The following is a 125,487-nucleotide window of genomic DNA, read 5'->3' as shown; positions in this document are numbered from 1 at the left end:
CATTGGGTGTATCTAGTCTCTGGCCTACAAGGTCAGACAGCTAAGTTTATCTCCCCCATTATTCAAGCAGGCTAGAAAGCAAAGTTACTTTTTCAGAATAAGAGGCCATCCAAAGAATAGCAGAGAATTCCAAACAGTAGTTTTACAGAATAGGGGTTTTCCTTCACAATTATACAGTGAACTAGGGGATTCAGGGTTTTATTTTATTTCTTCCTCTGGGGCAGTGGAAGTGAGAAATCGCTTTATCCCTGGGGTAACCTGGGGTCAGTGGTATATCTGCCTTCAGAATAGAGGCCGTGTGTACAGTCTGAATATTCTGAATACATGCTCCCTTTGGGTATTCTAACGTAACCTCACCTCTCATGCTCACACATCCTTCTTTCCATGAAGACATCATCTTCAAAGATGTGAAATGAGTCTTGTCCCTCAAGTGTTCTGCATCTGAGAACCACTGCCCGAAGCAAGAGGAAGCCATGGGAGCATTTCAGGCAAAAACATCATGACCCATTTTAACAATTTCTCCTCTCGCTTCTCGTTTGCAGATCTTTTACCATTAACACCGAGATGTAGTTTTTGTTCCAAATTACTAGAAGGTGTTCCATCCATACATGGGTGTGGAGCAGCAGCACAGTTTTTGCCCCAGCACTGCCCAGAATGCATGGCTGGGGCGGTTAAAAAAACTCTTTCCAGTGTGTTAATCATTTGCTTTACCTAGATAGCTCATTTATATTGTTTTAAATGGTGTGCAGAAGTCTTTTTAAAAATTATCCTTGAGATCTCTTATTTTCTCCTCAAAGAGTGACAGAAAGGGAGAAAATTTGCAAACATATATGGTACCTTCACAACTGGACTTAAATAGCAAAATAAAATAAAATAAAATAACATTGCCATTTTATGAGGAAATTTATTACATAATTTCCTAAGTAGCAAGTTATCCTCATAATTTGGATAGGGGAACCAGCTATAATTGTTAAGAAATATTAATCGTGCTCTGTTAGCCATGATTGTTTTATTCTGATTGAAGAAGGCACATTCTAACCTGGCTGGCAGTTACACAGGGGACCTGGGAGCACACCTGGAAATGCAGCCCATCCTCCTCATTAGGGAGCTGCCTATTAACAAGAAAAGATTAACAACCTGTTGCAGAAACCAGAGCCATCAGCCCTTTGAAGACCCTAGCCCTCTACTAACCTGTTAACTGCCCATTTGGCACACCCTTTGGCTACTTCTCCATCCAATTTACCCAATATAAGCAGCTGGCTTATGATGGGGTGCTGAGCAGATTTTTGCGGGTGATCTGATGCTCCCCTGTACTGCCGGCACTATTAGAATAAATACTCATATATAATTCAATCATGTCTCTGCTTAATTGGCTCAAGTAGGGACAGGCAGCACAGACCCATTGATTGTCCAGTTACAATGTGATGTCTACAAGTTTGATTAAAAGACTTCTCAGAATGTATCCTTTGTGTAGCAAAGCTCACAAGTTCTTTAGAACTAGATAAGTTTAAGAAAATAGAAATAATGAAAAATACAGCCTTATCACTTAAGTTGGGCAGAATCCTCTTCCTTTGACATGCAGATGAGGTGTCTAGAGAATAACCTTTTAGAACTGCAGAGCTGAAATATCACGTCCTGCCTCCCCTCTCAGAGAGTAACAACGCCCTAAGAGGTCAAACGGTAAAATGATGCTGTTAGTGGGTAATTTAATTACTGAGGATATTCTTTTCTTTCTTTTTTTTTTTCAATTCAATGTGTTTGGAAGTTAATGGAGTTTCTGGTGAGAATGATTTCTTGGAGCAGTGTTTACGTATACTGTGCAACACTCGTGCTCTGGGAAGGAAGTAACACCTACCTCCTCGCCCACAAAGAGCAGAAGAAAGCCAGCCCCTGGGCCACAGGCACCACCTGGCTATTGCCTGAGTTGTCAGTAAGTAAAAGCCATTTCTAAATGGAGGTCAGTTCTACCAAAACAAGCTGAAGTCTGTGCCTACACGACAGACAGCACCACCTAGTGGGAGGAGAGTCACACAGGAATGGACGCCCAATGGGTTGCTTTCCAATTCTCTATTTTGAACTGTGTTCTAAGACTTAGGTGTGCATTGTGAATCCATTGTTCTCTCCTCATAACAAATGTAACCAGATGTCTCCGATTAACCCTCAACACTGGGTTTTGGAGTGGTTTGTCACCTAATAATTATAATAATGGCAATATTTATTGAGTTCTTGTTATACCCACACATTATGCTAAGCACCCCCCCCCCCACCCCCCCACACACACACCGCTGGCTTCTGTGCACAGTTGTGCAGGGGGCACCTGAATAAGGATGCTGGGGTGAAGGGGCCAGGGGGCTGAAATTCATCTTCCTCTCTGCTCACTGACACAAGTGCCCTGGTGAAGGGCTGTATAACCTGGAGAGGGCCAACATTTTCTAAATTGCATAACGATGCTCTGTAATGCAGTCCTGCTTGTGTATCTGCCTTAATTCACATTTAATCCTCACAGCATTCCTGCAAAGTAGATGTGATGTTATCATGGCCTTTATTTTTTTCCAGGAGGAAAGCTTCTTTACAAGGTTAGGTAAATTGCCCAAGGTCACAAAGTTAGTGAGAAGCAGAGCTATAATTTGAACCCAGTCAGGCTTGACTATATGTTAGAGGCCTCTCGGGTCGCTCGCGAGCACGCACATGCATGCGTGTGTGTGTGTGTGTGTGTGTGTGTGTGTGTGTGTTTACATGTAGAACGACTGCCCTCCCCATTTCCATTCTGAGGTGAGACATGCTGTGCAATGTCTTCCCACTACAGAGTAGCCCCTGTTCAAATGGTCCAAAGTAGAAGCAAGCTCAGAGCTGCCCCTGTGCCTAGCAAGCTTGATTGTGATATCTGCTCTGCTCAGTGATTCAAGCAACCCAACTAGTAGCCAAACCAAGAATGTATCAAGCACTGCATTAGAGAATTGGGGATTGCCATGCACCTCAAGACTTCACCAGCTACTGTAACATGATTTAACATTGACTTAATATTACCAATCTGGTCATCAAAGTTATGCATTCTGTGTTAGCTCAAAGTATATAATCAACCCTATGTTTTCTTACGGTATGTAAATCGATCCTGTGCTTTCATCTCTGGCCAAGTTCTCATTACGTTTGAGCAGCCTACTTTGGGAGTAAGGAGTGCTGACACTGGCAGTAAAACCACAAATGGCTGTTTGAAGCAAATTGAGAGAGAACATCAGACCAAAGGGAGCGAGCCTGAGTGGGAGCTGTGGTGACTCCTTTTCAGCCTTCTCCCCTTATTCCCATTTGCTTTTCTCAAGAGACACTGAATGTCTATACTCCCTCTGGGAATTTCCCTCCTCCCCAGTTTCTACCAACTCCCTATAAGAATCACTGGCTTGACCAGAAATGTTAGATGGCTTTTTGAGGACAGGAGTCCCCCAACTTCTTGAGTTGCTGGCACTTGAATAAACCACTTTCCTTCTCACCAGTGATGATTTCAGCATTATCTGGTTTGAAAAATAGGGTATTTCCTCCCAATCCTAATGGGGTGTCCTGTATCTAATCTAGTGTGTCCAAATAAGTATGTCACCTTTGTAGGAGCAAATGATACATCAGGTGGTTTCTTTTAGTTGCATAGTTTCTTTACATTTTGTATGTTATATATTTTGTGGGGTGTTATATATACATCCAGGAACATGCGTATCTTTAAAATGCCATCAATACATCATGCACATTTGTTAATATATATTGAATTGTCATTGTCATTGATATAATATATATTGAATTGTCATTGTGAATAATATGAATTGTCATTGTGGATAATTTAAATACTAGAAGTTGGAAATTATGATGAAAGTTATGGTAAAGTCTAATTCTTGGGCAATATTAACTGGAAAGGTTATATCCCATGGCTCATGTTTCTAGGGACAGCTATTCTAAATGGAAGAGAGGAGCATATGATCAAACTAATCTATTAACCAGTGTTAGTTTATAGTAACAAACATACTATACAGTGGCTTATATAGCATAAAAGTGTTAGCTCACCCATCAAAGGCTAGAAGTTTGAGATTAAGTTGTCAGCAGGGTTGGTTTCTTCTAAGGGCTGAGAGAATCTATCCCATGCTTCTAATTTCTAGTGGGTTTTTTTGTTTTGTTTTGTTTTTTGTTTGTTTGTTTGTTTTTGCAATCTTTGGTGTCCCTTGGCTTGAAAAAATATCATCCTGATCTCTGCCTTCATCTTTTCATGGCATTCTCCCTGTATGCATGTCTCCCTGTTCAAATTTTCCCATTTATAAGAATATCAGTCATACTGGACAGGGCCCACTCTAATGACCTCGCCTCAACAAATCACATCTGCAATCACCATATTTCCAAATGAGCTCACATTCTGAGGTAGTGGGATTTAGGACTTCAACATATGAAGTTGAGTGTGGACATAATTCAACCCATAACACTCAGCTATAGGTTTTAACATATCTTCAACTAGTATTTGAAAACTTATTCTCCAAAGTGATTATACCAATTCACCCCGACAAGCAATGTATGAGTGTTCCTGTTGCTCCACATCCTTGCCAACACTTGGTATTGTCAGTCTTTCATTTTTGTCCATAAAATGGCAATAAAATTATATTCCATTTACTTAATTATTAGAGAGCTTGAGCCCTTTTCATGTTTATCGAGTGTTCCTGTTTTCATTTTTGTCAATTGCTTTTTAATTTCTTTTGCCTTTTTTTCTATCATATTTAGGCATTCAATACATATGTTTTTATACTAAAAACATATGTATTGAATGCCTATTATGTACCAGATATTATTTTAGGCACCTGAGATATGGTAGGACATAATTTCCATTCACATATGGTTTATATTCTAGAAAGGATGATATAAAAATCCAACATAAGGTAATTAGATAGCATATTAGGTGATAAGGGCTGAAGAAAACTAAAGCAGAACCCTGGCTGGTGTGGCTCAGTTGGTTGGGTGTCATCCTGTACACCAGAAGATTGCTGGTTCGATTCCTGGTCAGGACACATGCTTGGGTTGTGACTTAATCCCTGGTGGGGGGCTATGCAGGAGGCAGCCAATCAATGTTCCACTCTTGCATCATGGGCCTTCCTTCCCCTGGCTGCTGCCACCACCTTCACTCCGGCCGGAGCCGCCTTTCCACCTTCGTTCTAGCCCGGAGCAGAACGCCTTTCCACCTTCCCAGGCTGCCCAGAGCGGCTGGGACAGTGTGGAACACCAGCATCATCACCATGGTGAAGACGCAAGCATCGGTCCCCACCCTGGCCGCTCAGCGCCTGCATATGCAAATTAACCCACCAGCTTTGTTGGGTTAATTTGCATACTCACTCCTGATTGGCTGGTGGGCATAGCAAAGGTATGGTTAATTTGCATCTTTCTCTTTCATTAGTGTAGATATTTCATTTAAAAGAAAAGTGAAGTAGAGTAGAAGGTAAGGTGTGCTTTGTGGTGACTTGCAATTTAAAATCTCAGGGCTAGATCAAGCCATATGGAGAAGGTAATATTTTGCAGAAATACTTGAAAGAAGTGAGAGAGTCAGCCATGTGCCCAACTGTTGGAAGGATTTTTCAAGAAAAGGTTGGAAGAGCAGCTATCTGAGTAGGGAAGGAGAATGGGAGGTCAGGTCTGAGAGGAGAGGGGCAGAAGGGGCAATCTCGTGCAGAACCTCATAGGTGGGTGTTAGGACTTTAGCTTTTACACTTCAGTGAAAAATCTTGGGGGGATTTTGAGCAAAAGCATTCTTCTAGGTACTAGGTTGAGTATAATAATACCAAAATTAAAAATTAACAGCAATCCTGTGTGCGGTGCTTTGTTCCATGCACTGAGCCAGGAACTTTACATATATTAACTCATTTATATTAACTTTACATATATTAACTCATTTATATTAACTTTACATATAGTAACTCATTCCAGACAGGTGGGGAGACCTGCTCAGGTTATTCGTTCTTTCTCACTGATTTATAGAAGTTCCTTACATGTTCTAGGTACTGCTTGTCTTTCGGTGATTGTATGTGGTTGCAAATATCTTCTCCCCTTTTGTGGGGTGTTTTACTACTTAAATTATGACTTTTGCTATTCAGAATATATGTATTTCTCTCTTGCGCTTTTCTCTCATTAACTTTTTAGTAAATGCCTTCTTTAACTCAAGTCACCCACAACTTTTGGCGAGTTATTTCCTCTTCTACCTGCTGCCATGACACTTGGTACAAACCTCTTTTGGAACACTAGCATGACCTAGCCTTGCATGTCTTCATCATTGTTCTGTGAGTTCCAGGCTGTGGGATCCTGTCTTACAAATTATGTCCAGGAACTAGCATGTGCTCAATAAACGTCTGTAGAGGTCGGTGGGGAAATGATGACGATTGCTTCAGGGAGTGAAATGGAGAAGAGAGGGGTTGCGATGGGAAATGCAACTGCATGCGGCAGTGCCGCGGCTCCACATCCCGAGAACACTGGAAAGCTCGCACGAATTAACCTTTGCAGTTCAGCGATCGCCGGGAGAGCTCCACGCCCACCCTCATGTTACTGCCCCCACTGGGGAGGGACGTGCAGGAATTCGCCAAAGGGGAAGCAGAGGGCCGGTTCCTAGAATGGCCACTCTCGATATTTTAGTTGCTTGGAGAATTTCCCTCCACCTTTGGGCGATGGTCCGCGGTGGAAGGGACAGGAACCGAAGGCGAGGCACCGAACACAAACCCCGGCCCGCACCCGCCGGGCTTAGACGCCGGCATACGCACTGCGCGTGCGTCCATTTTCCCTTTCGGAGCAGGCGCGGCATTGGCGGTCCTGAGGGGGAGGAGCCAGGCTGTTTCCAAGGCGACGGAGTGGCGGCCTCGGTGGTGGATTGAGCGGGTCTGGACGAGCTTCCCAGAGGGCTGCGCGCGCCCGGCGGTCGGCGCGGTCATGGCGAGCCTGCTGAAGAAGGTGAGGCGGGCGGAGGTCACTGGGTTCGGGCTGTGGGGTGGTCAGCCCGACGGGCCCGTGTTCGGCGGGTGGCGGAACCGGCGCGGGCGGGCTGGGCGGGGCGTGGGCGCCCGGTCCGCTGGGCCCTCGGGAGCAGAAGGGAGCTCGGGGCGGGCGGCACCGAGTGGCCGGGGGTTGCGGCTTTGCTCTGGCTCAGCGTGGGGGGCGCGCGGAGTGGTCACCGGCTTGAATGGCGTGTTGTTTTTGCGCAGACCACCGGCCTCGTGGGACTGGCGGTGTGCGAGACGCCGCACGAGGTGGGTACCCCTGTCCGGCTTTCTCCTCGGCGACCTTGTTCCCCGGAAGGTGACCGCGACGGCGACGTTTCCAGCCCAGAACCACAGCTCCTCCTCCTGAGCCCCTGAGAGTTGGTCCGGTGCCACAACGATTTTCCTTAAATTGTAAAAGAGATCGATAGGAGATCAATGGAAGGACTTGTGTGCATGCAAATAAGCATAACCGATGGACGCAAGACACGGGGGCGGGGTGAGGGCATGTGCGGGGCGGGGGTGGGGGGCGGGGGGAGGGGAGGCCGGGGGAAGGTCAATGGGGAAAAAAGGAGACATATGTACTACTGTTTGTAATACTTTCAACAAGAAAATAAAATTTAAAAAAAGAATAGAAAAAAAATAAAAATCATTATCTATCTATCTATATATATATGAAATAGATAGGACATAGACATGAAGAAATTACAGCTAAAGTGAAGTGGTTTTTTAAAAAACAGTTGTCTTTTTTTTTTTTCTTTAGGCTGTGAAACTTTTTAAAGTGTCCCATTTTGATTTTTGGTGGTATTGTAAAACAGACATTTGTATGATTTGTCTTTTCAGAGGTTAAGAATATTGTACACAAAGATTCTTGATGTTCTTGAGCAAATCCCTAAAAATGCAGCATATAGAAAATATACAGAGGAGATTACAAATGAGAGGCTGGATATGGTGAAAGCGGTAAGTAGCGGACTTAATTTTGCTTGCTTGGATTTATGGTATCCACGGCAACATTTAACAACAGAAATGCAGTTGCTTATTTTTTGCATATTCTGCTCACTTTCCTCTTATTTCTCTTCTTTTTCCTTCCATGTTTCTCCTCCATCCTTTCTCTTCCTTCCTTCATCAAACACCTGCTTACTGAGAGCGTTCTGTATGCAAGGCCCTATAGATGCTGGAGTAAAGGAATAAGATCAAGTCCGTTTCCTAAGTTAACACTGTGCCTGTTTCTTTTACCTCTCTTTCCTACCCAGTCCTTTATTGATCTTTCATTTTTTACATCAGTCTTTTAGATACATCAATCTTCATCCTTTTTTTCTAGTTTCAGAGTAGAGAATGAAAACAAAACAAAAAAAAAGGTGTGTTGTGTTTAAAGAAAACTGTCAGAAGCAACTCTTACAAAGTGCATTGTTGCAAAAAGGACTACATTAGTCACTTAACTACAAAATTTTATTGAGCATTTTAAGGACTGAATGTCTGTGTCCCCTTAGAACAGCCGTTCTCAACCTGTGGGTCTCGACCCTTTCACAGGGGTCACCTAAGACCATCAGAAAACACATATATAATTACATATTGTTTTTGTGATTAATCACTATGCTTTAATTATGTTCAATATGTAACAATGAAAATACATCCTGCATATCAGATGTTTACATTACGATTCGTAACAGTAGCAAAATTACAGTTATGAAGTAGCAACGAAAATAATGTTATGGTTGGGGGTCACCACAATGTGAGGAACTGTATTAAAGGGTCGCGGCATTAGGAAGGTTGAGAACCACTGCCTTAGAATGTGTATGTTGAAGCCCGATGAGGTTCCTGTGGCTGGAACCTCTATGGAAGTAATAAGGTTACGGAGGTGATATGGCTGATGCTCTGACCCAGAAGAGTTAGTGTCCTTAGGAGAAGAGACACCAGAGTGCTGCATGAGGACACAGTGAGAAGGTGGCTCTCTGAAAGCCAGGAAAATAAGCTTTCACAAGAAACCTACCCGGCCAGACCTTGATCCTGGACTTTCAATCTCCAGAACTGTGAGAAAATAAATTTCTGTAGCTTAAGCCACCCAATCCATGGTATTTTGTAAGGAGCCTGAGCAGACGAATATAAGCAGGTAACAGCTTCCAAATCAAAGGCTCTAGACCAGTGGTTCTCAACCTTCCTAATGCCGCGACCCTTTAATACAGTTCCTCATGTTGTGGTGACCCCCAGCCATAAAATTATTTTCGTTGCTACTTCATAACTGTAATTTTGCTACTGTTATGAATCGTCATGTAAATATCTGATATGCAGGATGTATTTTCATTGTTACAAATTGAACATAATTAAAGCATAGTGATTAATCACACAAACAATATGTAATTATGTATGTGTTTTCTGATGGTCTTAGGTGACCCCTGTGAAAGGGTTGTTTGACCCCCAAAGGGGTCGCGACCCACAGGTTGAGAACCGCTGCTCTAGACAGTAGACCACTGTTGATTCTTTGATACCAAACTATATTACACTATTGTTAAATTCCCACACTAGCACTTCATGAACTTTTTTAGTTATCCAAAATTATGTTCATAAACTCCAAAAGTAATTGACATATATGCAATAAGTAGTCTAATGTAAAGAGCTTTTATCGTTTCCTTAGGTATACAACAAAACAATGCAATTTGATGTGGAACTTTTAGCTTGGTAATTGTGGAATTAATTTAATTGTGGAGACTAAAGTCTCTAAAGGGGAAATTAGCATTTCTTTTAATTTTTCTTAAGGACAATGGGCTTATATATTTTCTCCCATTACAGAGTAAGAAATTTTCCTTTTTCCTTTCATAAGGTGAATGTCTTCAACTCTTATTTTATTCTTCTTTCCTTCTCAGATAGCCTTAAAATGTAGTTATATTCTATCTTAAAAGAAAAAGAAAACTTTTTATATTTTCCTGTACTTTTGCCCTGTTTCTCTTTTCTCTCATAGCCACTGTCAAGTGAAGAATAGTTCACTGTCATTTCTTTCACTTACTAGTTCTAAAATCGTTTTCCCTGGCCTGTGCTGTTTCAGTTGCCTGCCTTTTAACGGATTGGTCTGTGTATAGTCCCATTCTACATTATTGTATATCCTACACTGCCAGTACAGTGATATTTTTCAATATGTGAATTACAGTGTCTTTCTCCTTAAAAACTTTACCATGGTTTTCTGTCAGTGTTGCTCAAAGACTGAGTTTATAGATTTATGCTGAGCTGGCTGGGGAAACAACTTTCTATCCTTATCTGCATGATTTTGATGTACAGTCAGGTTTGGAACCACTGGCTTACATGATCAAATCCTTGATGGATGGAAGGCCTCCAAGGTCTGGCTCTAGGTTATCTTCCCAGTCTTATCTTACCATTTCCTGTTTTGTGAGCTATGCTCAGCAATACCACACTGCTGATAGTTACGGGGATTCCAGGCAACTTTATTCTTGTCGTCCCCCCCCCCCCCCCCCGCACCTTCTTAGAATGCTTACCTTCCTTATCTGTCTGGAAGTTCTTATTCAGTCCTCAAGATCCATTACCTTCTCTGTGAAACGTTTTCTAACATCCCTGAGTAGAGATTGACAGCTTCCTTGCTTCCATTGTACCTATCACGCCGTGTTTTATTTATGTCTTCTCGACTAGTCCATAAGTTACTAATGAATGATGATTGCATTCGTCTTGTATCCAAGAACCTAGAAAAGTACCTGGCACTCATATAAGGTCCCTCAGAAATGTTTGTTTATCCCAAAGGCTAAATACAAATAGGCTAAAAACAACCCCTTACGCTACATAATAGTTATATTGCTGATTCCTGTTTTTGGTTAAATTACCACAGATTTTTAACTCCGCTTAAAGCCACGCAGAGTCTCCGTGAATATTGCTATGACTGTAAAGTATCTATTTCCTAAGCTTAAAATGGAAATAAAAGTAAATATTTTTACAGATTATACTAGGGAGATAGTAATAGCATATTGGTGTAAAGCACTGGTTTGTAGCCTGTTCAATGATTTCATCTCAGTTCTAATACTAATTTGCTGAATGACTGTTGGCATATTGTCCATATTCTCTGTCTCAATTTCCTCATCTATAACTTGGGTATACTAATATCAACCCTGAGCACTTATTGTTAGGACTGAATGAGGTAATTTATGTAAAGTGCTTAACGCAGTTGCACGTGGTCCTCCCTAAAGAGATCGTATACAAGGGAAGATTTGCACAGAAGTGAAGGAGCAAGCTGTGCAGATATCCTGGGTTCACCAGCAGATGCCCTGAGACAGGACATGCCAGTTCCTATAGAGAATATTTTTGTTCTTCTCCCGGTCTTTATTCCATTTCTGGGCAACCCCTAAACCCCCGCCCCCCCCCCCCCCCCCCCCGCCACCACCACCACCATATTTATACTTATTTAGATATGTGTGTAGAGGACATGGTTTTTGGTTCTCAAAAAACTCAGTCTATTAGAAAATAAGCAAATATATGTCATGAATGTACTATACTAGCATTCTTTTTTTTTAAAGACTTCTTTTGTTGAAGGATTTATATACACAAAGAAATGTGCAGAAATCATGAATTTTCACAAAATCATCACACCCAGCCCATGTTAACATCAAATCGAAAGAGAGGACATTTCCAGAACACCAAAATCCTCTCTTGTTCCAATTAGTTATTATCCTCCTAAAGATAAGTATTCTGACCTCTGACATCACATACTCCTTTTGCTTTGGTTTTGAATGGAACCATCAGCATGTACTCTTTTGTGTCTGATTTCTTTCGCTTAATATTAATTTTGAGAGAATCATTGTTTATAGTTTTAGTTTGTTCATTCTCATGGCTGTATAGTATTGTAGTTCATTCATTCTATGATATGTGGTCATTTGGATTGTTTGTAATATGAAGCTGTGATTTGTGCTTCTTTGAATTTTCTTGAACATGTCATTTGGTTAACATTATGCATTTCTTTTTTTTTTTAATATATTTTTATTTATTTCAGAGAGGAAGGGAGAGGAAGAGAGAGATAGAAACATCAATGATGAGAGGGAATCATTGATTGGCTGCCTCCTGCACACCCCCCACTGGGGACTGAGCCCGAAACCCAGGCATATGCCCTTGACCAGAATCGAACTCAGGACCCCTGAGTCCACAGCCCAATGCTCTATACACTGAGCCAAACCAGCTAGGGCTATGCATTTCTTTTTAGTTTACACCTAAGAGTGCAATTCTGGGTCATAGATTAGCTACTATTTTTAATGCTAATGGTGTCAGAGGAAATATAGGAAATAATAAGAAAATAAAGTGGTATTTTAAAATCTATATTTTAGAAAGACTGAATTAGGCATCATTTTTTTTAACTCTTTATATATATATATATATATAAAAAAAAAAAAAAAGCCGTAGCCGGTTTGGCTCAGTGGATGGAGCATCGGCCTGCGGACTCAGGGGCCCCAGGTTCGATTCCGGTCGGGGGAATGTGCCATGGTTGTGGGCACATCCCCAGAAGGGGGTGTGCAGGAGGCAGCTGATCGATATTACTCTCTTTATATATATATAAAGAGTTAAAAAAAAATGATGCCTAATTCAGTCTTTCTAAAATATAGATTTTAAAATACCACTTTATTTTCTTATTATTTCCTATATTTCCTCTGACACCATTAGCATTAAAAATAGTAGCTAATCTATGACCCAGAATTGCACTCTTAGGTGTAAACTAAAAAGAAATGCATAGCCCTAGCTGGTTTGGCCTATATTTTTTTTTTTTATTGACTTTTTACAGAGAGGAAGGAAGAGGGATAGAGAGTCAGAAACATTGACGAGAGAGTAATATCGATCAGCTGCCTCCTGCACACCCCCTTCTGGGGATGTGCCCACAACCATGGCACATTCCCCCGACCGGAATCGAACCTGGGACCCCTGAGTCCGCAGGCCGATGCTCCATCCACTGAGCCAAACCGGCTACGGCTTTTTTTTTTTTTTTTTTTTTTTTACTCTTGATAAACATGTCAATACATGTTTAATAATATTAAGATAGAAAAACATTAAAACAGAAAGATGAAATCAGTTTCCACCAACTATTTGATAAAAATTAGTAAGGGTATGATGAAAGAAAAATTAATTACATTTGTTATAGCAAGTGCATTTTTTGTATATGAGTTTTTAAAATATATGATATTGAAACATCCAGCTATTGTGTTTACATATTTTTCTGTGTTTTTTTTTTTCCCCTTAAATTATAGGAACCAGATGTTAAAAAATTAGAAGACAGGCTTCAGGGTGGCCAAATAGAAGAGGTGATTCTTCAGGTAAAGAAAAAGTTGAATATATAGATGTTTGGCTTCAGAAGTTCAGAGACATAATGTATTGAGGCACGAAACTGACATTCCAGAAAGAAAGGAAAACTAAATTTCTTTTATCAACTCATCAAACATAAGACTAATCACAAGTAGAAAATACTTCTAATGTATATAGTAGTTAAATATCATTGATTATAACTTGAATTTATGAGGCTTCTATTAGAAGTTTGGAGTTTTATATTCTTTAAATATAATGGTTGTGTTCTTATTAGACCTTAGTTCAGATTAGTTACACAATTTTACTGTTTCTTGAATAATTTTATCTTTTTAGATACAAATACTTTCAAATTTTAATGGATTGGTAAGAATACTACAATTTTTAATTAAATTGGGGGAAATGATGCCCCCCCCCTTTTTTAGTTCTGCATTTACCCCCCAATTACTAGTAAGATTAAATGTTAAAAACAATTTTCTTATATTTCATGTTCTATAAATTATTAGTATTTAAGAAATTTTTTAATTGCTTTTTTAGAGAGAGACACACATTGATTTGTTGTTCCACTTATTTATCCATTCATTGGTGATTCTTGTATGTGCCCCGACTGGGGATCAAACCCACAATCCTGGCTTATCTGGATGACACTCCAACCAACTGAACCACCCAGCTAGGGCAATTATTAATACTTTGTTGTTGTTAATCCTCACCTGAGGATATTTTTCCATTGATTTTTAGAGTGGAAAGGGAGGGGAAGAGATAGGGAAACATTGATGTGAGAGAGATACATTGATTGGTTGCCTCTCATATGAGCCCTGATCAGGGCTAGAGATTGAGCCTGCAACTGAGGTACGTGCCCTTGACCAGAATCTGACCTAGGACTCTTCAGTCTGTGGGCCCCCACTCTATCCACTGAGCCAAACCAGCTAAGGCGATATTTTTATTCTATAATTTGTTTTTTTTTACACATTTCTTTGAGAGTTGTTTTAAAATAAAAGAGATACTAACCTTAATCTTTTGCCATATTGCCTAAACATTTTTTTTTTAGCCTGTTGTTTTGTCTTTTGACTTCAATTGGATATTATCTCCCATATGTAGAGGTTTTAAAAATTTTTATTTGGACAAATAATCCTCCCTCTATATACTCCTGTGTCTTCCTCTTATGTGAGTCTTATAAATATTCAGTTCTGTTTCATTTATTTTTTACAGTAGAGGCCCGGTGCACGAAAATTCATGCACTGGGGGGGCTCCCTCAGCCTGACCTGCCCCCTCTCAAAGTCCGGGAGACCTCAGGGGATGTCCTACTGATGGCTTAGTAGGGGAGCGGGCCTAAGCCGCAGTCTGGTCTCCCTCTGCTGGAGGCAAGGGGCCAATCATGGGAAGCCACTGCCCCCATCACCCTCTCGCTGCGGCTGCTGCCTCTGGCCTCCCTCTGCGGGAGGCGACTGGGCTGATGGCGGGGGGGGGGGGGGGGGGGGGGGGGCGATGCCCCCATTGCGCCGCTGCTGCTGCCACTGCCAGCCACCACTGAGCCTCGGCCCGGCCCTTGCAGCAGCTACTGCCATGCCAGCTGCGGCTTGCCTGGGCTTGAGTCTCAGCCTCGGCCCTTGTAGCAGCTGCCGCCATGCCATCCACGGCTTGCCTGGGCCTGGGTCTCGGCCTTGGACCCCCCAGGCCTGGCCGCACTCGGAGCTGGGAGGAGGTGGGACTCCCAGGCAGGCTCCGTGCGGTGCCTGCAGCATCAAGACCAGCCACGCCCACCTGCGCGCGCCCTTTGTGCGCCCAGCCATCTTGTGACGGTGTGGCGACTACTTAGCCTTTTATTAGTAAGGATTTTTTTGAATTTTTCAAAAAGGTAATCATTTTTTCTTAAGTTTCCTTGCCTTTTATCAAAGGATAAATAAGAGGAAATATTTGAAATTATTGTAGATTAGGGAAGTATTTAACTAATAGACATATTTAAAAGCATTGTTAGATGGCTCCGTTAAAAGAAAAATAGGGCATTCAGACAGCTTTTGATGAATGTACTGTTTCAATTATTAGAGGCCTATTTTCCTGGCCTTTCTGTTCATTAGCATAAGGTACTAGATGTAGAGTATGGGAACTTACTGGAAACTTATTATTATTGTCCTCTTCCTAATCCTCTTTCTTTTCTCCCTGATTTCACTTTGACCATAACTTTAGTTGATAAATTATCAAGCAATTGTAGTCTTATGATACATTAAGTATTTTTAAGTCAGTTCTGCAGATCTGCACATTTTCATGGGCAATATAAGGTTAATATTTCTATATAATTAAAGGGTAATATGCAAATTGACCCTAATGCCGGAACGACCGGTCGCCTCCTTGGCAGCACTAAGGATGTCAGTTAGACATCCCCCGAGGGCTCCTGGGCTGCCAGAGGGAAGTCTGACTGCCACCTAGGCCCGATGCCCCGGGGAGCGAGCTTACGCTGGCAGGTGGACATCCTCCGAGGGGTCCCGGACTGCGAGAGGGCGCAGGCCGGGCCAAGGGACCCCCGCCCTCGAGTGAACAAATTTTTGTGTACCGGGCCTCTAGTGTTTTATATAACCCAATATATCTAAAATATTATTGAAACATAAGTATTATAAAAAATTGAGTTATTTTACATTCTTTTTTATACTGAATCTTCAGAATTTGATGTGTATTTTAATACGTGCAGCACATCTGAATTTGAACTAGGTACATTGCAAGTGCTCACTCAGTAGTCACATGTAGATAGTGGTTACCATATTGGACCGTCCATTCTAGAGCTATAGTAAGAGAGGGATGAGGAAAGGATAGTGTGTCAGAAGCTAGAGACGAGTCAAGGAGTGGGCTACAAGGGCTGTATGCAACTGGGTCCAGCTCTCTGAAATAAGGCTGGCTTCACTGATCGTTAGAGCTGAACGGCCTCCCCACACTACAGTGCTTTGGGGGCATAGAGAAAGCATGAATATTCAAGAGACCCAGATCAGGGAAATGGCCATCCTAAGGGATATTTTTAATCAGTATTTATACTGTTTTCTTATTTCAGCCTTGGTAAATACTTCTACCTCCAGATTTCCTTTAGTCTACTATTTAACTCATTGTTTATATACTTTTTAGACTGTTGCTGCTAAACATAGATTGGCTGTTTTGAACCACTTGAGAATTATAGCTTCTGTTAGGATGAATCTAAGCACTTATTCTGTTTTGAATTCCTTCCATGACATCCTGACAAGTGTTCAACAGTGTTCTTCTAAGTTGGCCAGAGTTGTCATAGGTCTCTTTGTTCTAGAAAAAATGTGAAATAATAAGATACATAAAATATATTTGTTAGATGTGTTATGAATTGTATTTGAAAGGAAAAAGCGAATGTAACAATCTGATTAAGGAAACTAGTTCAATCAAAAATATTTTTGTGTGCCTGCTGCATTCTACATTCCATAGATCACTGTTTTACAGACTGGTCTCAAGTGATTATGGGTCATGAAATCAGATAGGTGGGTTGTGTCTAGTACTTGAAAAAATACAACAGAGCATGGCTGGCATGGCTCAGCGGTTGAGTGTTGAACTATGAACCAGGCACGTGCTGGGTTGCAGGCTCAAGGGCCATGTATAAGGCAGCTGATCAATGATTCTCTCTTATCATTGATGTTTCTCTCTCTCCCTTTCCCTTACTCTCTGAAATCAGTAAAAAAATTTGTTAAAAAATACAGTAGAATATAGAGTGTATCACAGCTCGTAAATGTAATATTTTTTTCTTTGAGTTATATGTGTGTGTTATAGATCCTTAGTAAAATTTTGTTTTGTTTCTTTTGTTTTTACTCTGGACTGTGGTGAAATAAAATTTGAAAGCCATTGACATCAATGAAGAGACATACTTTTGCTTCTCAAAGAATTTGTAGTCTAATGGTGAAATAGACAATTAAGATAAAAAAACTCACCAATTAAACTTTTGAACTAGAATCTAATATCAAATTTTAATCAAATAGAAGAAATAAAAATCTATTCTTTCTTACTCTTGGTAGTTACATAACTGACAGTTAAGGTAATATTAATTAATAATCAACATTTGATAAAACAGCTTATTAGGTACGACTATGAAAATAGTAGCTCTAGTAGTTATATTTTAGTTATTAGCTATGATAAATATCTATGAAACAGTATAAGCAAATGATTTTTAAAAAATATTTTATTGACAGGCTGAAAGTGAACTAAGTCTGGCAAGAAAAATGATACAGTGGAAGCCATGGGAGCCTTTAGTGGATGAGCCTCCTGCCAACCAATGGAAATGGCCAATATAATCATCATCAAATAACGTGTGTGTTGAAGGGAAAATGATGTGAATAAATGTTCTGTTATATCAAAAATGTTTCCATATCATTGACATCTTAGAATCAAGAAAACTGATAAGGCAGAACGTTTTTAGGAGACTTGTAAAAACTGATAATTATGGTAACAGGGACTTGCAAATCAGTTTTTGTTAAAGCATTCAAATTGTCCTATATAATAAAACCCTAATATGCAAATCAACCGAATGGTGGAACAACTGGTCACTATGACATGCATTGACCACCAAGGGGCAGATGCTTAATGCAGAAGCTGCCCCCTGGTGGTCAGTGCACTCCCACAGGGGGAGCTCTGCTCAGCTACAAGCCGAGCTGAGGCCTTCGAGTGCAGCAGCGGTGGTGGGAGCCTCTCCTGCCTCCTCAGCAGCACTAAGGATATCCGACTGTGGCTTAGGCCTGTTCTTCGTGGGGAGCGGGCCTAAGCCTTCAGTCAGACATCCCCCCTGGGCTGCCAGAGAGATGTCTGACTGCCAGCTTAGGCCTAATTCCCCAGGGAGCAGGCCTAAGCCTGCAGTCGGACATCCCTCGAGGGGTCCCGAGGGGTCCCCAACCGTGAGAAGGCACAGGCCAGGCTGAGGGACACCCCCACACACACACACACTCCCCACCCCCATGCACAAAATTTCGTGTACTGGGCCTCTAGTTTCAAAGATAATATATTTTTAAATAGAGGTTTTAGAAAGATTTGAAAGTTAATTGGAAAAATTCTTACATGTTGCTTAAACAAATGTATAGGTCACTATTTGAAGTGAAGTAGCAAGAGTAAAAACCATTAAATTAGAAGTGATTGTACAGTTGAGGAAATTGATTTGTATTTGAAAGAAAGATTTATTTACAGTGGTAGTTGGAAAACTTTTTTTGGGGGGGGTCTCATTTAAGGGAGTTAGGTTTCTGGTCCTTAACCAAAGTACATCAGAATAGAAAGAGAATTTCTGTACAAGAAGAGATATTAAGAGTTTCTAAAGTTTATCTGGCATATGGATAGGCTTATTTTCAAAACATCTTAGTTGTTATGGTTATAACTTCCAAGTGAAATCACTAAGGAGTTTTTACTAAGTTTCCAATATGAGGTAGTTGGTTTTCAAACAACATAAAGCTGTTCAAGGAAAAAAGTGATTGGTATGTTTAAGGGTAAACAAAAATAAAATTACTTTCAGGTGTCCTCTTTTCTTTCTAGCCCTATATCATTCTAAAAATTTAGTTAAATTTGGTATTTCTTGCCTTCAAAGATAGTACTTTTGGGTGTCTGTGTGTATGTGTATGTGCATGTGCATTTTGCTATCTCTGTGGCAAAGCAGAATCTTTCAGAATGAGAAAAAAATTATATATTTTTTCCCAATATATTCCCTTATAGAGCTGTACATTGAATGCTTAATAAATATTAATTGAAGTGGATTGAGTTACTTTTCAGCAGCCAGACTGTAAAGGGGAAAGCTTCTGGGGGGACGTGGGGAAAAGCATTAGAGGGAGAGGGTGAAGTCCAGGGCTTCTCATTCCCATGATTCTAGTGCAGCCGTGGGCAAACTACGGCCCGCGGGCCGGATGCAGCCCGTTGGAAATGAATAAAACAAACAAACAAAAAAGACCGTACCCTTTTATGTAATGATGTTTACTTTGAATTTATATTAGTTCACACAAACACTCCATCCATGCTTTTGTTCCGGCCCTCCGGTCCAGTTTAAGAACCCATTGTGGCCCTCGAGCCAAAAAGTTTGCCCACCCCTGGTCTAGTGCCATTGTGAACTCTAAATGGAGGCAAGTTGTAACTTCTCAGAGTGGCCTATTTTCTTCTCTGTAAAAGAAGTAGAATTTGTGATTTATAATTTCCTTTTCAATTCTTAACATTTGCTTTAATATGTAATACATTGTATTTATTGAGATCAAAATAACGTGATTGGTCCTAAGGCATAGATGCTTTCAGGATAATTTTTTAACCAACCATAAAAAGGTGGCTTGATGTGCCTTTGTCATATATTTAGCCCTAGTTCTCCCATGATTCTTGAGTATCTTATATATTTCATCAACAAAGCTCCAGTAGCTATTGATAAAAGGGGGCCTATTGATGTTTGCAGTTGAAATGTTCGTTGTAGTATAGTAGTAGTTGTAGTAATTATTATTAGAACTAGAGGCCCATTGCACAGATTCGTGCACCAGTGGGGTCCCTCAGCCTGGCCTGTGCCCTCTCGCAGACCAGCATCCCCCAAGGGATGTAGTAGTGTACGAAGTGGCAGGCCAGCACTGCGCCGCTCCCGCTCATCCTGGCCCCGCTGCGTCTGTTACCGCTGCTGCAGAGGCGGGAAAGGCTCATGCCGCTGCAGCTGAGCTTGCCAGCCATGAGCCTGGCCTCTGGCGCCCATTGGTCAGCTGAACAGTGCTCCTGCTGTGGGAGCACAGTGACCACCAGGGGGCAGCTCATGCATGGGGCGTCTGCCCCCTGGTGGTCTGTGTGCATCATAGCGACTGGTTGTTCGGTTGCTTAGGCTTTTATATCCTGTATAATAAAAGCTTAATACGCAAATCAACTGAACAGCGGAACGACCGGTGGAATGACCGGTCGCTATGACGAGCACTGACCACCAGGGAGAAGACGCTCAACACAGGAGCTGTCCTCAGCCTGCAGGCCCTACGCCAGGCAAAGCGGGTGCCAGCAGGGCCCCCCGTCGCCCCACAGATCAGCCCTGATCACCGGCCAGGCCTAGGGACCCTATCTGTGATGAATTTTGTCCACCGGCCTCTAGTATATAGATAATAGCTAATGTTTGTTAATGTTTGCCAGGCACTAAAAGTACTTGACTGATTTCACTTACTAAATTCATATGACAGCTAAGAGTGAGACCCTGAAAGTTATCTTCATTTTCCAGAAAAGGAAACCAGAATCCAAGGTGAGTAGTGCTCCCCTGCAATTGTGCAACATGGGGACCCTGGAGAAATTGAGACGGAGAGATGGTGTAATAACATACCCAGGGTTGCATAGCTAGTAACATGTGGAGCTACATTTTGAACCTAGGACAGTCTTGCTCCAGAACTCCTGCTCTAACATTACATTATTCCTTACGAATGCTTAAGATGTCACTCCTGTTGTGCTATGTGGGCTGTACCAAAAGAATCTAGATCCTGCTTTCTTTACTTTTTCTGTCAAAGTACATATAAAGAATAAATACGGCCCTAACCGGTTTGGCTCAATGGATAGAGTGTCAGCCTGCGGACTGAAAGGTCCCAGGTTTGATTCCGGTCAAGGGCATGTACCTTGGTTGCGGGCACATCCCCAGTAGGAGGTGTGTAGGAGGCAGCTGATCGATGTTTCTCTCTCATCGATGTTTCTAACTCTATCCCTCTCCCTTCCTCTCTGTAAAAAAATCAATAAAATATATTTTTTAAAAAAATAAATACGAACAGAAGTAGTCAACTGGATTTTACTTTGTGCAAAGATCTTCACTTGGATCACAGGCTGATAATTGGTTAGGTATCTGAAAGGCATTGCAGTGTGGCCCATCATCCTCTCACATTTCATAACTGCCATTCCAACTGCCCATACAACCTTACACTCGATTGCTTTTACTCTTTCAAATGTTTTCAGTTGCTTCCTATAAACTTCCAGATTAAGCTTTCCTGACCAATTGGAGATGTGTTCTATTTAAAGATATTCAGTGTTGCTTAGTGTCGTCTAGATTAATGTGAGTGATTTTCAGAATGGCCCATTTCAATTTTCCTTAAGTTCCTCATATGTTTTATTCAGTTACCATAATCCAGGCAATTCAAAAGAGAAGCTGATCAACTTGAGCTTTGTAAACAAAAAAACAGCAGCAAAATCAATGCCCCCTTTTTATCTGTGGACTGAATGCAGAATATTCAAATTTGTGGGCATGCTTCATTTTGGGGTGAAAATGGTTTATATCTGTGTAACTATGATTTTTTATTTAACCTCTAATGATTTTGAGAGTGAAAGAAGTTATAAGGATAATAGGTATAAGTCATGACTGCCCTGGGCAAACAGGATATGTGGCACCAACATGGAGTAAGAATCAACTCTGAGGGTCGCCATCTCTGCTATACCAGGAGAAGTTAGTGTAGTCTGTCATCTGAATAGAAAGAATATGATGCCATTAGTGGCAACCATCATATGCCACCAGGCGTCACTCTTCGTTATTCTCCCTCCTACCTTTCCCTCAGCTTTGGGGATGGAAGGAGTTTATTTTGATTGTAGTATTTCCTCTCTCTCTCTCTCTCTCTCTCTCTCTCTCTCTCTCTCTCAATGAATTACATTTTTAATTGATTTTTAGAGAGATACAAATGATGAGAGAGAATCAGCAGCTGCTTCCTGCACTCTTACAGGATATCAATCCCACAACCTGGACATGTGCCCTGACCAGGAATCGAGCAGGTGACCTCTTGGTTCAGGTGTCGCTCAACCCTGAGCCACACTGACCTAAAATGTAGAGGTTAGGCTGAGTTTTTGTTGTTATACTGCAAAGCAGGTTTTTTTGCATGGATAACAATGAGGGTTAAAATCTACACTAATAAAAGAAAAAAATGGTAATTGGCGTACAGCGATACCTTTTTCATTGGCTAATCAGGGCTATATGCAAATTAACTGCCAACTAAGATTGGCAGTTAACTGCCAACAAGATGGCGGCTAATTTGCATATGTAGGCACAATGCAGGGAGGCGAAAGGGAAAGCAGGAAGAAGCCCCCTGCCACTGACAGTGATCGGAAACCCAGGGGGGAGCTAAGAGCTGGGGGGCAGGGCAAAGGCGGCCATGATCGGAGAATCAGGCGCCTTTGCCGCCCTGGCCAGTGACAGCAGGAAGTAGGGGTGGAGCCAGCGATGGGAGCTGGGCACGGTCGAAGCTGGCAGTCCCAGGAGCTAGGGGTCCCTTGCCTGGGCCTAAAGCGAAGCCCACGATCGTGGCGCCCCCCGCTGCCACTGCAGGTCCCCGCTGCCAGGGCCAGACGCCTAGGCCAGAGGTGTCAGGCCTGGGCAGGGGCGGAGCCTGCAACCTCGGGGAGCTGGGGGTCCCCTGCCCAGGCCTGACACCTCTGCCGGAGGCCTCAGGCCTGGTCAAGGGGCCGATCCGGTGATTGGTGATCGGAGGGTGATGAGGGTCAACTCCTCTGGCTGAGGCATCAGGCCTGGGTGGGGGGCGGAGCCAGGGATTGGGGGAATATCATGTTCCCCTTGCCCAGGCCTGAAGCCTGGGTCAGAGGCGTCAGGCTTGGGCGGGGGGTGGAGCAAGCGATCAGAGGGAGATGGGGGTCCCCTGCCCAGGCATGATTCCTGGGCCAGAGGCCTCAGGCCTGGGCGGGGGCCAGAGCCAGTGATCTGGGGGAGATGGGGGTCCCCTGTCCAAGCCTGACACCTCTGGCGGAGGCGTCAGGCCTGGGCAAGGGGCCGATCAGGCGATCGGAGGGTGATGGGGGTCAACGCCTGAGGGCTCCCAGTATGTGAGAGGGGGCAGGCTGGGCTGAGGGACACTCTCTCCCCCCCCCCCACCCAGTGCAGGAATTTCGTGCACCGGGTCCCTAGTATTAGATAAAAAGGAAAGAAAGCAGTCTGTCAAATGGAGATCAAGATTCTTAAGTAGCTGACTGGGACTTACTAAAATGGGAAGACTTGCTGTATTGCCTTAGGATTTTACTTATTTGCAGAATCTAATGAACAAAATAAAACATACAGAAAACGGACTAACCGCTGTCAAAGACTAACACCTGTGGAGCTGTGTGAAAAAGTTAAAGGGATTAAACAAAACACCTCATAGACAAAAGTATGGTGATTACAAGAGGGAGAGCAGGGTGGGGACAGGTAGAAAGTAAAACGGGATAAATGGTGCTGGAAAGAGACTTGACTTTGGATGGTGAACACCCAAAACAATATACCGATGATGTATTATATAATTGTACACCTGAAACCTACATAATTTTATTAACCAATGTCCGCTTCCCTCCACCCCCACCAATAAAAGTTGTCTCTTCACCTGATGTTCAGCAGGCTTTTCAAACAGGCCTCTCCACTGGACTAGTTCTAAATTCTTCTGACAGCCATGGTGATACCTCAGATAGGCTAAACTCCAAAAATGTTGGAAAACAGAAAACTTTTTCACAACTCATTGGAAGCAGAATCTGACTGGAATTGACATAAGGCTACTAGTATTGTAGTCTTTACCCCACTTTAATGTGAATATGATGTATTTTACCATAGAAGTATTAATGTACTTGATTCTGTTTCTGTGATTCTATTTATCCAGGCCCACTGAATGTGTCACAGAATATATAGTAAGTGCCCATATTAGTTTTAAAAAATGGGAAAGTCCTAAATTTCAAACATAACTGTTCCTTATGGGTACAGAAAAGGGACTATGGAAATACTATCTGTATTTCTAGTCTCTTCACTAGCTCACACATTTAATCCATATAGATGATTTCCAAAGCATAACTTTAGGTCCTTGGTTTTCTAAATTCTTCTAATGTGTGTTTTAATTCATTCATTTCTATCAAAACACATTTTAGCCTGAAGTAAAAATGAGAAATATTTTGAAATCCTTGATTTCATAAAGCCACTAGGTGACATCTTTATAAGAATAAAGAACTGGGGCTGAGAGGAGGTGGGTAAAGGGGGGGGGGGAAATTGGGGGACATCTGTAATACTATCAACAACAAAATAAAATAACAAAAGCCAAACAATAAAGCATTTATTGTATAATGCTGAAATAAATAAAGGTAGGTGTTTCATAAGAAATAAAGATAAGTCATTTTGAGCAATCCCAAGAAAATACAGGTTTATTGTGACCAGTAAATATAAAATGATATAAAATTACTTTTCCCCTTTAAGAATTGACTCTTTCCCATTGGTTGTTTTCATCTTGCATTTACATTTATTTTATACAACCAAATAGTTACTGTGTGTGTGTGTGTAATTTTGATGTGCTAATAACCTTTCCAACCTGCATAGAATGGAGTGCCTAGAAGCCTAGCAATTAAATTAGGCCTATATGGTCGTATAAGATCATCTCCACAGTGAACTATAAATAAAATGTGAACATGTAGTGGGTATCCAGCCACATTTCACACTGTGAAGTACTTGCTTGACACTCTACCACCAGGTTTTCTTCCCTCCATCTCATGCCTCTATGCCTAACCCTAGTTTTTTTTCATACATGGAGGTCCGTGGATGATAAATTTGAAAGAGGAGAGCTAGGAGGGTGAAGATATGCTATGATTTTGGAGATGGGAGTGGGGGAGTATGTGGAAGCACTTGTCTGCACACCTCCATTCGCACCTGGTTTACCCATAAAAGACTAACCCTCGTTATCTGAATGCTCTTCCCTCTTTCCTCTGATCTTTGTAAATATGTGGACTCATGCAGTGATTTAAATGCATTTGCTTTCATATAAATCCATTATTAAAGCCAGTTTTATCTGACGATATTTTATATTGTATTAGTAACAAACATTTTAAAATAGGGTGAAGACTGAAAAATGACACAGTAGTAAGAAGTTATTGGGAGATAAGAATATAATTTTTTTAAAATATATTTTTATTGATTTCAGAGAGGAAGAGGGAGAGAGAGAAACATCCATGATGAGAGAGAATCACGGATCGGCTGCCTCCTGCAAGTTCCCCACTGGGGATAGAGCCCACAACCCGGGCATGTGCCCTTTACGGGAATCGAACCTGGGATCCTTCAGTTCCCAGGCCGTTGCTCCATCCACTGAGCCAAACCAGCCAGGGCGATAAGAATATAATTTTAGTAGAAAGACATAAAGGAATGAAAACATTGAACATGATGAAGGAGGAATGAACCTGTACTTTATATAACAAAATTTTAATTTTATTACTTAATCTTATCTTTTAAAATAGTAAAGGGTGTTAAACATGATAGCATAGATTAGTAGTTTAAACTAGAGGCTCTGGACCAGTGGTTCTCAACCTGTGGGTTGCGACCCCTTTGGCGGTCGAACGACCCTTTCACAGGGGTCACCTAAGACCATCCTGCATATCAGATATTTACATTACGATTCATGACAGTAGCAACATTACAGTTATGAAGTAGCAATGAAAATAGTTTTATGGTTGGGTCACAACATGAGGAACTGTATTTAAAGGGCCAGAAGGTTGAGAACCACTCCTCAGGACGCATACTGCTGGGTTTAATCTGCCTCTCTCATTAAACCTCTAACTTTAGTTTCTTCATTAGTAAAATGGAGCTAACTAATCACAGTTCTTTAATAAAATCATTGTAAGAATTAAATTAGGAATATGTCCCTTCCCCCTCTCCCCTCCCCAGGGCTGCACCCCACTTTTGTCTGTGTGCAACATTCACTGGTTGATCTCTTCCCTCCCTCCCCCTTCCGTCTGAGGCTCCTCAGTCTGTTGCGTGCTTCCATGTCTCTGGATCTATTGTACTCATCAGTTTATTTTGTTCATTAGATTCCACATGAGTGACAGCTAGATAAACTTTAAAAATATGTATTAAAATATATAAAGTGCTTAGTAAGAAAATACTTAATAAGTGTTAGCTATTACTTTAAGGCAGCCAACATTAAATTTGTTATTACATTTGCAATAGGAACATAAACGATCCTTTCCCCCAATTCTTTATAAACCTCAATTTAAAGACCGTATGATGATAGAAAACAAACAAAACAAAAAACACCAACCCAACCCTTCTCCTGAGTTAAAAGGGGGAATTATTTTAATAGCTCCGGACTCCCTTTTCTTTTCGGTTGCCAGGAAGCTAAGAGCCAAGTTCTAAACTTAACAAAAGCAAGCAGGCACCGACTGTTGTACATCTGAGTTCTCCTTTGTCAAGATCTTCATTCTCATTTCATATTTAAGTTTTCTATAATCCTGATTTCTTACATCTATAGCGTAGAGAGCTGTGCTCTTTCACTACTGTACAAGGGAGCTGGGAGAGCAGTTAGAGTCCGATTCCCTTTCAAATCTAACCCGCGGGTAATAGCGGTGCTCGCCCCGGCCCCGCCCCCAGTGCCCTCTTCTCGCCCCGCCCCTTCCCCCTCGCCCTTTCTCTCCCCTCCCCAGTCCCCAGTCCCCACTCACCCCGCCCCATCCCCTGATCCGCCCCGCCCCCGACTCCGCCTCATCCCGCCCCTCCCCACTCCCTATCCCCACTCTCCCCGCCCCATCCCCTGATCCGCCCCGCCCCCGACTCCGCCTCTCCCCTCCCCTCGCCCTTTCCACTCCCCAGTCCCCACTCGCCCCACCCCATCCCCTGATCCGCCCCGCCCCCGGCTCCGCCTCTCCCCTCCCCTCGCCCTTTTTACTCCCTAGTCCCCACTCGCCCCGCCCCATCCCCTGATCCGCCCCGCCCCCGACTCCGCCTCTCCCCTCCCCTCGCCCTTTCTCTCCTCCCCCGTCCCCAGTTCCCACTCGCCCCACCCCATCCCCTGATTCCGCCCCGCCCCCGACTCCGCCTCTCCCCTCCCCTCGCCCTTTCTCTCCACTCCCCGGTCCCCACTCGCCCCGCCCCATCCCGATTCCGCCCCGCCCCTGACTCCGCCCTGCCCCTCCTCCCCTCGCCCTCTCTCTTCTCCCCCGACCCCAGTTCCCACTCGCCCCGCCCCATCCCCTGATCCGCCCCGCCCCCGACCCCGCCTCATCCCGCCCCTCCGCTGCCATTCTTTCCAGCGCGAGAACCTTCTCTTCTCGCGAGCCGCGTTGCTAGGATACTGCGGGTAACAGAGCATCAGCCAGTGCGGACCTTTTGGAGCCTGAGAAACCGCTGGGACCGAGTCGGGTAGGAGGACGGGTTCCGGCTGCACACTCCGGACCCAGCCGCTAGGCCGGCCTTGCCCCAGGGGTCTACCAGCGCTGCACTCCGAGGTCTCTGCCGGGTGCTGATGCCGCCTGGGCTCTGGGGGCTGACTGGCCCGTCGGGAATGTCCCTCTTTGGTTTAAAAACCGTGCAAAGCGTCCTTTCTTTCGGGGTTCCCTTTCTGGCTCCGCCCCCGTGGTTTGGGATTCGGAAGGAGCACCTCCCACCCCCGTGCCTTTCCCGGGAATAGCATAGAAGCAACGTGTGTGTGTACCCAGCGCTGGCATTAGGACACGTTGAGCCATCCGTGGTCCATGTTCAGTCTTTAGTAAACAGGGCGTACGGACTTTCCTCACTGGCACGCTCACACCTCCTTTCCTCCCCTGGTTTTGCTGTGCCTGCTAAAAGAATTTAAAACTCTAGTCTGTTTGGTAGAAAGCAAAACTGGACCCCTGCCTTGCTGCTTACACTCACATTCTAGATCTATCATGCCTTGCAGGTGGAAGGGGGACTTTTTTTTTTTTTTGGTATGTAATCATAATGGAGACTATTTTCTTTTATAACAATTTTCTTTTAAAACAAATTTCAAGATTAAAGCATTTACTTTGAATAGATAATAGAAGTAAATGATAAAGCATTTAAATAGTTCTGCCTTCAATCCATCCATGTCTTCCAGTTCACCTTCTAGAGGTGTCCTCCATATACAAATACACAGTTGTACCTGTAAAAATGCACAGGCTGGTCTGTGCTTTTGTGGAAGGTCATCAAGAGGACCTGACTGTGGGTTGACCCTTGAACTAGATAGAGAAATGGGAGGTTCCTCATCCACTCCACTGTCCTTGGAGAGTAATGTGTGTTGAGACCGTCTGGTCTGTATACATGACTCGGCAGGGGTAAGGTCTCTATATAAAATCTTGAATTTTGGTAGGTGATTGCAGAGATCTACTCCTCTTTGCAGCTGCCCAAGACAAGCCTCCTATGTAAGTTCCCTTACTTATTAAAATTGCCACCTATCATCACTCTGGCCGGGTAGCTGACTTGGTAAGAGCATCATCCAGATACACCAAGGTTGTGGGTTTGATCCCCAGTCAGGGCACATACAAGAAGCAACCAATAAGTGCATAAATAAATGAAACAACAAATCAATGTTTTTCTCTTCCCTCCCCCGCCCCCCCCCCTCTAAAACAAGACAAAATAAAACCGCTCTGTTGCAGTTTTGGATTTTACCTGGGGAGCTCGAGTTTGTGAACCAATAGCTTTGTTTTATCACTTTAGTGAATCATGAATATGCAGCCTTTTGAATTGGCTTCTTGTTTAGCATAATTTGAGATTCTTCCATGTTGTGTGTATCAGTAGTTTATTCCTTTTTATTGGTGAGTAGTATTCCATTTATGAATGTATCACAGTATATGAATCCATTCATCAGCTAAGGAACATTTGTGTTGTTTCCATCCAGTCTTTGGTGACTAAGAATAAAGCCTGTCTAAACTTCTGTGTACAGGTTTTGTGTGAATGTAGCTTTTCATTCCACTTGGGTGAAGGACACAGATTGCTGGGTTATAGAATAAGTATGTTTTTAATTTTATAAGAAAATTGTCAGAATTATCCCAAATGCTGCACCCACCAGTGTTCATTTTCACCATCGAGGTATAAAAGCCACTTGTCTTCATACTCACTAGCCCTTGATAGTGTTGATCTAAAAAAAATACACCAACGTGTATTAACTATTGTAATAAGTGTGTAGTAGATTCCCATTGTGATGTGAAGTTGCATTTCTCCAATGACTAATGACATGGAGCATCTTTTCATGTGCTTGTTCTCAGGACCCGAACTAGAATGAGTAACTGAGGCAACCGGGTCCAGACTTTTAGGAGGCATTTCTTCTCAGGCTCAGGTCCAAGTGTCGAGCCCTGCAGGCACCACGCTTGCCTCAGCCTAGTCCAGGCTTTGCTGATTTTCCTTCTGTTTCTATTCTTTGGTGACGTGCCTATTGAATCTTTTACTCTTTTTTTTTTTTACGGTTAAATTTTTTTAATTGAGTTTTGAGAGTTCTCTGAATATTTTTGATCCAAGTCCTTTATCAGGTGTGAGTTTTGCAAAAAAAAATTATCTCCCACTCTATGGTTTGTCTTTTTATTTCTTTAGTTGTGTTTTTTGAAGAGCAGAAATTCTTGATTTTGTTGCTGATTTAGAAGAGACATCTTGGCCATTTTAGGGGGGACCCTCCAGATAGAAACAAAGAGTTTTACCCCAGACTCTCCAAAAAGGGCAGATAAGTATGTTGCTGAGTTAGGGTTTGTTTAGATACTCTCTTTCTAATCAGGCCATTGAGCTCTGTTATGGCAGAAAATAACCAAAAGGAAGTTTTGTTTTAGTGGGTGAGAGCCTAAAGAAGTTTCTGGAATTTTTAAAAAATTGAGGTTTTGTTCAGTTTTTATCTCATTTCACTTTCCCCCGCCTTTTGTTTTAGAATTTTAAAACTTTAGTTATTTTATTTGTTGTACTTGAAATTTAAACGGTATTATTAAACAGTATAAGGAATCGAACAGTTTATTTTCATCTTTCCAATTACATGTTTTATTATATAATATTTCAATTTTTTACTATTATTTTGTGTTGACAATATATGTTTATTTGCTCATCTATTCTTCTTGAACTTCAGACTTTCACAGGACTCATTTCCTCCTTCTTCAAGTATATCCTTTAGGAGTTCCTTTAGAGCAGATATCTCGAAGGTAATTTATTTGTAAATGTATCTATTTTCTTTCTTGAAAGATTATTTTGCTGGGTGCACAATTCTAGGTTGATAGCTGTCTTATTTTAATTACTACATTGTTGCCTTGGCTTCTATTTTTCTAATGAGCAATCTGCAGTGATTTTCTTTCTTTTCTATTAATGTCAGAAAATTAATATGATTCAAAACAGTAGATGATATGTCCTTTATCTCTGCTTGCTTTCCAGACCTGCTCTTTGTTATGATGTAATTTAACTACAATGTACATGGCTATGAATTAGGTATATGCTATGCTTCTTGGACCTGTGGATCCATATATTTCATTCGTTCTGAAAAATTCTCAGCCACTATTTTTTAGGATATTTCCTTTTTTCCCATTTTTCTGTTTTCTTCTGGAACTCCAGTTTGAAATATGCTAGATGAGGGCCTGGCAAATTTTCTGAAAAGAGCTTCACAAGCCACATGCAGTCTCTGCATATTTTTTTTTAAATTAAATCTTTATTGTTCAGATTATTACAGTTGTTCCTTTTATTCCCCCATAGCTCCCCTCCACCCGGTTCCCACCCCACCCTCTGCCCTTACCCCCCTCCCCCACTGTCCTCATCCATAGGTGTACGATTTTTGTCCAGTCTCTTCCCGCACCCCCACACCCCTTCCCCTGCCCCCAGAGTAGTCAGTCCACTCCCTCTCTATGCCCCTGATTCTATTATATTCACCAGTTTATTCTGTTCATCAGATTATTTATTCACTTGATTTTTAGATTCACTTGTTGATAGATGTGTATTTGTTGTTCATAATTTGTATCTTTACCTTTTTCTTCTTCTTCCTCTTCTTAAAGGATACCTTTCAGCATTTCATATAATACTGGTTTGGTGGTCATGAACTCCTTTAGCTTGTTCTTATCAGTGAAGCTCTTTATCTGACCTTCAATTCTGAATGATAGCTTTGCTGGGTAGAGTAATCTTGGTTGTAGGTTCATGGTATTCATCACTTTGAATATTTCTTGCCACTCCCTTCTGGCCTTCAAAGTTTCTGTTGAGAAATCAGCTGACAGTTGTATGGGTATTCCCTTGTAGGTAACTGACTGTCTTTCTCTTGCTGCTTTTAGGATTTTCTCTTTGTCTTTTGCTCTTGGCATTTTAATTATGATGTGTCTTGGTGTGGTCCTCTTTGGATTCCTTTTGTTTGGGGTTCTTTGCGCTTCCTGGACTTGTAAGTCTATTTCTTTCACCAGGTAGGGGAAGTTTTCTGTTATTATTTCTTCAAATAGGTTTTCAATGTCTTCCTCTTTCTCTTCTTCTGGCACCCCCATAATTCTGATGTTGGTACGCTTGAAGCTGTCCCAGAGGCTCCTTACACTATCTTGATATTTTTGGATTCTTTTTTCTTTTTGTTTTTCCTGTTGGGTTATTTTTGCTTCTTCATATTTCAAATCTTTGACTTGATTCTTGCGATCCTCTAGTCTGCTGTTGGAATTTTGTTTAATATTTTTTATTTCAGTCAGTGTTTGCTTAATTTCTAGTTGGTCCTTTTTCATAACCTCGAGGGTCTCACTAGACTTCTTGAGGGTCTCACTACATTTATCTGTGGTTTCACTAGACTTTTTGAGGGTCTTACTAAATTTATTGGCAGTTTCTAGAAAATTCTTGAAAAACCTTATAAGTGTGGTTTTGAACTCTATATCCAGTCATTTGCTTTCCTCCATTTCTGTCATTTGTGACTTGTTTCTTTGTCTCTGCATTTTTTATGCTTCCCTATATTGGTAGAGTGGCTTTGTGTGCTAGGTGTCCTATAGGGCCCAATGGCTCAGCCTCCCCAATTACCTGAGGTGGACACTCTTGGTGCACCCCTTTGTGGGCTTTGTGCACAGTCTTGTTGTAGTTAAGCCTTGATTGTTGTAGGTATCACTGGGAGGAATTGACCTCCAGGCCAATTGGCTGTGAGAATCAGCTGTGTCTGCAGTGGGAGAACTTCTGTGCTGGAGACACCCTTATGAGGTAAGACTTGCTTCAGTGGGGCTTTGGTGCTCACTGAGTCTGCCCCCTGAGTGTGTCCCTTATGGATCTGAGGAGTTGTAATCTGGATGGCCCCACTCTGACCACTGGGTACACTGGCTCTTGTATCTCTAAGGAGGTGCTAATTTAGCCTCTGCCTGAGGCTACCCAGAAGGAGCTATGGAGAGATCTTCAGATTCCTCTTCTTTTTTTGGGGTTTGGAGGTGCCCAAATGAGGCTCAGCTGTGAAGCAGTGCAAGCTGCTGTGGGGCCGTGGGCCTTCTTTTGGAAGTTCTGGGTCTCTCTGACCCAGCTTCAGTTTGTTAGGTAATTTTCAGATTGCAAAGGGCCAGGCCTTTCATATGCAAAAGCCTCTGCGCACAGCTTGGGTGAGGCGGGGTCTCAGGGGATCAACAGGGCGGAGCAAGCAGCTATGGCTGCTCCTCATTCCTACCCTAAGAGGCCCTGAGTCTCAGTGTCCTGGTAATCACTGCAAGCACTTCTGAGAGAAAGCCACCCTCGACTTCCGACCGATGCCAGACAGTACAATTTCTCCGTATGAGTCTGGGTCCCCAGAGACTCGCCCTGAACTGGAGTTCAGAGCAGTCGGGAGCTTGTGTCTCCCTCCTGATTGAAAAAGACAGCTGTGTCCTCAGTTGCCAGCCCTTTCCACGTGCGCCTCCGTACCTCTTCACTTTACTTTGACACCACATCTCCTGTGCTTTTCTCTTTCCTTCTAGTTGTAGAATTTCCACTCGGCCAGCCTTCCTCTGGTTCAGGATGATGTCCATTTTGTCTTTTAGTTGTATTTTTGGAGTGGTTGTGGGAGACAGCAATTTCCGGTGTTTACCTATGCCGCCATCTTGGTTTCCTCTGCATATTTTTTGTTGTTTTTTATTTTAGCAATACAAATCCATTCTTAGCTTACAACAAGATATATGCTTAGCAGAAAAACATACTAGACTTTCTTTTACTCTTTTCTATGGCTCTTAAACTCTCATATTTTTCATGTCCTTATCTCTTTGCACCATTCTGTAAAATCTCTATCTTCCAGTTTACTAATTATCTCTTCAACTCTAATGCTATAGTCACTGGATTCAACAACTATATATTTTTTATTCCACATATTTTATTTTATTTATTTATTTATTTATTTTTACTGTACAGCCCCCTTCATTGCTCACAGCCCAAGGGTAAGAAGGCTGGGCAATGGTTTGAGGCTGCAACTTCCTCTGGCATGGGTCCACTATGAGAGGCCCATAGATACATATTTGATTTTTTTTAAAAAAATTGTCATCTAGTAGCCAGACAATTTCACTAAGATTAATTTTTTTTTTTTCTCCATAAGGATTTGTACTTCAAGTGGGAACCCCAATCACAGCTTTCCCATCTCACTACTGTTCCAAATTTTAATCTTCCCTCTGCTGGTTGCCACAGAAATCAGCCTCAAGGTCACTTCCTCTATCCCTCCTTCCTGATTGCCAGCTTCTATAGGTTGGCTCACTGCTCACTGGCTCCTCACTACCCTGCACCAGCTCCTGCCTCTGCAGTTTGGCTCTGGGCTGTCCTGATCCACCCAGACCCAAGCTCCTGGATGGCGTCATACTGTTTTCCAAGGCTGGTTGCGGTAGCTCAGGGCCTAGTCAGCTCCAGGATCAATATTTGAATGTTGATATAGGTTTTGGAAGTGGGTAGAGGTCATTGGAGACCTCTGCTAAGTCTTGTAAGAGCAAAGCTACTACAAACAGTGTGTACTATCCAGGATGTAGTTGCTGTGTGAGCTGGCAGGGTCCTTGGAGTATCTGATCAATTGTAATGCCAGAGCATAAATTCCATAGTAGTTTGTATTTAAGGGTGTCCCAAAATTCACACAAGAAGTAATTTTGATAGAAAACACAGGTTTATAATTAAAAATTATAAATTTTTTATTGATTCATAGAGTATACAGTATTAGGTTATGTATGGAATAGCATACATAAAAACTGGATTATTATGTCGCGATAGCGAGCACCATTAACTGTTATTGCCTGAACAGCCGCATTTTCAAAGAAGAATGGTCCGATGATGCCTCCAGCCCAAAATCCGCACCAAACAGTGACATGTTGTGGACGCATTTGTTTCTCAACAATCACTCGTGGATTTTCTGAACCCCAAATGCGACAATTTTGTCGATTAACCAAGCCATCAAGATGAAAATGAGCCTCATCGAAATTCAGCCACATTTATGCAAAACGGTCATAGAAAATTTCAACAAAAGAGTGCATATGTGCCAGCCAAGCCATGGAGGCCATTTACCTGATATGCTGTTCCATACATAACCCTATACTGTATACTTTATGAATCAATAAAAAATTTACAATTTTTGTGAACATTAATGTATACTAGCAATGAATGTGATATTTGGTATATATGTTTTTATGTATAGTAAATGCATTAATTTTCTCAGTTCAGGAAAATGTCTAAAGAGTTAGAAGAATTGGATCTTCTGGATACTCCTGTTGCAACAGAAGAAAGTGATGATCCTTATGAGACGATCAAGATTCCAGTTATCTCAGAAGAGCCTCCAGAGTCAGATCAAACTGAAGACAATGGATCCGAGCAAGAATTGTCTGGCGATGTCCTTGAACCGCAAGCTAAGGAGCAGGGTGACCAGAGCTCTTCAAGCCTGGCATCCAATGAAGAAGTTACGACATCTGAGCAAGTTTCAGATTACAATCTCACTGAATCTGATACAACCAGTCGGTATTCCAAAGATTATCAGATATTGTTGGATAAAATAGAGGCTCTAAGAGGCTCTCTGAAAACAGCAGTGGTAGATGCTACAGCAATAGGTATTACCCAGGGAAGATGGGATAATTCTTATTCTCATTTGAAGAAGGCTTGCTTTTTCTTGTTTTTGCTTCAAGATTTGTTCTACATTTGATTTTACTCTCCCCTTTCCTATACACCAAATGTCTCCAGCTAAACCACTTGAATCTCTTAACTACATGTGAAGCTTTTCTATTCTACAGTATCTACTCTCCCTAAATAAATGAATATCTTTACTTTTAAATGGATGTTTATCTGCTTTTTTAACCCTGTTTTTAAAATGTCTAGGGATCTTAGGAAATGGCAGATAAATTCTTGGGTATAATTGTAATTCTTTTGCATGCCAATTTGGAATTAATTGTAAGGGGCCAGCAAATAGTGGGATGTGACCTTAACCCCAGATTTCCCAGTTTCAGAGCCAGTGCAAACATATAATGTTGCTTTTGCCAGTGTCCAAATTTCTGCATAGTGTTACTTTATTTTTAGCTTCAGAAAAATCATTGTCTTTCATTACAGTTTAATTTTAAAGATAGAATGTTGGTGGCATGTAGGAGTTATTACTGCATTGTTGGTAACAAAGCAGAGTGGGCAGCAAGAAAGTGATTGTACAGAGAACCTTCTACTTGCCTGGTTAACTGACTACTGCTTCTCCGCTTTGTCCATAAGTTCTGAGAGAGTTTTCATCCACAGGGTGAGAACGTGAGCCATCACTTAACAACAATTACAGCAGGTTAGTTTGGCTGGTAAAATGTAGCTTTTGAATTCAGTGGAGTAGTTTAACCTTGTGAGGCTTGTCCACATAAGTTAAGAATGAAAAGGAAGACAAAGAAATTAATCAAGCCCAATTACACCTAACTGAAGGTGTTATCCTTCGATTTCATTATTCAGTGTAAACTGGGATTCATTTTTTCATATTTCTGTGATTCCCTCATATTGTAGCTTATAACAAACTCGTGGTGATTTTTTAAAATGTCTTGGCCGCGAGGCTCACAAATTCCTCAACATACCTCCCTTCCTAAATTTAAAATATATTTATCATCGAATTTTGAATCCATAAAACAATTAAAACAGCCTTCTGAGAATTTAACATCTGTGGAAGTGTTCTCTTTGTTGACAGAGAACTGTGAAAATAAATGTTAACAAGTTTGAAGAACCTCGGCATCAACAGTGCCTGGCTGAATTTTATCTTGGGATTGCTGATGTCTCATTTAGTTTATGAAAACTGTCATATCAGACATAAGAAATATACAAGGCACTTTTGGCTTACAGTGTGCACTCTATTCCATATTACCTTTTCCATCTTCTTCATTAAAATTTAAAATCTGTAGGTGAAAAGAAAACGTTTACCTGCATTAGTTTTTAAATACTGTATTTCCTTCCTATAATTTGTGAATAGACAATCATTTTATAATGACAGTTTTTAAAATTTTCAAAGTGTCTTGATTTCCTTTTTATAAAATGGGGAGTAAACCACATAATGTCCATTTTTGTGAAAAGTGGGTTTGTGTAGTTATTCCAGATTTTTTTGTGTGTAGGTATTTCTGATATTTGCAAAACTGATTTTGTGTTTTCCATTTTGTCAACTATAGACATAAATTATGAGAAGAAGAATGGATTTAGTATGTGATATCTTTTGTAGTTGCAAGGTCAAAGAAAAATTTCTTTGAAAATTTATTACTTTTTCTTAATTTCATAAATATGCACTGATTTAGTGAAGTATGATATCAATATGTAATTAAAGTATTGGGACACCCTCTAAGCCTCAGGGTCCCTTTCCAGTACTACACAAAAATGCTTAATTTTCTACGTCTAAATCTGAGTAATATATAGCAGATAGTGGGAATTTTTCAAAGCAGTTAGTTTTATTTTGTATTTCCCCTGATATTTTGAGCCAGGAGGTAATACCGAATGTGCACTGATCCTCATGCCAGGGGATAGAAGAGAGATCTGAACTTGGAGCTGGCATTGGGGAACAGGTACTCATCATCAATGTTAATTTTTGAGATTCTACATTGATTATCAAAGCAAAAGCTTGCAACTTCTCATAGGAAATGAAAAGTAACTCTTATTATGGAGGTGCAGGCGGTGGGGGAATATGGCAGAAGCACCTGCATTCTATGTGAAAACTGTTCCATGATTTTCCATCTGATTATCGACTGTAGGTTGCTGACCCTTGTTTTGACCATGATTCATTCTTTCCTTTTTTTTTTTTTTAATCTACAGTAAAAGCTGTACTTCTTCCTGTGTGCCAGGAAGTGATAATACCTTTTAAAATTGACAGCAGTTTTAGAAACCTCAGGGACCATTTTTCATACGTATTGAATGTGCCATCTGATGTACTACAGTTAAGATGTGCAGGTAAGCTTGGAAGCTAATACAGTGTATCAAGACTTCTTTAGTGTTAGTGATTTAATTATTTACATGTAAATAATCAGGATATTTGATTTGTTAAACTAAGTATCTTGACATTTACTAATTGAATTTTATGTTGTGGTTATGTATTCGTTCATTCAACATGTTTTTATTGAGGACATACTTTGTTCTTAATACTTTGCTCAGAACTGGAGATGTAAAGAAACATGAAACAAAATCCCTGTTCTCAAGTTGTTTATGGCCTAGCAAGAAAGAAGATTCAGGCAGTAGTTCCCACGTAATGTGTATGCACAAAGCCTTGGTCATGTTGTATGATCTTTTTAATACATGGCTGGGTGCAATTTGCTAATATATTGTTTTTTCTGTTTTATTCAGTTTGCTCCAGGGACAAAATCAATAATAATAGGGAATCACAAACATCATTTTGATTGGCTCACAGCCTGATCAGTAAAACCTGAAAAACAGAAAAATGTTGCACAAGTTGCAAAGAAAGTACTCCTGGAGTTCAGTGACATGATAGCAAGTGGAAATAATATAAATGCCACATTTAGGACAGCATTTGTAACCTGCCCCTTTCTAGACAATTCTGGGACCCCATTGCTAACCCTTCATGTATTACTGTTGACTTCCTCTGACAAAACTTCTAGGCCTTACTCCTGCTGCACTCGAGTGGTTCCTATTCCTACAGCGCTGGCGTATGCTGTCAGGATGTCCACTATCTGTTTAGTTTCTGGAGTCATCCGGGCTTCCTTCAGCCAGTCCTGCGCCACTCGTCTGGACTCCCCTTTCAGTTGGTTGACAGACTTCACCGCCAGCTCCAGGTCACCATGCTCAATGCAATAGGAGGCATATGACAGTAACTTAAATGTGTTTATATCCTCAGGGGAGAGCTCCTCGGGTGGCTTCAGTTGCTGAGGCGGGAATAGGAGCAGGGACTGCAAGTAGGAGAGGAAGTATTGGTATAAGCTATTTCTGGTTTCATCAATCATTGCTACCATCCGGGCCAGCTTTTGGACAGCATAGAAATGGGCTCTAAGGGTCTCTTCACTGTGCACCCCATGGGTCAGGAACTCTTGAGGGATTGCTGCGGTTAAAGTTTGGGCAAATTCACTATCAGAATTGTCTTTGATGGCCTCGACGGCACTACCCAACAATTTGCTAATATTTTGTTGAAGGTTTTAGTATCTCTATTCATCAAGGATGTTGGCCTGTAATTCTTTTTCTTTGTCATGTCTTTATATGGTTTTGGAATTAGGATAATGCTGGCCTCATAAAAAAAGAGCTTGGAAGTGTTCCTTCCTTTTGGAGTTTTTGGAATAGTTTAAGGAGTATAGATATTTGTTCTTCTCTGAATGTTTGGTAAAACTCCCCTGTAAAGCCATCTGGATCCGGGCTTTTGTTTGCTGGGAGTTGTTTGATTACTGCTTCTATTTAATCCGTTGTTATTTGCCTTTTCAGGTTTTCTAATTCTTCCTGATTCAGTTTTGGGAGATTGTAGTTTTCTAGGAATTTGTCCATTTCATCCACATTGTTCAGCTTGTTGTCATATAGTTGTTCATGGTATTTTCTTACAATCCTTTGTATTTCTGTGGTGTCAGTGGTTACTTCTCTGCTTTCATTTCTGATTTTATTTATTTGGGTCCTCTCTTTTTCTTCATGAGTCTGGTTAAAGGTTCATCAATCTTGTTTATCCTCTCAAAGAACCAGCTCTTGGTTTCATTGATTTTTTTGTATTTTTTTTAGTCTTTATGTCATTTATTTCTGCTCCTTTATTATTTCCTTCCATCTACTTAACTCTGGGATTTTTCTTGTTGTTCTCTTTATAATTCTTTAAGTTTTAGGGTTAAATAGTTTATTTTTTCTTATTTTTTGAGTTAGACCTGTAGTGCTATGAACTTCCCTCTCAAGACTGCTGTCCCATAGCAAATCCTAATATTTTAGCTTAAAAAGTTCTGGTCTTTACTTACAAAGGTGCCACAATAACTTTTTTTTGTGTGGAAAATCCTAAGCAGTATAAAGTAGAAAAAATTGTTTTCCAAAACTATTATAATCAGTATACTCGAATAGTGTAATTCTTGTGTACTCAAGCAAATGGTTATTAAAGCTTGGTTGGGGAAACAAAGCTAAAATTTATATAGTAATAATAATAGTGATAATGATCATGATCATGTTGATGATGATGGTTAATTTATTGAGCATTTACTATGTGATAGCCCTACAAAATATGGTGGCTACATTATCACAATATCATTCCATCCACACAAAATCCTTTATTATGAATTTTTTCTTTAAAAGAATAAAACTAAAGCTCTGGTTTCTCTTCAGATCACATAAATTCACATAGCTAATAAGTGGCAGAGTCTGAACTTAAATATAGGTATAACTCCAAAAAGGGAACTTGAAACTGTGTGGCATTAATTATAAGGTGAAATTCAAAACTGGAGAGAGCACTGGAGAAGTTGGCCAGTGGTACCTAAGAATCTCTTTCTTTGCACTTCACGGCCTTTTCTTTATGTGTAAGTACTCAGCAGCACCACTGGGCTTATGTCAGTAGCAATAATAATGAAAAAGTTGGATTCTGTGTCAACTAACCACCTTCTAGATACGTGCTTGCTTCTGGTACCAGAACTAGAATTCAAGTTTGGTATGGGACTAAGTCTACTACAGAAACAAGGAGAGGAACGAAGAGGCTCTGGGAATCTGTATTAGGTTCCGATGACTGTTATAACAACCACCGATTTAGTAGCTTAAAGCAACACATGATTTCTCTTACAGTTCTGGAGGTCAGAAATCCTCACTCACTTTCACTCAGACAAAGTCAAAGTGTCAGCAGGGCTCTTCTCCTTCTAAAGGTTCTGGAAAGAATCTGCTTCCTTGCCTTTTCCAACTTCTAGGGTTGCATTCCTTACATTCATTGGCTCATGGCCCATTCCTCCATCATCAAAGCCAGCAGCACAGCCTCCTCAAATCCTTCTGCTCTGTCATGTCACCTTCACCCCTATAATCAAATCTCCCTCTTGCTTTCTCTTATAAGAGCACTTGTGGTTATATTTAGGGCTCACCTGGATAATCCAGGATAATCTCTCCATCTCAAAATCCTTGAAAGTCACTTTTTCCATATATGGTAGCATTCATAGGTTCTGGGGATTAGGACCATTAGTTCAACCTACCACCAAATCTATAACATTCATGTTAATTTTTAAATTATGAATTGAGGGTGAAATATAGAAACTCAGTGATTTTTGTGCTTTCTTGAACTACGTATGGTGCCCGGGGGTACTGAAAATATCAGGGGGAATACTTTGTAAAGTATGTAGTTGTCCAACCACTATACTGTACACATGCAACTAATACACAATAATACTGAATGTAAACTATAATTGAAAAAAAAATAAATAAAAATATTGATAATTATCAAAAATTTTTAAAAGGCTAGTGGTGGTATGTGATATATTTCTAAGAATGAATGTATTAAAACCTTTGCTATGCTTAACTTATTAATTGTAATTAGGAAGATCATATGTCGGAAAATTGGTATGGGTATTATCAATAAAGTTTCCATGATACAAAACTGCAACCAGTAACATTATACATATTTTTGTATGCCTTAAAATAGAGAAATAAAATTAGAGTCAATTTATAGAATAAACCAATGGGGAGAAGGAAGAGGTTGAAGCAATACAACATAAAAATAAAGTGCTCTATACTTTTTCAAACACAAAACTGAGGTTTTGCTCCACCGTGGCATTAATTAATTTGTATGAGTTTCTGATTATAGAAGCAGAGGCAGGAAGGGATTCTTTAGAATTCTGATTGCATACTTTTCTGCTGGAGAGAGAGGTGAGTATTAAAATAATCAGGTTTTCCCGGATATGCTATGTCCTGTGCTTACATGTAATACACTGTCATTTTTTACAGAATCATTTAGAGTATGATTTTGCTCATATTATAGAATAGGTTTTTTAAATTTTCAAATGTTTACAGAGTTGCATGGTTATTATGTATTTGCGTTTCTGATGAGTTAAGAGTTGTAGCTTTACTTATAATGCTGAATTCTTGCTCGGGATACCACCCTGACTTTTCCCACTGCAGAGTGCTCTGTGTTAACTTTATAGCAAGAGATGGACACCATTAATACTTGGCACTCGATACCAATCAATATTTTGGTAATTAAACAACATGTGTTTATAGATGTTTTATAGCCCCTTCAAATGAGTATATATTTCATTTCTTTGTCATAACACTTCTTATAATTTTATCTCATTTTTAGGAAATATTCTTAAAAATCATGAGACTCTACTAAAATATGGAGTTAAGCCGCAGGATATTGTACAAGTGGATATCTATTCCACACTTCCAGATCTGTATCCAATCAAAAGATTACACAGATTAAATGCCTCTCAAATCATAATTGTCAAAGTACAAACTGGTTAGTTATTTTATGTCTTTTGGATAAAAGCATTTTAGAGTCATTTTGTAGTTGAACTTCCATTCAGTCTTGGTTTTATCTCCTCAGCCATTGATCAGTACCAGCATGTAGCTGTTGAGATGATAAAATCTGACTTTCACAAACCATTTCTTGGTGGATTCAGACACAAACTAACGGGAATAGAATATCACAATGCTGGAACACAAACTATACCTAAAAAGATTCCTGAAAAAGACAATATATTTTGTAGGGATACCCAGGTAGTATTTTTATTTCTCCTTATAGGTTTTTGAAGCTACAGAATAAACACATGTTATGCTGTATACCTCTCTGAAAGTCTTCTAAGGAATTATATGGCAATTAAAATAATGAATAAATAACTTAAATGTGTAGGAGAATATGCTCTTACTCATTTATATGTGTAGAGAGTAGATATTTATTTAAATCTTCTTTTAATTTTAGACAGTTTTACTGAGAAAAAAGCTCCAACAAACTACAAATACAACATCCACGCAGATGACTAAAATTGGTGTGTATGTATCAAATATGACTGATAAACTGATAACACCAGGAAAATATTTTACAGCAGAAGAATACCATGCTCGAAGATTAAATGCGGTAAGATAACTTTTATTATGGGTGAATACTAAGAATTCAATATGTGAGTCAATTGTTCTGTGTATATCTATGTCTTTGCCTAAGCCACACTAGCTTGCATGGGAAGAACCTATGTGAGTGTGGATGCCGAAACCGGTTTGGCTCAGTGGATAGAGCGTCAGCCTGCGGACTGAAGGGTCCCAGGTTTGGTTCCGGTCAAGGGCATGTACCTGGGTTGCGGGCACATCCCCAGTGGGAGATGTGCAGGAGGCAGCTGATCGATGTTTCTCTCTCATCGATGTTTCTAACTTTCTATCTCTCTCCCTTCCTCTCTGTAAAAAATCAATAAAATATATATTAAAAAAAAAAGACTAAATTACAATATTTTTTAAAGATGGTAGAGCAGACTTGATTCAAAAGGGGCTACTACAATGGAGGGAAGAGATTAGGCTTAATTTTGAATACAGCAGGAAAAGTGGGAGTTTATAGCCAAGGAACAAGGTAGGGGTCAGAGGATGGAAAATTACTATGAGAAAACATCAGGGGTAAAGGGGATTCTGGCTAAACCAACCTAACAGGATTTTTGCCAAAGGCAGGCCAGAGTGAGTAGGCATCATCTGGGGGGTGGCAGAAGATGAGGAACCCAATCAAATATGGAGAGTGATCAGATATTGAGGGTGGGGATTCTGGTTAAACTGAGTTAGCAGGATTCTTAATAAAATTGAAAAAATGCAAAGCTGAACACAGAAGCCCTAATGTCCAGGCATAGTTGAAAAAGAGCTTAGAGGAGCCTGATTAGAATTTGGTCAAGGAGAGAGTCTTTGTCAGTGTGAGCCATATTTTATTGGTAGTAAAAGCAATTTTGGGGATTAATTTGCCCCCAGTATAAGGAACCAGAATCCTAAATACTCCTAATCCTTCTCTTTCCCTGAGGGAATTCCCAGACCTTTGTGAGTTGCCTTTGGCCATTTATGAGCTTTCTACCCTCTATCCCTTGGCCTTAATCCTGTGACAGTTGGATCACCTAGGAAGGGTTCCAGACTAATTGAAAACAAAAGGGTATTAAAATCTGTTTTCTCTGATATTAGTATAGCCACTCCAACTCTTTTATGTTATGTTTGCATACTCTACTTTCTTCATCCTTTTACTTCTAACCTAATTGAGACTTTGTATCTGGAGTATATATCTTGTAAATAGCATATAATTGGATCTTATCTTTTTATCCAATCTAGTAATCTCTGCCTTTTGACTAGAGTGTTTAATATACATATACTTAATGTTATTATTGATAAGGTTGAATTATATCATGATTTTGCTATTGTTGTCTATAGTCCTGTGTTTCTCTGGTTCCTCTGTTCCTCCTTTACCATTTTCTTTTATGTTAAATATTTTCTAGTGTGCCATTTTTATTATTTTCTAGTTTTTTATTTATATAATTAATATCTATATATATATATAAAAGCCTAAGTGACCGGTGTGACTGAACAGCCAGAATGACAGGAACAACTGGTTGACCAGTCACTATGACATGCACTGACCACCAGGGGGCAGATGCTCAACACAGTAGCTGCCCCCTAGTGGTCAGTGCGCTCCCACAGCCAACCTCCCCCAGTCTCTCTCCCTGTCTGGCAAACCTCCTGCAGTCCGTAGTCCTTCCTCCCATCCGGCAGGCCCCATCCGGCAGGCCCTGCCCGGCAGCCGGCAGCCTCTGGCGAGCCTGGCCCCAATCAGGACTGGGTGAGATGGCCCACATACGCCCTGATTGCCAGTCAGGCCTAGGGACCCCACCTGTGCACAATTTTTTGCCCTGGGCCTCTGGTCTTTAAGTATAAAATTTTTAGTCTCTCTTTTCAAAAAAGTATACAGTTAAAAGATTTTTCTATATAAACAGAGTTATTCAATCATTATGACAATCAATTTTAGAACATTCCCATCATCCCAGAAATAAGTTCTCCACCTAATAGCCATCCTATTTCCTCCAATCCTTTCTGCCTCAGGCAGCCACTAATCTACTTTCTGTCTCTGTTGATTTGCCTATTCTGGACATTTCATATACATGCAATCATACAGTATGTAGTCTTTGTGACTGAGTATTTTAACTTAGAATAATGTTTTTAAGGCTCATTCATATTGTAACATGTATTAATCCTTCATTTCTTTATATTGCAGGATAATATTATATATACCCAAATGTATATATCTATTACATATATGCAAATGTACATACCATGTTTCATTTGTCCACTTATCAGTTGATGGACATTTGGGCTGTTTCTACTTATTGGCTATTAGAAATAAAACTGATATAAAATTCATGTACAATTTTTTTTATATGGACATAAGTTTTTATTTCTCTTGTGTATATGCCCAGGAGTGTAATTGCTGGATCATATGGTAAGCCTACTTATAAACTTTTGAGGAACTGCCAAATTGTTTTCCAAAGCACTGTACCATTTTATGTCCCCCCCAGCAGTATATGAGGATTCCAGTTTCTCTACATTCTTATCAACATTTGTTATTGTTTTTTATTATAGCTATCCTAAAGAGTGTGAGGTGGTATTTTATTGTGCTTTTGATTTGTGTGCCCTGATGGCTAATTATATTGGATATGTTTTCTTTTTAAAAATATGTATTTTTATTGTTATCTGAGAGGAAGGGAGAGGGAGAGAGAGATAGAAACAGCGATGAGAATCATTGGCTGCCTCCTGCATGTATCTACTGGGGATTGAGCTTGCAACCCAGGCATATGCCCTGATGGGAATCAAACTGGCAACCTCTTGGTTCCTGGGTTGACACTCAACTGCTGAGCCACATCCAGCTGGGCTGAATATATATATATATATATATATATATATATATATATATATATTAACTGGCCTGAATAAATTTTTATTTGCTTATTAACAACTTGTATATAGTCTTAGGAGAAATGTATACACAGATCCTTTACCCATTTTTAAATTTCTAAAATTATTGTTTTACTATGTTTTGAATTATTTTTGAGTTATTTTCTAAATGGTTGTTCTGAGTGTAATCTAGGGATTACAATATGCATCTATATTTATAATAATACTAGAGGCCTGGTGCATGACATTTGTGCACTGGGAGGTGTGGGGGTCCCTCAGCCCGACCTGCACCCTCTCAATCTGGGAGCTCTCAGTAGAGCCTTCTCCAATCCGGAAGTTTCTGTCTGTCTTTGCAGTCATATGAGTGAATTGTCTGAGACCCCAACTCAAGTTTGTTGCTCACAGAATAATAGAGGCATTTTTTTTTTTCTTTGCTTCATTGGTGGAGATTTCCTGGAAGTTTTAGGATATCTTCCCTTTAATTTTTCCTAAACACTCTGATTTTACTTATGTCTCTCACCTTTGCTTTTCCTCCATCCCCCACCTCAACAGTAACTTGCTCCAGGCTCACTTTACTCTAGTGCAGTGGTTCTCAACCTTCCTAATGCTGTGACCTTTTAATACAGTTCCTCATGTTGTGGTGACCCCCAATTTCATTGTTACAAATTGAACATAATTAAAGCATAGTGATTAATCACAAAAACAATATGTAATTATATATGTGTTTTCCGATGGTCTTAGGTGACCCCTGTGAAAGGGTCGTTCAACCCCCAAAGGGATCACAACCCACAGGTTGAGAACCACTGCTCTAGTGTCTAGAGATCTATCTGCCACCAGAACTACGATTCCCAGCATTCCTGGTGCTCCCTGCGCTCTTGGTTTTCCCTTCCTGCTCTGTCCCTGACCCATGGCCTCCCACTCTGCTAAGTCTCCAAGCCATCAGCTCTCCCTCTCTGCTCTCAGTCTGGCGGCTTGGGGAGCAAAGTTCCCCAAGCTGCTCTATTCTCCACCGGGCACCTGTGTATGCAAATTAACCCGCCATCTTTGTTGGGTTGGGTTAATTTGCATACGAACTCCTGATTGACTGGTGAGTGTAGCAGAGGGACCGATCAATTTACATGTTTCTCTTTTATTATATAGGATACTTCACATTAATACTAACTGAAATCCAACAAAATAGTGAAATATTGCTCCAATAGAACTCCAATTTAGTCCTTCCTTTTTTGTGTGCTATCACTATCATACAAATTTGTACATTCTTTTTATGTTCTAAGTATTATAATTTTTTATAAGTATTATTTAATGCAGTTATATTTTAAATAAGTAATTCCATTTTATTATTCATGTTTATTTTTTCCCATCTTCTTTAAAATGTCTCTTTAACATTTCTTGTAAAACTGCTTGCTGGTGCTGAACTCCTTTAGCTTTTTCTCGTCTGGGAAGCTCTTTATTGCTCCTTCAATTTTAACTAGTAGCCTTCTTGGCTAGAGAAATCTTGGTTGTAGGTCCTTGCTTTTCATCACTTTGAATATTTTGTGTCAATTCCTCTGGCCTGAAAAGTTTCTGTTGAGAAATGAGCTAACAGTCTATGGAAGCTTCCCTTGTAGATAACTGACTGCCTTTCTCTTGATGCTTTTAAGGTTCTCTCTTTGTTTTTCATATTTGCCATTTTAATTATGATGTGTCTTGGTATGGGCTTCTTTTGAGTTCATCTTGTTTGGGACTCTATGTGCTCCATGGACTTGTCTATTTTATTTTCCAGGTTAGGAAAATTTTTTGTCATTATTATTTCAATAGGTTTTCTATTCCTTGCTGACTCTCTTCTTCTGTGCCCCTATGAAGTGAGTGTTGTTATACTTGCTGTTATACCAGAGTTTTCTCGAACTGTCCTATTTTTTATTTCTTTTTTCATTTTGCTGTTTCAATTGGGTGTTTTCTGCTACCTTGTCTTTCAAAGCACTGACTTGATCCTGCACTTCATCTAATCTGCTGTTAGGGTATTCTTCATTTTGGTTATTGTATTCATTTCTGACTGGTTCATTTTTATGGTTTCTGTGTCCCTTTTTATGCTCACTATTTCTTTGTTGAAGTTCTCACAAAGTTCTTTGATCACTATTTTAAACTTTATATCTAATACATTGCTGGCCTCCATTTCATTTAGTTCTTTTTCTGGGGATTTTTCTTGTTCTCTCATTTTGTACATGGTTCTCATCTTGATTTCCTCTGTGTTTGTTTTGAGGTATTAGTTATATCTGCTATGTCTCCCAAGTTGGCAGGTGGCTTTATGTCGTACATGTCTTGGGAGCCCAGTGGCTCTGTCTCCCTGGTCACTTGAGCTGGGTGCTCCAGGATTGTCCTTTGTATGGGTTGTGTGTGCCCTCCTGTTGTAGTTGTACTTCACTGTTGTTGGCACATCAGTAGTTGGGGTGACCCTCAGGCTGTGAGTATTGGTCATGACCAAAGTGTTCAAGCTACTGTGAGGGGGCTGGATCCATAGAGTGGGATGCACCCCAATGGGCTCTTTTGCCTGCCAAGACCACTTTTTGGTTGTGCTGTTTGTTGAGCTAATTGGGTGGTGCTCTGTTGTAGTCTGAAGCTAGCCACTGAATTTGTTGGCTCTGTGGCCTCTTGGGAGGGGCTTCAGTATAGGCCAAGATCAAGCCTTGCCTGAGACCAACTCAGCATTAGCTGGTAGTTGCTACAAAGTGATCCATGGTTGGTAGCTGCTTGTGCTGGGCCTGGGGGCGCATGGGAGAGGCCACACTGTGAATTGAGACTTACTGGTTTTTGGTCAAATGTCCTAAAAATATCAATTATGTTTTTCTAATCTAATGTGTCAGTTTAGGCCCCTGTTTCCTTATTGATTTTCTGCCTGGATTACCTGCCCATTGATGTTGATGTGGAGAGTGTGAAAGCATGCTAATGGATTGTTAAAGTCACCTACCATGACTGTATAATTGTGGATCTCTCCCTTTCTGTTGATCAATATTTGCTTTTTATATATAGGTGCTCCCACATTGGTTGTGTAGATATTTACAAGAGTTCTGTCCTTTTGTTAGGTTGATCCCTTCATCATTATGAAATGCCCTCTTTTTTTATCTCTTCTTACAGTCTTTGTTTTAAGGTCTGTTTTGCCTGATATAAGTATTCCCCACACAGCTTCCCCTCTCCTTTTATTTGCATGATATGTCGTTTTTCATCCCTTTACTTTCAGCTTGTGACTCTTTCTATTTGAAGTGGGTCTCTTGTAGGCAGCATATATATGGGTCTGGATTTTCTTGTCCAGTCAACCATCCTTTGTCTTTTGCAATTGATTGTTGCCTGTGAGTTTAGAGGTGCCTGGAAGAGGCGAGGCTGCAAACTGAGTCTGGCTGCCCTTAGACCTGGGCGTGGGGGTCCTTCGCAAGAGGTACAGGGAATGCCAATGCCAGCTGCTGCTGGCTTGGGGGTTGAGGACCTCTGAGAGAGTGTAGGAAAGTGAGCAGCACAATCTGGGGAAGACTGCCTGTGCGAAGGATCTGCTGGGAGAAGTTGGTGGGTGGTGTGAGTGTGGTGTGGTGGGTTCTCAGGGAATCACCAGGGCGGTGAACAGTGTTAGCCAACTTAATGGAGATCTCCAGCTTGGCAACTGCACCAGCTGGCTGGCTGGGGTAAAGTTCAACAAAGAAATGACGGAGTCTGCCAGCTCTTTCATGCCTTGGCCCCTGCTCCTCCAGCCCTTGTACTGAAGCCTGTGAATTTAGTTCCAGATGCTGCTGTTGCTATGGGTCTAGCCCACAGGCTTTGAGACCCTCTGTTTTAGTCATCGTGTCATTCAAATGTAAATTCTTCTTTGTTGAATGAGGCACTTTTCATTTTGTTGGCTTGTCTTAAGTGTTTTGTTTTTCTTGGGTGTGTCCTCAGAGTATTTGAGATTTCTGAAGTCCATTGTGTTACAACATAATTTGTATACTACAGCCTTACCCAGTGGCTTTAGGGGATGGGCCAGGCTTGATTCTGGGAGAGGCTAGTTTTCTGAGAGGGGGCTTCTCTTCATCCTGGTGCCACGAGCCTTCTGGGCCACTGACTCCTCTTGCCCAGAGGCAAATACCTCGGTTGCTTTTTTAAAATATATTTTTATTGATTTGAGAGAGGAAGGGAGAGGAAAAGAGAAATAGAAACATCAATGATGAGAGAATCATCCATCGGCTGCCTCCTGCAAGCCCCCTACTAGGGTCGAGCCTGCAACCAGGGCAGGCGCCCTGGACCGGAATCAAAACTGAGACTCTTCAGTTCTCAGGCTGACGCACTGTCCACTGAGCCAAACCAGCGAGGGCTCTGCTCTCTTTAACTAATTGTCTTAGACTTAGAGGATCCTGTCTCTCTCTCTCACATTTTTCAAGCAGCCACCTAGTTAGTTGCCCTGGGATTCTTCCGCTCACGTGACCCACCAGTTTGGGGCTTGAAGCAGTCTTAGAGTCTCTTCTGTATTTTGTGACTTGCCTGTCCAGTGTATGATTAGACTCCTCCTGCAGCGATTCCACCCATTCCCTTTCTTCTTCTTCTTTTTTTTAAATTTTCTTTTATTGCTTAAAGTATCACCCATTCCCTTTCTTGAGGGGATTCTTTAAAGTTTCTCTTCCTTTGGAGGACTCCTTCAACATGGTCCAGTGTCTTTTCTTATTTCTGCTTATATAATTATCTCTAATTATCTGGGGCTAGAAGGAGGGATAGGCATGTATCAACATATTTCTGTCTTCAATCTTGATCCAGCCTCTCCACATTTTATTTTTATTTATGAGTCTAGTAAATAAAAATGGAAACTCTCAACTATATTGCAAGTATTTTGCGGATCCAGTGGACCCTCAGACGTATTTATTATAGTGGACCCTCAGACATATTTATATTTCTCACAATTTAATAGATACCTGCTTGCTTAAATTCTCTTTTATCTAACCTGCCTTTGGTGATTTCCACCACATAATCTACCTGCTATATGTTTAGGAAACACAAATTTTCTTCCTAATTGGAATTCTTGTGAACAAAATTTCCTGATTTTATGTTTTTAAAAAAAATGAGATTTAAAGGCCTTATCTTAGAGTGATATACTTCATGAGAAAGAGTTATGATCTTCAATTTTGTTTTAAATATAAGCTAATGCTAAAGACAAAATGATGAACTAGAGATAATTGCTATTCAATAATAATAGAGATAATTAAATATGACAATAATAGTATTTATTGACAATTTGAGATACACCAGGTTTAAGCTAACTAAGCACTTTAGATGCATACTGCTATTATCACTTGTTTTATAGATAAGGACACCAAAGCACAGAGATGGCAAGTAGCTTACCCAAAACCGAACAGCTAGTGAGTAGCAGAGGGAAGATTTAAATTAAGTTTTTCTGTAGAGCCTGTGCTCTTAAGTATTGTACTACCTGCCTCCCATGAAGATGTGTTTGCTAGATTTCAAAGTCAAATAACTGATGTGCATTTTCTGTGTTATAATATATGTGAGAGTACCTGTCACAGAACTAAAACTAGACTCAGAGTGTTTTAGTATTTACTGAATTGGAATAAAAATAATCATTGTTGCCTGTTGTTATTGATTCATAAAGTTGATGGTAGATACTTTTTATTTCCTTTTAACTACAGGTAATAGTGTTACAGACGTACTATAGAAAATGGCATGCTAAAGTCTTTGTTGATAATTTAAGAAGACAAAAAATGTTAAAGTTGAAGTGGAAAGAAGAGGAAGAACTAAGAAAGATAAGAGAAAAAGAAGAATGGATGAAAATGGACTATCTCCGGAGGCATAATCCTAAAACAAAAGAAGATTTTGAACTTCTTTATAATGCGCTAGAACGTAAGTTTAAAATAGGCTTTGCATAAAATATTAATTTTAAAATTTTTCATTAGTAGGAAAAACAGGTCTACTAAAGACAAAAGGAAGACTTTATTATCTTAGGAAAAATGTCTTGGGAATCTGGACTAGATAATTTAAAATGATGAATAGTGTTTTACATTTGGTACAGGAATTAAGGGGGAAATGAAATTGGAAATGCTTTTCTATTAACAACAGGTAAATTATGTAGTTTTAGTATATTATCTCATTTGATCCTCAACCCTGTGTTATAACGAAAGTATTGTCCAATATGGTTCTTTGACGGTCTTGGGAATTTTTGAATTCAGAGTTGAACTTCTCCAATTTTTTAAAATACATATTGTATTAATTCCAGAGAGAGAGAGAGAGAGAGAGAGAGAATTAGAAGCATCAGTGATGAGAGAGAATCATTGATTGGCTGCCTCCTGCACACCCCTACAGGGGATCGAGCCCGCAAGCCAGGCATGTGCCCCTGACCAGAACCCTTCAGTCTGCAGGCTGATGCTCTATCCACTGAGCCAAACCAGCTAGGGCCTTCTCCAATTTCTTAGTTCAGCATCCTGTCTCTGATTTGGCCCTTTAGACGAGGGGCGTGGCAATATATTTTAATTCCCTCCCATCAATGGTAATATGTAAGCATGTGTTTTCTACACATTTGACTTTTTGCTGCATTTCTTTCATTCAGTGTATGCTAGTCACTGGCACAATTAGAAGCTTTGGTTACTCGAAAAGCAGTGGGTGCACTGTTCTTCTTGAAGCCTGTCTCATCTCTCAGCTTAAATGCCATCCACTCCACGCCTTTTTTGACTGAGATCCTGTTGCATCTCATGTTCTCATTGCACTCTGAACTTTTCACTCATATCATCATAATTTGTAGTAATACATCTTTTATTTAACATTAATTTTCACCACTGAGTTGTAAGCTTCAGGAGAGAATAACTGATTTTTTTTTTTAAAAAAATTATGTCTGTTTTTCTGTGTTTAGCTCGCGTCCCAACAAATATTGGTGGAATGAATGCATACAGGAATGAAAGGGAAACAGGCATGTAGTAATGCCGTCCTTTCTAGCTTCTGCTTTCCTCGGAATACCTGCGGAAGTGGAAGTAACTGGGACAGAGAGTTTTTCTATTATCTTAGATGCCAGAAAGTGGGGAAGTTGGGCGCTTGTGATCATAGAAGAATTTTAGAAATTAAAAATGGCCTCAATTATTATTATTTTTTTTGGTTGAGCAGGTGTTTTGTTTAATCCAAAGAAATAACAATATGATTTCTATGATGATTAATAATATTAACTTTTAGCAAGTGTGTTTTACTATAACTTTATTTATATACTATTCGTGGATATTAGTATGTGTTCTATTACTCAAGTCACTGTTTCCGCTCTAATTGAATATAATTTTAGGTGTCTACTTACAGAGCTGTGTGACAAGACACGACTTACTCAAGACGATACAATTCAGCACTAGGCCCAACGAGCAATATTCATAAATGCGCCTCACACGCAGCACTAAGTGTCTGTAGGGATGTGGCGAGTGGAACCGTGAAGCTTGCTCCCTAGATTTCTACACCTGCATCCCCTGTCTCCTCAGTGCTGACATGTGCAAATACTTTCTTTTTTACTTTAAATTTTGCTTCTATTTCCATTTGCTCTATCAGATGAAAACAAAGGTTATTTCTAAGTGTTAGTAGTTAAACAGAGCACTGTTAACAAGCTGTCTGTGAAAGCTCTTACTGATAATTATAAAACTAAAGTTCTGTTAGAGCAGAACTCTATTCAAATAACACGCCAAATTCCTGTGTGAATAAACCAAATGCCATTGTTATTTTGTTTGGTTAACAGGTAACTGTGCAAAAGAATAGGAAATATGCTAAATGAGGTTCTACTTTTTCTACTTACTAGTGGGATTAACTTGCACAAGTTACTTTTCCTAAGCCTCAGCTTCTTCATCAGTACAATAACTTAGTAATTTCTGACTCATCTACTTCACTTTGTAAAGTAGAAAATATAAAATATTATATTTATGGAACTACTTTAAAAAAGTACAAAGTTCTATGCATGTTTAAGTTACTGTTATGTGGTAAATAATTTTATACAGATTTTTTCATATTAGAGTAGAACAAATACATTTTACGTTTACACATGTTTTATATGGAAGCAAATGAAATTTGCATGAAAGAGACATCCCTCAGTTTTTTTCTAGCCCTAAAATTCTAAATTTAAGCTCTCAGAATAATAATTTTAAAGTATTTTTTGTTGTAGTTAAAATTTCTGGTTCACAAGCTCAATAATTTATACCGCTCTTCTACTTAATAATTTAGTTTTCAGTCCATAGTCTTAACTCCTGTACGTATTTGGAACTGCTGCCCTCTTGTGGCTCATAGTGGCAATAACATTTGAATTAGAACGCCTAATACAAAGTTTTAACTTTTCCTCCAGATAATCTGTTCCTCAGTAATAAAAATGAATACTTACTTCTTTATTTATTTAATTTTCCACTGATCTCAATTGTTACTCTTACCTCAGACTCAGCGTAGGCGTCAGCATCGTTAGAAACCTCTCCCGACAGCCTGGATAGAGCTCACAACCTCTTTTCCTGCCCCGTTATTCTCTGTGCACACCACTCTCTTTTCACTATTCACCTTTGCACCTATGGCATCTGATAGGACCTTGCTCAGTACATCTAGTAAATATGTATTGAATTGAATCTTCTAACCCTTTGCTTTGTTTTGACTGAGTCTTTTGACTCTAACTATTACCTCTTGGTCAAGGTACCTCGTTCTGGCTTTTGAAGACTCAGTGGGCTCAGTCCACTTACATATCTGGCCCTGGGCTTTCAGTCTGAATCTTTCTAGATTCTCCCCATTCAGGCTTCCAGTCTGTGAGGGGAATTTTATTTATTTACTTATTGATTGATTGATTGATTTTGTGATGAGAATTTTAAAAAGAAGATGCACATTAGTTGCCAGTGGTGGATAAAGATTGTATGTTCTGTTATTTTTTATTTGAAAATTGTAATCTAGGTCTCAGAAAGTTTAGAATGTGTGTGGACTTTAGATACTAGTCTTATACTTTCATTTCATAGTTGAACTTCAAACTCTGGAAATTAGGTCATTTGTCAAAGAAGATAAGTTAAGGAGATAAATGTATTCTTTCAAATGAACCAACTTGTTTAATATCATTTTCTTTCAAAATATTGAGGGTTTTTGATATTTGTTATAGGTTGAATTGTGTTTCCCCTAAAATTCATATGTTGAATTCCTAATCCCCAGTATCTGAGAATGTGACTGAATTTAGAGAAAGGGCCTTTAAAGGAGTAATTAAGAAGGAGTGAGGTCCTATGAATGGGACGTAAGGCAATTTGACCAGTGCTCTTATAAGAAGAAGAGATTAGGAAACAGGCAGGCACAGAGAGAAGATCATATAAAGACACCAGAGGAAGACGGCCTTCTACAAGCCTAGGAGAGAGGCCCTCAGAGTAAACTAGCCCTGTCTCCACCTTGCTCTTGAACTTCTAGCCTCCAGAGCTGAGAGGAAATTAACTTCTGTTGTTTAAGTCACCCATTCTGTGGTACTTTGTTAAGGCTGCCCAAGCAAACTAATATATTATTCCATTCTTTAAATCATCCCTAGGGAGCATAAATGTTATGAAGGGGAGGAAGAATCTCTCTTGTTCTCCTCAATGGCTTCTATTTATAGTTTTGGAAACAGTCAAATGAGATGTAAAATTAGTTTTGTCCAGCTGTTCCTGATTCCTGTATTTTTCTACTTCTTATAAGTAGTTGGGACATGGTATGTTTCTGATGCCATATTCTATCCCTTAAAACAGATTTACAGGGAGGTGGTTCATCTATTGGAAAATTTTATTGAAATTAAGACCCATATTTTCATTTCTAATTAGCTTCATTGGGTGGGTTTCTTTTTAAAAGTCATAATAATTTAAGCAAAATATAAAAACTGAGTAATATGAATACATGTACTTGAAAGCACGTGTATATATATATATCCATATTTACCTAGGACTTAAATATTAATCTAGGCGAGCAGTATTTTGTTTCTTGAGGTTAGCAGAATACCCTAAATAATGCTCCAGTGGCCTAAATGTATTACTGAAAGGTTTCTAATGTAAAACTAGGAAGTAAAATAGGCTTACTAATACCTCTCAGTTTTTATTTGCTTTCTGGGAACATCTAGGTAATACCATGAGATAAATATTCTCAGTTATTATTTCCATAAGCAAATAATTTTTCAGTTTTTCTCTTCAATCATGTACTACCTTTTGGTATATGGAGTTTGTTCAATTTTTAAAAGTTCTTTTTGCTTACCACTCTTAACTGATAAACTCATCAGTCATAGATTTCCTGGACTTTCTTAATACAATTTAACTCTTAAATTTACAAATCCTCTTATTGGACAAACCAAGCCATACAGTGTCTACAAGTACAGAGTAGATTATTTTTTAAGATTTTTTAATTGATTTTTAGAGAGAGAGGAAGGGAGAGGGAGAGAGAGAAACATTAATGTGAGAGTGGAACATCATTTGGTTGCCTTCTGCATGCCCCCCCATCGGGGATCAATCCCACAACCTGGGCAGGTGCCTTGACCGGAAACCGAACTGGCAGCCTTTCAGTGCATTGGACGAAGCCAGCCAACTGAGCCACACTGGTCAAGTAGATTCTTATAAAGAACATAACTGGCAAGTTATTGACCTGATCAGGATGATTTCAGATTGAAATTTAAGAGGGAGAGGAAATGGTCTGATAAAACTGTAAAACTAGATGCCATGAAATCATGAAAGGCATTGGTTATAACAGATGAGGGCCAGAGACAACACTATGGCTTCAGATATTCACCTTTCAGTGCAGAGACGGGTGTTAAAGTAACCTGACATTTTAATAGAAGAAAACTATAATTTCTAATTATATAAATTATATATAAATGTAATAGATTTTGCATTATCTCTGTAACATGATGAGAAAGTACCCATGTCTGGAATATAACAAAGAAAGAGTATATTTTACTTGATTAAATCATAACTAAGAGACAATAAAGTACTCTTATATGTCAAGAAATGTACCCCTTGATGGGGTGATGTTGGGGGGTCCTGAGGGATTAATCAAAAAATAAAAGAGCGAACTCATGGGCATGGACAACAATGTGCCCTGGTGATTGCGGGAGGAGGGGGGAGGCGGTGGAGGTGGAAAAGGGCATAGAGGCGATAAATGATGATGAAAAAAATAAATTAAAAAAGGAAGAGCTGCACCCAAAGGAAGTCTTTAAGCCACTGGTACAAAATGGCAGGCTTTGGGTAAAGAGAAATGGGAGGAGAAGCAGAAATTCTGTCCTGATGGGAGGATTTTACAGTCTACCCAACTGGGGAGAGGCAAGGACACCGTTAGTCCCTTCAAAATGGCGTATGCATGCCTTTCTCACTTCCGTATGCACCATCCAGCCTTAGAGAGTTCTTTTCACATCATAATTGCTCAAAGATGGCTGTGGAGCCCTGCCCAGGGTGGCTCAGTTGGTTGAGCATCATCCTGTGCACCAAAAAGTTGCTGGTTCGATCCCTGGTTGAAGCACATGCCCAGGCTGTGGGTTCAGTCCCCTGCTGATTGCATGTTCAAGGCAACTGATCAATGTTTCTCTCTCTCTCTCCCTCTCGCTTCTCTCTCTCTAAAAAGCAATAAAAGAGAGGACTCATGGGCATGGACAGCAGTGTGCACTGGTGATTGCAGCGGGGGAGGTGGTGGGTGGAGGTGGAAAAGGGCATAGAGGGGATAAATGGTGATGAAAAAATTAAACTAAACTAAATTAAATTTAATTTAAAAATGGCTGTTGAGTATTTCGAACTGGCAAAGAAGAATTTTGGCAGGTTTCTAACCATATAAGTGAACTAGGTTATTTAAAGTTCAGAAAAGAAAAAGGTTGGTTCTTGGTCCACAGTACAGTTCATGGGAGTTTGAAACTTCATCCTGACGGTGTAATAATACATTACCTTTATGTCAGAGGAAAGGATGAGATGGCTACTTAAGTCAAGGTGGGTCTCCGGAGTAGACCAGCGAGTCAGTTCGCATGGAGAAGGACTGTACAATTGAAAGGATGGCATGCTTCTAAGAGGCAGAGAGCAGGCAAGGCGTGGACCACGGAGCCAGACTGTCAATGTTCGAGTCCCGGCTCCTTGGGCAAGCCCCACTGTCTCTCTTCCTGTTTCCTTTTCTATAAACTAGGGGATACCAGTAGCACCTAAGCATCGGTTTGTCAGGAGAGTAGATGAGTTCACGGAAGCATTTGGGACAGTCTGGCACGTAGTCAGCAGCTGTCATTTACATGGCTTGTTTATTAGAAAGAGGGGAGTAGGGTTTGGGAGGAAAACAGGAGATGAAATAAATGACCAAGTTACAAAAATGATTTTTTTAGGGCAGCCATTAGAATAGAAAGAACATTAAGGCAAGATCTAGCTATACCTCGAAACCGCACTTCCTGTGTGGGTTAGGAGAGAAGAGCCTGAGGCGTCTGGAAGAAAAGGCTGGGGACAGAGCATTGAGCATATCTGATGTGTTCGGGGGGAGGGTATCTGGAGCGAAGCTGAAGTTAGGTAACCGTGCATGGATGAAGACAGGCCTGCTGCTGCGGCAGGAACCCGTGAGCAAGCTTACCTACGGGCTTACGGTGACATTCTCGGTATCGGTTTCCTCTGGCTTCTGTCTCTGACCACTTTTATTGCTTTAAGCCTCTCAGCTTCTTTTTCGTCCTACTTTTTCATATGTCAGATGTAAGTTATGAGTGATTCCATTCATGTATAATTGTATTGAAATTGACACAGAAATAAAATACTGCTTGTCAGGACGTGGTGGTAAAAAGCTGTGGGATTTTAAAACCTCAGGAGCCTCTCATGTTATTCCTCTAGTCTGGCGACAAGAACAACTGGAATGCATTAACCAGACTTTCTGTGGCGCTGAGAGGAAAGTTGCTTTGTGCGAACTTCTGGAAAAAGAGACCCAGATCATTGCTTCCATTGGGAGGTACAGACACATCGCTTACCTGGCCAACCAGGAAGCCATCATACAAACTTTTTTGAATAAGGTCAGTGCAGCGACACTTGTTTAAACATCATTGTACCCTTAGCGTAAAACAGGTAAGATTTACATTTTAAGAATTTGCGTGAATTTTGTTTAGCATTTTGATGACATATTTTTTAAAATTCTATTTTTACTTTTGATGCATCTTTACATTTTAACTGTAGCCTAGAATAATGACGGACAAGTAACATGAAATTAATGTGTTTTCAACAAAAGGGATTCAACCATGAATAAAAAAAATGGAGACACTTTCCTTGTGACTGTTCATTTAGATTTAGGCTGCCTATAGGAATTGGATGAATTGCACCCACTGATAATATGGAGTGTGAAATTCATAAAATATCTTTTCTGGTGTGCCCATAGAGTAAGCAACCTAGGGAAATAGCTATAGACTAGCATTTTTTCTCTTGCTCACCAAGTCATTAACTGATGGAATATTTCTGACCAAAAAGATACATGATTATTGAAAACCATGAAAACATACAATTAATGGAAAAACTAAGTAATTACCCTTTCCTGGTGACACTGTTTGATACTGAATAGCCTGTTTCCATAGTGACCAATTTTCTTTTATAAACCTGATCTTTGTAAACAATTAAAAGCCAACCAGCTACAGGAAGAAAATGAATGGAGCTCTTCAAGATACTCGCCTGTAGGGAGTCTAGTGATTCTAGTTTGTATGATACTTGTTTGAGAGCATTTATTCTCAAAAAATGTATTTTTTTTTGATACTATAAATGCCTTCCTCTTATCTTACCTGTACACTCTCCTGTTTGATCTGAGTTTTTTCTTCTGGTCTTAATGACTACCTGAATCCTGGACTCCCCTATAGTTCCAGGCTGGATGTGATGGTAAAAAATGGCCAGACCTGTCTAGGGCCTCCCAAGATCACATATCCAATTGCCTACTGTCCTTGCTCTTCGGATGTCCCAAGAGTCCACCTCACGTCAACTCTTAAGTCATATCATCTCACCATTCCTTCACCCCTCACCTCCAACCTTATCCTCTTCTGTAGCACACACACCATTTATCTCTGTGAATAGTTCATCATCTACTCATTTGCTTCAGGAAGCATCATTCTTGACTTACCATTTAGCCACCAACCTGTTTGTTCTATTATTTTAATAATCTCCTCAACTCTTTACTGCTTCATTTCTAAACCCACTACCACTGCCTGTAAGGAAATGGCTCCTTCATGGCACTCTGAAGACTTCCCATGTATCCACACAGGCAAAGAGTAGAACCGCAGCTATTCTGGGTCTTGTGGAACGCCTTGTGGTCCTGCTGGAACACAGGGATGGGGGGCATCTGAGGGTATGCTGTGGGCAGCTCCTCTCTCTCGCTGGCTTTTCGCCCCCAGGAGATTGTCATGAGATGCTTGTCCTGTGTGTGTGAGCTTGCCCCTGATTTAAATAATTCTGATGTTCTCCTCCTCTGGATTACTCTATGTCCCTAAATTAGGCTCTTGGTGTCCAGTCTCTCTTTGCAATTCCCTCCTCCATTATCCATACGGTTGCCACTACCATAGTGACCTCATTAAATACCACTCTGCCCATGCCCCTCCTCACTGCCTCAGGGAACAAAGGTTTTAAATTTTTAAATTTGTTTATTTTTAATGATTTCAGAGAGGAAGGGAGAGGGAGAGGGAGAGAGAGATAGAAACACCAAGGATGAGAGAGAATCCTTGATCGGCTGCCTCCAGCACAACCCCTACTGGGGATGGAGCCACAACACGGGCATGTGCCCTTGACCAGAATCGAACCTGGGACCCTCCAGTCCACAGGCTGATGCTTTATCCACTGAGTCAAACCAGCTAGGGCTCAAAGATTTTAATAATGGATTCTCAGCCCATCTCACCCACCCTGTTGTCCCACTGCCATCTCTCCTTGCACACGAAAGCCACACTGCTCCAGCCGTGCTCAGAAATGTGCACATCCTTGGAAAGATCACGTGCTCTTGATGCTTTGGCATCTAGTGTTGTGTCTACTTGGAATATCCTTTCCTTCCTGCTTCCGTAGCCAGCTAACCACCCTTCCAAACAGGCTCAGACACCCCTTGTTCGAGAAAGAATGCACTGATCCTCCTACTGTAGCCTGGACTATATGCTTTCATGAGACTATTTACTTCTCTTTTAGAACATTGTGGTCAGTTTTTATTATATCTGTTTACATGTCTGCATCCTTTCTAGATTCTGAGCTTCTGAAGGCCAGAGCTATCTTTGTCTCTGTATCCTCACATCTTAGCACAGAGTTTATCAGAGTATCAATGAATGCTCATGGAGGAAGGCCGGGGGAAATGAGAAACAATCGTTTTATAATTTTATATTTCAGACATTAGATGGTGTATATATTTCAGATATTATACAATGACATGTAGATACTGTCATTTCAAATTTTTAAATATTTTCATCTAGAAAAGACAAGTCTACTGTATAGAAGCCATAATATTCATACTTCTCCAGACTCGTATTTCAAACAAACTTATTCATTTAGCAGATTGCTTTATGTTGAATCTAGCGTCATCACTGGGAACTGAGTTCCTTAGGTGCCTGATTGTTAACCTCACCAAGGAGGTCAGCATGGACCCAGGGCCAAGAGTGTTTGCAGGTGCCTGAGGCCTCTGAGGTGCCAGTGGGCAGGGAAGATGGGCTGCACCCTCCATAGGGTTTCCCACCTGTGCTTTCTGTGCTCCTTTGTTTACTATAAACTAATTTAAATTCTTCTGTAAATACTTTTACAATATCTATTCTTCTTTATGCCTTTTTACCTTGCTCCTCATCCCTACCCCAGGCCTCATGTCTAGCATCAACTATAAACATTTTTTGAATTATAAAGAGTCTAAAAGTAGATCAAGTCCCAACATATAATAGCAACTGGAGCCAGTTGAAGAACATAACTTTTTCTCATGAAATATATCACTCTAAGATAAAGCCTTTAAATCTCTCACACACAAAAAAAGGATAAGATTGGGAAATTTTGTTCACAAGAATTCCCATTAAGAAGAAAATGTGTTTTTATTTAAAAATATATGCTTTTATTGATTTTATTTTATATTTTCCTTGATGACATGTTATTATTTTTTAATCTTTATTGTTGAAAGTATTTCCTATGTCCCCTTTTTCTCCCATTGACCCCTTCTAGCCCACCCCTGCTCCCCGGCCCAGGCCTTCACCTCCCTATTGTCTGTGCCCATGGGTTATGCATATATGCATACAAGTTCTTAGATTGATCTCTTCCCACCCACCTACCCACCCCTGCCTTCCATTTATTGATTTTATAGAGAGAGGAATGGAGAGGGATATCGGGGGGGGGGGGGGGAGAGGGAGAGAGAGAGAGGGAGAGAGAGAGAGAGAGAGAGAGAGAGAGAGAGAGTGAGAGAGAGAGAAACACCAATTGGCTGCCTCCTGCACAATTGAGCCCTCAATCTGGGCATGTGCCTTGACTGGGAATTGAACCTGCAGGCCTTTTGTGCACAGAGTACACTCAACCAACTGAGCCACACCTGCCAGGGATCATTTTTGTTTCTTATAAATACTTTGATAAGTTGTTGGGGTTCAATCTGACCTTGCAGGATCCTCAGTATAGGAAGTATTGTTTTGTGCTAGTAAAATGGAGGTTTTTTGAGTATTGCTGAGGAGGCAGTTGGAAGGGAATAGGGTACAATGTGGCTTCTTTAGTTGTATTACTAAATAAGTAAAATATTAAGTGCAAGATGGTATTTTTTATTTTTATTTATTTTTAATTAAATCTTTATTGTTCAGATTATTACAGTTGTTCCTCTTTTTTCCCCCCCATAGCTCCCCTCCACCCAGTTCCCACCCTACCCTCCGCCCTTACCACCCCCACTGTCCTCATCCATAGGTGCAAGATTTTTGTCCAGTCTCTTCCTGCATCCCCACCCCCCTTTCCCCCCAAGAATAGTCAGTCCATTCCCTTTCTATGCCCCTGATTCTATTATAATCACCAGTTTATTCTCTTCAACAGATTATTTATTCACTTAATTTTTAGATTCACTTGTCGATAGATGTGTATTTGTTGTTCATAATTTGTATCTTTACCTTTTTCTTCTTCTTCCTTGTCTTAAAGGATACCTTTCAGCATTTCATATAATAGTGGTTTGGTGGTGATGAACTTCTTTAGCTTTTCCTTATCTGTGAAACTCTTTATCTGACCTTCAATTCTGAATGATAGCTTTGCTGGATAAAGTAATCTTGGTTGTAGGTTCTTGGTATTCATCACTTTGAATATTTCTTGTCACTCCCTTCTTGCCTGCAAAGTTTCTGTTGAGAAATCAGCTGACAGTCATATGGGTACTCCCTTGTGGGTAACTGACTGTTTTTCTCTTGTTGCTTTTAAGATTCTCTCTTTGTCTTTTGCTCTTGGCATTTTAATTATGATGTGTCTTGGTGTGGTCCTCTTTGTATTCCTTTTGTTTGGGGTTCTCTGCCCTTCCTGGACTTGTAAGTTTATTTCTTTCACCAGGTAGGGGAAGTTTTCTGTCATTATTTCTTCAAATAGGTTTTCAATATCTTGCTCTCTTTCTTCTTCTGGCACCCCTATAATTCGGATGTTGGTATGCTTGAAGCTGTCCCAGAGGCTCCTTACACTATCTTCATATTTTTGGATTCTTTTTTCTTTTTTCTTTTCCTGTTGGGTCTTTTTTGCTTCTTAGTATTTCAAATCTTTGACTTGATTCTTGCGATCCTCTAGTCTGCTGTTGGAACTCTGCATGATATCCTTTTTTTCAGTCAGTGTATGCTTAATTTCTAGTTGATCCTTTTTCATAACCTCGAGGGTCTCACTAGACTTCTTGAGGGTCTCACTACATTTATCGCTGGTCTCACCAGTCTTTTTGAGGGTCTTACTAAATTTATCGGCGGTTTCTAGAAAGTTCTTGAAAAACCTTAAAAGTGTGGTTTTGAACTCTATATCCAGTCCTTTGCTTTCCTCCATTTCTGTCATTTGTGACTTGTTTCTTTGTCTCCTCATTTTTTATGCTTCCCTGTGTTGGTAGAGTGGCTTTGTGTGCTAGGTGTCCTATAGGGCCCAGTGACTCAGCCTCCCCAATTACCTGAGGTGGACACTCTTGGTGCGTCCCTTTGTGGGCTGTGTGCACAGTCTTGTTGTAGTTAAGCCTTGATTGTTGTAGGTATCACTGGGAGGAATTGACCTCCAGGCCAATTGGCTGTGAGAGTCAGCTGTGTCTACAGTGGGAGAACTTCTGTGCTGAAGACACCCTTATGAGGCAAGACTTGCTTTAGTGGGGCATTGGTGCTCACTGAGTCTGCCCCCTGAGTGTGTCCCTTATGGATCTGAGGAGTTGTAATCTGGATGACCCCACACTGACCACTGGGTACACTGGCTCTTGGATCTAAGGAGGTGCTAATTTAGCCTCTGCCTGAGGCTACCCAGCAGGAGCTATGAAGAGATCTGTAGATGCCCCTTCCTTGTTTGGGGTTTGGAGGTGCCCAGATGAGGCCCAGCTGTGAAGCAATGCAAGCTGCTGTGGGGCCTTGGGCCTTCTCTTGGAAGTTCTGGGTCTGTCTGGCCTAGCTGCAGTTTGTTAGGTAATTTTCATGTTGCAAAGGGCCAGGGCATTCATATGCAAAAGCCTCTGCCGCAGCCTGGGTGGGGCGGGGTCTCAGGGAATCAACAGGGCGGAGCAAGCAGCTGTGGCTGATCCTCAGCTCTGCCCTAAGAGGCCCCGCGTCTCAGTGTCCTGGTAATTGCTACAAACACCTCTGAGAGAAAGCCGCCCTCAAGTTCCGAGGTCTGCCCGCTGCCAGACAGTCCAGTTTCTCCCCATATGAGTCTAGGACCAGGTCCCCAGAGACTCACCCGGAATTGGAGCTCAGAGCAGTCAGGGTCTTGTGACTCCCTCCCGATTCAAAAAGACAGCCGTGTCCTCAGTTGCCAGCCCTTGCCTCGTGTGCTTCCATACCTCTGCACTTCCGCACCTCCTCTGAGTCTCAGTGTGCTTTTCTATTTCCTTCTAGTTGTAGAATTTCCACTCAGCCAGCCTTCCTGTGGTTCTGGATGATGTCCATTTTGTCTTTTAGTTGTATTTTTGAATTTATTGTGGGAGGCAGCAATTTCCGGTGTTTACCTATGCTGCCATCTTGGTTTTAAGATGGTATTTTTTTGTGAGAGGAGACAGAATGCGAGAATGACCGAATCCCAATGGCCAGACTGATTCAGGGCAGCACACAACGATGTAAGACCAGAAGGTTGATGGAAGGGTAGAAGAGCTAGGCAGAAGAACTCGTGGATGGTGAGGGAAGGCTTTTTGTGAATCATAGGCTTTAGAACTGGAGTTCTAAATCTGCAGTCACTCCAGCTGATACACCAGTTGATCTCACCAATCCCCAGACTAAGGTTTAGAGAATGGGACATTTCATCTGATACAAAGGAATTTCACTTCTCTTTTGACCAAAGCGTTATATAGGGCAAGAAAAACACAACCACAGAATGGAGCAACTGCATTCAAGATCGATCCCAGTCCATTACATAACCTAATTAGTCCAGTCTTGGACTAAAATATTGACGAACAGTGACTTTGGACCTGCTTTTAACCTGTTATAGTACATTTTAAAATCTTTGTTATTTAAATAAAAAATCATTTTAATCACCTTTTTGTATATGATGTCATATTAAACATCATAGAAAACAATTACGATAGATTTTATATTAAGTCTTTTGTTGCAAATACAACATCTACCCCCTACTATGCCTGTCCACCTTCCCCCGTCATCCCCATGCCTAACATTGTCTCTGATATGCAGGAGGAGTCAGTGTTCAGCTCCTAGACTTGAAGTAAGTTATTAATCCACAGGGTTTTTTGATTGCTAAGAAAAAATAGCTTATTATTAATCCCTGAAGCTGGACAAGGTTAGAGTTTTTCAAATGTCAAAACTAACAGCCAGAGCTATAATGCAGATTTTAAGATCCACTCTTAGCACCATAATATATAGATACGTAAAAAGAACAATTACTTTTTTGTAGTTTGGAAATAACATTGGAGAACACAATTATAATTTTGGTGTTTAACTTCATTGAATCTAAAGATTATGTAGGTTATTGAACTAATATTTTTATTTTTATCTTTTTTTAAAAATATACTTTATTGATTTTTTACAGAGAGGAAGGGAGAGGGATAGAGAGTTAGAAACATCAATGAGAGAGAAACATCGATCAGCTGCCTCCTGCACACCCCTACTGGGGATGTGCCCGCAACCAAGGTACATGCCCTTGACCAGAATCAAACCTGGGACCCTTGAGTCTGCAGGCTGACACTCTATCCACTGAGCAAAACTGGTTAAGGCTATTTTTTATCTTTTTATCCTGAACATGGAATTTCTCTGAGTAAGAATGATATGCTTTTAAATTGGTCCAGTCAAGGCATGGAATCAGTCAGTTATTACAAATTCTATACTAAGCCTTCATTCTCCTTAAAAGGCTTAATGGAAAGGTTTTCTGAAGAATTAATTAAATGAGTTATACTTTTAACACATCAAACATTGACCTCCACAGGTTATCAAAAGTTAAAAACTCACAAGTTAACAGAGGTGAAGAAATTCAGGTCAAGAAATTTGAACAAAAAATCATCAGCTGGTTTCTAATATATCTTGTGTGCTTTTTATCCAAACTGTATCGAGACCATTTGCACTTTGTAAGAGGCTTTCTCTAGAGTCGAGGCCATTTATTCTTTGATTCTCTTGGTTTCACACCACTTCACTTCTCATAATCACAAGCTAAAAAACTGCCAGCTATGTTAGGTGTGTCATTTAAGTGGTTTTTCTCATTACTCAGGTGGCCAACAGCTAATGGGACAGAAAATGCAACTGATTCTTGCCTCTCTCTGAGCACCACAGTGTACAGGGGTGTCCTCTGTGGATGAATGGAACCCCTTTGCTGTGTAAAAGAAAAGCTGACCACTACCCAGTCGCTATTGGGGGGTTGGGCTAGTCTTAGTTTGTGTCCTTCGGGACTTGCGTGTTAATTTAGGAGGAAGAACAGACCTCTTCACAGTGCAGTCATTTCCCCTCCTTTGTGGAAGCCTGCTGCGCTCAAGGTTCTCTCTCCACCTTCCCTGCCCTGAAATGCGTCTTCCCGCTGTTCTTCTGTTTCTCTCCTCCAGAGTCCGCGCTGTCTCATTTGTTAGCAACGGAGTCGAATTTATTACACTCCTGTTTTCCGAGCCAATTTAAGAACACGATTGTTGTGCATCTCTTAGTACAGCCAACGCTTTCAAAGAAAAAAAGGCAATAGGAAAGAGAAATCAGCAAAGTTGACATTTTCCTACATCGGAGTAAAAAAATATCTTAAGGCCCGAAACCAAAGAAGCCTAGATTTGAAGACCAAATTGTCAGTGTTGGCAGAAATAAATCCGGTATAAAAAAGCTTTGCCAAACAGATTTTTAATATCTTCATAGTGCCAACACTAGGGAACTTGAACTTCATATCTAGGATTCTTTGTATCTATCACTCATTATTCCTTTTACTCTGTCTACCTCCTAGTTTTTCTTTGGGTTTCATCTTAGATTCTATTTTTTTCACCAGTTAATTATTTACCTGCAATTATCACGCATAATCACTCTTCTTTTAGTTACTTATTTTCTTATCTTTACATCTCATTAGATTTGAGAGTTCTTGAAATCAGGACAGTATTTTATCTACTAGGTACTTGGTGTGCTGATATATAGTAAACACAATAAATATTAGTTGGCTGAATGAATGAGTACTGTTAGCCCTGTGAGATATACATAACTGAAACATTTATTCTTATAATCTTTGGGGAGATATAGAATTAACAAACATAAAATAATTATAGAACAATTTGGACACAAATTTTATTGTCCTGAGCAATTGAAATAAAAACACTGATGTGTGTGTGTGTGTGTGTGTGTGTGTGTGTGTGTGTTTATAAGTAAAATAGGATTTCAGGTACTAGTGATTTTATTTGTTCAGACTATAGTAGTTAGGAATAGAGTTTGAGTTGAAAACTAAAGAATGGAAAGGTTCAGAATGTTGAATATGTTTGGAAAAAATCCAAGATATTACCGTATCATACTATTTAGATGGGGCTAAAAAGTTAAGGTAGAGTTAAATCAATCTATCAGCTGGATAAAACACAATGCAGTAGATAAAGTAGGTTGAGAAATGGCTCAGCTGTCTGAATTTCAATGACGGACTGGGAGACAGAAACATGGCGAAAATGAGACTTTTAATAACACTCGGGAGAGTGGGCGCCCATTGTACAGGAACACACGTGGGGCAGGGAACAGAGCCTATTTATTTAGTCCCTCCTCCGGTTCCTCACTGGCTGAGTACTGTTTGGTCACCTGTCTCCTAATACGCGGCCTAGGTCTTGCTGTCTCCCATTGGGCCATTTAAAACATTGGGCAGAGACCTTTCTAGCTGTCTCCACCTCCCTTTGTTTAGAGGAATCTTCCTGGAAAATGTGCTATCACCCATGTGCACAGCTCTCATGCCCTCTCCCCACCCCCACACCCTGTTTGCTCTGGGGAAATTCAGTAACCGCCTGGCCACATGCTGTTTCTTTTCTATGAGGATGAATCAGAGGCATGTTCTTACACTAGGCATTTCTTCAAAAGGTTAATATGCTTGGATTATTACAAGTGAAATAAATTACCAGCCTGCAGAGCAAAAGGTATCACCCACATTACTTGAAGATTACATTTAACAGAGCCACCCTGAGGAAAATTGCATATAAAATTAGTTAGACTTTAGAATATTGCAGTAGAAAACTTATCTTATGATTGCTTATTCCTTAAAACTTTTAAAAAGAGCTTTGAAACAAGCATGAAACTTTAATAACATTCTGAGGCCTATCCCATACAAGGCTGTATTCAATTTAAAACAATATTTTTATTTCTAATTGATAATAATTAAGTGATAAAACACTTTATTATTGAGCTATATACATTTTGTAATTCTTAATAAATTTGACTTAATTCTATCAGGCCACTAATGAATAATATATTTTTAATACTACAGTTATACTCTAAAATATAATTAATTATAGGGCTGATGCTTTGCACTTGCTGAATTAAAATTAGAACTGAGAATCTAAAATTTTTGATTCATTTTGGCTTTGATCAGAAAATAATGCCATTACTTTGAAAGCATATCAAATATAGTTGATTTATTTTACAAATATGTTTTTATTTACCTTAGGCAGTGGTTCTCAACCTTCTGGCCCTTTAAATACAGTTCCTCATGTTGTGACCCAACCATAAAATTTTCGTTGCTACTTCATAACTGTAATGTTGCTACTGTTATGAATCATAATGTAAATATCTGATATGTAGGATGGTCTTAGGCGACCCCTGTAAAAGGGTTGTTCGACCGCCAGAGGGGTCGCGACCCACAGGTTGAGAACCGCTGCCTTAGAGAAGTGAGAGAGGGAGAGAGAGAGAGAGAGAGAGAGAGAGAGAGAGAGAGAGAGAGAGAAATGTCAATGAGAGAGAAACATCTATCGGCTGCCTCCTGTTTGCCCTCTGCGCCCCGCCAAATGAGCCCCACCAGCCAAGGCTCAAATGTAATTTTTTCAAAGGTTACTTTGTAGTTCTCAATGTAATTTAGCTAATATGAAATGTAAAATAACAAAAGGTAAATTGATGCTAAAACTATAAGTTCCTCATAATACTATCATACCAAATGCATCTTTATATTATTTCTTTATTTGGCTAGTCTACATTCCTGATGATTTGTCCCAATACCTGGAGTTTTATTTAAACTCTAAATTATATCCAATCTAAGATTTAAATGGTTGCAAGTATGGCAATTGGACTACAGGTCTCCAGAGCGATTACCAATCAGCCTCCAACATCTGAACAGCTACTAGTCATGATAAGATAGCCTTGTTTCTGATAGAGTATAATCAGGGAGAGAAACTGAGCAGCCTTCTACCTTAAAGTGGAAGAGCAAATAGACGGTGAGTTTTCACAGGGAAATTTCTGGGTGAATGCATTGTAAAGGCGGGAACAGAAGCGCTGGCAAACCCAAACTTCCTACTGGGCATTAAGACTTGCTGGTGTCCGCAGTTGCGGAGGGCCTTCTCCACCTCCTGTCTCTGGTCTCTGAATTCTTAGCCTGGAGGTAGTCAGAGGAGCGTCAGGGCAGGTGAGCTCTAGCTGTCACCCTCAGCTCCGGACGTGGGCTCTGTTGGGAGGAACCATGCCAGATTTGGAAATACAAAGTGAGACTCTTAGCCATTACCAGGGAGGCAGGGACCATAGCAACTGCTAAGATAGCTACTAACGCCGTCTCACTATGGACATCTGCGTTGTGAAGAATGGTAAACTTTTGGTAGATTTATTTATCTAGAAAACTAAACTAAAACTCACAGAGTTCTTTTGGCTTTACACATTGAGGATTGTAACAATAGCTCCACCCACAAAGGTGGTCTTCAGTTGGCAAAGCACGGTCAAGACATTTACACAATTTAATATAATTGAACTGAGCAGATAATTTTTAAAAACATTCTAAATGGGGGTAATGAGGTTTTTCATGCACCCTTCAAGCCGTTCAACGTACCAGCTAGTACAAATTAGTAGCAGAATCTGAATCCTGTAGAAGTGTTTATACTGCATATGCTGAACAGCTCGCTCATATTTTTTTTCCCTAAAATGTCTTACTGTCCCATGGTCTCCAAATTCTTCAATTAATTTTCTGATGTTTTAGTGATACTCTTATTCATAAAGCACATGATAATTAAGGTAAACTTTTAATAGAAAAAACAAGGTTATAACTTAGCCTTTAACTAACTGATAATTATAAACCTAATATATTTTTAAGTGTTCAGCTCCGAAGACATGGAGAAGAGCCGATGGCAAAATCATTGAGATGGAAACACAGTTCATTATCAGAGCCCGAGAGCTTCAAAACATCTATAAATGCATTATGCTGAAAAATCTCTCCCAAGACGAGAGGCTGGACGTACTCTTAACACTTAAACATACTGTGAAGGTACATTAACTCTCTCTTAGTTTTGGGGTATTCTTAGCATTATCAATTAAAAAAAATTGAATGCTGAAATAAATGAAATGTTTGCATTCAGTAATTATAAAAATGATTGATGAATGTTTACATTAATTGTGTCAACAACTATACTATTTTGGTAGAATTTGGAGAGGATATGGGTTATGCAGTGATATTTATCTAAAAGTTCTCAAACTATATATTATGGCACATAATAAATATAAAAATGCTGAATACAAAGGGCTGAAATAAGTGAGTAATCATTAACATAAAATAATAGAACATTTTAATAAAAATTAATATTTTTTCTTGAACATTAACTTAACAGACACTGAATAACTGCACAAATTAATAAGTGTAATGCAAATAAACCTATTTTTCTTGTTCTCTGAAAGGGAAATATTTCCTCCTGCACACACCAAACAAGTCAGTCCAAGACTAATGATGTGGCAATCAACTGCTAAAATGTTTGCTGCTAGTATTAGTGGAGAGAAATGGTGCGCCTGCATGTAAGGAGTGTAAGGGAAAAAAAGGAACACGATTATAGTAGTCAGTCCTTAGCAAATGTTGTAGTTCATTATTAATAATTACGTATAACAGGATATTGTAAAAATTAAGTTATGAAATTTTTATTAAAATATTTCTTATATACCGTTATATTGGCTGGGCCACAAAAATATTCATTGTGGGCCGCATGCTGCCTGTGGGTCATGAGTTTGACATGCTTGGTCTGGAGAACAAAGGGCTGAACCAACCAATACCTCTGAGGGAAGCTCACATTTGTTGCCAGGCCTGCTCCGTGATTGGAGCCCAGTGAACACGCTCCCTGGTTTGAAGCCAGTGAATACCCCTCAGAACAGTCTGGGTTGGGCTTGAGTGATCACTGATTCAGGAAGGTGTTAGTTTCCTTGGTAACCAGAGGTCTAACCTTCCTCGCTGGTCTTTTCCTTCAGGGCCCAAGAAGGGAAAGGGATAGGGGAAGGTGACGCTGTATGCTGCTGTTTACTGCACTCATCCTTAAATTGTCTATCAAGAAATGCCCGTTACATGGAGGCCAAAAATACCCTTCCTTGTCTGCATTGGGTAATAAAAGCCATACAGTGGGGCCTTGACTTACGAGTTTAATTCGTTCCGTGACGGAGCTCGTAACTCAAATTACTTGTATGTCAAATCATAAAGTGAACGAGTGAGACACGTGATGCTGGGCTGATTTGTGGCGTTCACTGTGACGTTAGCTGCGCCAACTAGCGGTGGAATATCTGAAGCTGGTTCGTACCCGAATTTTAGCTCGCAACTCAAAGCAAAAAATCGGCCGAGAGACGGCTCGTATCTCAAAAAACTCGTTAGTCGGAACACTCGTAAGTCAAGGCCCCACTGTACTGCCTTTGAAAGATCAAGGTCAGTTACTTTTACAGGCGTGTGACACTTTTCTTGTCCCAGATCATGTGGCCTAAGGACCCCAGGCATTAGTTATAGTTTCACGTTTAATAGGATTCTTGCTGTGTCCACTGCTAGAAGCATCCCCCCCCCCGCCCCCCCAGGAATTGGGACCTCTAAACTTGAAGAGCACACAGTTGCAGGGACAGGAAGCAAACATTCCCAAAGTAGTGAGTGAGGCCATTTCTACTCTACCCCCTTGGTTTCCAGCGTAGAGCAGTTTCAAGGGCTTCTGCATCGTCTTCCTCATCACAGAAGCACAAGAAATCAAGGGAAAGGGGGCCTGTGCCAACTACCAAGCATTCCATTCCAATGATATGTGTCAGGACCAGGGAAATGAATGCTGGGCGGGTCTCTGCACCCAGGGGACCCACTGTGAACAGGACCTGGGTCAGAATTCCATTTAGTTATTTGTTTGTTCCCAAATACCTCCACTCAGGGTCCTGGCCTTTGTACCCCCACATTGATTAGTCATTTGATTTCAGGGTGTTCCCGGGAAGAAAGCATGGCCTTGACTGAGGAAGTCCTTTTAAATCGATGGCGGCTCTTTTCAGCCAATGTGGCTTTCTTCAGCTGAGGGCAATCTAGAGGGAGGCTCAGCTGGGAGTTGCCAGCTGCCGGCCCTGAAGTGGGGTAATCCGGGCAGCACGTCACAGCATTCACTATAATGAATATGTCTTCTGTATCCTAAATAAGGGGGAAAACCCAAGTATCATCAGGACCACTGGAATAGCTCTTCTGTTTGATAGCTCAAATGGAAGGCAATATTGGTCCTATGTTTTTGTCAATATAAGTAAATTAAGTGGGCAATTCAGTTAAAATATTTGACTTCTGAAAAATGATTTTCAGTTCACTACATTTATAAGGCACTTGCCGGATGCTACCTTCAGTTGATGGCATAAAGATAGAAGTTGTTTCTGAGTTACCATCTGTTTAACTATTATAAAGTTTTAGATAGGCAATGGGTTGGATAACTGCATGGCATGTCTATTTTGGTCATCAATATGAGCCAAATTCTCAGAGCATATAGATATAGATATCCAAATTATAATCAGGGGTTCATTATAAATAACAACAGAAAAATGTCAGCCATATTTAAATCTATCTAGGAGAATCATGTGATTGCAATCTAAGAATTTCATCAGCAAAATGCTTAGATACCTCGTGTGGGTTCTTTGTTTCCTAACTGCAAAGAACTGTTTTTCTGTTGAGAAGAAACAAGACCAAAACACACAAAGTTCGTATGACACATTAAGTAGCCGAGTAAATGGTTCTTGTTGGGAGATAAGGCTCCACAGGTCTCTCGCATTTCTGCCCATCTTGAGAGCAGAGGTATTGAGTGCCTTTGTCCTGAACTACTCTTTCAAAGATGTTTGTGTAGTGAGTGGCCTTAAAATACTGTGGTACTTAGGAAGAGAGGGAGAAGCAATAGATCTAGAGGTAGGAAACAAGCATGATATCCAAATTGTTAAGAAGAGTGCAAGTAGGGAATCTAGTAGAAATCCTCTTATCTGACATAATTAGGATCATTATCTGGCTAATTAAAAAAACACCAAAGAGTGACTCATAAAAGATAAATTGGGCATCTCTTCAGCAATTTGTTTAAGCTACTATATCACACGTACCTTTATATAACAACCAGAGGCCCAGTGCACGAAATTTGTGCACTGGGGGGGGGGTTCCCTCAGCCCGGCCTGTGCCCTCTTGCAGTCTGGGACCCTTTGGGGAATGTCCACCTGCCAGCTTAAGCCTAATCCCCCCGGGCTTCAAGAATGATTCAAATTCTGGCTCTTATTCATTTATGGCTGTACAACCTTAGATAAGTTATTTAATATTTCTGAAAATCATTTTTAATTAATTTGTAAAGTTAGTTGCTTTGAGGATATAAATATATCTATGTTTGTGCATATATATGTATATATAAATATATAAAATAAAACTATAATCTGCATGTCTCAGTACTTACAAATAGAAAGCCCTCAATAAATAATAGGTATTCTTTTGGTAACAATTACTAATACAGACCAGTGAATCTTAAACCTGAGTACACATTAGGATCATCTGGAGAGCTTGAAAAAGAGAGAGTGGCAGACAGACAGACAGACAGACACACACACACACACACACACACACACACACACACTACACAGATAGAGAGAGGATATGAGAATGATTAGAAATAATATCTAGGCTCCATTTCAAGGCAGTTAAATTAGATACTCAAGTGTGAGAGCAATGTTAAACATCTTTTAAACCCTCCCCCAGGTCCTTCTAAAGTGCCTTCAGGCTCAGGGGCCACTGATTAGACTCACGTATTAGCTATGCCAAGCATGTATTAGAAAGTACAGAAGAGTATTAGTTACTGACTTTACCTTCTGGCTCACTTATTTCTCATGATCCTCTGTGGGGCAGTTGGAGCACCTTCTATTTGACTACTTATCAATCCTTGTACCTTAATCACTTAGCTCTTACCTAGGGCTTTCTTATCCAACCACACTCATTTCTATTTACTTTATTAAAAATTATTGTGAATTATATTAGGATGCAGACAGTATGTGTAAAATATATGTGTGCAGTCTAACGAATATAAAGCCATCAATCATGTAACCACCCTGTGGATCCAAAACAGGATAGAACCAACATTGCTGGTGTCCTACTTTCTCTTCACAATGGCAGCTCACCCTCTTATCCCCTAGCAGTACCACCATACTGACTTCCATGGTAGTAATTCCTTTGATTTTTTTTCTTTATTTTACCACTTCTGTGTACATTTCTAAAAAAATATGGTTAGTGTTGCTTATTTTTGTATTTTATTTAAATGGATCGATACTATATGTACTATTTTGTGCCTTGATTCTTTTGCTCAACATTAATTTGTAAGACTGAAAGTTATTATTGAATATAGCTGTAGTCCACTTACTTCCTTACATAGATAATATTCTGGTCTATGAATAAGCCATCACTTATTTATGTAATTAACTTATTTATGGCTCTTTGGTTGCCTTCTACTTTGGGGTCACTGTGTGTAATGACTCCATATGCACATTTCTCTAAAGCACTTAAGAGCAGAATTGCTGGGTTGTAGATTGTGCATATCTTAAACTCTACTAGATAATGTCAATTTTTCCCCCAAATTAGTTGTGCCAGTTTATATTGCTATCAGTGATGTTGCATTTCTTCTGGAGTCTCATTTCAGTTTCTTCATGTGGTAATTTAAAAAACTGATTCTTAAAATTCTGTACTGAATATTTTTGTGTCTTGAATAGGAACATGAATGCAAATTGACTCAGGAAATTCTAGAATTGATTGACAGAGAGGTTGACCTTATGATGAGAGGAGTCAAAAATGATAACCTTGAAGGACTCAGAAAAAGAATTGCAACATTGTTTTTTCATTACATCAAAACACCTTTGTTTAATGCAGAAGTTGCAAGACACCTTAAGGTACTCAATTTTTTCCTGTATTGCTTTCTCAAAATTCTAAGATGTGAGATAGTAAATGGAAGACTATTCAAAGTTTGCTTTAACACTTTACTTGGGATTCCATGGGGAAGATCATCTTATTGTGAAATCTCTTTTGAATGATTATTTTTTGTGTGGATGAATTAAACATATTCATTTCACTTCTGTGTCTGTTTCCAACCTTGAGTTCTTTCCTAATATCTGAACCAAATCTCTAGTTAAATATCACACTATGTTGAATGTATCGTCGCCTCTCACACCTTCATGCTTTTGCACGTACTGTTGCTTCCACCTGGAATGCTGTCCGCCTCCTTCACCCAGCCAAGTCCGAATTCATTTCTTAAGACTCAATTCACATGTCCCTCCTTCCTGAGGCCTTAGAGATCCTGCATCTCTGAGATTCTACATGCACCTGGTTTGTGTTCCCTTAGAATACTAATCACGTAGTTATAATTACTATTGAACAGTTCCATGTAGCTATCCTGAGAGAACGGCACATGTAACATGTGTTTGAATTAAACTGTCTTCTCCAACTGTTTAGGTTTCAATAGGGCTTTTGCTCTCTGAAGCCAAGATAAATGCCTTACTGCCTTCTTACTGTACAAAACGGTTTAAAATATTTTTAGGGGTAGTTTACTAAAGAATTCTAAATAGTGTTTTATTCCAATGATTATTTGTAGCGTTGTAATTTACTTAAGAAGCTGACTGAATATCTGTTTTGCTTTTTGACAATTATCTTAATAATCAAAACTTATAAAAATGAAAATTATTTAATTTTTATAATTTTTATTTTTAAATGAATGTTTAAAATTTAATTGCTTTGGAAGGGAATATTAAAATATAACAAAAATTCAAGAGAAAAGTTTCCCATTTTATTATTTTTTATTTAAATCAGTGTTTCATTTGTCCAGGCTAACCTCTAGCCTTTTCTATAGACTTATTTAGTTTTTATATGTTTGTAGTAATATAATAGAATTTTATATTTTATACATTCACATAACATTATACCATTTTATTCACTTTGTAAGTTACCTTTGGTAAAATCAACTCTTTCTGGTGAGTTTTGGCAAACTCAGAGAGTCATATAACCAATAGCACAATCAAGATTAAAGAAGTCTTATTACCTTCCCAAATTCCCTCATGCTGCTACCTGGTAGTCAATCTTTTCCTTGGCCCCCTAACCTTTGGTACTGATCTGCATTTTGTTTTTATAGTTTTACCTAAGCCAGAATGTCATATAAGTGAAACAACATGTAGTCTTTTGAGATTGGCTTCCTTTACTTAGCATATTGCATTTGGAATTCACCTATGGTTTTTAGTATATCAGTAGTTTGTATTTTTCTTGTCTGGATATACCAGAGTTTATTCACAGTTGTAGAACATTGAGTTGTTTAGAGTTTTGTGGTTTTGTAAATAAAGTCACTACAAACACTTGATTATGAATTTTTCTGTAAATTAATTGTTTGGGGTTAAATGCCTAGAAAGTGAGATTTTTTGAATCATATGGTAAATGCATATGTACTTTTATAAGACACTGACAAGCATTTTTTCTAAATTGGCTGTACAATATTGTATTCCCATCTCAATGTATGAGAGTTCCAGTTGTTCTGTCTCTTTGTCACCACTTGGTATTGTCAAGTTTTATTTTAATTTTATTTTAATAGATGTGAAGTAGTATCCCATTATTTCTTAATCTCCATTTTCCTAATGACTAATAAACATCTTTTTACTCACTTTTTTGCCATACATATATCTTTTTGGTGAGCTGTTTGCATATATCTTGTGCTACTACCCCCACCTTTTTTTCTTTTTTTAGTTGGGCTACTTATTTTCTCATTTATTGAATTCTGAAAATTCTTTGTATATTTCACATACAAGCCATTTGTAAGATATATGATTTGTAAATACCTCCTTTTAGTTTGTGGCATGGCTTTTCATTCTCTACACAATATTTTTAACAGAGCATAAGTGATTTTGATGAAGTTGAATGTATCCATTTTTTAAATGGATCATGCTTTTAGTGTTTGATTTGTATTACTAAATCTTTTTGGAAGAATTAATATTGTTAAAATGTCCATATTACCCAAACTGACCTACAGATTTAGTGCAATCCCTTTCAAAATTCCAATGGCATTGTTCACAGAAAAGATTCTTAGTAGCCAAAACAATCTTGAGAAAGAACAAAGTTAGAGGCATGATGCTTTCTGATTTAAAACTATATTTCAAATCTTTAATAATTAAAACAGTATGGTATTGCCTTAAAAAGAGACATATAGATCAATGACACAGACTAGCCAGAAAAAAACATACACATATAAGGTCAACTAATATTTGACATAGAAGCCAAGAACACAAGGGAGAAAGCATAGTCTCTTTAATAAATGAGATTAAGAAAACTTGATAACCACATTAAAAAAATGAAATTAGATCCTTATATCCCTCCACATACAAAAATCAACTCACAGTGGATTAATGACTTAAATGTAGGACCTGAAACAGTAAATCTACTTGAAGGAAACAGGGAAAACGTTTTTTGACATTGGTTTGACAATGATTTTTTAGTCATGACACCAAAAGCAAAGGCAACAAAAGCAAAATAAGACAAATGAGATTGCATCAAACTAAAAGGCACAGTAAAAGAAACCATCAACAAAGTGAAAGGCAACCCATGAAATAGGAGAAAATATTTGCAAACCATATATCTGGTGAGTTAATATCCTGCCCCCCCCCCCCAAAGGGAGCTTTTACAACTCAATAGCAAAACAATTTTAATCCACTTTGAAATGAGCAAAGGACCTTAAGAGACATTTCCCGAAGAGTAGAGAAATGACCACCATGCACATGACAAGTGATCAGTCATCAGGGAAATGCAAATCAAAACTGCAAAGTGATAAAGACAAAAGATAAGTTTTGACAAGGATGTAGAGAAAAGGGAATTCTTGTGCACTATTGGTGGATGTGTAAATTGGTACCAACATTATGGAAAACAGAATGGAGTTTTCTCAAAAAAATAAAAATAGAACTACCATATGATACAGAGTTTCAAATCTTGAAAATTGAGCCTATCCAAATTTATTGTTAAACTGAATGAGTAAGAACAATTGGTTTAATGAGCTTTTATATGTTAATCTAGTTGCTGTAAGATTAATTAGTGTAGCATAACACCAAAACTCTAAAGTCTTCTTAAAAATAAGTGCCAAGCCGAAACCGGTTTGGCTCAGTGGATAGAGCGTCGGCCTGCGGACTGAAAGGTACCAGGTTCGATTCCGGTCAAGGGCATGTACCTGGGTTGCAGGCACATCCCCGGTGGGGGATGTGCAGGAGGCGGCTGATCGATGTTTCTCCCTCATCGATGTTTCTAACTCTCTATCTCTCTCCCTTCCTCTCTGTAAAAAATCAATAAAATATATTTAAAAAAAAAAATAAAAAAAAATAAATAAAAATAAGTGCCAAAGTACTTGGAAGGTTTTCTTACTGTTTTGCAACCCAAAGTCTTGACTTACTAATTTTCTTTCAGTCAATTAATTTTCTATGTGATTTTACTACATCTATCCAAGGTTTGATGAACAATACAGATTTTTAATATTTTGGCAGGATAAGTGAATACTACTTGAAGTTTAAATTTTGTATAGAATAGTAAGTTAAAGGGAAAGTATGACTTTAAAAATTAATCAACTTTTGTCCAGCTGGTGTGACTCAGTTGGTTGAGCTTTGGCCTATGCACCAGAAGGTCGCTGGTTCAACTCCTGGTCAGGTCAGGGCGAGTCCCTGGGCTGTGGGCTCGATGCCCAGTAGGGAGTGTGCAGGAGGCTGCCAATCATGTTTCTCTCTCTCTTGAGGAGGAATATAGGGGGCAACCTGGGGGACGGGCGTGCTAGCAATCTGAATCTGTGCCAGTGACTGGTGTCCTAGTGCACATTCTTGTTAGCCTATAATTAAGTCACTGCCCCTTCCTTAGGCAATAATCTGTTTTCCTAATGCTCCCAGTTTACAAGGGCCACAAACTAAATTTAACAGCTTAGCTAGAGGGGAGGTCACTAGCACCACTAAAGGCTGTAATCTTACTTCCCCATTCTAACTGACTCAGGAGGGGCTGTGAAAGCCGGGAAGTAAGGAAACAAAGAATTGAGAAATATATATAAGGAACTAGAGGCCCAGTGCATGAATTTGTGCATCAGTGGGGTCCCTCGGTCTGGCCTGGGGGATAGGACTGAAGCCGGATCTCTGACATCTCCTGAGGGGTCCTGGATTGCGAGAAGGCACAGGCCAGGCTGAGGGACCCCACTGGTGCATGATCAGGGTCAGGGAGGGATGTGGGAGGTTGGCCAGCCAGGGAGGGAGCACAGGAGGGTTACAGCATATGTCTGGCCCATCTTGCTCAGGCCCAATAGGCCAGACCCCAGCAACAAGCTAACCTACTGGTCAGAGAATCTGCCCCCTGGTGGTCAGTGCATGTCATAGCGAGCGGTTAGTGGCATTAGCATATCATTAACATATTATGTTTTGATTGGTTGAACAGACGACCAGACACTTAGCATATTAGGCTTTTATTATATAGGACTAGAGGCCTGGTGCACAAAAATTTGTGCACTCAGGGGGGAGGGGGCGTCCCTCAGCCTGGCCTGTGTCCTCTCGCAGTCTGGGACCCCTCAGGAGATAAGGACCTGCTGGCTTAGGCCTGCTCCCAGGTGGCAGAGGGCAGGCCCAATCCCTAGGTGCAGCCCCTGGTCGGGCTCAGAGCAGGGTCGATTGGGGAGTTGGGGCGCCGCCCCCTGTCATACTCAAGGCAGGGTCGATGGGGAGGTTGCGGCGCCACCCCCTGTCATGCACAGAGCAGGGCCAATCAGGGGGTTGGGGCGCTGCCCCCTGTCACGCACAGAGCAGGGCCCATTGGGGGGTTGGGGCTCTGTACCCTGTCACGCACAGAGCAGGGCCCATCAGGGGGTTGGGGAGCTCCTCCCTGTCACACACAGAGCAGGGCCGATCAGGTGGTTGAGGAGCTCCCCCCTGTCACTCACAGAGTAGGGCCGATAGGGGATTTGGGGCACCACCCCCTGTCACACACACAGCAGGGCGGATCAGGGGGTTGGGGCGCCGCCCTCTATCACCCACAGAGCAGGGCCGATGAGGGGGTTGGGGTGCTGCCACTGTCACACTCAGGGCAGGACCGATGGGGAGGTTATGGCTCTACCCCATCACACACAGAGCAGGGCCCGTGGGGTAGGGGTTGGGGCTCCGCCCTCTATCACCCACAGAGCAGGGCCAATCAGGGGGTTGGGGCGCTGCCACTGTCACACTCAGGGCAGGGCCGATGGGGAGGTTATGGCTCTACCCTGTCACACACAGAGCAGGGCCGATCAGGGAGTTGGGGAACTGCCTCCTGTCACACATAGAGCCGCAGGGCGGTCAGGGGGTTGGGGAGCTCCCCCCTATCAGGCACAGAGAAAGGCTGATCAGGGGGTTGGGGCGCCTTTCCCTGTCATGAACAGAGCAGGGCGGATAGGGAGGTTGTGGCCCCGCCCCCTGTCACACACAGAGCCGCAGGGTGAGGGGCTGATTTGCCCTGAAGGGTGTCCTGGATCAGGGTGGGGGTCCCCACTGGGGTGCCTGGCCAGTCTGAGTGAGGGGCTGAGGGCTGTTTTCAGGCTGGCAGGTGATTGAAGCTCCCAACTGCTCCTTTTTTTCTTTTTATTCTTACCAAGCTTTGAGGCTTGGCTCCAGCTCTTAGGCCTCCGCTGCTGAAAGCAGGTTTCTGGCATTTGTTTACCTTCTGTATTTGAAGCTATGTTGCGATCCTGTTGGCTGAAGCCCAGAGGACTAAAGCAGGTTTCTGGGGTTTTGTTTAGCTTCTATATTTGTAACATAGTTGCTTAGAGTTACGGCTCAGAGGCCTGCAGCGGCAGGCGGGGAACGTTGGAGTCCTCTGTCACTGAAGAAAGCAAGCCTCATGTTCGCTTCAAGCTGCCTGGCTGCCGGCCGCCATCTTGGCTGGCAGTTAATTTGCATATTGCCCTGATTAGCCAATGGGAAGGGTAGCGGTCGTATGCTAATTACCATGTTTCTCTTTTATTAGATAGGATAATCTCACTGTATAAGTTGTTCAGGCTTTCGATCTTCGAATCCTCTGAGCAGCAACAACTACTTTAAAAAAAGGGTTTTTCCTGAACCTCCGGTACTCCTTGTGTATTTTCTGGTCACCTGGTAAATTCTGCAACACTCCCTCCCTCTCCCTTTCTCTCTCTGAAATCAAGAAAAACATATTTTTTAAAAAATTAACCAACTTTTTATCTCTTTCTAAGATGTTAGCCCTCCATGCTTCTGTTGGGTGGTATTTGACTTGGCTTTTATTTACATCTTTCTCTCGCTCTTTTATTTTTTTTTTAAATTTATTGCTTAAAGTATTACAAAGGGTATTACATATGTGTCCATTTTATCCCCCTGCCCTAGACAGTCCCCTAGCCTCCCCTATCCCCCAATGTCTTATGTCCATTGGTTATGCTTATATGCATGCATACAAGTCCTTTAGTTGATCTCTTACCCCCCTACCTCCTGCCCCCCAACCCTCCCCGGCCTTCCCGCTGCAGTTTGACAGTCTGTTTGAGGCAGCTCTGCCTCTGTATCTATTATTGTTCAAAAGTTTATAATGGTCTCTATTATCCATGAATGAGTGAGATCATGTGGTATTTCTCCTTCATTGACTGGCTTATTTCACTTAGCATAATGCTCTCCAGCTCCATCCATGACGTTGCAAATGGTAAGAGTTCCTTCCTTTTTACAGCAGCATAGTATTCCATTGTGTAGATGTACCACAGTTTTCTAATCCATTCATCTACTGATGGGCACTTAGGCTGTTTCCAGATCTTAGCTATGGTGAATTGTGCTGCTATGAACATAGGGGTGCATATATCCTTTCTGATTGGTGTTTCTGGTTTCTTGGGATATATTCCTAGGAGTGGGATCACAGGGTCAAATGGGAGTTCCATTTTCAGTTTTTTAAGGAAACGCCATACTGTCGTCCATAGTGGCTGCACCAGTCTGCATTCCCACCAGCAGTGCACAAGTGTTCCTTTTTCTCCACATCCTCTCCAGCACTTGTCGTTTGTTGATTTGTTGATGATAGCCAGTCTGACAGGCGTGAGATGGTACCTCATTGTTGTTTTGATTTGCATCTCTCGGATGATTAGTGACTTTGAGCATGTTTTCATATGTCTCTTGGCTTTCTGAATGTCCTCTTTTGAAAGGTGTCTATTTAGGTCCTTTGCCCATTTTTTGATTGGATTGTTTATCTTCCTTTTGTTGAGTTGTATGAGTTCCCTATAAATTTTGGAGATTAGGCCCTTATCAGATATGACATTGGCAAATATGTTTTCCCACACAGTGGGTTTTTTTTTTTTTTTTTTTTTTTAATTTTTTTATTGCTTAAAGTATTACAAAGGGTATTACATATGTGTCCATTTTATCCCCCCGCCCTAGACAGTCCCCCAGCCTCCCCTATCCCCCAGTGTCTTATGTCCATTGGTTATGCTTATACGCATGCATACAAGTCCTTTAGTTGATCTCTTACCCCCCTACCTCCTGCCCCCCAACCCTCCCCGGCCTTCCCACTGCAGTTTGACAATCTGTTTGAGGCAGCTCTGCCTCTGAATCTATTATTGTTCAAAAGTTTATAATGGTCTCTATTATCCATGAATGAGTGAGATCATGTGGTATTTTTCCTTCATTGACTGGCTTATTTCACTTAGCATAATGCTCTCCAGTTCCATCCATGACGTTGCAAATGGTAAGAGTTCCTTCCTTTTTAGAGCAGCATAGTATTCCATCGTGTAGATGTACCACAGTTTTCTAATCCATTCATCTACTGATGGGCACTTAGGCTGTTTCCAAATCTTAGCTATGGTGAATTGTGCTGCTATGAACATAGGGGTGCATATATCTTTTCTGATTGGTGTTTCTGGTTTCTTGGGATATATTCCTAGAAGTGGGATCACAGGGTCAAATGGGAGTTCCATTTTCAGTTTTTTAAGGAAACTCCATACTGTCTTCCATAGTGGCTGCACCAGTCTGCATTCCCACCAGCAGTGCACAAGTGTTCCTTTTTCTCCACATCCTCTCCAGCACTTGTCGTTTGCTGATTTGTTGATGATAGCCAGTCTGACAGGTGTGAGATGGTACCTCATTGTTGTTTTGATTTGCATCTCTCGGATGATTAGTGACTTTGAGCATGTTTTCATATGTCTCTTGGCTTTCTGAATGTCCTCTTTTGAAAGGTGTCTATTTAGGTCCTTTGCCCATTTTTTGATTGGATTGTTTATCTTCCTTTTGTTAAGTTGTATGAGTTCCCTATAGATTTTGGAGATTAGGCCCTTATCAGATATGACATTGGCAAATATGTTTTCCCACACAGTGGGTTTTCTCGTTGTTTTGCTGATGGTTTCTTTTGCTGTGCAGAAGCTTTTTATTTTGATGTAGTCCCATTTGTTCATTTTCTCTTTAGTTTCAAGTGCCCTAGGAGCTGTATCAGTGAAGAAATTGCTTCGGCATATGTCTGAGATTTTGTTGCCTTTGGATTCTTCTAGAATTTTTATGGTTTCCTGTTGTACATTTAAGTCCTTTATCCATTTTGAGTTTATTTTTCTGTATGGTGTAAGTTGGTGGTCTAGTTTCATTTTCTTGCATATATCTGTCCAATTTTCCCAACACCATTTATTGAAGAGACTATCTTGGCTCCATTGTATGTTCTTGCCTCCTTTGTCAAATATTAATTGAGCATATTGGTTCGGGCCGTCTCTCGCTCTCTCTCTATAAATTTAAATATATGTATATATTTTTATTATTTAGGTCCCTCCAGACCCACTGAAATTTTATAAGAAGATTTACTTTTGCTACAGTTGCCAGCTCTACTTACCGTCTACGGAGTTCGCTATCTCATCCACTGCACACCGCGTATACCGGTGCCGTAACTGTATTAGCCTTGACAATGAGACTCGACAACGGGAATCATTTTTGAAGTACAAATATTTACTTAAGCGGCTCTACTATTCAGAAGTTAATTATGAAGATGATTCTAAAATTGCTTTCCTGATACAGGTATGATCAGTAAGAGTTGCCAATATTAGATGAAAGTTTACAGACAAGATTCCTGCTTTTCCACCGAAACTTTTAAAAATAATGGATTTTACCTCCTGTGCTTATACTTTCTGAAGCTTGCTCTTCTGGCAATTCTACATTTATATATGTAGACTTCTTGATAAAAAGTTGCTTCAAGAGTTTTAACTAATATGGTTTAAATTAAAAAATGTTTTTATTTTTATTTTTTATTTATTTTTATTTATTATTTTTTTAAAATATATTTTATTGATTTTTTTACAGAGAGGAAGGGAGAGAGATAGAGAGTTAGAAACATCGATGAGAGAGGAACATCGATCAGCTGCCTCCTGCACATCTCCTACTGGGGATATGCCCGCAACCCAGGTACATGCCCTTGACCGGAATCGAATCCGGGACCTTTCAGTCCTCAGGCCACCGCTCTATCCACTGAGCCAAACCGGTTTCGGCTAAAAAATGTTTTTAAAGTTATTTCATTTCCCCCTTCTCTCTTTTTTTCATTAAAACAAAAAAAATATCTTTTTAACAACACTAAGAAAATTGCTTTTTAAAATTTTAATGTCCTAATTTGTACAATGGGAATAAAATGACAGATGTTAACCCTGAGGACAAGATGATAGTTACTCATACATTTTGAAAAGTACTTACCATATAAATGTAAGGTAAAATTAGCATACTGGAAGGAATATATGTAGCTTAGTCTAGGTCAAAGGTACGGACGGTCATGAATGTGAGACTGATAACCTAATTTGGTCAGAGTGAACAAATGTTTAGTGAAAAATAAGGAGCAATACGCCATGGACAACCTCACGAATAGTATTTCTCTTTCAAAAATATACTCAATATAATTTAATTATTTCCTTAAGTAATATAATAATCGCAAGCAATTTTTATGTTTATAAGAAAACATTTTTCAACTTATGTTGACATGCAGCTGCAGGATATTCAGTACCTGGTAGAGAACATCTGGGCGGCCCAGTCAGCACTCAGTGCCTGGAATGACCTCAACGACTTGGTCCTCGTCCGGTGGGACAAGGCCGTGGAGTGGTCCCCCTGGAACTGCATTCTCCTCACCAAGGATGAAGCTGCCGCTCATCTCAAGCTAACAAGTATTGAAGCGGTAAGCAAGTTGCATTTTACCGGGGAAAATTAATTTAATCATTGGAATTATTAGCGATAACTTGACGGTATGACAATAGTCCATGCCTGCCCTGGAATGATTAGCACATAGGCCACCAGACTGCAGAGTCTTGGGTTTGATTCCCCCTCAAGGGTGTGTACCTTGGTTTCAGGTTCGGTCTCCAGCCCTGGTCCAGGTGAGAGTGGGAGGCAACCAATTGATATGTCTCTCTCACGTCAATGTTTCTCTCTCTCTCCCTCCACTTTTCTGATCAACCAAAGGACTTGTATGCATACATATAAGCCAAACCAATGGACACAGACAACAGGGGGATGAGAGCATGAGCGTGTGTGTGTGTGGGGGGGGAGGTTGGGGGCTAATGGGGGGATGAGGACACATTTGTAATACCTTAACCAATAAAGAAATTAAAGATTAAAAAAATAATGGAAAAAATATCCTCAGGTGAGGATTTAAAAAACCACATTTGCTGCATAATTTAAGTACTTCCATTGAGTTAAGAAACAGAGAACCCATTGGATAACAAAAATTGTGGATGGTATGTGTGACAGATTAAAATTAAAGGGAAGCTAAGACGAGAATAAAAGAATGAAAGGTGAGAATGAAGACCCGAAGGTTTGTACAAGTACCCAAACATGATAGTACTCCCATCTAATAACAGCAACTTCAAGCACAATCTCTCCACAAGGGCAGAGATTTTGTTTAGTTTATTTATGTCTGTATCTCTAATACCTACCGCACTGCCTGTCACAGATTAGGGGTTTAATAAGGATTTGTTGGGTGAATAGATGAATATTACCACTAAATAGATATTATAGAACTCAAAATTTGCCCTTTGATTAATCACCACAAGCCTACGTAAAAGCACACTAAATTGTCAAATAAATTTTGTTCCTAATTTTGTGCTCAAAATGGAAATCATCATACTGATGGGGTGTAGTTTCGAGGCTCCATTTTTTATTTGCTTCCAACTAACTAGGAGTGGAGAAAGCACGTTAAAAATTAAATACCACTTAATTTCAGTAACTTACAAGACGTAATTTCTAAAGCTGGTTGATGAATGAATTTGAGGAGTCCCTAATGGGTTCCCAGAGAGCTTTATTTACACTAAGCAAGCCCAGGACTCCTACTGCTGCTACTGACTTCTGCTGATTAAGTTGATGCATTCAGTTCCATGTAAGATGCCAGCTAAGAGGAACTGAAGAAATGACTTCAAATGTAAGTCATTCCGGATGATGCTCTTCCCTGCCCGTGTTTTTATTGGGGAGAGGGGAGGTGTAAATGGGGAGAAACTAGTTAAAATTTTAGCTTTTTTTGAATAACTTTCCCGGAGAAGCCAGGCTAAAATAAATTTTACTTTAGCTATGGAAAGAAAGAGCAGCAAGAAATTTTGAAGGTGTGTTATGTGTTGTATTTAGTAAACTCAGCTGCCTCCTAAATACTTAATCACTGGAAGCATAGCCAATACTAGCAAACTCATTTCATCTAGCACCGCAGTGGGACTGGAGTGCATTCCCAGCGCTGATATTCCACCGCTTCTTCAATTAATCCACACAGCTCCCCTTGTGTATTTAATCAAATTACTGCAGAATCCAATTAAGTTCTATCCCCATTCAGGATGCTGAGCTTACTGAATTTCTGTAACTAGAGCTAAGGTTTACAACCAGACAAACTCAAGAAAAAAATATTACCTTCTTGATGGTTTGGGGCTGATGTAATTTTTTAAGGTATTAATATTCAGCCTGGTGTAATCATTTGAGTATTAATATTCAACCTAGTTAAAGAATAATTTGTTGCTCTGGCGATGTACTCAGTGGTTAGAGCATTGGCCCACCTACTGAAGGGTCACGGGTTCGATGCCTGGTCAAGGGCACGTACCTGTGTTGCAGGTTCGATCCCTGGTCCTCAGTCGGGTCCCATGCAGGAGGCAACTAAGTGATGCGTTGCTCTCACATGGATGTTTTTTCCTCTCTCTCCTCTCTCTGTCTCTCACTCCACCCCCATCACCCCCCAGTCCCCAGCCCTTCCACTCTCTCTAAAAATCAATAGAAGAAATATTCTCAGGTGAGGATTAACAAAAACAAATAAAAAAAGAATAATTTGTCTTGCAGCAAGTTAAAGTATTTCCAGACTTCCATAATGCACTGATAGTTGCTTTCTCAGTGAATTAAAAAAAAAACAAACTCAGAAGTTAAAGATTGACTCCCTGTAATCATGACACAAGTTGTAGGAAAAGCATGGAAAAAAGCTTCTCTTCTCTAAACTGTAAAAGAGGCAGATCAGTTTCTCATGGTGTCACATTGGCCAAAGTAGAATAACAGTGGATTTAGAGTCAGCAGACCTGACCCAGTATTTCCCATTCCTGTCACTAATGATTTAAAGGACAGTAAGGCCTGCCCCCTTTGCTTCATACTTTTTTATAAAGGTACCTAAACGCATGGACGCGGTCCAGAGGACCAGAGCAGCCTGACTTGAATTCAGGCTCTGTCACTCATGAGCTGAGAGAAGTGGGGCAAGGTTGTTAATGTCTTGGTGTTCTGGTTTTCTCATTAATAAAAAGGGAATAATATAACAAGGGGGTGATAGGCATTGGATATCTTTTTATATTATTCTTTAAGAGCTGCTTATTATTTCTTTAATTGTATGTACTATAATATGCTTATCTCATCTTTAAGGATTACATTTTGGGTCTATAAAGGTACTTTGAAAATATAAGAAGTCCTGTGTATGGATAATTTAATGCTGCATAACAGAAATGTGTTAATTTTTCTTTAATAAATATGAGCTAAGAAGTGATGGAATAAAGTTAGATTAGTGCGAAGGATTCCTATTTTGACCTGTTAAATTTGTCTGTGGAGAGGAAGCTTAAAAATAAGCCCAGGATAATCCTACCTAGTTCATATTCTTTGGCTCCTTTCCTCTAGGGCTTTCTTTACTTTTGATTGACACTAGTGAGGGATCTTTACTGAAGGGCTGTTTTACTCTCAAAAAACAGGTGGTAAGAGAAGGTACAGGTAGTAGCCATCACTTGGTTGAAAAGAAGGGAGAATCAGGAAAAGCTGGCAGATTAAAGGTCATAGGAGCTGAGCCCTGAAAGATGATAGTCACAGTGGCGAAAAATGTACCCTGGGCTCAGAGAAATTATAAGCAAAGGCAGCGAGGCATGAAAGTGTTTTTACTTGGCTAAATATAACTATGACATTTAATAGAATTTGTTTTTTTTTTTTTTTCAGGGATATGAACCCTTGTTCATTCACAAGATCAAACACAAGCATATCCTGGCTAAGAACTACTTTTCGCAGATTCCAGTCCTGGCTTCATTTATAGTTGATGATCCTGAAATAGGTGAAATCAGACAGAAATATCAGGAAGACACAAGCCCTAAGATTATAGAGCCCCAGATGCCCAGTCCTTAGAAGACCCAGGAGTACTTGTTTGATGACCAGCATTTTGTCCACTGCAAATAGAATAATACAGAGGTCACACCGTATGGAAATAGAATTTGTTAAATTGGTTTTAATTGTTTTTCAAATAAAAGTATATTGAAATGTAAAACACGTGGCTTTTGCTGGATATCCTTCCTTTGCCTCTTTCGCTCTGCCTCCCACCCTCCCTCTCTCTCTGCTTTGTGCCCTGGAGGCTGAGCATTGTGCAGTACATCAACGAGTATGTCATGCATACCCTCTAGTTGCATTGGTCAGTGGGAGCCATCACTGCGTTGGTCAGCAGGAAACCTGAGGTCTGAAAGAAAGGCAAAGATTGTGGTATTTATTCCCCTGGCTCCTCTCACCTGATTTTTGGTCTGTTGTCAGTGACTGCATTCAGCTACATGCTCTACAACTCTTTGAATTCTGGGACTCATTCTTGCTCTTTACCTCCTCAGCTTATGGGTAGTAATGCCTTTCTTTTGTAGCTAGGTATAAGGCGATTCACTTTTTAATTTTGCTTTCCTTAAACAGTAACAAGCAATGGTGACTGGATTTTCTGTTTTGTTTTTTTTTTTGTTTTGTTTTTTGTTTTTTTTATTCTGCCTTCACTCCCTTGCTTGTGCTTATCCTAGGTATTTTTCAAGGTCAACCTAACTATATCTCATTCATTCATTTACTAATTTATTTAACACATTTTTTTTTTTTTAGTTATATATGGACTGACTACTATGCCATGGGGCCACAATGTCCAATAAACTACTATTTATTCTTCAGGAACTTACGAAAACAGAAAAGAGTTAAAATCTTTTTGTGTCTCCTTATCTAGAAAGTGATGTTGGGAATACTTCAGCTGTAGGATAGCAGAAAATTAGAGTGTATACGTAAAATATATGGGACACAGGCAGTGTTAAACATTTGTTAAATGAAGGATTAATGTTTGCTTGCTTTAAGTGTTACAACAGCATAATTTTCTTTATTATTTCATATGCAATATGTTGATGGGATACACACAGAATTTGGTTTGCCCTCCAATGATTAATCATTTTCTTAGTGGCCTACACGGTTATTAACTGTAGACTCGTCACATGGCACTGTGGGGATTTGTCCAAAAGCCATTGTATTCCAATTTGACCCAAGAGTCATCCCTTGCTCTGTTTCCTTTTATTCAAAAGAGACAGAATTCTGCTTTCCCGGGGTGAAGGTTCCAGGTATATAAAGTGCGTACAGCTTCTGCTGATACTTTTATCTCTGAAATTTACAGCTGTTCAAGAAGTTATTATGAACTTTCAGTGGGACTTCCTTAGAAAAAATTCTTCCGGATTTCACAAGAGCTTTATCTGCAAATGAATTGCTCTGTCTCTCCTCCCACTCAGCTTGGCTTCCGGATAATGCTTGTGTTTGGCAGCTTCCAATGGTCTTCCTACCTACATTTATCTTTTCCAAATTAGAGGCAGCTGGGCAATTTTAGGACGACAACAACTCACTAATTCCCTCTTTTCTAATTTATTAAGTCAGTAATTCTCTCAAACTTCAGGAGATTGATTTGGCTTTGAAACAGAGAACTATACTAGTTATGTGGTCTTAAACTTTTTAGGCTTTATTATTTTATAAATATTCTGTAACAATGTGAAGTTTTAAAAATACCAGTTAGTAGAATAAAAAATATTATGTGGTGTGATAGCTCTATTCTTTTTACCTATTTTTAAATGGATGTGAACAAAACCAACTGGATTTGGTCTCCCATTCGAAGAAAGGAACCATTTAATTTCCATTATACACAGCAGCAAGTGGCCAGGAAAAGACCCTGAAGTTGACAAAAGTACTTAAGTTGCTTTTGAATAAAGAATAAAGAATTCTTATTTGCTAAACAAAAACCCCATTTGTTTTATGTTAACAGTGTTTTTGTAATTGTCTTGTAGTTTTAGCTTAACATTTAGTCCCTTGATCCATCTTGAGTATTTCTGTATATTATGTGAGACTAGAGGCCTGGTGCGGTGCGTGACATTTGCACTCTGGGGCGGGGGGGGGGGGGGGGGGGGGGATTGGGGGGTTGGGGGGGGGAGGGGGAAGGAGGGGAGAGGGAGTGTGGATCCCTCAGACAGGCCTGTGCCTTCTCGCAGCCCAGAACCCCTCAGGGAATGTCTGACTGCTGGCTTAGGCCCGCTCTCCATGGAGGTAGGAGAGGCTCCTGCACCACTGTGCTTGCAAGCTGTGAACCTGGTTTCTGGCTGAGTGGCGCTCCCCCTGTGGGAGCGCACTAACCACCAGGGGGCAGCTCCTGCATTGAGCATCTGCCCCCTGGCGGTCAGTGAGCGCCATAGCGACCGGTCATTCCGCTGTTGGGTCGATTTGCATATTAGGGTTTTATTATATAGGATAGGCATTGATTACAGTTTCTTTTATCAATACAGATATTTAGTTGTTCTAGTACCATTTGTTTTTTTGTTTTATTTTTTCAATGACATTTTATATTCACTACTAGAGGCCCAGTGGGGTCCCTTGGCCTGGCCTGTGGGGATTGGCCAAAACTGGCTCTCCAATATCCCCGAGGGGTCCTGGATTGCAAGAGGGCAGGTCTCAGGTGATGCACCCCAGAATCGGGCTCCCTCCTCTCTGGGCCCGGGGTGCGGGTGAAGCAGATTCAGGGCTGACAATGCCCCAGCAGCAACCTAACCCACAGCCAATTCCATGAGGAATCGGACTCCCTTCTCTCCTGGTCGGAGCATTTGCCCCTGGTGGTCATTGCGCATCATAGCTACCAGGTGAACGGTCAGTTGGACAGCCACTTACGCTTTTATATATAGAGACCAGAGGCCCAGTGCACGAAACCTTGTGTGTAGGGTCCCTAGGCCTCGCCTGTGATCAGAGCCATGCCCGCCACTCCGCGATGCTGCCGCCGCCCTGGGATGCTCCGAGATGTTGCCGCCGCCCCGGGATGCCCTGGGACGCTCCGCGATGCTGCCACCGCCCTGCAAGTCCAGTCCCCAGACCCACTCCGCTGTCACCCAGTCCGGTTCTGGTGGTTCCCTGTTGGCCATCTAGCGATGGGAGCCTGCGGGCTGGTGGGAGGGACCGAGAGGTGGTCAATGCACCTCATAGCGACTGGTCGATTGGTTGTTCTGATCATGATGCCTGGCCTTTTGTTGTTATAGATGATTTTGTATTACTTTCAGGAATTTAGCACCATTTGTTGAAAATAATTTTATTTCTCCCTCATTATTGGTGACTTCCCAGTAAAATTTAGATAATTGATTTGAATTATTTTATCTATTCTCATATAAGCATTTCATATAATAAATTCCACTCTAAGCAGTGCTGGATATAATTTTATATTATAAAAAATGTAATATAGTCAAGTGCTATCCTTTGAATAAAAGCTATATTTTCCAAGATAACATTTAGTCACATGTTTTTTATATATTTGACTCTATACATATTATATTCCTCACATTCACACACAACCTTAAGGCAAATTTCTAAAAAGAAATATTTGAAGCAGTTTTTAAAATTTTGTTTTATTTTAAAATAATTTTTAATTTTTAATTACAGTTGACATACAATATTATATTAATTTCAGGTGTATAACCCAGTGATTAGACATTACATAACTTACTAAGTAATCATCTTGATAAATCTAGTACTTGTCTGACACCATACATAGTTATTACAATGTTATTGACTATATTCCCTATACTGTACTTTATATCTCTGTGACTATTCTGTAACTACCAACTTGTACTTCTTAATCCCTTTATATTTTTCACCCATCCCACTCCCCTCCAATCTGGCAACCATCAAAATGTTCTCTGTATCTAGGTATGAATCTATTTCTGTTTTGCTTGTCCATTTATTTTGCTTGTTAGATTCAATTGTTGATAGGTATGTATTTATTGCCATTTATTATTCATATTTTTTATCTTTTTTTTTCTTCTTCTTCTTAAAGTAGACCTTTTAACATTGCATGTAATACTGGTTAGGTGGTGATGAACTCCTTTAGCTTTTTCTTGTCTGGGAAGCTCTTTATATGTCCTTTGATTCTAAATGATAGCTTTGCTGAATAGAGTAATCTTGGTTGTTCTTTACTTTTCATCACTTTGAATATTTTGTGCCAATCCCTTCTGACTTGAAATGTTTCTCTTGAGAAATCTGGCGACTGTCTTATGGGAACTCCCTTGTAGGTAGGTAACTGCTTTTTTCTTGCTTCTTTCAAGGTTCTCTCTTTGTCTTTAACCTTTGTCATTTTAATTGTGATGTGTCTTGATGTGGGCCTCTTTGGATTATATTGCTCGGGACTCTGCACTTTCTGGACTGCTATGTCTGTTTCCTTCACCAGGTTAGGAAAGGTTTTAGCAATTATCTCTTCAAATAGGTTCTTGATCCCTTGCTCTCTCTCTCTCTCTTCTCTTTCTGGTACCCCCCTAATGTGAACATTGGTACTTTCAAGTTGTCCCAGAAGCTCCTTATACTATCCTCATTTTTTAAAATTATTTTTCTTTTAGTTGTTCTGCTTGGGTGTTTTCTGCTTCCTTAGCTTCTAAATCTCTGATTTGATTCTCTGATCCATCTACTCCACTGTCAATTCCCTGTAATGTATTCTTCATTTCAGTTGATGCAGCCTTCATTTCTGACTGGTTCTTCTATATTTTCTAGTTCCATTTTTATGTTTCATATCTCTTTGATGAAGTTCTCACTAAGTTCATCTACTCTTTCTCTAAGTTAATTGAGTGTCCTTATAACCAGTGTTCTGAACTCTGTATCTAGTGGATTGCTTATCTCCATATTGTTTAGTTTTTTTTCTGGAGTTTTGTCCTATTCTTTGATCTGGGACATGTCTCTTTGTGTCCTCATTTTGGCTGCTTCCCTGTGTTTGTTTCTATGTATTAGGTAGAGCAATTATGTTTCCCAAACTGGGTAGAGTGGCTTAATGCAGTAAGTGCTCTGTCGGGTCCAGTGGCACAGCCTCCCAAATCACCCAAGCTAGGCACCCCAGGTGTGCTGCCCATGTGGGCTGTGTACACCCTCCTGTTGTAGTTGAGCATTGACTTCTATTGACACATCAGTGGGAGGGATTTTCCCCCAGGCTGATCGGCTGCAAGGACTGGCTGAGATCACTGTGGAGGATCAGCTGTGCGGGGGTACACCCCACAGTGTAGGACTTAACTTCAGCGGGGCTCTGGTGCCCACTGAGTCTGCCTCTTGAGTGTGTCACTTGTGGAGGTGGTTGGGTGGTGCTTCAATGTGGCCTGAAGCTGTCCACTGGATGCACATGCTTGGGGGCCTTCTGAGAGGGACCGATAGAAGTCAGCCACCACCTGTGTCCCATCCAGGGCCACCCAGCATAAGCTACAAAGTGATTTGCAGATGACTGCTCCTTGTGATGGGCTTAGTGGTACCCAGGGTTTTTTTTGTTGTTGCAAGAGTGAGAATGATGCTCTTTCCAGTTTCTAAGGTGATACAATAGCAATTTGATATTCTTCACCATCCACTTAGACAAATACCTTTTCAACAATATATGTTCATCATATTTTCTCAATTCTCCTCTTACAGGACTTTATCTTGATGTAATATGTATTAATGGCTGACAGTATTTTATTTATCATATGTCATACTTCCCCACAGTAAAAGATTCATACAGATTGGAATTCCAAATTTTTGGCGATGCATTTGTTTCTAAACTCCTGAATTGTATGCCAAAAAACATACAGTATTCTGTCTTCAAAATTATTTTTATTGACACATCAGTTGGTGTCTCAATTAGATTATTCAGTTTTGTGCAAAGAACTGAATACCACCTGGTTTGCAATAGGATTTGTTACTCAGACATTATAATCATTTGCATTCCCAATTTGAGGATGAATAAGACATCACATGAATATCTGTTAGTTTTTCATTTAGAGACTTTTAAAGTTTTTTTCACGTTTTAATCCAAAATGTCCAGACAAGTCTTTGAAAATTAAAACATTGTTCATTTCAGAAGACCTTTGGCAATACAATATTTCAGTTAAGAATGCTTTTTATCATATTACATATTTTAATATATTCTTTTCAAAACTTAAAACTACAGCTTATAGATGAACTCATTCCACTGGTGACAGCTATGGAACACATCAATTAACTCTCTTGTGGACCGATAGCCCCAGACGCTGCTCTTTGGATCCACCACTGGGTTTGCACTGTGGCTGCACGTCCTCATATAAGACTCAGTTTTAGAAGACTTTGTTGGGATAACTTTTTCATTTTGATGTGGATGGTAGGGTGATTGATAACTTCCATTTAAAATATTCATTGATCTAGTTGTTCCCAACTGGATCCACTGGAATAACCAAAGGAACATTAAAAAACATGGAGTGTGCCCTGACTGGGTGGCTCAGTTGATGGGAGCGTTGGTCCATGTACCAAAAGATTGTGGGTTTGATTCCCCATCAGGGTGCATATGGGAGGCAACCAATAGATGTTTCCTTTCTCTCTTTCTCTCTCTTTCTCCCTTTCTCTCCCTCTCCCTCCCTCTCTCTCAAATCAAAGAACATATCCTCAGGTGAGGATTTAAAAACAAAACACAGAGTCTAATCCAGGGGTGGGCAAACTTTTTGACTCGAGGGCCACAATGGGTTCTTAAACTGGACCGGAGGGCCGGAACAAAAGCATGGATGGAGTGTTTGTGTGAACTAATATAAATTCAAAGTAAACATCATTACATAAAAGGGTACGGTCTTTTTTTTCAATAGTTTTATTCATTTCAAACGGGCCGGATCCAGCCCGCGGGCCGTAGTTTGCCCACGGCTGGTCTAATCCTTTTCTAGACCTGTTGAATCATAATTTTGGGGGGCATAATCTGAAAGTATCTGGAAGCACTTGAACAATCTATTGCTTGTGTGTATCACTGTGCCCTCACAGGACACCTACCTACAAGTTACAGGAAAGTGGACACCGAAGGAAGATGACAGAGAAGGAAAGAAATTTTTAAAAAATCCCCAGGAGATAGAAAATGAGGAAATAATGTTAGACCTTGCTTTTGTGTACATATTTAAGAAAGAACCAAGAAAAGACACAAATGAATGGAGCCCTCTCTCAGTTTGTGAGCTTTGGGGGATGGAAAAGAGAGAGGCTTAAGTGGGCGTGCTAAGGTGCTGGGGGGCCTGTGTGACCAGGGACTAGTGTGCAAGGGTCTGGAAACATGGCAACAAAAATAAGAGAGGAGCCCTAACCGGTTTGGCTCAGTGGATAGAGCATCGGCCTGCGGACTCAAGGGTTGCAGGTTCGATTCCAGTCAAGGGCATGTAGCTTGGTTGCAGGCACATACCCAGTAGGGAATGTGCAGGAGGCAGCTGATCGATGTTTCTCTCTCATTGATGTTTCTAACTCTCTATCCCTCTCCCTTTCTCTCTGTAAAAAATCAATAAAATATATTTTAAAAAAAAGAAAAAAAATAAGAGAGGAAACTGAGAGGTGAACGGTGCTAACTAATTTCTCCACCTCATAAGCATCCCTGGGCCTCGGTGGCCCTGAAGATCCGGCCACCCATCTTTCCTGGATGAAGGGGTCACCTGGTCCCGCCCTCCCGCTGTCTTTTCCTCTTCTGCCCACTGCTCACTCCCAGACACCGCTCTTCATTTCCCAGTTTTTCCCTCTCGTTTCAGGTTTATTTCCAATCACATTCACCATCTACGTCTACTTAGTGCTATATTTCTGTGGCAAGTCTTTTTTTCATAATCAGTAGAGATTAGCTCTTGTTAACTGTCCCTTAATTAGGAAACGAGTTGGTTATGGGGACGGAGCATTGGAAATAGGCATTGGGCTAGTAATCAAGTGACTTTTGCTATTTATCAACCTAAAAATAAAAAGTCGTGAATATATGAGTGAATGATATTAATTTAGGAAACCCCAATACTTTCACTTGTAAGCCCTTTCCACACTCTCCAAGTTCTCCCTGCTGGGAAATTTCTGTTACATACCAACCTCTCTCATGTCACAGACCAGGCCCATGTCCTCTGTCCATTCTAAATGAAGGCGGGGAACCATTTATACCATTGTTGAAAAATACAATAACATCTTATTGAGAGCTAGAAATTTCAGTTAACTTTTTCAGCTGATGTTTACGTCTCGTTTCCACAGGCATTATTATCAAAATTTTGAAATTTTGTTCAAAAGGACACACTACAGGAATCTAGTTCCATCCCAGTCCCTTTAACTCCAGCTCTACTGTATGGAAGGTGCTACTAATTTCAGGCGACAGAACACAGCACCTGCTGTAGCTATGTTGACATATGCCTCCTATTTCTTCTTGAGTCCAGGTCAATGATTGGTTTCTCTGTGAGTCCTCCCCTCTGAAACGAAATGCTCAGAAAGGCTATGTAAACTGACATGAGGCTGTTTTTCTAGCACAAGTCTTCATTCCATCTATTACATTTCATGGCAGCAGTCTCCATGAACTGGATCTATGTGGGCGGGAGGTGAATCTGGGCCTTAGTGGGGGATGTCACTCACAAGGTAAGATAATTTAAGGATGGTTTCTTTGCATTTGAATTTTAAAGCACTACAGGAGGAAGAAAGACATGTTGCCAGTGTAAATTTATGTATGGATATGGCTTTTGAAAAGTATCTTTAGAACCAGCATATGGATCACAGAGATCTTATAATAAACCTGGATAATTGAAAGATCGCTTATTTTTACTTCAGTTTATTTTTAAAGATGAATTTATTCACTTTAATAGCCATAAGAGCCCAAACTACATTTCCCAGGAGAAAGATAAATATGGAAATCCAAATGTTTGAGGCCAAATATCTGCTACCAAATCTAAAGTTGTAGAATGATCTCATTTGACCCTCTGGGAAAACAGTATTAAATATTAAATATTAAACCATCATGCCAGTTTAAGTTAGGACAATAGAGATAAGAATGAAGTAGAAAGGGCAAGCCCCAGCCTGAGTGGCTCAGTGGTTGAGTGTCAACCTATGAACCAGGAGGTCATGGTTCAATTCCTGGTCAGGGCATATGCCCAGATTAGGGGTCAATTCCCAGTGTGGAGCATGCAGGAGGCAGCCATTCAATGATTCTTTCTCATTATTGATTTTTCTATCTCTCTCTCCCTCTCCCTTCCTCTCTAAAGTCAATAAATAAATATCCTATATAATAAAGACTAATATGCAAATTGCCGCCTCAGGCAGTTGTTCCACCAAGAGTTCCACCACTCTCTATGACATCCACTGACCACCAGGGGGTGGTGTGGAACATGGCGGGCATCAACAACATGCTGGTCCCAATGGGCCCCAGCAAGAGTGGGACCATGGTGGGATGGTGGAGCAGGTGAGCGGGTGGCTCCAGGCCAAGGCGGGTGCGACTGGGGGCATGATCGCCCTGCCAATTGCCCTGCAGATGGCAATCAGTGGTGGTGGCAGGATGCCAGGTCGCTGCCTGGCTCCCAGGTGCTGAGATAGCCGGGCGGGGGCCCGGACGTGAGCGATCGCCCCGCAGGCGGGATGGTGGATCAAGTGAGGGGGCCACACTCGGCCATGGTGGCGTGCCAGGAGGGGCTGGGGGGTTGTGAGGCTTGGGGCGGGAGCTGGGGCTGTGAGGCTGGGGGTGAGAGCTGGGGCCGATATCCGCAGGCCACCACAAGGGATCCCACCCAGGCATGAATTCTAGTATATATACATAAAGAAAGGGTAAAGGGCATGCTGCAGCAATCTTGAAAGTAAGGTCTATACCAGTGATGGCGAACCTATGACACAGGTTCACCTCTGACACGCGAACTCATTTTTTTGGTTGATTTTTCTTTGTTAAATGGCATTTAAATATATAAAATAAATATCAAAAATATAAGTCTTTGTTTTACTACGGTTGCAAATATCAAAAAATGTCTATATGTGACACGGCACCCGAGTTAAGTTAGAGTTTTTCAAAATGCGGACACGCCGAGCTCAAAAGGTTCGCCATCGCTGGTCTATACCAGAGATGCTCCTGCTTGACACTTGCACTTCTCTCTGTTGACCAGGGCTTAGCCACAGGCGAGAATAACTTGATTCTGAAGGACTGAGTGTCCCATTGAAAATTGGGGGAAGAAGGGGCAAGTAGTTATTGGAAAATCACTCATAATGTGAAAATTTTTTAATGTTCTATAATCCAATTTTTTGTATCCCACTGATATCCAAGGATCGCTACTCCGTGAAGGATATCACATTTTTAAAAACATTAGTGCAATGGGGCAGCTCAAGGAAAACAGGATGACTGAGCTGTTCTGTTTCGGGGATGATGGAACCATGGCATTGGATATATGACGATGGGAAAACCCATAGAACTGTACACCACACAGAGAGAATGTTATTCTCTGTAAATAAAAGGAAATTTAATTGTGATGTTGTAGAGGGAACCTGAAGAGGAAAGACAGATTGTGAGGAATGATTTTAACTGTCTCTCAAATGAATGGCATAACCACACTGAAGAAGGTAGGAATGCAAGGAGCTCTGACCCGAATCATTTTGAAAAGCCGACTTTTGACCGGATAATGTAAGACTGGATAATGTCAGAAGTCCACTGAGCTTCTCATTTGCAAGCTTCCCTTCCAGCGTCTGGTGTGAGAAATTGCTCAGGACTTCAAAACAGACCTGTGCTTCCAGAGCGCAGCCATTGGTGTTTGCAGGAGGCAAGTGAGGCCTATCTGGTTGGTATGTTGGAAGACACCAACCTGTGTGCTATCCATGCCAAACATGTAACAGTTATGTCAAAAGACATCCAGCTAGCATGCCACATACGTGGAAAACGTGCTTAAGAATCCACTATGATGGAAAACTGCCAGAGACCAGTCCACCCTTGCTGCTTGACACAGTCGCTGTAGGCAAGAAACATCTGCACAGCTTATGTTTCAAGGGGCCTGGCATATATGGCATACTGTTCTTAATATGTTTGCTCCCCTTCTTGGCGCTATGTGTTTTAACCAAGGTCACCTCTCTGAGAAAGGTTGTTTCCCCAGGTGGGGATTTTCCCCTGGAGTTAGGGAGGGAATAAAACCCCTTAACTAAATGCCAGGCAGGTAGTTAATCACTTTAACTACGGACAATCACGCTTAAGCTACATAATCTTTACTCCCTGGAATGGAGATAAGAAATGCCCTAACCTTTGGAATAGAAATTGATAGGATTAAAATCAACTGGTATAAATACAGATGTGACAAGACAGTAAGACACAGAACCTGACTGGAGAACCTAGCTAGAGAATGTGGCAAGAAAACCTAGACAGAACTTGGCTGGAGATCTTGGAGAGAACCTGGCCATGATGATCAACTGAACCCTGTCTCTGTGTCCTTGCTTCATCGCCAACTCCAGCCACACCTTTGGGAACCCCTGGACCCGCTGGGGCAGGACCCCAACACTGCCCAAACCCTGCAAACTTTCATTTACAAAAAAGTGCCTGGGAACATTAAAGAGAAGGATCTACCTGTCTGGTCCTGGCGGCGTGGGACACATCACTATCAACCAGTCCCTGCAGCAGGTCTATGAGGCAATTGAAACCAGAGATGGTGAATCCCTTGCAGAGCTGGTGTCTTTCAAGCATCCTCATGTTGCCAACCCACGGCTTCAGTTGGCCTCTCCGGAAGAGAAGTGTCAACAAGTTTTGGAACCCCCTTATGATGAAATGTTTGCAGCTCATTTAAGGTGCACGTACGCAGTGGGGAACCGTGACTTCACAGAGGCATACAGATGCCAGACTGTCATCGTCCAATCATTCCTGCGGGCGTTTCAGGCCCACAAAAAGAAAACTGGGTTCTGCCTGTCATGTATGCAGTAGCACTTGATCTTCGAGTATTTGCCAATAATGCAGATCAGCAGCTGGTTAAGAAAGGAAAAAGCAAAGTTGGGGATATGTTGGAAAAAGCTGCTGAGTTGTTGATGAGCTGTTTCCGCGTCTGTGCCAGTGATACTCGTGCTGGTATAGAGGATTCTAAGAAGTGGGGGATGCTGTTTCTGGTGAATCAGTTATTCAAGATTTACTTTAAGATCAACAAATTCCATTTGTTTACACTTCTCATCAGAGCCATCGACAGCTCAAATCTGAAAGAAGATTATAGCACAGCACAGAGAGTAACGTACAGGTACTACGTTGGACGAAAGGCCATGTTTGATCGTGACTTTAAACAAGCCGAGGAGTACCTGTCCTTTGCCTTTGCACACTGTCACCATTTGAGTCAGAAGAACAAAAGGATGATTTTGATATATTTACTCCCAGTAAAAATGCTGTTGGGTCATATGCCAACCATTGAGCTTTTGAAAAAGTATCATCTCATGCAGTTTGCTGAAGTAACCAGAGCTGTAAGTGAAGGCAATCTCCTTCTATTGAACGAGGCTCTAGCAAAGCATGAGACCTTCTTTATTCGCTGGGGCATCTTCCTTATCCTTGAAAAGCTAAAGATCATCACCTACAGAAATCTTTTTAAGAAAGTGTACTTGTTACTCAAAACACACCAGTTATCTCTGGATGCTTTTCTAGTTGCTCTGAAATTCATGCAAGTGGAAGACGTGGACATCGATGAAGTCCAGTGTATTCTAGCCAACCTGATATACATGGGTCACGTCAAAGGCTATATATCACATCAGCATCAGAAGCTAGTAGTTAGCAAGAAAAATCCATTTCCTCCGCTGTCTACAGTGTGTTGAATGTATCAGGACCTGTTCCTCTGGTGTTTATCGTATTGATGGAATCAGTACTTTGCCAGGACATTACTTTCTGCAGCCGGAATCTCTCTGGGGCCTCTTCTCTCAGGGATGTTGAGACTGAGTTCCCCACATTCACAGCCCCCTTGACATTCTCTCATCGCTCATTACTGATGTCGATCTCGCGGAGACTTGGAATTTCTGTTTCAAATGTTGCAGATCCTCCTTTGACTCTGGAGCGTTGGAGAAACTTCTGTGAAGGAGGCTCTTCTCCAAGGCAGCTACAGTTCACTTCCCCTAAGAGTTATGCACAAGTGCAATTTTTTATATAATTTTTCTAAATAAAAGGCATTCTGAATTTAAAAAAAAGAGATAATGATCTAATATGTGTATAAGCATAGTAGATTCTCAATAAATAGTAGTTGCTTTTATGGTATAGCATCTCCATAGTGGAGGAGGAGGAGGACTGGGAAGCTAAAAGAAAACTAAATGGAATAAAGAAAATAAAATTGTAATTCACACAAAATCAGGAAGCCAAGTTCAACAGAGAGCAAGACACCCAACATTCTACTTCTATTCAGTATTTGCAACAAGCATAGTTGCCATTATTTTTTAAGTTTTCGTTATTTGTGTAATAAGGGAAGGAGCCAAATAATATGGCGAGATCCAAAATGGTGAAGCATTCTGGCGCATGTGACAGGAAAAGTCAAGAAATATAAGAGCTCTCTGGGAGGTTTGTTGCTCTATTTCAAGGGTTGTGGGGAGCTGATATAGGGGTAAGCCTCTGACTGACCTGTTGGCAAGGTCACAAACAGGTCTTCTGAGTCTTAAACAACCCAATCCGAGAGGTGGCCGCTGATTTACACGCGCTGTCATTTAAAAAATAAAAATGGGGGAATTTGCCAGAAGCTGGTCCACCCGTGCTGCTTGACACAGTCGCTGCAGGCAAGAAACATCTGCACAGCTTATGTTTCAAGGGACCTGGCATATATGGCATACTGTTCTTAATATGTTTGCTCCCCTTCTTGGCGCTATGTGTTTTAACCAAGGTCACCTCTCCGAGAAAGGTTGTTTCCCCAGGTAGGGATTTTTCCCTGGAGTTAGGGATTAACAGGACTAAGCAGAGAATAAATCAGTGAAACCCCCTAGTGTTACAGAAATACCATGTACTACTTATGAAGAACTTGGACTAAGACTGTTGGCAATAAATTTGGGACTTGTTGAGCCCACATCCCCAGGGGTCTGCCCACCAGGGAACGCACCAAAGCCTATCCCCCTGGAGACCCACCGACACAGGGCAGTCCCAGCGAAGGCAAGCAGCGGGGCTGGGAGAACATAACCTTTACTGGGTAGGATAATCTTCAGTCACTTCCTTGTAGCTTATCAGTAGAGCAGTGACCTTGGAATAGCCTTTATAATGGAACACAGAGATTAACCTAGACAAGATTAAAATCAACAGAACTAGATAGAGACAGGAGTATGGAAATGAAACTAGGAACTGTAGAAGGTTACCCGAAACATTCCATGATGTGATTATTGAGGCATGCTTACAGGATCAAATGGTATAAATACAGATGTAATAGGATAATAATAATAAAAAAAACCCCAACCATGCTGATCAACTAACCCCTGTGTCCGTGAGACTCCTTCTTCGCCGACTCCGTCCACTCCTTTGGGAACCCTTGGACCTGCTGGGGCTGGACCCCAGATGATGGCGCCTGAACAGGATTCCCCTAGTTAACCCCCCAACCCCCCATTGAGAACCCCCACACTCGGGACGGATAGGACTCCACCAGGGTGCTGCAGACCCCCCTATAGAGGATAAGTAGGGTAAGAAGGTGGATAGTACAGAACTTAGATTGAGAAGATGTGCCATGCTGAGTCAAAAGAAAGAAGACTCTGTATTGATCTTTAGATTGAGAAGATGTGCCATACTGAATCTAAAGAAAAAAGACTCTGTATTGATCTTTTAACACATATGCTTGCTAGCTGAGGAGTTAAGGTTACTCCCAGTCAGACAGAACATTTTATACAAGAAGCATGTCCATGCTTTTCTGAGGAAGGAAAGGTAAATGTAGAGGCATGGGAGAAGGTAGCCCCAAGGAGCCTGATCCTTAACCCCACTGCAGCCTTTCCACCCCGGGAAAGTGCAGGATTGGCAAGCTCTCCCTGGGGTGATAGATCAGGACTCAGGTAATAGCGGAAAGCACCAATCCTATTCTTAAAATGGATACAAGAGAGCATTTGGGGTTTTTCTTTTTAATGCCTGCTTTGGATTGAGTAAATGCATTTTACTTAGGTTTAACACATCAAAGTTAGCTCTTGACACAAAAAGGAAAACTGACAATTCCTCCAATATAAACCTTTTCTCTAAGAACAAAAAAGGAAGAGAAGAATGTTATATGTTAAATATTTTTTAAAAATACAATGCAGAGGGTTGTACAGCAGCCAAAAGGCATCGGGCCTTCTGTACAATAGCCTCTGCGGACTCAGCCTGGTAGAAGGATACACAAACCAGACAAGAGTTTTACCAGATCTGCTGATGATGTAGGGAAGAGGTTGTGTTTTGTATCTTTCCAGAAGGAGCAGCCTCTGCCTCCCTCCTGGGGACCGTCACCCCCGGGAGGCCGAGTTAGCACACCTGACCAGTGCTCGTCTGCAGCAGATGTGCAGCCCTGAGCTGGAACCACCTGTCCATTGGGAGGATCACATGTGCCTAAATTTTGTCTGTCCATATGTCCCAGCTTTGCCCCACATCTCTTTTCCTTTTTCTTTCTTTTTTCTTTTTTAAAAATCTGACTACTTGTTTGCTGGTTCTTTGGCCTTTCTCCTTCTCTCCTGAACACAGCCTTTTCTAGAATCTCTCTACCCTACTGTTCCGGGAAGGGCACCTCCCTTTTCTGCCGTGACTGGGGGTGTCTGGTATATGCCCCATACGTGGAGTTGTCTTGTGCCAAGAGCCTGACATCCTGGCTGGGAAAGCCCTGTCCCGGGACTACATGCTGACAGGCCGTGCCCCCCTTGTCCTGTATTGGCCCCTCTTGCCCTTGTGTCAAGAGGGACCCTCTTCTCACAGTCCAATTGCAGGCGAGGGGAACCCAAGGCAGGTGCTGGGCGTGGAGGCCACCGGGGCATAGGTTACCAAGGAGACAGAACTGAACCTCTTGCAGGGGGGCACTGTCCGTCCCTCATTCGCACACCTCACATCACCCTGCTTGGCCCCGGAGCATGGCTGGTTAGCCAGAGACGGGTAAGATTCCTCAGGGAAGAAAAAACCTAAGACAGGCACAGTCGCAGGGGGGCCACCAGGAGACAACTTGGGGGTTGACAGAGGTGGGGCACAGACCCTCACCCCCCCCAACTTTGCAGAAGCCTGAACCCTCACCCCTTCTGAGGGAGGTCTCCTGCCCCCATGGCTGCTTCGCTTCCCACGCCCAGCCCAGATCGGGACCCAGGTAAAGACAGAGACTGGCTGACAGCAGCTGCCCTCTCACTGCAACAGGACTTGTTTCCCATTTCTACCTTGGACCACAGGGAAAGGGGCAGCTGCAGGAAAGGGCTGTGTCAGGATGCTGCCTTCTTCCCTTTCTTCTCCTTCTTTTTTCTAAACACTTCCATGCCTTGTAGTTCTTTTGCTTTCTCTTCTTTTTCTCTCTACTACCCTCCATCTCCGCCTCCTCCTTCTCCCCAGTATCATCCATATCAGCCGACCCAGAAGGCACAGCTGACTCCTCCTCGGATGCCCACATCACCATCAAGCGCGGCTCTGATGGACCCATGATCCAGCCCTTCAACGCGCTGACACTTCGGGAAGCCCGTCGCCAATGACACCGCCTGCTAGCCAGATCAACAAGGACAACCAGGCCACCGACTTGGAGACAGCTGAAATCCTTGACTGAAGAGGCCAGCAGCCTTCTACAAGGTTCTGTGTGCACTCTATCCACTATGTTTATAGCTATGCTTGCTATCATTGCTTGTCAGTCTTCTTCTGAGTTTTAAACAACCCAATCAGCAAGTTGGCCACTGATTTACATGCGCTATCATTTAAAAAATAAAAAGGGATTTTGCTGGAAGCTGGTCCATCCTTGCTGCTTGACACAGTTGCTGCAGGTGGGGATTTTCCCCTGGAGTTAGGGAGGAAATAAAACCCCTTAACTAAATGCCAGGCGGGTAGTTAATCACTTTAACTACGGACAATCACGCTTAAACTGCATAATCTTTACTCCCTGGAATGGAGATAAGAAACGCCCTAACCTTTGGAATAGAAATTGACAGGATTAAAATCAACTGGTATAAATACAGATGTAACAAGACAATAAAAGACAAAACTTCGCTGGAGATCCTGGAAGGAGAACCTCGCTATGCTGATCAACTGAATGCTGCCTGGGTGTCCTTCATTCTTCCCTGACTCCCTCCACACCTTTGGGAAACCCTTGACCTGCTGGTGTTGGACCCCAACAGAAAACATTTCATTCTTTTAAAAAATTTTCTCTTCTTCCTGTTATTGGTAGTTCTGAATGTTAGGGTTTTTTTTGTTTGTTTTGTTTTGTTTTGTTTTTTCCCATGGGGTCCAAGGGTACCTAAGTATATGATTGCAAGTTGAAAATAGGGGACAGAAATCAGTTATTTGGCAGTTGTTCCCTTTTCTTTTGTGTGTGAATTTTTTTAACATAAATGCGGGGACATAAAGCATTAATGCAAGTCAAATGTTTCAGTGAACAAGTTTCAGCAGTTCAACTTTATAACAATATAAATAAACCTGTTAAATTTTCCTGGACATGCCAGCATTTGGAAACAAGTAAATTTCTTATTGATGGCAACTAAATGGTGTTTGTAGCATTTTTATCATACAGTAGATTCCATCCATTCACTGTACTTTTTTAACTTAGTTGTCCTACATGCAAGTACATGTTTTTAATGTTGTCTGTCTTCTGTGCTGATCCTGTAAGTTTGCTATTAAAATACATTAAACTATAAAAAAAAGCATTTTAGTCAAATGCTTTGATTGAAGCATATTACTTTCCAAAATGTGGGTGGGTCTCAGGCAATCATTAGAACAACACAGTAATAGTTGTGTGGGCAAAATCCATCCATGGATATTAAACTAAATGGGTAAAACAGGATATTTGCATCATCTCAAAGAACCTCCCTGAAAGTGTGTATTTATTCATTATAAAGGCGGACTAGTAACTTTAGAATGGAGAAAGCTGGCAAATACCACCTTAATGAAGCAATGAAGATTAAATTACTATAAAGACCAAATTACTATACACACACACTAGGACAGACACTTGTCCTACCGGAGCATGGGTTAGCTATACTGAAACTATTTTATATGTAAACTAGGATTGAACAAATAAGTTAACATGCTGTATATGTCAGCAAAGCTTCTCACGACTGGAGGAAGACATTACAAATAAGGAAAAGGGGAAGGCTAGAACTGAATCCCGTGGTGCTAAATTGGAGTCAGATATACCTGTGTAAACCCATATTTCCAAATATGCAAAGAGGTAGATACAGAAGTAAATATGTATGTGTAAGTGCCATATGCACATTTCTTAGCTCTGTCCACAGAGGAGGTTTACAAGCGTTGATATCCCAGCAGCCCTGAGCCCACTCAGTGTCTAGGCCTTTGTTTCTAAATATTTTTTTTCCCATTAAAGGAACAAAGGATCCTTGGAAAAGTGTTTGATTTCAGGACTGGGGCAGGTAATATACAAGATGAGCCTGGAATATTCTGTAGTTTCAGAAAGTAGAGACGTGCAGAAGGATAGAAACTTGTTAAAAGAACAGAGGAGCCAACCTGAATGAGCTCCTAATGGCTAAAGCTGGAACCACTTGAGAAACAAAACAAATAATGGTCATATTGGGTTATAACCTATAACAGTTAATATTACGTGTCAATTTGGCTGGGTCGTGTTGCCAAGTAGTTCAGATATTTGGTCAAACATTATTCTGGATGTTTCTGTGAAGCTGGGTTGTTTTTTGTTGTTGTTGTTTTTTAGTGAGATTAACATTTAAGTTGGTAGACTTTGACTACAGCATATTACTTTTCATAATGTGGGTGAGCCTCATGCAATCGGCACAAGGCTTGAACAGAACAAAGACTGACCTCCCTCTGAAGCGAGAAGGAATTCTGCAAGCTGCCTACCTTTGGACTAGGACAACATTTGTTCCCTGGGTCTCCGGCCTATTGGCCTCCCCTGCAGATTTTGGACTGTGCACATCCTCAACAGTGTGAGTCATTCCTTAAAATAAATCTCTCTCTCTCTAGGTGTATATATACATCCTGTTGGTTCTGTCTCTCTGGAGAACCCTGACTAATACATAACCCAAAGAATTAAATAAATATCCACGAGACCATACTGATATAAATAACAGAATAAATAAGTGAGGAAGAAGAGGTAAGTATTCCTTATAAGAGAATTTCAATTACTAAATGAAGAAGGGTTAAAGGAAATAGAAAATCATTAGAACAACAGAGTAATAGTTGTATGGGCAAAATCCATCCATGGATATTAAACTAAATGGGTAAAACAGGATATTTGCATCATCTCAAAGAATCTCCCTCAAAGTGTGTATTTATTCATTATAAAGGCGGACTAGTAACTTTAGATTGGAGAAAGCTGGCAAATACCACCTTAATGAAGCAATGAAGATTAACATCACCAATAATAAGACAAATTGATATCATATAGCCCCTGATATGATGTCATGAGAAGGCCACATCACCTCTGTGGAATTCTTCCACAAAATCTATGATATCTGTCTTACCATGAGAAAATAGTTGACCAACCCAAATCAAGGGACATTCTGGAAAATACAGGATCAGTATTCTGAAGGAATGTGAAGATACTGAAAGGTAGGGAAAGACCAAGGAACTGCCACAGATCGGAGGAGACTAAAGGAGACATAACAACTAAATGCAATGTGGTTCCCTGGATAGAATCCTAGAATTGAATTCTAGGGATATTATTGTTGGTATTAGGAAATAGTATTGTAGTAATGTTAATTTTTTAGTTTTGATAATTATTCCACAGTTATGTAAAATATTAACGTAAGGAGAAGTTGGGAAAAGGACCTAGGGAACTCTATATTATCTTTTTTTTTCTGAAAGTCTAAAATTATTTCAATATAAAATGCTAAAATTTACTATCATGTTTATAATCTATCAGGTGGCTTTAATGAAGTGATATGAGTTTGATTTTAAAATTTAGTGCTCACATTATGCTAGAAATGATATCATTTCAATCATTACAGCAAGGACAACAAATTTTAAATTTCAGCATAAAAATGTGCAAGGTGTACAAAGTTCTCAAGATTCCCCTAGAAGACAACTAAGAAGAAACAACTGAAGCCTTTTGGTCTCGATGACTTGTTTTAAGCTGTTTTCGCTCACCAACCCATTTCTTCTTTATAATTGGGTGGTATATATATATATTGGGTGGTTTGGATTGCTCTTCAAGATCATTTTGATGAGTTAATGCAATTGTAAACCACACCTGAGCCTCACGGCTGGGCCAGGCAGGTGAAATGAATGAGTGAAGCTGACCAGGTATAAGAATAACGACAGTACATACAAGTAAACTGAGTAATGATGACCAACAGCAGGCTTCGGTGTCTGGTGGACAAGTAGGGGCTGAACTCAAATGCACATGCTCCATCAAGGACAACCGCTACTCAGGCTGGAGGGGCGCACAGTCCTGATTTGTCAAGAAGAGCCAGAATTATGTGCACCTAGGTGAACGCCCCATCTGTGAGTGTTGGAAAAGACTTAAAACATTAGGGTGCAGGCCAAACCAAGCCCATCTACTTGTCTTTATCTTTCTTGCATCTAATTTGTGTCTTCCACCCCTTTTTCTTTTCCTTTCCCATACCTCCCTAGGTTGCCAACATAGAACTGAAATGTAGATATTGTTAATATTTGTATAATAATTTTATATGCCTCTTGTTCTAACTTTCATGAAGAATTCCAAAGTTGAAAATGCAATAAAACCGAACCACAGAAACGTGGTTGAACTGTATTTGGAAATAACCCAGTAAATTTTGTTAATTAATTAACAAGTTCACTATCCTAATAATAATAATAATAATAATAATTATTATTATTATTTTCTGGTGTGAAACAACATTCATTTTGTGTGGCTCCACATGAATTGAATTGTTTAATTCTCAGAACAATTCTCTGAGGCAGATTCTATTATGAATTTATTCTACAGATGAGGAAACAGAGGTTTAATGAGGCCAAATTATTTACCAGGATTACAGAGCTGCCTCTCTCCAGAGCCAAGCTCTTAACCATGACATCGAATTAGGCAAGAGCCCCATAGGGCAGAGTTGCCAGATAAAATACAGAATGTCCAGTTAAATTTTAGTATTTATTATATTTGCTAAATCTGGCAACTCTACCAGATGGGTAATTCTTTGATGTTATGTGATCCCATTTATTTGGAAAAATGTTGAGAACTGAAGAGAACTTTGACTACAGGTAGAAATTTTATTTATAGTATATATCTCTTAATAAACTCCCTTTGTCTTCCTCCCCATGCCTTTTCATTCCCCAAAACTTTAAAATGCAGCAAAGCGGCCTGGCTGGCATGGCTCAGTGACTGAGCATTGACCTATGAACCAGGAGGTCACAGTGCATTTCCTGGTCAGGGCTCATCCCCCGGGTGGCGTGCAGGAGGTAGCCCATCAATGATTCTCTCTCATCATTGATGTTTCTGTCTCTCTCTCCCTCTCCCTTCCTCTCTGAAATCAATAAAAACATAAAAAAAATAAAGTGCAGCAAAACCAAACAGAACATGGTGAAATTCATTAATGGTGTTTAAATTTCATTTTATGTGTGCTTATCTATATAAATAATTTACATCATTATAATGGTTATGGCATGACAAGCTGTTCCCATTATGTTCCAACCAACTTACAAAGCCCGACTAGAGCAGCAGCAGGTGTTCTGTTTCCCAATCTATATTCGCAGGCGTCCTCTGTTAAGTGTCTCACATTTTAAATAAATTTAGAAAGTCTATGTGTGAGTGCTCCTGTTAACTAAGCAGCCAGAAAGCCAGCTTTTTAGGTTAGGAGGGACTTTGGGGTCCTCCTGCACATTTATGTTGAATTTATATCTTTTTCCTGGAAAGGCACCGAGGAAAACACATCTAGGTCCCAGGTCTGGAGACCAGCCTGGGTCCCCAGGGACTGAAGGAAGGAGTGTGTTGGGAGAGGGATGGGGAGGGGCAAAGGAAAGCATGGCATTTGGGAGAGCTGCTTTGGGAAGAAGACAGGCCGAGGCTCCGTAACCTCGTACAGGCCAGGGAGAGCTGTTTGCGAGATGTTGTTTCTTGGGCTTGCCATGCTGACGTGGATTCAAAACTCTTCTCTCTTTTTTTGTGGTTAATCCTCACCCGAGGATATTTTTCCATTGATCTTTTAGAGAGAGTAGAAGAGAGAGGGAAAGATAGAGAGAAACATCGATATGAGAGAAACACATCCATTGGTTGCCTCCTGTGTGCACCCTGACCAGAGCCCGGGCCAGGGAGGAGCCTGTAACCAAGGTACATGCCCTTGACTGGAATCGAACCCGGGACCATTTGGTCTGCAGACCAAACACTCTACCACTGAGCTACAGTAGGTAGGGCTCTTTTCTCTTTTTGACATTAATTTTACTTGCCCCGTCACCATTCTAATTTTTACCCACCCCACCTTTTTCTCCTTGGAACCAATCACTTGTTCACTACATATATTTCCAAATTTCCCTACAGTTATTGTGGGAAATGCTCACTGGGAAGGGAGGATGGCAGGGGATTTCACAAGTTAGTCATTCAACCAGAGTTCTATGATATTTCTATCTTTAGCATAATTTATTCTGGCTACAGTATTTGGAAGCAAGTGTCTCCATTTAAAATTTTATTTTTAGGCTCAAGTCTGAAGCGAGACTCCATGCAAGTCTCATAAGTATCCCCCAAGCATTTCATGTGGGATTGAAAAGCCAAAGTGATTTGTCAAAGGGCCATGCTAGGCAGCATTCAGAACCCGTAGCAGTGACCGGTTCTCCCTTTCACCCTCATACGTATTCACCTGCGTGGCTTCCACTTCTCTGACCTCAAGTACCAGAGTCTGAATCTCTCATGCTACTGTCTTGCCCTTTCATTTCCCCACCAGGTACTCTATCCAGGTCTTCACCTTTTTCTCCTACCTGTCAGTTCATTTGTTCATCCTGATATGTATTAGTTCATCTTGCGTGTATGATTATCTACCATGTACTTGGTTGTTTGATTTATTTTAAATATATTTGTATTGATTTCAGAGAAGAAAGGAGAGGAAGAGAGAGAGAGAAACGTCAATGATGAGAGAAAATCATTGCTGTAGTGCCCTTGGCTGTCTCCTGCACGCCCCCTACTGGGGATTGAGCTGGCAACCAGGGCATGTGCCCTTGACCAGAATAGAACTTGGTACCCTTCAGTCCACAGGCCAATGCTCTATCCACTGAACCCAACCAGCTGGGGATGTACTTGGTTGTTTTAGGTGTCAAAGTGCAGCAGGGAATAATGAAATGTCCTTACTCTGTGTGTGTGGTTGTGTGAGACAATGTGTAAGTAACATGCCACTATATAAGCACAGAATGCATTATGTATAAATGCATAGAAGTCATTGAATATCTAATCTAATAAAAGACAAACATGCAAGTTGACCATACCTTCGCTATGCCTTAAGCCATGCCCACCAGCCAATCAGAGCAACTATATGCAAATTAACCCAACCAAGATGGCGGCCAGCAGCCACAGAGCTGAAGCGAGCAGGAGGCTTGGTTGCTCCAGTGATGGAGGAAGCCAAGCTTCCTGTCTGGCTCTGAGCTCCACTGAAGGCAACAAAGTTTCAATTATAGATGGTAAATAAATCCCAGAATAAAAAAAGAAAAGAAAGAAAGGAGAGGCTTGGAGCTTCCATCACCGGGGGTCTTTGCCAGCCTGAAAACGGTCCTCAGTCCCTCACCCAGACTGGCCAGGCACCCCAGTGGGGACCCCACACCCTAAAGGGGGTGTGGCCAGCCTGAAAACAGCCATCAGCCCCTCACCCAGGCTGGCCAGGAACCCCAGCAAGACCTCCACCCTGATCCGGGACAACCTTCAGGGCAAACCAGCCAGCCTCCATTCGTGCACTAGGCCTCTATCCTATATAATAAAAGGGTAATATGCAAACTGACCCTAACAGCAGAAAGACTGGGAATGACTGGTCACTATGACACACACTGACCACCAGGGGCAGATGCTCAATACAGGAGCTGCCCTCTGGTGATCAGGGTGCTCTCACATGGGAGGAGCTCTGCTCAGCCACAAGCCAGGCTGATGGCTGCCAGTACAGCGGTGGTGGTAGGAGCCTCTCCTGCCTCCTCAGCAGCGCTAAGGATGTCTGACTGCAGCTTAGGCCTGCTCCCCACTGGCAAGTGGACATCCCCCAAGGGCTCCCGGGCTACCAGAGTGATGTCTGACTGCCAGCTTAGGTCCAATTCCTCAGGGAGCGGGCCTAAACAAGCAGGTGGTCACCCCCCAAGTGGTCCCAGACTGCGAGAGGGCACAGGCCAGGCTGAGGGACCCCCCCGAGTGCAGAAATTTTGTGCACCGGGCGTCTAGTAAGAGTATATAGTGCTAGATAGAGATAATAAATGCCATCAACAGTAGTTACTCAAGGTAAGCAGAGAGAAGATCTGTTAGGTACAGTGGTCCGGAAGGTCGTCTTTGATGAGGAACTTGAGCAGTCACCGAATTGAAGCAAAGGAGTAAGCCTAGCCTTCACTTACTCTCAGGAGGCTCCTGCCCACAGGTTCAGCGAGGCTGTCCACCTGCCGAAGCTCAAAGTGAGGAGCCAGGAGAGCCTGGGGCACCGGGATGCAGGGCCAGCTCCCTCGGGTGGTCCCCTCTGCCTCAGCCGCACTGCCATGGGGTCCTGTGGGTCCCCACCTGCCTGCCCTGGGGCCCCAGCGGTGTTCACACCAGGATCCATCACCAGGCAGTGTGCTGCAGGGATGGCTACTGTCCTGGTTGGAGACTGTCCCAGTTGGAGACCTGGATGCCCCTTTGGCCCCTGGAGTGGCCCTGGCCCTGAGTGGTGGACATGAGGACAGACAGCAGGAGCCCTGACTATGTGCACTGTGGCCTTTTGGGCTGCAGCACCTTCCAGGGGGTCCCTTCCCAGACTGGCCCAGAGGACTGGGGAGGCTGGCAAGGGCATTTCTGCCTGTGAGAGCCCGCCCCCACCAGGCCAATGTTCCCCAGACCCTCCCGTGATGGGACTCATAACATAGACACTTGGAGGCAGGCAGGAGGCTCTGCTTAGTATATATTTACTTATTTGCTGGTGTAAAAAAAAAAAAAGACTCAAAATAAGGACGAAATAGGTTTTATGAAGTTCAAAGAGGCATAATAAGGAGGATTTACTTCAAGAGAGTAGAGAAGTCTGCCAAGAAACAGAGATTTTCTTCTGGTGTGTGAACCATCTATAACCTCTCATTTCAAGGGTTAGCAATTTTAATATTAACAAATTACAGTCCTAAGTAGGGAGACAACAGCAGGCTTTATCAGAGGGGTGAATTTGGTTTCAAGATGAAAGCATTACTAGTAATGACAAAATGAGCATTGAAATATTTAAACAGGAATCTTTTAAATCGTGGCGTGGAAAGCTATTCGAAATCCCAACAAATAAACTGGTGGCCTGCTATGCATTTTCGTTGACAGAGAACAATGTGGCTATGCATTCTCTCTCCCCGCAATTCCTGCAGCACCTGAAAAAAGGTGGCCTATTCTTGTTCACTTATTTGGATCTCATTTGGTTAATATTAAGACAGGATTCTATCTGAATTTCTTCTTTTCTTGAAAACTTTAGAACACTCTGGCCAATCACTAACATACTTTGGGATTGAGTTGAGGTCTTAAGTCATACTAACGTGATTATTAAAACCTATGATTTATTTTGAGCAATAGTAGAATTTATAAAATATCAGTAATTTGGATTGACTTTCTCAGGAGAAGAAGGGAAAGAAAAGGAGAAGTTTGTTCTGAAATTATAAAAGTTTGATTAGAGGATATTTTAAAAGAAATATGGCTTTCCCCCATATGTAATGATATCTGTATCTAAATATTTAAAAGAGCTCATTTGGGAATTTCACTAATTAGTAGTCAGCAATGATTTGCAATTTTGATTTATTATTATTATTACTTGTGAGCCTATTGCTTGTCAGGGGTATGTTTTTTATGTAAGGCATCACTTCTTATGTGCTTGGAAGTGTCTGATCTTTTAGATAAAGGGCTAATTGTTACACCTTTAATATACTACATGTATTTCCAGTACCCTATGACCAGCTTTTGACAAGTTTTCATCATTCTCCTCATCTCATGACTCAGTTTTTGAGGGTTCATTGTTTAAAATTGTCAATTAGTAATATTTTATGTATTGTTTTAAGTATTTGGGTAGGTGGTGATTTTTTTTATAGAAAATATCCAATAACTTTAATTGCACCTCTGCCTTCCCCAGGCACTCATCCCCCCACATACACATACAATGATCCGGAGAGGGGTCAGAATCTGTCTCCAAGAAAGCGCAGTCCATTCCAAAGACAAGGGACGAAATAGTGTAACATACCATTCCCTGAAATTTGCATAACACTGCCCTCCTCATAAAGGGTTTCCACCGACATGATCCCACTTAACCCTGACACAGAAACCAAGGCTCAAAGAGGTCAGTTCTTGCAGAAAGATCGGTCACAGATGCCACAAGTCTGGGAAACAGCCACACAGCAGGAGCCCAGGGATGCCGGCTGAGGAAGCACTGTGATGTTGGCCTGGCAGCATGGCCGCATCCTGGGGGAATGTTCTTTGTGCAGGTAAGACGAGGGCGGGGCTCCTGAGGAATGTCTATAGCACTGGAGACATGGCTGGACACCACATGGTGTAAGGACGTCGTTTATTTGGATAGTCTGATTGTTTTTAAATGGAAAACTAAGAAAGGCCTAATGTAAGGGGCTGTCCTGTCCTGGATGAATCAGGACGTGGTGGCTCTGGGTCCTTGGCAGCTTCTGCTTTGTCTGTGGGCGCCGGGGCCTTTTCTTCTGTGATGAATCAGTGTGCTGGCAGTGATGAATGAAGGTAAATGTCAGGTTAGAAGACAGCTGATGAGGAGAGAAAATCATCTTTCCGATGACAACATGATAGCTCAGAGAGCAGAGATGGCTGGCACGTGACCACAAGGAGTTGTGGTGTTGTTATCTTGCGGCTGCTTGGCTGTAATAAGCAAACCGAGGAACAAGAGATGCTAAATCAAACCAGAGTTCTTGTTTTGGTGCATTACAGACAGAAGCCCCAGTGGAATTCAAATAGAAACATTAGCCTGACACGTGTGACAATAACCAAAGGCATACAAATAGCGCATGGTACTTGGCTGGAGCTGCTAGCTTGTGCACATGGATGAGCACCTTGCTTTGCATATGTTATTATCGTCAAACACAGGCAGCAGTTGAACAGTTTACTTCAAGAGATGTATACGGACAACTAACATGTCTTATGTTTTGCAAATATTCTTGCTCCTAGAATTCCATTCTGGGTGAACTCAGGGGTAACCATAAGAACCAATCTTGGCTCTGTTTTTTTTTTTTTTCTCTCTCTCCACTTTTTTCCAGTGCTATCCTGCTCCCCAGTCTTCTGCCCATATGTCTCAGCAAATGCTGTCACAGGGCTGATGGGTGATGTATGTGTGATCTCTTGCCTAAAATAAAAGTCTCAAACACGGTCTGGAAAAAGCAACAGTAACCACACTTCGGGCATCGCGAAGGGGACAGCTGTTGCTCTGAGGAGGGCTGTAGCTTTCATGGCTACAGAGCACCTCTCTCGAGGGCCCACATTCTGTTCCTTCCCAACATACCATGTGTCAGGGACTCCAAGTGCTCCTTCTGTGGCAGCAGCACGGATCCTCGAGGCAGTAATCACTCTCGCTGAACTGCTCTTGTTGTGGCACTTTCAGTAGCATCTACAGTGTGTACTTCCTGACGGGAAAGAGCCTTCATGGCCATGCAGAGGTTCTGCTCTGCGCTGCTTCCTGACCTCCCACTCCGCGATCACTGGGCTGAACAGGGAAGGGACGGGGAGACTTCTGTACGTCCTGACGTGGCCCTGACACAGTTTCGGAATTGGATCAATGTCCATTGGTGCTGCCTTTCTCTAAGGAGGAGAGGGTTTTTCTGATTAATTCAGAATCATGTATCTAGTCTTGGTGATTTTCTTAAAAGGGTTTAAATTTCCTTCCACTTTTTCCCTGTGATTTCCCATGTATTTTTATTTTTAAGAGAAAAGCTCCTCTATACTGTATTCCAGACTCCGTCCATCTGGCCACACTCACCAGGGGTCCCTTTCTAATGCACCCTGGAAAATCTACCAGACTGGACAAGGCTTGCTGCCCTAAAGATCTGCTCTCACCTTCCCTCCCAGCCACCAGACCGGTAGCGAGGCCCACCAAGTAAAGATCATCCTTGGGCCTTCAAGAAACACAGTCCATTGTGAGTTTGGGGGACTTGCATAATAGTTCTGCTCTAGCGAGCCCAATCCCCCGAGCCTTTCATCCCCCCCGCTGCCAGGGCAGCTCTGGTATTGCTATTCATTTCATGGCAGCGAACACTTTCCCAGGCGTCAGGACTTCCCAGCATGCTCCAGGACTGGGGCCCTCACCATGACGTGGCATTCTGTCTCCCAGGAGCACGCTCCCTATGGATAAACTCTGCTTTCTCCAGGCTTATGTTTTGCCATTAGCATCCCTCCTAGGCATACGTTCCTGGTTCCAGTTGGTAGAGCCAGAGCCCGCAGCTCGTTCAGAGTGAAATGTGAGGGAGGGAAGCCGTAAAAAGAAGAGGAAGGAGCTATGGGAGAATCCAATCATGGTAGCTTCAGGAAGAGTCTAGTCTAGTGTCATCCTGATACAGTGGGAATTTGGGAGTGTGAATTGTACCACAAACACTGTTCCACCTTGAGATCAGGGAGCAGCTTCAGTCACCCGTGGAAACTCTTCCAGAGAAAATGTGAGGCGTGATGCCTAGAGAAAAACCAAATGTATCTAGTGAATTTTCCTCTCTAGTTTGGTAGAAGAGAAATGTCTGCCACCCAAACAATAGCAGTGGAGTAGAAAACAAACAAGCAAAAGCAATGCTTTGGCAACAAAACATCAGAAGTGGGAAGGAGCCTTTCAACTGTTAAAGGGCAGTTGGGATAACATGAATTAAACCAATTCCCTTCGTAACATGTCTTTAAGGCATGAGGTGAACACTTTCACTAGTTTATTTTTTTTCAAAGTTGGTTGCTTTTGCAAATTAGTTAAAATTATTCTTTGAACAAAGTTTCTTTGATGCTAAATCTATCATCTTTAAGACCAAGATACTGAGATAGAGTTTGTAGGTAACTTACCAAAAACCCAAAAACAAAAACAAAACAACCCTGAAAAATAAAACTATTATTAAGGCCAAAATCTCTAAAGGAGAGTTTGCTCTTCATTTGCTGAAACTCAATAGCTTGCCACAATTCTCCACTCAGTGTTTGAGTTTTTGAACAAATTGGTTTGTGATCAGATCTCCCTGTCAGCATCCAGGAGAAACCAAAGAAGGGCCTGTGTGCTGTGTTGCTTGCGCCACAACAGTGCCCTTATTCCGCATGCCATCAATATTTATTGAATAAATAAGAATTCATCTTGTTTTTGTGATAATATTAATTTTACAGGTTAGCATATTGATTAACATTTTATCTCAGCATGTTATTGAAATTTAAAATATTTAAAATAGAGAAATAGGATATGCAGATTATTGAAAATTGGGATAGGTTTGCTTAACATGCTTTGATTAGCTGGGTACGTTTGAAAAGACCTTTATGGGCTCCTGGATATTTTTTTTTCAGTGAAGACTAAGTGAGGGGTATCTGTTAATAAGGATTTAGAAAACAAAACTGAAATGTTTAGACAGCATTCACATTTTGTCAAAGTTAGGTTTTAAACTAATGCTGGGTACAGTGTCATGTCCGCTTTAACCTGAGAGCGCTTGGGTCAGCTTCTCGATGCTTATCTATCAAGGTCCACGAACACCAGCTCCCTTTGGCAGGAGGCCCCGCTTTCCCCACAGGCTCACCCGAAGCACAGAACTAAACTTCCTTAATGCTGTGAATGGTCGGAGGAGTCAAACTATGTACAGATGATGCATATTTCTCTTTCCCATTTTTCTCTTTTCTTGACATAGGTTTCAATCACAGCATAATCATGTTCAGTCCTTCCTTATCACTTCTCTTTTTAAAGAGGCATCTCCTTCCAGCTTCCATCTATCATATGACTGCCTTGTAACCATGAGGCGCTGCAGTGCATGTACACACACATTTCTAATCTTCATACCATTCTGCCATGTTTGGTATTAGTGCCCCATTTATAGATGAGCACTTAAGGTTTAAAGAAGCATATAAACAAGTGGCAAAAGTAGAACTGGGATCTTTGTTTTACTGTGAAACCATATTTTTTCCAGTATTCCCTGCAAGCGTACCCGACCCCAATGATGAGTTTATGATTGTTGCGACAGGACATCTTTCATCTTTCAGCTTCAGCATAGTCTTGTTTATCCCTTTAGATTCATCGTTCGGAGAAGGTGGTTCTTAAGTGGGTTCTAGGTTCACTCATTCTTCTTTTTTTTTTTTAAAAAATACATTTTATTGATTTTTTACAGAGAGGAAGGGAGAGGGATAGAGAGTTAGAAACATCGATGAGGGAGATCGATCAGCTGCCTCCTGCACACTTCCCACTGGGGATGTGCCTGCAACTAAGGTACATGCCCTTGACCAGAATCGAACCTGAGACCCTTCAGTCCGCAGGCCGACGCTCTATCCACTGAGCCAAACCGGCCAGGGCGGTTTACTCATTCTTGACGCTTATGCTGGTTATCCCTTGTTAAAAATATCTTTAGCTCAGTAGAGGTATATATTTTACAATAGCTTTGGGTTTCAAATCTCTGTAGCAATTCCCTCCTCCAACTTCCAAGGGAATTTCAGATTCCCAAGCCATGTGAACTTCTGATTTTGAACCCCCAAACTAGGCAGCAGCTTGTCCCTAGCAGCACTGGCTGGGAGCAGGTCTCTATCTTTCCCTCCCTCCCACCTATGCAGCTGGGGCAAGAGCTGTCTTCTATCCAGAGCACATCACCTCGTAACTGGAGCTCTCGCTGGTTAATACAAGTGTGAGGACAAAATAGACGAGCATGTCAGGAAGCGAGGTGGGGAACAAATACACCAACACACGTGTAGGGAAGAGACCCAGAAGGAAACCTCGCCTCACTTTTCATACCCTAAACTTATCTATGTGAACAGTACACATGTGGTTTGTTGAGTTTCTTCTAGAAATGCCAGGTACCTTCATTATTTTATGTCAGCTTTACAGCCTATGCAAGAAGGGCTATTCTTTCCCTGTTCAATAGGTGAGGAATCTAAAGCTCAGGAGGTTAAGTAAGTTGCCAAGGTGACAGGACCAGTAAGTAATGAGGCCATATTGGCTCCCACCATCAGCTCTGAATCATTCTGCTGAGAAGCTGCAAACATAGATTATGTGATGGGCAGGGCACCCTGGGGTTGTGAGAATGGCAGCTCTTCCAGTCCGCTTCTCTGCCCGGGCAAAGGGAAGGGTGGACTTAAATGGAAGGCTCATTTCCTTCTCTACGACTTGACTACTTGACGGGAACTGTAAGTAGTTTCTATTATTGGCGTTCGGAGGCCCTTGAAGGAAAGGCAGCACTGGGCAAGGGAGAAGCATTTCACACCTTTGCTGCTCCTGTTCCGTTAAGTCCGGGTTTCGCAGGGCAGTGCCAGGTTGATTATTATTCTTTCCTGCAATGGGAAAGAGGGAGACACTTTTTACTTCAAAAGGAAGTATTCTTCAAGTCCGAGGAAATGAAAAGGATTTAAAAAAGGTTAAATTTCTCTTGACATTTTCTGTTACATTGACATTTTCCGTGGTATTTGGTTGGGGGTGAGACTTTTTCTGTTTTGCTTTATTTATGTTTGTCTTACACAAATCAAGCTCTTTGTTTTAAACTATTTCTATTGGTTTTTTTCTTCTTTTGGTTTTATAAGGGCATGTCTCTCCAAGATAATACAAAATCACTTTTATTTGGTTCAAGGTTAAAATACAGTTTAAAGAAAGATATATGCTGTTTTCCTTTGTTTAAAAAATTTATACTTAAAATATATGTACCCCAGAAGAGAAATAAGTGGAGGTTTCCCTGTTTGAAAGGATTTTTAAGTATTTAGCTTCTGAAAACCCCCCACATAATTATATGAACACAAAACCATATTTATGCAATACATGCAATTTTGTTGAACTCAGTATTGATAGGCAGGATGAATAATTTAGATCCAAACTCTTCTTTGGTGTAAAGAAATATCAATGTTATGCTAAGTGAAATAAGCCAGTCAGTAAAAGATAAATACCACATGATCTCACTCATTTGTGGAATATAAAGAACATTATAAACTGTTGAACAAAAATAAATACAGAGGCAAAGAAGCATCAAACAGACTGTCAAACTACAGCGGGAAGGCTGGGGAGGTTTGCGGGGGGCAGTAAGAGATCAACCGAAGGACTTGTATGCATACATATAAGCATAACAATGGATGCAAGACACTGGGGAAGGGGGAAGGGGTAGAGGAAGCTGGGCGGGGGAGGTCAATGGGGAGAAAAAAGGAGACATATGTACTACTATTTGTAATACCTTAAACAATAAAATAAAATAAATTCTAAAAAAAAAAAAAAAGAAATATCAACTTAACACTTCACCAAGGAGCAGGAGTGAATGCCTCCTGACTCAGATGTGAGGCTAGCCCACCACATTTCAACAGGTTCCCGCATTAGTAAGTCAGTTCTCATGAAGACTCACTGTGTGGATAATTGCTTAATACACATTTTTTCTGGTTTAAGAGTTAGAGAATTATAGCATTTCAAGAATTGATGGGACTATTAACTGGCTTTAGCCTTTCCCTGAAGTACACCTGTTTTGTAGATTTTTTCTCTCTTTTAAAAAATTACATTCTGGGTATTACAATAGAGAAAATGCCTTGTACTGTCTTCCCTCTTATAAAGCCACTTTAGTTTCCGAGGCTTACCGTAACAACGCCACAGAAAGGGTGGCTTCAAACAACAAAATGTATTTGTTCACAGTTCAGGAAGCCAGAGGTCCAAAACCAGAGTGTCAGCCCTTGCCCACCCACAGTGGCTCAGGGATTGAGCGTTGACCTATGAATCCGGAGGTCACGGTTCGATTCCCAGTCAGGGCACATGCCTGGGTTTCAGACTCGGGCTCAATCCTCAGTGTGGGGCATGCAGGAAGCAGCCAATCAATGATTTGGTCTCATCATTGATGTTTCTATCTCTCTCTCCCTCTCCCTCTGTGAAATCAATAAAAACATACATATCTTTAAAAATTAAAAATAATTACCCAATTAGAACCCTACGTGCTATGTGGGAATACTCATAGTCATTGTGAAGCTATTGAGAGCCATAACTCTCTTGGTAAAGGGAAACATCTGTGGCCTTTTATGCATTGACAGTTAAACCTTTCTTTTGATATGTATTGGCTTATGTAGCTGTATGTTCAGGAACTGAGGGCACATTGCTAGGCTCTTCAGTGGGAAAAATTTGTCCCATATTTCTGGGGGAAGGCTGGTGCCCCCAAAAGTGTTTCACTCAAATCAAGTAGTCTGGGTCTTTTGTATCAAAGACAAATCAAGTATGAAGGCTACTCTTTGAAAATCCTGAAATTGTATGTCAAATTTCACATAAAATTTTGATATGCACATTTTGAAAATGAAATTTCTAAACTTTTAACTAATATTCAAAGGGCGTCATGATGTAGGCAAAGTTAAGAGCAGCTAATTGATAAGAATAGCAATCAACCTCTGACCACTCCTATTCTTCTGATCTTATCACTTTTCAATCTCCTTTGAGTTGATGGAACACGATGAACTTTATTTTATTCAGGACTTTAGTTCTACAAGAAATACTTTTTTAAAAAAAAAATATATTTTATTGATTTTTTTACAGAGAGGAAGGGAGAGAGATAGAGAGTTAGAAACATCGATGAGAGAGAAACACCAATCAGCTGCCTCCTGCACACTCCTCACTGGGGATGTGCCCACAACCAAGGTACATGCCCTTGACCGGAATCGAACCTGGGACCCTTGAGTCTGCAGGCCGACGCTCTATCCACTGAGCCAAACCGGTTAGGGCAAGAAATACTTTTCTTTCTCTCCCTGACACTCCCACCACCCTCACTCCCCTTGGGCTTCTCCCCAGACTTCAAGTCTTAGCTTAAATTTCATCTCTTAGACTTTTCAATCTAATGTAGATTCTCTGCTTCCCATTTATTTCATTTAAAACACATCAAAGTGTATATGACTTGTTTACTTTTAATCTATGCTCCCAAATAGACAAGGACCTATTTTATTTCCTTTCAAATTCCAAGTGCCTACCTCAGTGCCCACAAATAGTGGGTGTTCAGGAAATATTTGTTGGATACAAAATACATGGAGAACACACTCTGGTATTAGGTAAGAACCTAAAGGGTGCTAGATTTATAGAATTATAATCCTAAAAGACATTTCCAGATATAATTTTTCCACTACATTAGCAATTGTTTGTGCTAATGAAATCAGTGAGTATACCCAGAATTAGAGCTTAATTTACATTTGCCAAAGAAATGGGGTTTCTTAAAGTTCCATTAAAAAAAAAATCCAGATATTAGCAACCAGTGGAGCAAATTCTGAACTGAAATACAAATTAAAGGAATTTTTCTTCAATCTAATATCACTTGCAAAAAAATAAAAGCACCCCAAGTATTTCTTGTTACCAATGCTCATGTTGCTGGGCATGTGGAAACACCATGCATTCTGTTACTCCTTTCATGTACAGTAATCAGAAAACCTAATGGTTATCAACTCAGAGCAGGGGTGAGAAAATACTGGCGTCATGCCTGATTCATTGGCAGGTTTTGATGGCTAAGCATTTTTGTGGTGTGTGTGTGTGTGTGTGTGTGTGTGTGTGTGTTTTAAGTGAAAGCTGTATCTACATATATATCAGCCCTTTTTCTTTCTTTCTTTTTTTTTTCAGTTGATCAGCAGCCTAGCCAGGATCTCTAGCCGAGTTCTGGTCAGGATCTCCAGTGAAGTTCTGGTTAGGATCTCCAGCCAGGTTCTCTGTCCATGTTCTCTTGCTAGGCTCTCCAGCCAGGTTCTCTAGGTTCTCCAGCCAGGTTCTGTAGCCATGTTCCCTCGCTAGGTTCTCCAGCCAGGTTCTGTCCAGGTTCTCCAGCCAGGTTCAGTCACCAGGTTCTAGTCAGGTTCTCTTGCCATGTTCTATCCAGGTTCTGTAGCCAGATTCTGTCTCTAGGTTTTTCAGCCAGGTTCTCTTGCTAGGTTCTGTGGCCAGTTTCTGTCCAGGATCTTTTGCCATGTTCTCTTCAGCGAAGTTCCTCTGTCTCTAGGTTCTGTGTAGGTTCTGTGTCTAGGTTCTGTCTATCAGCCCTTTTTCAATAGTTGTTCTAGTCTACTTTTAAATTTCTGCAGAGAGTCAGATAGGATATAGGAATTTGATTTTTGTACTTACCAGATTTCTTCTTCTTCTTTTTTAATTGTTAGCAGCCTCTCTCAGGACAGTCTTAGCTGCGAAGGATTTGACTATTTATCCAAAGCAATTCTTAAACTCAGAGCAGTTGTCGCTAGTGTAAGTGCATTTCTATTTAAGCAATAGAAAGCTTGCTTTCTATAGATTAATGTTTCACATAAAATTAAATTGTGATGCACATCAGAAAGGAGTTGGTTATCCAAGGAATATTTCACAAAAAGGCTTTTCTTCAGTCCTTTGCTTAGGAAATGTCCTAATTTTTCAGCTAAAGAGGCACAATTTGCTTAGGTTATATAGCTATATTTGTAGATTTCTAGGTCCAATAAAATATTTTAAACAAGTTTTATATTTATTTATTCATGACCTAATTTTTTCTATGACAACATAAGGGAATGCATTTAAAATTTTCTGACAAAAATAGCACACAATCATATTGAAGAAAAATTTAAATATGTAAACAATTTAAAAATAAAGCATGTATAATAATCACTGTGTTGAATGTCCTTTTGGGGAAATACTTTTATCTATTTTGAATGACTCAGAATAAATTCCAAGCAAGGACAAATGTTCAAGTGTACATGTTTAAAACTACCTATTGACACTTGATTATTATAAATAAAATGTCATTTTTAATAAGCACTCTAAAACGATTAAGATAAGGAATAAAGCCAAACCAACTGAAGAAAATGAAAATGGCAACTTATTCCTAAAATTATTATCCAGGAAAAAATAAAATAAGCCAACTCAGTACTTTTGGTCATGTCAATTTAATTACACTCCATGAGGGCAAAGGTTTTTGTTAGTTTTGTTCACTGCTTAATTCCTGTGCCCAGAAAAATACCTACCATATATTAATACTAAGAGAATCCTTTGTTGAATGAGTTCACTAGAAAAATATAATAAAACTGTGACTTCTGTGCATTTTATAAGCCCCTTTGACAGAATAAATCTAAATAATCCAAATGCATTTATTCACTACCTTTCATGTTTGGAGCCTACAGATATCTGCCTCTAGTCTACATGTGAGGAAACCTGGGCTGGTATGTTTTGGCGTTTTTGGTTTTTCTTGCTCTACTAGTCCAGCAAAATTAAGAACTGAAATGATGCACACAAATAAGAAATCAGTCACAAATCTACTTTAGTTATCTTGTTAGCTAAAGGTAGCTAAAATTGAGGCCTAGATGATTTTTGAAATGAGTTTAAAGAAACTCATTGAAGCTCTTTATGTGTAACATCACACTTGGGCCTAATTGTTGTGCACTCTGGGTTATTTTTCCAATTTAACTGCATTTTCATTTAGTTTCTCCATCTAGTAGCATCTGTGCTTGTTTATGCTTTCTGATTAGGTGGCTGAAGATAATCTATAATAATAAAAGCATAATATGCTAATTAGACCAAACAGCTGAACAACTTTCCTGACATCCTTCTGGACGAAGTGGGCCTGTGAGGACCGAGTCTATTGCGCGAATTTCGTGCATCGGGCCTCTAGCTTTTAATAATATCTCCCCTGTCTCAACTGA

General features: G+C 40.9%; 4 protein-coding genes across 4 annotated transcripts; 3 read left to right on the top strand and 1 right to left on the bottom strand.

The window, feature by feature from the left end:
- Positions 1-6,346: 6,346 nt before the first annotated feature.
- NDUFA5 (NADH:ubiquinone oxidoreductase subunit A5) lies at positions 6,347-18,982 on the top strand. The gene is made up of 5 exons (XM_081102806.1): positions 6,347-6,951; positions 7,203-7,247; positions 7,821-7,937; positions 13,202-13,267; positions 17,441-18,982. The coding sequence occupies exons 1-5, from the start codon at positions 6,931-6,933 to the stop codon at positions 17,540-17,542; spliced, it is 351 nt and encodes a 116-aa protein (XP_080958932.1). The 5' UTR covers positions 6,347-6,930; the 3' UTR covers positions 17,543-18,982.
- Positions 18,983-29,927: 10,945 nt separating this feature from the next.
- On the top strand, positions 29,928-88,774 carry IQUB (IQ motif and ubiquitin domain containing). The gene is made up of 13 exons (XM_081102805.1): positions 29,928-30,092; positions 34,532-34,916; positions 37,117-37,251; positions 41,537-41,695; positions 41,783-41,955; positions 42,158-42,313; positions 50,775-50,985; positions 57,909-58,084; positions 69,900-70,070; positions 74,786-74,962; positions 83,819-84,067; positions 85,020-85,205; positions 88,457-88,774. Exons 2-13 carry the CDS (start codon positions 34,541-34,543, stop codon positions 88,637-88,639), a joined length of 2,352 nt encoding a protein of 783 aa, XP_080958931.1. The 5' UTR covers positions 29,928-30,092; positions 34,532-34,540; the 3' UTR covers positions 88,640-88,774.
- On the bottom strand, positions 37,917-41,175 carry LOC308527258 (MICOS complex subunit MIC60-like; the record flags this gene model as incomplete). Its single annotated transcript, XM_081102621.1, has 2 exons — positions 37,917-38,424; positions 41,159-41,175. 2 exons carry the CDS (start codon positions 41,173-41,175, stop codon positions 37,917-37,919), a joined length of 525 nt encoding a protein of 174 aa, XP_080958747.1.
- Positions 88,775-100,600: 11,826 nt separating the features above from the next.
- On the top strand, positions 100,601-101,299 carry LOC308527232 (PCI domain-containing protein 2-like; the record flags this gene model as incomplete). The annotated part of the gene is made up of 1 exon (XM_081102604.1): positions 100,601-101,299. One exon carries the CDS (start codon positions 100,601-100,603, stop codon positions 101,297-101,299), a length of 699 nt encoding a protein of 232 aa, XP_080958730.1.
- Between the last annotated feature and the right edge of the window lie 24,188 nt (positions 101,300-125,487).

Source organism: Myotis nattereri (genome assembly GCF_964212035.1).
Source record: "Myotis nattereri genome assembly, chromosome: 11".
NCBI classification, from domain to species: domain Eukaryota; kingdom Metazoa; phylum Chordata; class Mammalia; order Chiroptera; family Vespertilionidae; genus Myotis; species Myotis nattereri.
The sequence above is the reverse complement of the archived record's forward strand: the minus strand, read 5'-3'. Positions and strand labels throughout refer to the sequence as shown.

Bases quoted from the DNA above. Each gene is read 5' to 3' on its own strand.
- NDUFA5 (XM_081102806.1), top strand. From the start codon at position 6,931: ATGGCGAGCCTGCTGAAGAAG. The intron at 7,938-13,201 runs GTAAGTAGCGGA...CTTAAATTATAG, and splicing joins GGCTGGATATGGTGAAAGCG to GAACCAGATGTTAAAAAATT. The intron at 13,268-17,440 runs GTAAAGAAAAAG...TTTTATTGACAG, and splicing joins TAGAAGAGGTGATTCTTCAG to GCTGAAAGTGAACTAAGTCT.
- IQUB (XM_081102805.1), top strand. From the start codon at position 34,541: ATGTCTAAAGAGTTAGAAGAATTGGATCTTCTGGATACTCCTGTTGCA. The intron at 37,252-41,536 runs GTAAGCTTGGAA...TCTCATTTTTAG, and splicing joins ACTACAGTTAAGATGTGCAG to GAAATATTCTTAAAAATCAT. The intron at 85,206-88,456 runs GTAAGCAAGTTG...TTTTTTTTTCAG, and splicing joins AGCTAACAAGTATTGAAGCG to GGATATGAACCCTTGTTCAT.